This window comes from Melospiza melodia, chromosome 12 (assembly GCF_035770615.1).
Source record: "Melospiza melodia melodia isolate bMelMel2 chromosome 12, bMelMel2.pri, whole genome shotgun sequence".
In the NCBI taxonomy this organism is placed as follows: domain Eukaryota; kingdom Metazoa; phylum Chordata; class Aves; order Passeriformes; family Passerellidae; genus Melospiza; species Melospiza melodia.
In genome coordinates, this window is record NC_086205.1 from 22,328,947 (window position 1) to 22,473,125 (window position 144,179).

General features: G+C 41.3%; 1 protein-coding gene across 5 annotated transcripts; it reads left to right on the forward strand.

Moving 5' to 3' along the window:
• The first annotated feature begins 1,182 nt into the window (after positions 1-1,182).
• TBL1XR1 (TBL1X/Y related 1) lies at positions 1,183-109,807 on the forward strand. 5 transcript variants are annotated; one of them, XM_063167286.1, is made up of 17 exons: positions 1,183-1,556; positions 48,223-48,287; positions 71,094-71,161; positions 87,265-87,367; positions 89,532-89,677; positions 91,135-91,354; positions 93,282-93,414; positions 94,423-94,564; positions 94,830-94,893; positions 94,995-95,092; positions 96,814-96,874; positions 98,052-98,173; positions 98,646-98,720; positions 101,091-101,218; positions 101,406-101,571; positions 102,459-102,560; positions 104,273-109,807. In XM_063167286.1, exons 4-17 carry the CDS (start codon positions 87,310-87,312, stop codon positions 104,297-104,299), a joined length of 1,542 nt encoding a protein of 513 aa, XP_063023356.1. In that variant the 5' UTR covers positions 1,183-1,556; positions 48,223-48,287; positions 71,094-71,161; positions 87,265-87,309; the 3' UTR covers positions 104,300-109,807. The 5 variants fall into 5 exon arrangements, with proteins under 5 accessions (XP_063023356.1, XP_063023357.1, XP_063023361.1 ...); XM_063167288.1 differs by lacking the exon at positions 1,183-1,556 and adding an exon at positions 2,559-2,579; XM_063167290.1 differs by lacking the exon at positions 1,183-1,556 and adding an exon at positions 4,694-4,713.
• Positions 109,808-144,179: the final 34,372 nt, after the last annotated feature.

A 144,179-nucleotide genomic window follows, 5' to 3' on the forward strand; every position in this document is an offset into this window, starting at 1 on the left:
AATCCAGAAATTCTGCCTTAGGACTAGCATAGTTGTCTGGCAATACTCTATCCACAAAAAAAGAAAGAAAAAAAAAAAGGCAAAAAAAAGGCATTATATTCATGACCATCTCTTTACCCACTGCCAGCTGCAGTGAAATTGAGGTGAAATTGAGTTCTGAAATTGAGTGTGGTGATGTGGATGCCCTGTTTGAGCAGCACCAGAGCTGGGCTGGGGTGTGTGGAGAGCCTTGGAATGAGCTTGGATAACCTTGGATGTTGCCATCGCATCCGTGCAGGGTTTGTGGTCACTGGGACTCTGCACGGGTGCCAACGTCCGGACATGAGAGGGCTGGACCATCGCCCAAGAGTGTGAAATGCTCTTGCAAAACCATTTTAAGATGGAAAGGGCTGCCTGGTGACGAATGTGGTTTTGATTAACAAAGCTCGCTTTCAAAAACAAACAATGCGGCCCTATAGATGACAAACAGCATTTCAATTGTAAAAATGATCAGTGCCCAGGTAGGACATTGCATTAGCGCTGTGGAGGATTATTTTCATTAAATGAAACGAGAGGCAGAGGCGGCAGCGGGGTGCCCACACGGGGCTGGATCCCGGTGCCAGGTGCCATGGCCAACCGCGACGGGCTGCGAGGAGAGAGGCAAAACCACCATGTTACATCCTGCATTTACATAAGCTCTGTTGGCAGCGCAGTTTAATGTCTTTCCTAGAAAAGCTCCGCGGCCTGGGGCCTGTCGTGCCCGGGCGGCCTCCCCTTCGCTTCCCTCCCTTCGCCCGCGGCCGCCTCCCCTCCCCTCCCGCACTGCCGGGCGCGGCGGGGAAGGCGTCAGGGAGCGGGTCCCCCTCCCGACCCCCGCGCTGGGCTTGTGTGGCCGGGCCGGGCCGCTCCTCCTCGCCTGGCCTCGCCTCCCGGCTCCGCTGCTTCCCTTCCTCCTTCCTTCCCTCCCTTCCTTCCCTTCCCTTCCCTCCACCGGCGCCCATTTCGGCGCGGCCGGGCACCCGGAGTGTCTGCGGGCCGCCGGCTGCTCCGCGCCGCTTGGCTCCTTCCCCCAGTAACAGCTCCCACATTCCGCCCCGATCCCTCCTCAATCTCAATCACACACACACATATTACTTTTTTTTTTCCCCCTCCTTCCTCGGGACTTAATCTCCAGTCCCCCCCCCCCACCCGCCCTCCCCACCCTCCCCTCCCCCGGCCCCTGGCTCGGATATAATTGAATATCACAGCGCTACGCGCTGGGTATTTTTTTTCCTTCCTCCTCCTGTGTGTGTGTGGTGGTTTTGTTGGTTTTTTTTTTTTCCTGGTGTTTTTTTTCCTCCTCCTCCTCTCGGTGTGGACACCTTAAAAATACATATATATATATATATATATGTGTGTGTATATACATATATATATAATCGATAACTATACGCGTGTACACACACACACTCACACAGGCAGGGATGTGCGCGTATATACACGCGGCGGTATAAAACACACGGGAGGAGGAGAGACAATCCAGGGTGAATTCCTCGTGCCTCCATTCCCGGGGAAAGGGGGGAGCAGCCGCTCGCAAGGTAAGAACCGGGGGGCTCGGAGCCCCGGGGGCGGGCAGGGGCCGGGGATGGGGGTGGGGGGCGGCCGCCCTGTTTGTGTCGGTGCGGGCGGGAGGGGGATGGGACCACAACGCCTCTGTGACCCCCCGTTTTTATTAATATGTGTGCATATATATATATATATATACACACACAGACATACACATATATATATACACATATTTATCCCTTCCCCTCCCCCACCCCGCGCCGCTGGCTTCCCCTCCCCCACCCGCCTTCATTTTTTAAAAATTAAAAAAAAAAAAATAAAAAAAAGAAGAGATTTAATGGAGCGGGGGGATGGGGGGGACACCGGCCTCGGCAGCGAATGGCACACTGGAGCCATGGCGAGAGGCCTATTTTTAGCCCGATTTGTGTGGAAGAGCGGCTTCCCCTCCCCCCCCAAGTAAATATGCGGGAAGGGGGGGAGGGGAAGGGGGGGCAGGGCCGGGTCGGGGTGGGGGAGGGGAGGCCCTTCCCCTCCCCCACTGGCGGAGCCCTCCCCCCATCCCGGCTCCCGTTCCTGGGGAGGGGATGCACCCCCACCCCGGCCGTTCCCCATGTGCCCCCCAGTGCCAAGTTATTGATCAGTTCGGCGGCGAAGTTCGGGTGGAACATGCAGTGCCCCGCGCTGCCAGGTTCGGGGCATAAAATAACCTTATATATCCCCATTTCCCAGCGTCTCTCCTTCCCAGGGCTTATCCCTGTCCGAAATCCTGGTGTAAATTGTGTGTTGCATCAATTAGAGGGGCTTGCACGGTTGATGCAGTGTGGACTGTTTTCTTGCTGGAGGATTAAGTCCTGAAATATGTGGCTTGTTATTGTTGTACCCTCGAAAGGGTTAAAATTTATCGTGTTGTTCCAGGTGAATTTAATCTTTCATCACCGAATTTCCTTTTAAGGCAGCTTGACAGAATAAAAGTCTCTCCCTCGCTTGTCTTTATCCCCAGAACAGCAAAACTTTGTCTGTGCTTTATGGCAGGGGCTGGTTGCTGCAGATGACACGTGAGTCTGGAGGAAAGTTTGGTTTGTAGGTCGCTGTGTAGGAAAGTGAAGTTTGCTGGTGAAGTTTTTACTACTCTCCAGTGTGCTCGACTTCCTCGTTTTCCTGTCTGTGTAAATCAAATTCCTAACTGATTTATGGGGGAGGGGATCACAAAACATATTCCTTCCTTATTGTTAAGGCATGGGAGGCATGATCAGGAGAAACAGGTCTTTGTTGCATAAAAAAAAAGAGTTTTGCGGGCTTGTCTGACTCGCTTTGCTGTCCTTCCGTGCTAAAATAAATGTCTGAGCACGTTGTGTGCTTTAAAAAGGTTCTTTGCTGTTGATGGTCTCTGCCCTTTGGGTGTTGTGAGTTGTGCTCCTTGAGCAGCAAGGGCACCATGTGCAAAGTTGGTGTTTGGGGTTTGGTTGTACCTGGGTTTTGGGGCAGTTTGGTGCCCTTTTCTTGCTCTGAGTAACCCAAAGGCTTGTCCATGTGAGGCTCACGTTTGGTTTGGGGCCTTCCTTTGGACATGTGTGTTATTGGGCTTTTCAGAATATCTTCCAAATGAGGACTGGACTGCAAGCTCCTGTGTGTGTCCTTAAATTTAGTGAGTGGGTATGTGTTTGTAGATGAGCTGTGAAGGGGTTTTTGCCCTTATTCATTGAAAAAAAGGGGCTGCTGATGGTGCTTAGGGCACAGGTGGTGCGCTGTAATTGACCGAAACAAACTTTCTGTGGTTTTCTCTTGTGTTTTTTTTCCCTTTGTTTTTGTTTAAGTTCTAATGGAATGGCAACATTTTGTATTATTTACCTAAGGTCACCTGAGCTGGTACACTGTCGCTATTTTAAGTTTTCTTGGGGGAAGTTGGATTTTTCTCCATGAGAACCGTGTTTTCTGGTACTCTGTCTTGGGAGCGTGGTGGCCTGCCTCCCAAACTGTTATTGGGAACACCTGGAGAACACTTAGCACTCATTCCTTCAGGAAAGGAGAAGGAAATGTAATATAAATCTATGAAAGGAGTTGGGGTTTGGCTTTTGGGCTTTATAATTTCTTTTTTAAGACTTTTCAAGCGTGTATAGTTTTTGTTTGTTTGAACGTGCACAGCCATAACGCATGTTTGTAGCATAAAGAATACAATAATTACGGAAGATTCTGTTGCTTAAGCTTTTTCCCCCCCTTCCAACAGGTAGTTAAGATATTTTTTCTTGTGAGTTTCTTTTTTAATAAGAAAATTTTTTCCAGTTTTACTCTATATATGGTAATTATTGATGTTTGTGTAATGCTTTGAAGTTGTAAGGCAGGGTATAAGCGCTAAGAACCCAACAGCAATACTTCATAGTCATTTTCCCATCATGAAAGAGTTTGATGCTAAAAAGTGCTACAGCCCTGAGCATAAAAGAGGCTCTGGATGGATTAGGGGAAATGGCCAAAATTGCTGATAATGTTGTTTTCAGATAATAGTTTTAAGTTAGGAAGAACAGATCTGAATAATGTAAAGCAAACTGAGTTATTTTACCTAACTTCATTTTGGTCTGGAATTCAATAGAACGTGGACTTCACATTTGAGTCAGAACGTGTTTGCTGTTGTAAGTTCTGTAGTGGCAGTAAAGACCCACATCCTACAAGGATGTAATCGTGCAGAAGCCAGGAAGTCCTGTAAAACACACAGCTCTGTGAACATCACTGGGCTCGTTCAGCTGAATGAGCTCTGCAGCTGTCTGTGAAGTTGCTCCCAGAAGTTGGGTGTGTTTTGTATTAGTGGTGGGCAGTAGGATGTGAGTCTTTCATTGCCCTGGTGCTGTTTTGGTACGACAGCACTGTACAGTGTCTAGGGAAGGCTGAGGTACTGCTGGGTGTGACACCTTTTCATGACTGATTCCTCTGCTTGCTGGGAATCCCAAGTGACAGTCACCCCTGCAGTTTTTGCTTGCTTTGCCTGTCTCTTCTGCCCCCCTGGTCCCACAGCTGCTGAGGGTTGTGGTGCCTGTGTGAATTCTGACACCTTGCTGGCGAGGACACTGCTGGCAGGCGGAGCAGAGACAGACACGAGTCTCCTGCCAGTCTTCCCCTGCCCGGCTGGGATAAGGTGGTGGTGGTAGCGTGGTCTGGTCTGTGCTTTGGAGAGGAGAGCAAGGACAGGGTGTGCTGCAGGTCGGTGTTGTGTCAATACTGCAATATTGTGATTGTGAGATGTGTCGTACCCAAGTGTGACTCATTGATAATCTAACTCACGTTGTTCATTTGGAGTGGTGTGATACTGGTCTGTGCTGACCATCCTCACTGGGTGTGTGTTTGCACATGCCTGCACCCCGAGTTCAGGGTGTAATAATGGCTGTATTTAGTGCCCTAAACATCAGCTCATGCAAGTAGCTGCAGGTTGGGAGAGAAGTGAAAGTGTGTGTGTGTGCACACTCTGTAATTATGCATGTTACAAAAAGTAACTGCTCTGAGAATATACTCATTGCATGCTCATTTTTAAATACAAATTTAAGTGTTTGTGTTAGGTGAAGGAGTGTCAGGAGCTTCCCTTTTAGGAGCTATGATTGACAGCTCTTTTCTGGTTTTGAGTTGCATTGCTGCATTAATGTAGTAGCTTCAAATTAACAGGTGATGAAGAAACCATTTCTGAGTTTCTGCTGTTGATTTAGCTACCCCTGTCCCAAATGTGCCCAGTATTTTAAGTGCTGAAATATGAAGTTAGATGGTCTTAATTTCTGTAAAGTCACTTAAATGCCAAGTGACTTTACTAGAAAAAGGTTCAAGTGATCCTGACCAGAGTAGATGGAGATGGCTTTATTCATTTTATAATTGGTTTCTTCTGAGATAAAGTGTGACAATGAAATGAGGAATAAGGAATATCTTTTGATATGAAATTGTAGGGGACTATATTGGCTTTCCTTTAATTTTGCAAAATTGAATTAGCTAACTGGAGGTAAGAAGCAGTGAAAATGAGGCAGCATAGCTGTCACTCTGGGAGAGTTGATAGCTTGAGTGAAAAGGTTTGGAAGTCTGGTCTGGAAATTGCCAATTTGTATGAAAACCGGAGAACTTCTTAGGGTTCTGCCTTGTGGTATCTAGTCCAAGATGAGAAGGCCTTTCCTTCCCACTTGTAATGAAAACAAGGCTGAGCTTGTTTATACAAAATGCCCTGGAGTCTTGGTGGCCTTGTTTGAGCTCAGGTTAAATGTGTCTCTGGTTCGGAAGGATCTGCAGAACCTTAACTCAGCTTACACTCTGAAACCTTTGTCTTTAGTACCTTACCACTTAGCTTTCTGTGACATCCTTTAGACTTTTTATATTGATAAGGAGCCTTAAAAATAATTCTGCCTTGATAAGAAATAAGTGGTCACTCCAAGCTGGAGGTTGTGTAATGGTAGGGGAAAATTCACACGCTGGTTGGGTGTGTAGGATTTTGCTGTCTTGGCTAGCCAAGGAGTGAAATTGCTGGTGTTGCTGCTCACACCTGCTCGCTTGCTTCTTGGATGGACTCATTGCAGGGAAGACTTTTGAGTGCATTTCCTTACCTGGAGAAGTAGAAATCAGAAAGTCTTCTGAATTGGTGTGGCTTTCTGAAGAACTTACTGAAAGAAGCTCCAGAGTGATGAGGGGGAGCGTTATGGAATTGTCTTGGCCAATATATGCAACGTCTTTCAAAGAGTCTCAGTTTAATTTGGATATAATTGTGTGTGGCCAAACTCGGTAAGTGGAGATACTGAGGTCCTTTGGAATATGTTAGCTTGAATGCCAGAAGCAACATCCCTAGGTATGCTATTGGCCTAACACACCATTTTTTGAGGATGAGTAATGCAGGCAGATTGGGTGTCAGCCTGGCTGTGTGGTTCGGTGCCTGCCCATGGCCCTTCCTGGTGCTCTCTGTATCCTGCTTGTCTCCAGGAGCTGGAGGTGTGGTGCCAGTGGGGATCTGGTCCCTGAATTTGTGCTGTAGTTGTGCTTGGTGCAAGCTTGACTCCTTTTAAGAAGAGTATAAGCTGGCATCTGCATCTCCAAAGTAAGATATTAATAGTCTTATTTTCAAAGATGCTGAGTCCCCGCAGTTGCATGTGAAGTTGGCAGTCTCTGTGTGTGCTTAGCATTTCTAAAAATCAACTCTTGTGTGTGGTTTGCAGGCTCTTGCAAACTCCCGTGAGGGTGTAGTTTCTGTTCCTGGGAGCAGTATTAGTAAAAGGCTATATTGTGTGCTCTGACTTGTGTTTATTGTTGTAATTCTGAAGTCTCCATGTTGCAGAGGAGCAATCTTGCTTACTAGTAATGTCTAGCAGTAAAAAATCAGAATCATCCAGAGAAAACAGTTGTGTGGGATTTTTTGTTTTATGATCTGAGGCTTTGTTCAATCTCTGCTCAGTGTCAGTGTGTTACAGACGCTCTCCACACCCGTGTGCCATATGCAGACACACTGGGTGTAATTTCCTATCACTGGAGGTGCGTGGCTGGAAGCTTGAGCTGGTGGGGTGGGAGTAGCAGACCTTCCCTTCCCCTTCAGTGGGGCAATAGTTTTAGTTTTTGGCAGGGCAGGCGAGCAGCTGGCCCTGCAGTAGTGCTGGTGCTCCTTTTAACCCCTTGTGGCTTTGGGGAATGATTCAGTCGCTTCTCTGGCTGCACACAGAGCTCCCTCTCGCCCCACTGACGTCAGGGTGATGGCAGATTTTTATGAATTGGGACTGTGAAAGTGGAAACTTTGCTCTGTGCACAGCTACGTGCCTGTTGGTGGCAACCAGAGAGCTGCAGAAAAGATCTCTGTGCTGTGTATTCCTGGAGCATTTTTCCAAGGTTATAAGTTAAGGGTCAAATATTTACTGTTTGTGAAAATACAGTGCTAAATACTGTGTCTGGTGCCAAAACCACAGAAACTGTCAAGGGCTAGAGTCCTAAATAGAACCCATCCTCAAAGTTACATCCCTTTGATATTAACAATGTTAAAAGTTCAGGCTCTTCACATGGGTGACCTCTTGCTAGCAAACTGAATGGGGAATTATGGATGGTGAGCACATGAGGCAGATTTGAGTGCCCTGATGGTTCCCTAAAAGTACCAGGCAGAGAGGAGACAGTTTGATTTCCTGGAATAAGTTGCCCAAGCTGTCCAAGGAGTGGAATAACAAGTTTCATAGCTCTTTAGTGGTTTTTGGACAGACTGATTCATGCTCGAGTGTCAGCATGACTTCTGAAAATACTATTTTGCTTTGTAAAACTAGTATTAAAAAGATGTCGTTATTTTTCATTTATTATTGATATTGGTCTAACTTACAGTCCTCTTGGACAAATGAGCGTTTTTGCCATTAATTTCAGCAGCTGGGAGAGGAGCTTACCTTAAAATACCGATTGATCTTAAGAGAGATGAGTGAGTCTGGCCCTCCCCCCCTGCTTCCTGGTCTCTCTAGCTCACAGTAAGCATGAGAACTTTTCCTCTTTTAGGTTATGTCTAAATTTGTGGGGAAAAAATAGTTTTGATATTGCATAGACCTATGGGGGAAATAACAAGAGATCTGGGTCAAAAAAGTAGGACGTGCAAGATTTAGAAGCTGTTGAAGTGTATTTATTTGTCCTATATTAGGTTAAAGGAAGTATTGGTGCTCTCAGTTTGGCAACGTGTCCTTCAGTCTGCGGTGTGCTGTAAAGGGAAGACAGCTGCTAAACAATGAATCACCACTAATTTTTGTATGGATGTTCACATTCTTCTCTAGTGCAGAAATTTCTGATTGTGTATCAACACAAACACACTTTCCTAAATGCAGACTCTCGGAGATAAATTTTAATTGGGCAGTGCTTTTTAAAAATACAAATTTTTTGCCATGATGATGTTTGTGATTCTGTAATGTATCAGATTTTATACTTTTTAATGTACTTATAAAGCAAAGTTAGCACTAATGTGGATGAAGGAAAATGAGGGACGGTGTGGTCAAACCATCTATTAATGCTGACATCAAATAAATTGTGCTAGAAATATATCTTGTGTAGCAATGGATTAGCTGTTTCCCATTGCTCGTGCAACAAATCTGAGGTTTATGGAACTGGGGTCTGTACTTGCTGAACAATATGAATGTTTTCTTGATGCTGACACAGTACCTGATTTTCCACTTTATTTTGAAGGCACAACTAAATTTCACAATCTGGTATGTTGTTTAGACTGTACGTACCTACCATTGTGAGCATGAAAAAAGTCAGCAATATGAAACTTCAATATGTTGAGTTGTGACAAAACTTGCACACAAATACAATGAAACAACCTACTAAGCAGTTTTGATGAGCTTGATCTGATAGCAGGAACGGATGTCTAAATGTAGCTGATTAATAGAAACCAACTTATTTTTCTTTTTTTTTTTTTTTAACAGCTTTTGCCTTTAATGTAAATATTTGTCACAGTTGTTTGACTTGTAAGAAAATGCTTTGTATTTCTGTGAGTGTCTTCCAGGGCAGATTGTGAATGGCCTTTGATTACATTAGAAATATCAATGTTATCTTGCTGTTGGCAAAATCCATGTTAGTTGGCTCTTCTGCTGTCTACGTGTGCAAGGTTGTTTTTTACTTATCTAGTTCATCAAAACCTTTTGTAAGATTCTTTTTTACAGTACATATAATACACATTAAATACATTAGCAGTTAAGTTTTAAGAGTCTCTTCTATTAAAATAAAACAAAAAGCCCTCTTTACCACTGGGTCATCCCATTGAGGTGCCTGGGCACAATACAGCCCTCCTAGGTGTATTATTTTCCTTTTGTCTTAAAAAATGAGCCCTCTCTTTGTGTGGTTCTGTGGGCTGGTTGTGAAAGCACCAAATTCAATTTTCCCATCAGTGTGCCTGGAACACAGCTGAGGTCCCATGTTAGAGAGGTACTCACTGCTTGCACGTACTGGGGACTTCTGGAGATGCTGTGCGTATCAGGAGAAATGGTGGGAAGAGTTTTTAGAAAAATTACATGAAAGATAAAGGGATGGAAACTTTCAGAGGTAGCCAGGGAAAACAGCGTGGATGTGTTTTGACTCGCTCTTTGACGCTAGGGGTGACTTCACGCGCGAGGCTCGGAGGGTATGTGAAATGCAGTGTCAGACTCGGCCTAGGACAACGTCCCTTACGTAGGCTGAGGTCTGGCTGTGGTGCCAGCAGCAAGGCTTGTGTGTGTTGGACACTGCTGCAGAGCTCCAGAAAGCTCCATTGATGGTGTTAGAATATGTGAAATTTCATTCTGTGCTTAATGTGCCTCCCACTTGCCCAGCTGTGGCCTGGGCCTGCAACCCTGTAACTACACGCTCGTGGAACAGAGTTTTGTCAAGGTGAAATGAAAGAAATGCTCAGGTTTTAAAAACACATTCAGAGATCAGGTTAGTCAGATTTCATTTGTGTTAATGTTCCTGTAAATGGTGAAAGTTTGGAACTGCAGTGTACTTCCGTGTGCCTGTTGCTGCCTAGTTGTATTTGTTAATCTGATGCTGCTGGGCCTACTGCTGTTCTGTGTAATTAAAATAACCCCCCAAGCCTCCCCCTGTGTGATAAAAAGACAAGTGGTGCAAGATTGTGCTGCTTTTTTCATTCTGGATTAACCCCTTCCAAGTGTCAGGGTGGCTCTGCCTTCTCCTCTTGGCTCTGCTCCTTGTCCGTGCTCTAGTGGGAAAGTGGCAAATAAGTGTAGTGAACTGGCAGTTTGCACCATTTTATTCTTAACCCTTCCTAAGGCTTTATTTGATTTTTCTAATCATTCCCCACCTGTTTTTTTTGTTTTTTTTTTTTTTTTGGGGGGTTTTTTTTTTGTGTTTTTTGCTTTTTTTTCCCTGGGGTTTCTCTGTCCTTTTTGTTATTTTGCACTTTTTTTTTTTGCGTTCTCCCCATCTGTTCTCTCGTCAGTCCTTTAAATCAAATTAGTGCCTTCTTGTTTCTGTTCTCTGGGTCTTCTCTGCTTTCTTCCTCTTTCTCAAAATGTTAAATTTATATGCAGGACTCAGTCCTAGGTAGCCCTCTTGAACTGGAGGGGTTGAATGGGTTTGGATGATGTAGCCTGAGTCAGTGGTGGAGCAAAACCTGCTCGGGAAGTTTCATTTTCTGTGTGTGCCCCTGGCAGCGAGCAGGAGGTGAGTGAGGGGCCTGCCTGCGGGCACATGGCTGCTTGGGATGGGCACACAGGGCAGGAAATGCAGAGGACAAATTTTGGCAGTGCTCTTCTGTGATAAAAATAATCTTGGCTCTAGGCATATAGCATTGATCCAACTCTTGATGAAGTCAGAGGGAGGCTTTGGAGGGAGTTGGTGTGAGCATTTAGTACAGACACGAAAAGCTGAAGAAGTTGGAGTGAAAACCTCGGGGCAAGGTGGGGTTGGCTTTGGGCTCTTCAAAATAAGGGGTTTTATGCAAGAAGTTTTTATTGACATTGTGACTTAAAATTAGTGAAAACAAAGTCAGTCATGGTGAAATCAGTGGCAGCCTTATCTTATTGTTTTTATTGTGGGTAGTGTTGACAAGTCACATGCCCCATTGTTCTGGGTGAACAAACAGGGCTTTGAGGCTGCGGGCTGGGACGTGCGCACAGGCGCCTTTGTCCTGTGTGGCACTGCGACTCCGGAGCTTTGTCTTTAAAGGGTTCACATCCAGAAACTGCATGATAAAACACTCTCTTGCTTGATGTCCAAACACCATTTCTGTTTCATGTCTTGTTGTCCAGAACATAAGAAAATAAACACAGGTGACTTAACGGATGATAAACTCTCTCCTACCTCATTTCCCAGCAAAACCTATGGATAGCAGGCTGGTGTTCTGGCTCCAGAGTGGATGTGCTTGGGACTGAGAGAATGGAGAATGTGCTTTTGAGAGAGTCAGTAAAAGATATTTGCTTGAAAGTCTTGCAGGTGTAAGTCCTTTACCATATACCATAAAGCTGGTGACACTGGAGACAATAATAGTGAACCTCACTGTACTAAAGTCACAGTTTTGTGGATCACCTCTAAATTACTCATGCTGTTTATAAATCCCTGTAATCAGGGTATGTGTAGTGTACTAAGATGGATGCAGTAGAGACTGGCTGCAGGAGCAGACTTGGCACGTGTAGGCTGTGGATGTAGTCATCCAGCCATATCTGGGGGAGAATTCCATTGAAATTGCTGTGAGTTTTGCTTAAGGAAGAGCAGAAAGATTAGTCTTCACTGCCTACAGTGATTTTTATTATGTTATTGTTTTTAGTACATCTTAACAATGGCTGTGTAGCTTATTGTCTGGTCCGGTATTTTTGATTTGTAGAATAAATGAGGTTGTGGTTTCGGGTTTTTTTTGTTTGTTTGTTTTGTTTTGTTTTTTAAATCAGCATATAGTCTTGCTTTTTCCTCTGTGGAAGCTGGTGCTTGCAGTGTTTTTTATACCTCTACAGGACTGTTCAGCAAAATGATCTTGAATTGTCAGAGCTCTACAGCAGGTATTACCAAGTTGCTTTCATTTGTAATGGCATGGAAGGTGGTAGGAACTTTTAAGCTGGTAGAGATTCTCGTAGCAATCTTGAGTGTGTGTCGACAGTGTCAGCTGTCTGTCCATCTGCTCTCTGGTATTAGAAAACATCCCCAGTTTGGGTGGCTTGCAGGCAGTCTGTAAAATACTGCTTTCATTTCGATGCAGGATGAATGGCAAACTTTTGGCATCCTAATGTGGGTGTAATACAGCAGTGGAATATATTCTGTGGGTTACTGCTCAAGGATTTCAGACTTTTTTTTTTTTCTTGAGCGTGACTGTAGTTTGTTTACACAGTCCCTTCATAGGAACTGCTTGATGGAGGGAATTATGGAATTACTTTCTGGGTATGAATTCTCTCCATATATTTCCACAGGCCTGTCTAGCTCTGTGGTGGATCCCCAGAGACCTCCACTCCCCACACCCACGATTTTGCCTTTCTGAGTTGACCTAATATACCAGCATATGACAGATAACTGTGTTTACTTTATTTTTTGTTTACATCACTGAAGATTTTCTGTCCACATAATGATTAGGACAGAAAGCTGGTGTCAGGATTATCTGTTATTTCTGCCACTGTGTGACCTTCGCAAATGGATTAACAAATTTACCCATGCACCAGTGATTTAATACTTAACAGGAGCTTTTTCAGACCAGTTCAGCGACCTGAGATCTTCTGGTGAAAGGCTGTGTAGGTAGCAGTGTAAAGTGGCTTTTGTTTAATTTTTCAGTCTCTGCTTACTTGGAGTTTTCAGTTTAAGCAAGTACTCCATTTTCATTCATAGGTTTTGTGTATGTCTTTTAGTTTTCTGTTGGACAGAACGTGGTCCTTCACATTGGAAATACTTTCAACTAATGCCAGGACATGTTGAAATCAGGCTACTTGGTTCATAAATTTAGGCATGTTTCTGTCCTTAGTAATGTGGAAATGCAACCTTATATGAAGTTTTAAGATGCCTGCACTTTTTCTGGACTCTGGGGATTAGAAAAGGTGGAACTTTCTTGGTGGAGCCACTTCAGGAACGGGTTTTGGAGAACAGCTACAAAGGTAGCCACTTATCCCAGCACTGGGGGTGGGAAGGGAGGTGATGGGAGCCTTCAGCTGACCCTGTTCTTGATGGAGCAGAGGCACAAAAGAGTTTCTATCCTCTAATGTTGTGTATTGAGTCCCCTGCCATGCTGAGACAGATTTATGTCCTAAAAACATCATCTCTGGAAGGATGTGTTTAACCCAAAGGTTGTTTTGGTGGGGAGAGGGGATTAAAGTCCAGGTAGTTTTGCTGCACCAGTTTACAGCCTGGCTCCACAAACACTGGTGTTGCTACTGTGGGGGCTGTGGCTGAGCCATTGGAGTGAACGTGGTTGGTTTAGGTAAGGGTGGGCCATGAGCCCCTTATCTCAGCTGTGCTATCAGGCAGAATCTCCTCAGAGTGCAGTGGGCCAGCTGATAGCTCAGCCAGCCTGTGCACACAGGCTGTACTGACTGCTCGGGCTCACCCATACATAAAATACACATAAATCTTTGCCATGTGCATCTAATTTCGTTTGGGCGAGTCTTCCTTTATAGCTTCCTAAATGATTCTTGTTTATAAGTTTAGCTATAAACTAATTTACTAGCTTTTATGAAAATCTTTTTTTTATGCCCTTTACTGGGAGCCAGTGGTTTTCCTGGTCTGAGGACATTGATTTCTGGTCAGTGTTTTCCTTGTGGGTATAGGTGTCTCCTAAAGCACATCTTGGTCCTGGCCGTCACAGGTGTGCTTGTGACACTGATGAGCAGACATTCACTGTTAGATTATCTTTTATTCATATGTTGTTTGGACATTTTTCATCTGCTGAAAAAAGGAAATTTTACGGAGTTTTGTAATTCTGGGGAGTCTCTTCACTTTGGGAGTAATACCTAAAGTTGTAGAAATTTGGGTTTTGCTATTATAAATTGTACTTCTGTATGGTGACTTTTCACCATGCTCTACCTTGAGAAATATCTGTGGTTAATTTGCAAAGAAAGTCCTGCTAGCAGTTAAATAAATACTTTGAACTTTGCAAAGATGTATTTACACACACTGGCAGCAATGGTTGAAGTTGAAAGTGGGAATTTACAGTACGCTCACATTATTTTTGGAATGACTCCAGGAAGAAAGTGTCTCATTCCTGTTTAGAGTAATATATATCTATATATCAGCTGATATAGCTGTTGGTGTAGTCAAGCCCTAATTGTTTAAAAAAATATCACTTAAGTGTGATTCTTTGGTATATTTAGAAGAGCTGAGTGAAGCCCTTTCTTGGTTGAACCATTTTCTTGTGATCTCAGGCAGTTTGCATGTTCTTCCTAAGAAATATATTATCGCTCCATTGAAGTCAATTCAGGTTCTTTGGAAGTAATCCAACCTTCAGGAAAGAAAAATATTAGTGTGCATGTTGAGGGAAAGGGTTTCCCTTTATTTCGGAATTTGCTTGTCATGTGTAGCAAATAAGCCATTTTCAGACACATTAAGGCTCTGTGAAACTAATTTTCAGCGCTGACAGTTTTCTAGTCCTGGGTTAAGCAGAAAGATTTAAATTTAATGTTTCCAATTTTTTGTTTTGTTTTAAATAGGAAGGGATATGTATATTTGCTCAGTTATAATTTGAGTGCCCTGAGTGTTTCAGGATAACAGAAAAATGAGCCATTTGAAATGCTGAGGACAACAGGGTTTTTTTGCCAGTCATTTGTTTCAGTGTCTGAAATGTGTTGTTGCCAGTTTCAATGTTGGACTTTATGGAAGTAGCCTTTGCTTGGAAGCCTTAAATATTTGCAATGTGTTGTTTATTTGGTTTATGAAGTTTTGTGCCATCGGAAGGCTGGTTTTTGTTTTAGCAATGGGTTTTGGCAGAGCACATTCTAGCATATGCAGTCAGTCACAAACAAACTAGAGACCACTAACGCTTTCATCCTGTGGCTGGATCAAAGCATGTAAGGTTGAATTCAAACTGTCTGACTGTGCTTCTTGGACCTGTGCTGCACTGAGACCTTCAGGATGCTCACGGTGAAATTCTTTGGGATGCTCACGGTGAAATTCTTTGGGATGCTCACGGTGAAATTCTTTGGGATGCTCACGGTGAAATTCTTTGGGATGCTCACGGTGAAATTCTTCGGGATGCTCACGATAAATTTTTCAGGATGGTTCGCAATAAAACTCTGTGCCTTCTGCCATTAAAGCAGTGACTCTTTTGGTTTTTGTGACTTTAATCTTTTAATCAAGGAGAGGTTTTCAGGTTTCCAGGCATGGTTTGTGGCTGAAGACCAGCACTGTGCACGCAGAGTTGAGTTGGGCGCCGGCTCTCCATGCGGAGCGCGTGGAGCTCCAGCGGTTTGCGCAGGATTTGATGTGCTTCCCGGGGGAGGGCAGGGATTTGGCAGGAGCCTGCCCTTCGGTAGCTGTGTGCTCTCGGAGGTTACGCAAGCTGGGTCATTGAAACGGAGTGTGGAGCCTGCAGAGGGCTGCACCGGGGCGGAGGTGAGCTGCACTGGAGAGCAGCCCCAGGATCAAGGGCTCTCTGCCCAAGGCTGTCACCCCAAGGGCAGGACACAGCGAGGACACTCGGGATGGCCTCTGGACAAGGTGGACAGGGGAAGAGCTTGGAGCCCTCCCCTCAACACAGGGATGCACAGCCCTGCTCCAGGAAATTGCCACCCTCCCTGGGACCTGCCCTTCGTTCCCTCCTCAGGTTCAGCCTCCAAACCCATGGCATGCTTCCTACACCTGTTCAAAGCACTTCTTCAGGGTTGCTTCTGAACCAAGTGCTGTCTTTGCCTCCCTGTCATTGCAATCATAGAGCTGAATTTTAGAAATTATTACCTTTTTTAATATTTGCACATATTTCAGTCTATTTTCCTAAGTATTTTATTTAGGCTTTTAACACCTCAATGACTCTAAGCCTCAGCTGGTTTTGTTTGGAGCTGTTTCTTCCTCAGGCAGAAATCAGACTTAAAATGTTTTTTCTAAAGTTTATGAAGAAAAAGCTCTCTTGTAGCATTTTGGAGTTGTTGAGATTAGCTCTGAATTTCCAGATAATGTAATTTTCTTTTTTCAAAGAGGCCCCCTCCCCCCTCCCCGGCAAGCCCTAAAGTATTCTTTGTGTGAATGTACTATATGATCTCTAATTATATGATCACATACCATTCCACAAATAGTGCAATACAATAGCATAGAATTATTCCTAGGATCTGGTAGAGGTCTATTCACTAGACTACCTTAAACCCTGAGCTTGCAAGTTGTTTTGTGTAAATTGACTCCTTCGCCTCCCAGAAGCCCTGTTTACTGTAGCTCTGCCTTAAGCCCAGGTTCAAAGCTTGTTATGGAATCAGGGTTTGGGATGTCAGCCTTGAAAGTTGCCATTTAACTGCTCTCATACAGCACATGCATATTAAGTAGGATAGCAGAATAACAGTGAAATTGCTCACCTAGGTCTGCAGATGAATTACCATAATTAACTGCTTCTTCCCATGAATTGCACCTAACGAAGGCTGTGCTGTTGGCTGAAAATAAATTGCATAATGCATTGCTGTTGACTAAATTATTTACATACCTCAGAGAGGAGATGGTATAAAAAGGCTGCAGAACAAGTGCCTGACCATTATGAAAAAGAAATGGGGGGAGGGAATCACAGCTAGAATGTGGTGTAGCCTGCCTTCTCCTGGGTCACCCAGGAGCTCTGTGTCCTGTTTGCAACACACTGTGTGCCTCCATGGTTACATATTTATCACATTGCATTGCATAATGGATGTGTGGAGAAAGCAGAGTTAGATCTGTGCACACAGCCTTGGGCCTGCTCTTAAAAAGAGTGTGGCTGTGTAGTTATAAATTGCTAAAAATGACTTTTTTTTTTTTTTTCCTCCCCCTGTGTAACTGGTCCCAAAATATCTGAATTCAAAAGCAGAATGTGGCCTAAAAAAATCAATTATAAACCAAACTGGACAATTTTTGAAATGCTTGCTATTCTGTGTTTACTTGTGAAGTGTCCTTTGTGTGCCTGTTGTGAGGTGGTTGAGGATTAAGCTATATCCATTATGTGTTTTTCCTAACTTCATATTTAGCCAAGAACTGTTTAAAAGAGCTGTGTTTGGATCTGCCATCCTTTTGTTGTCTTGTGGAATAATGCGGCCCTGTTTATTACAACTTAGTAAAAAAGATGGCTCTACTGCATAGAAATTACTTACACTAATTTACCAGAGGAGTCAGACAATAAATATATTTATTTATTTATTTAGCTGCTCCATGCACACACAGTGGTAACACCAAAACAACTGCAGCAACTGAACATGGGCTCCATCAGAGGTGGTGTTCTGTGTTAGAATTTTCCAAAATAAGGCTTGTCTTTTCCATAGGCAAAAACTAATCTGGAATTGTAGATCTTGATTCCTAATTTTCTGGGGGTTTGCTTTGGGACTTTGTTTTGGGCCTAATCTTGACAAAATCCTTGACAAAACTTGGAAATACTTTTTTTTTTTCCCCTGTGCATGGGGTTGTCCATCCCTCTGCCTCCATCACAGACGTGGTGGCTCAGGATGGACAGAGGAAGCTGCGAGTGGGGTCATGGCCCTCACAGAAACTCAGTTGTTTATGTGATCACTTCTGGTTATGGTCCCCGTGGAAATGTGGCTGCACTGGGGAAAAGCTTTGTAAAAACAACTCCGCTGAGGAAACTGGATCGCAAATAATTTTTTATAAGTAGGCCAAAACATTGCGTGATAAGGTTTGTATTGAGTGGGCTCCCTTTTCTTGCCAAATTAACTGGAATAGGTCAGCTTTTGTGATAATAGCAATGAGAAAAACTACACAGTTGTTTTTTGTTGGGTTTTTTTTTTTTTTACCTATTAAAAATTTTTCTTGAAAAGCTTTATTTCCTGTTTGAGAACATGTGCTTGAAGTTTGGCAAAGATATGATCTTTGTGTCAGCAGGGGATATTTTTGGCTTGGTTTTGTTTTGGATTTTTATTGGTTTGGGGTTTTTTTATTGTTGGTAGGGCTATTGTGTAAAACATAAATCTGACATAGGCAGCCTTAGTTTTTGCATTTCTAATAGACTGTTCAGGCTGGTGAACCACTTACTGTGGAGAGGGTGTGTTGCAGTATTAAATAGCGATAAATGACAAAAACCCATTAATTGGTATGCAGGCAAAAGTGTAAAAATAGCAGAGCAGGCTTGGAAATAAAATACATCAACACTACCTAACATTTGTGACATACCTAACAAATTATGACAAAATGTTTTTAACAAACACTTTTCTCCAAAATTTCAGAATGCTTTCAAACACTTCACACACGATTCCTGCACTGTACACTTCCTAGTGATGAGTGATTAACACTGCTGCAAATACATCCTGTCCAGAAAAATGCCACAGAGGAAAACTTGTTTTGTGTATTTTTGGTTTTGTTTTTTTTTTTTTTTTTAATATTGTGTTTCCTATTTATATTTTTAGAGAATGATCCAAATTTAATTTATGGGAAAAAATGGGAGATTTCCATAGAAAGGTTTTGGGATTTGCAGTGAACAGAAAGGGAATCTGCTCGTGGTTATTACAGTCCTTCAGACACTCAGTGAATCTTGAAATCACTGCTGAAGGATGGAGCCTTTTCTGCTGGTTTTTTATTGTTGTTTGTCACTGAACTTCTGAGCTGTTATTTAGGAGAGAGGAATGATAGAAAGGACAGCAAAGACCTTGGGAACACCCTGCCAGAATTTGAAATCTGAACTGAGGTGTTGTAGAGGGATATTTCCCTTTAGAGGACTGGAAGAGGAGACCAGGGCCATAAGAGTGTAGAGGAAGGGGAGAAGTAGCATTAATTCTGTTTCTTGCTCTTCCCTGTGGAGCACAGATTCCATGAATGCCTGAGTTCAGTGCCCTGCTTTAATGTGGTGGGAATTTCACCAGCTTCCTTGTTCTGTCTGTTAACAATCAACTGATTGAGGGTCACGAGTGCTTTACAGGACACGGCCACCTGATGTGGCACTGCCTGTGGGACAGGGACCCATCGGTGCCCTGGGGTTTAAGTGTGCCTTATTGTGTGAATTTCAGTGAAAAATCGTACAGTAGGGAAGGGATAGAGAGAGAGGAAACTCTACGTGGAATTACCGATTTTACATTATGTGGGAGGAGAATTGGTAATTTCAGAATGTGGCATAGCTGTCTCCAAATTTGTTTGGCTTCTTACTGGGTTGGATGAAGATTTTTGTGTGTTACAGAAAAAATTTAAGCGAGGTGTCACAAAGGGAATAAATGAACAAATTTTATGCAAAGCCTTGGGGCAGTGAGAACCTGCTGTGAAGCATGAATATAGGGGGCAAGATTTTACATTCAGTGTATAATTATAGGTATGGAATAATTGTAAATTTTCAGGTGAGAAAAATACTGTACTTTGCATCAGGCTTTCCAAGTCCCAGTTGAGCAAGGATGGTATTTGTCTTGGCTAACATCTGTTCCTTTCTGGAATAAGTGGCTTTAAAGGAAGGCATGAAACTTTAATATGATTTCTGGTTAGCTCAATCTATCTCATTCTCCGTATTTTCAAAACATACTTTATTTTATTAGATTCAAGAATACAGGTTACCTACACAAGCTGCTGGCTCCTTACATAAATAATCATATGATAAATGCAATTAGATTGAAGTCCAGCAATATTGAAATCATTTCCATAGGAAGCTGGCTGCCTGCCCAGACATCTGACGTCATTTAGGAACCACGCTCTTGGTCTTGGACAAATGTCTTTGGCACAGCCCTGTGAAAGTCACTGTGGCTGGGATCTGGGTGGAAATAAGCTCTGAAAGGCTGAGTGTTTATGCCTGATGCCTTCCCAGGCATCTCCCTCCCCTCAGACACCTTCCTGCACACCTCTGAGGAGCCCTGAGAATGCCAGTCCTTAGCCATTAAGAATTCTTTCATGTATAGGAACAAGTTTCCACTCAGCCTTCCAAGCTCTTGTTATGTGCTGGAATAATGTGGGAGAAGGACTTCGTTGTGGCCAACGTAATTCTTGGTAAACAGAGACGAGGAATGATGTCTCATTAAAAAATGTAGTGTGGCAATAGGAAAGTCATGTTTATTACCAGTTCTAGAGTTGTATAAATAGCGATGTGAGACATCTGCTGAGCATTGCTGTAGTAGAAACACTGAAATCACGTTTTTTCAAGTTAATAAATCTCAGAGCTAAGAAGAAGAGTAGTGGAGCTAGGCAAATGAAATGAGCAGGGGCAGTGGAATGATGAGAGACTTTTTCAAATGTATTTTCCCAAGGAGGCAGTTGTATAACAATGTTCAGTGTTTTAGGATTTGTATCTCCTTGTGCTTGTTGAAAACCAGGACAGACTAGGCATAGCTAGGAAAAGCCTTGCATCAGGCCATTAATTACACTTTTATTTAGGTGGTGAGTGTGTATTGGGCTGGTGGAAGGGAGAGCTGCATCTCCAGAGCAAGTGTCATCCCAGCAGTGGGGAGCTCCCTCTGTTGTTGGGACAATTTTAGGGGAATTGCCAAATTTTAGAAGGCTTTTGTCGCCTTCTCACCTGCAGGATTTGGCCTTGAAAGATCACTAATGTTTATGATAAAGTAGGACTTGGGATTTTCTTGGTGGCCTTCTTTTGTCTGATGGGCTATTTATTTATTTAAAAATGTGTCTCAATAAAATTCAAAAAAAGTGAAAAAAAACACCCAACCCTCTTTCTGTGCACAGTAGTTCTAAGCTGCTAAGGAGCAGAATCATAGCTTAGATTTAAATCCAAAAGTAAATGAATAATTTTTTGTCTGTTAAACATGAGCAAACAAAATCCCAGTATATTGAAGAATGTTTTGAATCTATTTCCACGGGACACATGGACAAGAATCTCTCATAATTGGTCACCTGTGGCCTAAACAAGGTAATTGTGTCTGCTTGTGTGTTCTTGCAGGATCACTGGTTTTACCTGTTAGAGCAAGAATAAAATAGAAGGTGCAAGTGCCACAAAGTGTAGTTCCACAAATATATGAGAGTATTTCTCTTTATTACAACAAAGTTGGTTAAAATAAGGAGAAACTCAGAAATTGCATCAGGTATATTTCTGACTAGTTTAACAGAATTCTTATGTTTCATTTTGTTGTTTGGTTTTGGGGTTTTTTAATACTCTGAGGTAGACTGCTGGATGTTTTTCTGCTGTATTTATGTACTGAAACTTGCGAGTTATTCAGTTGGCCACCTCCTATTTCTCATCTCATGAATATGTATTCAGGGTGGTTTTTTTGTTTGTTTAACAAAAAACCCTGTAAAATAATGCTGTGCTGTTTTCCACTCAAACCCCTCCGTATTGCCTGAGTGAAATTGGTTTTGATGGTAGCAATGTTACCTGTCCCCTCTCTCCAGTGTTGGCTTTTCCTCAATAAAAACCCATTCTTCATCCAGTTCCAGTTTAGCAACCAGTTCCCCAAACCCATTCAACTTTATCAAAGTCTGATGCCAAACCAGATTCTTTGTGGTGTGGAGCATCCACAAACTTCTACATTCTGACCCTAGTGTTAGTATGATGATTTTCTCTAAGGTTATTGTTAGAAATTTTATAACAAAAATTAACTGTGAACAGCTCAGGAGGAGCAGGGCAAGATCTTTTTTTTTTTTTTAAACCTTGAATTATTCTAGCTTGAACTTTTTATTTTTAATACATTTGTAAAAGGTGTGTTTTGAGGTGTAACAATTGTAAGATTCTGAATATTGTCCAAACAGATCTGAAAACTTGGTGACTTTGTGACTGCAGGCTGGATGTCTGCTCTCCTGTTCTGTGGACATTTGTGTGTGTAAATGAAATGGTTGCATTCTGTTTAATTTGAATGGTGGAAATTACTGTAGTAATTCCAGTATTATTTAGTGAACCAGTATGATTGCTGGAGTGGGGTGGCATGGGAAAATTGAGGGACTTCATTATTTATGGGGCAATTTTTATTTTGTTGTTCATTATATTGGCTTGAAATTAATTCACTGTGAGGTTCCTGTAAAATTGCTTTTTGTGAAATAGTATTTATTTTACCTTTTAATAAAACATCCTGACTTCTATGAAAGGCACGAAAATAATTGAAATAAATTATATGCAAATAATTATTTAAATAGTGCGGAAATATAATATGTGGTGCAATTAAAATTCCTGGACTCCCATCAGTCTTCCTAAGTGAAGTCCTCATAATGGTGTTTTTCAGAGGCAGTTTTTCCACATGAAATTCAGCAGCAGCTTGGGTCAACCTGAGCTTGAGTCAACCTGAGCAACCCTCTGCGTTAGAAACATGGCCAGGATTATCTTTCTAGGGATGCCACGGTGAGGATTTTAGGAACACCTAGACAGAGCTGTTCTCGTTGCTGCCTGGATTTAAGGCCTCAGAGGGTTTAAATCTCTAACCCTGCTGGGGTCAGAAGAGCAAGCTCTTACTGGGATTTTGATACACACAGGAGTAAGGAAAGCTCCTTAGGACCCTGGTTGTAGGGAAGAAATTAAGCTTTAGCCAGATCTGTGCCTTTGTTGGGTGTCTCCCGGTGTAGTTTCCTCACATTGCTGTTTTCTGAAGCTCAAAATAATGCCTTGTTCTCAAGCGATATTAATCATCTTGCATGCATTGAAGTGTGGATCTGACTGTGACTCAGAACAATTTAAAATCAGGCTTCACGTCTTATGAAAATAAATGGCTCCCAGAGGAGAAAGGACTTCTGTTTTCATTTACTGCTCGTGATGGTGAGCTGTGCCTCAGTTTGAGACGTCCCATCTTGCGCTGACTTCCTCCGTGTCCCTGTTCATGCTGACCATGCCATTGGCTTTGATCCCAGCCTTTACTGGGAGAAAATCTTGTCATGGCTTGGGTGGCTTGTGGACAGATCTGATAAGAGAGAATTTCTATGTTTCCTCAGCAGGTCAGGCAGGCATTGACAGAAATACACTGGAGCGTGTTTTAAGCATGGGGAGGGAAAGGTAACGCTGAAAGGAAAACAGCTCATGGGAAGAATTGAATTGGCTTTGGGAACAGCCCTGGAGCGAGGAGCTACTGAAATAAGGGGTGTGAAGATTGATCATTTGGGGGTTGTTGCCGGAGGGTACGTGAAACATTTTGCTATCATTAAAATAACTTAAATATGTGTGTTTTCCAACTTGTACCTTATCTTTACACCACAATTGAAGGAAGTTACTTTTTGTCCTTTTGGATTGCATTGGGTGTGTCTCTTTCAGGGGTTTTTAGCCAGTTTCAGAGGGTTTTTTTTTTTTTTACTTGGAATGAATGGTCAAGGTTGGTTACTTAAGTAACAGGTTTCAAAGTGGGAAGGGAAAGTGAAATTTTCAGCACTGTGTTTGCTCACAGTGAACTCAGCTGAGCAGAACATTTAATGGTTTCATTGAAAACTGTTGAGAGCTACGGGAATTCTTGCCTAAATTAATTCACTGCATTAATTTCTAGAAGACACTGGGTAGTGTGGGTATACAAGCTACACTGTAGTTCCACCTTTGGGCACGGGCTAGTGGATTTTTTTTAAAGCATGATCTTCCCCATCAGAGGCAGCATGTATGATTGGTTGCCCATTTGTCAGAATTTTAGATAATCTAAGACAGAGTTGCTTTTGTTGGCAAGTCTATTTTTGGAGTGTGTTCTGGGAACAGTAAGTTGGGGTGGCAATTTTTATTTATGTTTTTTGGATGCTTTCTCATTGTCCTCATCCTTGTCGAGCTGGACAAAACAGTTACATTTTAAGGTAAAAAATGTAATCTAGTTTGGGAGCTAATGCATTGCATTATTCAACAGCAGCCTCCACCCAGTTAAATGGAGTATTGACAGTTGCAGTACCACGCTTCAGTGTATTGAAGATTAAAATATGTGTGTGTATTTGTGGGAGAGCATTTCTGGTGCTTCTTATTTGATACATGTAGTCATCATAGCCCATTTGTCATTTATCTGTCTAGTTTCAGACACGTCACACCTGTGATCCTTCAGAGAAACTGTGATCAGTTATACTTTAGTGCAAAGGCAAGAGACTTTTGGTAATCCTCCCTTAAAAAGTGGGAAGCAGGCATGGACATTAGTGCAGGCATGGACATTAGTGCAGGTTTGGTGCCTGCAGTGTAATTTTGTGTTATCCTATATAGCTGCCATGGAAGTTTGGCTTCCTGTTCATTAGATTATTTCTTTATTTTATTATTTCACTTCTGAAACTTGCTTTTTTATAACACTACTGAAAGCAAAAATCTCAGGAGGCTGTGCTGAATGGCTGCAGTTATTTGAGAAAAATTCAGAATGAAATTTCTTTTCTCAGCAAGCAAGAACACAAGAATTAGTACTGATTAAGACCTCCTATGTCATCATCTTGTTAATTATAATTTTTAGTTATGGCTTAAGGGGAGGGGATGTGTTAGCTTACCCAATGAATTAAGGAAAGAGTAGCAAGTGGAGAGACTCTGAATCTTTGAGCTGTTCAGTCCAGCAAAGTCATTTGTTTGTCTGGAGGGAACTGAATTAGTTCTCCTTGCTTGTGACGTCTGTGATATCTTGTGCAGCAAAGTGTGGTTGGACTTGGGGCAGGTGTTGGATTTGTGGTTGGATGTGTTCTTGGTCTGTGATGACTTTCTGTTGCATTTCATTGAGCTGTGTGTTCCTGGAAATGATAAGCTCTGTGTGGCAGTGGGAGATTCTGGTATTTTTTCATTGTCTTGAGCAACATCTGTAGTCAGCCGTACAGTTTCAGAGGGCAGGTATCTGAGGTCTCTACATGACAGTTCATGCTTCCAGCAGCAATTGCTTTGTAGGTGGCCAAATGGAAAATGAGAATCCTATTTGCATTCTCTGTCCTGTTTTTAGTCTGATGGGGAGATTGAGATACTTTGGTTACCTAAACGACACAAAACCCCAAGCGGGCCTGGCCTTAGGCCAGAGCTCCATCTCTGTGCTAATGGGTGAGTGTGCTTTTTGTAACTGTGCTTATTACCAGGAAATCAGCAAGGGCACAACTGATACCCTGCCTTCGGAGGAGCAGCAGTGTTTGATCAAACCGGGTGTGTGCCACATCACAGCTGCTCCTTTAGGGCTTTTTTGTGCAAATCCAATCTGGCAACATAATTTTGTACCAGCTCATCCTTTTGCCTTGCATGGTGGTTTGATGTGGTGATTCATGTTCAGCCCTTGACCTGGTTTAGCCAAAGTCCTTGGTGTGTTTGCAGAGAGAATGGGTAAAGGTTCACATCTGTAACAAAAACCTGAAACTCTTGCAATACAAGCAAAAGTATTTGCCATTGTAAGAATTTCAAATTATTGCAGTGCAGAGTGTGAGGGGAAATGGTCTCTGGTAGTCAGTACTGGAATAAGATGTATTTGTCCAGTATCCTTCTCTAGCTGTTCAGCCTTCAGACACTAAAGGAAAAAGCATGTTGAAGTTTAACCTGGCAGTTCTACTATGGTGGACCAATCTGCTGCTGTGAATTTGATGTGTTGTTCACAAGTGTGCTGGGAGAGGTATTTTACAGTAAATACTGATGTGTTTTGCAGTCACAGCCCTGTGCACTAGGGACAGTTCCTTTGTATTCTAAGCATGCTGGTCATCCATGGTTCCAAGCTCCTGTGGATTTATCTGCCCACCTCTAGAACCACAGCAGCTGAAACAACTTCCATGAAACTTGAGGATAAGTACAAGGGAGTTTGCTTAGTAAAGAAACAAACTGCATGATGATTTCTGGATGTGAACTTCTAACATAGGAGTGTGCAGTTAAGGTAATTTTAAGGAAATGAAAGTTATTTTGTGTGAGTGGCAGACTCTCACATCTCCATATAATTTCTTCATTGGTTCCCCTGTTGGCAGTTCACAATCTGGCCTTCAGGCTTGCACTTAATGGGCGAGTGTTTGCTGCATTTTCTGCTCTTAACTACCACAGGTGCTTATTTGCTCCTCTCTGGCCTGTGGCACTTACAGGTATGCCTCTGGAGTGAGGAAATGAGGAGTCATTAAACTAGAGGAAACTCAAAAATAGCTTGCTTCAGGCAGCTTATTGCAAGGTTGTTTAGTGTTATTTTTTTTTTTTAAATAGCAAAACAAAGCCACAACAGTACAAATGTTTTATGTGCCTTTTCCTCACTGCTGTGACTTGTTTCTTTTTTGTTAATTCTCTTTTTTCCCCCCACCTCATGTCATATTATGAAATTTTTGGGCTGTTACCTTACCATGACTACAGCCTTAGTGAAGATGAAAATAGTAACCTGAGTAATCCCATATGCCAGGGATGGCAGCGACACTTCCACTGGAGCTGTGGATGAAGCTCTCCCTCTTGGTTTAGCTGTGGGATAGACAGGTGATACATTGATCTCTCCTCCATGTTCTGGCACTAAATCCAAGCTGGGCTTGCTCCCGTGGGCTGGGTGTTCATTTGGTCTCTGCAGGATGTGATGGGAGCAGTGGTTATCCCATGGCGGCTGCAAGGGTTGGGAATCAAAGTGTGGCCAGGTGAGGAGCAGGCAGAGCCAGGACCCTGTGCTTGGTGAGCAGCTCTTGGCAGCACATTCCCACCTGGTGTTGGGACCCTGGAGGTGAGGAGCAATCAGTTCTAAGGGGGAACCCCACTGTTGGGGCTGCCGGGGAGAAGGTGCCACCCCTCAGGATAAAAATCAGGCATTCGGGGTGGCAGGATTTGAGAACAAAGGAGGTGGCAGCGATGGCTGGAAAGTGTCAAGGCAGTAGACAGAGGTGGCAGAGGGTGAGTAGCTGGCAGAGGAGAAGCTTGTTTCAAAGTGACTGGGACCATTTGGTTTATGTTAACACATTCTATTTCACAGTTTGGGAGGAGTGCAAATAAACTAGGTCAGCTCATGCAAGCCTTGTTAAGAGAAACATGAAAAAATGGCTAAGTGTAGTGAGAGAAACTATGGGAAACGTCAAAGATAAAATTGTTTGAATGATTTTATAATTTTTAAAATGATTATTTTTATTGGATGTGCAGTGTTAACTTAGTGAGGCAGCATGGATTTTATTTTCCCTGCTGCTGTAGTTAATGATTATCTTGCTTCTTTTGGAGACTGAAAAATAACAGTGGTCTAGTGTGGCTGGGGCTCTGGAAATATCTGTGACTCAGTAGGCAGCAGTTCTGTAAACAGATGTGAGACATCTCAGAAAAGGACATAAAATTATTAAACCATAAAGCAGTGAAACCATAGAACCTTTCAGTGTGTTTACCAAAGTTCTTACAGGTTCACGCTCAAAGGAAATAAAACCACTGGTAGAGAATCTCATTAATTTATGTCTCAGTCAGCTTCAAATCTGTACCAAAAATGCATTTCCTGACTTAAAAATATGAATTTATTAGGACACTACTGCTGTGCTGTGAGTATCATGTGGAAGTTGCTCATCTAGTAAATTAATGGAGGCATGTGCATTGAACCTCCTTACACAGCCATTCCCTTTTGCTACCCAAAGCAGGAACTGATGACTTTTTCCTGCTGTTGCAGAATAAGGAATTGGACCAGAGGCAGATTAGGCTCTAACAGCAGTTGTGTTAGAGCTGCTGCCAAAGTGCACAGGAGCCAGGTCTGCAGCTTCCCTGCAGGTTTCTGGTTCGTCACAGCCACCTCGTCATCCCCAGTGAAGTTCAGCCCTTGAGAGAAAATCCAATCCATTTTTCACGGCGGCGAGGCGAGGCATGGAGATGGAATAACGCAGCAGTGGGGGAGGATTTGCCAGTGCCCAGTGTCCCTGCCTGTGTCCCCTCCTGCTGCCATCATCTGGGTCACACAGAGCACCTCTCTTCTCCTGGCAGCAGAAATTAGCAGTGCTGACACCTTTCTTTGTGCACTGGACTCAGCATCTAATGTTCTTGAGGCAGAATAATTCCAGAAGCCTGTCCTGCTGATGAGAAAAAAAAAACCCAAAGTGATTTCTTTTCTAGAAACTTAGTGAGGTGTCTGCTTTTGCTCACAAGTTGGGTCATCCCCACAGTGAGAACTGGCAGTGCAGGAGATTCATTAGGCAGTCGAGTAGTCTCCAGTTTGAGTGGCAGGAACCCATTAACAGCTGAGGGAGGGATGGGAGAGATTTGTAAATTGGGGAGCACTGTGGTGAAGGTAATTAGGGAGTGATTGCTGTTGCTCTAATGCAAAGACTAAAAGCATCAAATGAAACTAAAAAGTGGTATCCAGAATAAACACAGGTATTTTTTTTTCCTAGAATATTCCTGCAGACTTTTTTGCCTGAGGACATGGTAATGCTAAAAGTTGATGTGAATTCAGAAAGCCATTATATATTCATGTAAGAAAAATTGACCTGGAGCTATTGAACACTCAGTTTTTGAGCTGACATGGAAAGGGAGACTTTTGAAAAGGGATTGAAAGGAGACTTGTGAATTTAGGAACAGCTTTCATAATGAGCACTGTGTGAGAAAGCATGCTGATGCTCATCAGAAAATGCATCAAGTGCATCATTAGCCATTTGGAGGGAGCTGGAGTTGCTCTCTGGTACCAAATCAGTGATAAGCAAAGTGCAAAGGCCCTTCTTGGCTAATAAAAGAGGAGCCTGGTAAGTGTGTTCTGTTTGAGGCATTAGAAGGTGAAGCTGGTGCAGGACTACAAAGAGGCATGGCAAGACAAAAGCCAGTCACCTTTTCAGAAGGATTTTAAGTGGTTCTGAGTGGGGTGAGACTGCCTTTATCAGAGGCAGCAGAAACTCAAGTGTGAGATAACAAAAAAACTTAGTTGGATGGATGGATGGATGGAATAGGCCATGTTTTACTGATGCTAAGCAAAAAGAATTGCTGAACTTGGATATAACCTAGTTAAATCCATGTAAAGACAGAGGCATGTACGCCAGTAAAAAATGTGAGTTTTTAATAAGTGGCATTGTGCATCTTGTGTATGTACTTGAGCATTTTGAAGATGTAGAGTCAGATTCTCTAAGGCTTTGGAAACACTTTGAAAATAAGAATACCTTTGGTTTTTATTGCCATTTGCTGAAAGTGTAAGGAGCCTTGGAATGTACACTGAGGCTTCAAGAAGTAAAACAATCTTGCTTTTCTTTGTGGTTATTTAAAGAGTAAATGCTCTGATTGTGCAGACTTAGTTAAGAGGATTCTTTGAAGAGCAGTGGAAATGGAATGGTGGTGTATGTCAGCCTTTCAGCAAATATGCCAGCTATATGCTTTAATTAATCTTTTTTTTCCTCCAAAGTGATCATTACATGAGACTGTGGTTACTATGATACAAAGACTAAAGGCATCACCTGAAAATACAGGGTGATGTCCAAAATAAACACAACTATTTTTTTCATAGAATATTTCTGGAATCAGCCAAGTATTGCTCAGATACGTGTCATAAAGTCTTTTTTTATTGACCTTGGTTTGTGAATGTTTATGATATTTTTCTCATATTTTTGTGTTAGGAGATTGAATTTCATTGTAGGAAGAAGTTCTGTACTAAGCAGATACTTAGCTAAAGGGAAGAATTTTGCAACTATTTCAAAATTCTAGGAGCACTGTAAGCATCACCCTGCCAAATTAAATTTTAACCTCAGGATGTGGTTTAAACCTTAATTTTTAAGAGAATTGCTTTTAACAACTCTGATTTTTATCTAGGTTTGATTAGAAGCCTTGTGCTTACATAATTAGAATATGTCACCATACAATTAAAATGTGTCCCATGTGTGGTGAATGTTACATATTTGAATCCTGGCAAGGTAGGATGGGATGAAGGTCGGGCTGGTGTTCCAGCTTGGGAAGACAGTCATTTTAAAGTTTGTTGCCTCTTTTTTCTCCCCTTAGATGTTCACATTTAAATCTCCAGCTTTCTGTGCAGCTGCTGTTCTTTTTCCTGGCAGAGATAATTGGGGGTAGCATTGGTTACAGTGTGGGTGCACGTGTTTAGCTCCCCTGGTGTTTAGGGGAAATGAAGCTGGGCTCTTTATGTCCCCACCATGCTTTGCTTTTCATTTTTCAAAAATGTGCTTCTATATAAAATATTTAAGAGTGTTTGTGCCTATATGCATATATATAAAATACAGTGTTTATATGAACATGCTTCTTGGATAGACTTGCCTTGGTTTAGGTTAGAAATAGCAATTATGTGCTAACAAATTGCCTATTACATATGCCCAGTATACAATTTTTCCAGTAAATTTGTAACACTTTGCTCAGTTCCAAGCCTGTGTGAGTGTGTGTTGCCTCTCCAACCTGTTCTGGTTTTTGCATGTGGAAATAAATTAATTTGGTTTTGCATGTTAAGTACTGTATTAATGCAAACTCAAATAGTCACATATATTTATGGGACTTTGCAATTGCTTGACTTTTAAGATGCTCGATAACGAATTGGAATTAAATACAAACTCAAGGAGCTCCTTTGGCAAATAAGCATAGATGCTCATTGCACTCATCATGTGGCAGTTTTTCATGCACACAGTATTTATTTTAGCAGCATGAACTGTAGAATGTGCCCCTTAAAGTGCCAATTGTGGCTTAATTATAGACGCAGAAATCACAATTTTAAGTTGTTTTGCTGAAGGCTGTGCACTGGCTCTCTCAAGACAAAGTGCACATTTTGGGAACAAAAAATCCACAGCAGTACCTGCTGGACATGGATGTGCTGCCATTGTTTTTATTTTTACCAGGGTTTATTTCATAAAAGAACTGCTGAAACCGTGTTATTAAGGTTTCAAAGTCAAATATCCCAACAGCAGTGAATAGACAGAATAAACCATTGTAGGACACAAAATGTCCAAGAGCACACAGCACCACTGGCTGCTGCTTGGCCATGACCCACAGGTTCTTCTCAGCCTGGATTTGATGGAAGGGCTCTTCCCTCCCTGGAGCCACACCCTGCATTGGTCCTTGCAGAATTCCAGAGGGTTCCTGCTCTCTCTGGATGCCAGCCCTGCTTTCAGGCAGGTTTCAGTAGCTGCTGGTTGCCCCCAGACTGGTGTTACCTGCAGGCTTGATGAGAGTGCATTCCTGGGCTTCCTCTGGGTCACTGGTGGAGTCACTGGATAGGTCAGGTCCCAGGAGGGATGGCTGCAGTATCCCAGGCATCTCCTGGTCACCACAGAATGGTTTGTGCTGGAAGGGACATTCTCGTTCTGACTTGGACTCTGCCTGGAACAATTCCAGGGATGGGGCACCCATATCTTCTCTGGGAAACCTGTTCCAATGTCCCCTCACAGTAAACAATTTCTTCCTCAGATCCAATCTAAACTGCCCTCCATTTAAAGCCATTCCCTCTTTCCCTGTCACTACGTGCCCTTGTGCAAAATCCCTGTCTTTTTTTTGGAGGTCCCCTTTAGGTACTGGAAGGTGCTCTAAGGTTTCTCTGAAGCTTTTTCTTCTCCAGTTCTCTCAATATAGCTTCATAGCAGAGGTGTTCCAGTCTTCTAAACACCTTTGTGGCCTCCTCTCAGTTGCTGAAGGACACATTAATTGCTGTGTTTGGAGCCCAGCTGTGTTTCCACCCCTCTGGTGGTCATTCATCCCTCTGGCCACATCCCAGACTGGATGGGTCCATATTGTGGGGTATAAATTGTGGTAATACCCTCTGCTGCTCTCCCTTTTCATTTGAGGGTGGCAGAAAACCTGCCTTTCTGTAGCCATTGAGGACCCCTCCATCTCCATGAGCTTTCTGACACGACAGTGGTGGCCTTGCTGTGACCTTGGTTCCCTGCACCCTTGGACACAGCCCATCTGGTCCCGTGGGTCAAGATCAAATAATCCCTGATAGGAACCTCAGCCTTATCTCCCATCTGCTGCCACTAAATCATCCACCTCCTTCAGCAGCAGCCCCACTTTTCCCCTGCTTAGCCTTTTACTATTATTTGCAGCATTAAACGTCAAACTATTTTCGAAGCATTTCCATGAAACGCTGATTTGAAAAGTTGTGGTTTATCAGTGAAATGTAATGCAGAGTGTGTTACACCCCAATTATATGTGCATTAAGCGTTCCCATAAGAAGTCTAAACTGAATTTTGCAAATTTTTATTTAATTATAGACTTACATTTCAGGATGTATTAGGCCACCCACTGAGTGTGAGGGCGTTCTAGATTGCTTCCAAAGAGCTACCGGTTGCTTTGGGAAAACTTAGTTCTTGTCAACCTGATGAAGTTTATAGGAAATCTTCCTGCAAAACTGACAGCAGCTCTCCTCTGACTTCTCTATCGTACCCAATAATTTAATTTTAAAACCATAAAATCCAGTATTTGAAATAACTTCTTGTTAGTGACAAGTATAAATATTTTTCACTTTTATTCAATATTTGAAACAAGTGCCGTGACTGTTTGTGTATGAATGTGTGCATTTGTACACTGCATAGAAAAATACTCAGCATTTATGTGTGCTTCATTCATTTTACTGTTATGAAAAAACCCCTTGTATGTCTAGCCAGAACAGAATTTTACTGTAAACCTAATGCAGTGGGCTCATTTTTATGGGTTGCTGCAACTGAAATTTTTCAAATGCATAATGTGGTGGTCATGATAATGTGTTTACAGAGTGTAAAATTTGAGCTTGAATTATGATTACTGAAATAATTGATCGTCAGCATTTGTGCTTTGCATAAGAGGAGTTCAGGAAAGCTGAATATTAAATAAACAGCATGTTGGATGAACAGCATTTCTCTTTCAACTCCTCAAATGAACAAAAACTAAAAGAAGAGCATGTATTCTTATTGCCAATTACTGTCCAAGGAGGATAATGATACAATCTTTATGACCTGCTAGAACTGTATTCTTAAAATAAATTTCCCATTACATTCCTCTCAGTGTTAAAATACAGTCTTTCTACCAGCAGATAAGTTGTGCCAAAAATAAAACCAGAAAGGTCTCTCATACATACATAGTTTCTGGTTATTAAATAATGTGCACTCTCCCTATCCCTTCCCAGCAGGATCTTCTGGTTTCTCCAAAGGCTTAAGGAGCTCCTGCAGGAGCTCAAGGAGCTGGTAGATGCAGGGGGTGAATGAACAAAATAAAGTTCTCTCCTTAGAACTTCTCACTTGTTTTGATCATCTTGCAAATGAGTAGAAACTTATAGAATTTCTGTTTGTTGTAAAACAATATTTACACTGTGTCTCTGATACCTACAGAACAATGCTCAGACATCAAAGGGGATCTTCCTTTTGTGGGAATTGTAAACTCTGTGAGAAAATTATTAGAGAAATCATTAGGATTTAGAGGTACATAATTAATATGTGGGAGTGAAGTGCATTGTGCATTCGGTGTGTTTATCAGCCCATATTCTGGGAGTGCAATTTCTGAGAGAGGCCCTGAAGTGCTCTGTAGTGTGTGGGCCAGGGGTGAGGGATGGAGGAACATCTCTGATCAGAGCAGGAAAGCACAGAGAGCTTTGTCTGGATGGGCAGTGTTTGCTGCTCTGAGGGAATAAATAACAGCAATAACAGCAATGATGCTGTCTCAGGGCCGAGGCCATGGCCAGAGCAGGCAGGGAGAGCTTTGAGGAGATGATGCTTTAGTGTCTCTGAGGTGTTCACTCCCCCTTGCCCGTGTTTCCCTGGAGCTCTGTGCTCTGGCAGTGTGGGAGCAATGCAGAGCCAACAGGTTGCAGGGGTTTGGATGCAGTGGGAAAAAGGGGAATGTGTCTGGCATGGCATAGGCAAGAGGAATACAGGAATATACCCCCCGCCCCACCTTTCTGGGTTTTGTTCCCCTTGGCAGTCTCTACCCTCCCTAGTACATCTCTGTTTGTATGCTAAAATGATCAAATCAGTAATGATCACTTTCTTGGGGTTTTTATGCTTTTTCTTGTTTCTTTTCTGCAAGGGGGCCTTCAGGGCTTCTGAAGATCTCATTTCTATTCTTGTGATAGCAGGTGCCTTTGATAATCTGTTTTTCTCCGGTCTTGATTATTCTTTTTCTGTGTTGTTTGTTTCTTCCTTTTGGCAATTACATCCTCAATTTTGGATTATTTTAGATTTCTATTGCTAAAATCAAAACATAGTCACTAACCATCTTTCTGCATTTGCTGATTTATTTTTTGGGCAGTGAGGCCCCTGCTCCTTTGGCATCCTAGCTGTCTGCATATGGTAATTCATATTGTCTCTTAGCTGCGAGATATTTTTTTCTTCAGCAAATTATTCCTGTTTGTTTGCAGTTGATCATTTTTGTTTAATAGCATTTTCTATTCCATGGCACAGCAGTGTCCTGGGAGAAAAGGATTTTCTCCTGGTGCTCTAATGAGTTGTTTTCTTAGCTCTCCCAAATGGTGTCCCATTCTTAGAAACAGTCCAGCAAGTGTCCTTGTGGTGTGGATGTTCCAGCAGGGCTTGGCAGATCCATCCTGCCTTGTTTGGGAATTTCTCAGGCACTGAGCTGGATCAAAGTGAATCAGGCAGGATGCTGATGGAGCCAGGGTGACAATTAAATGCCATTCCAGGCTCCCAGACCCTTCAGTGCCCTCTCTGCTCGGGGACTCCAGCCTGAGCCCAGCTGCTCCATGCAGGAATGACTCTGCAGAACACCAACCCCGATGGCTCCGAACCAGCAGTGATCTGAAATCTGAGTTTTGGTGCCGTGATCAAAAGAATTTTTTGTAGTTTCCATGAGTAAAATCCCTCCAAAACTAGCAAAAGGGTTGTGTCTGCTGATCAAAGGGTCCTTTGGCATCCCCAGCCAGTGAGATTCAGTGCAAAGGGAATTTTCAGAAAGCTCATTAAAAATTAACAATATTGTGGGGGAGAAAGCCCAGAGATAAATCCTTAGAGATCATGTTACTTTATAGAAGTTTTTATTTGAAATAAGAAATACCTGAATGCCCACTAGAAAACAAGTTCTGTAATAAATTCTTTGCACCACATTCCCTATTTGAGGATATGGGAAGTTTATAAATTCTGGATTTATAACCTCTTTTGTTTCTTGTATGGAGATCTCTTTGATTTATCTCAGTCTTTGCTACTGTACAATTTACCATATTAAAAAAAAAATCGAATTATGGATTTCTGCACCTTAGATTCCTATGGGTTGTATTGATCTTTCAGGGCCTTTCATGTTTTTGAAGTGTGTAAAGACAGTGAAATCTAAATTCAGAAAGTGTTTCTGAGGTTTATTCTTTTATAATGTATGTATTTTATGTTATTGATTCCTTATTTGCTACTGTGCAAATGGGAACAACTTTATTATTCCTCTGACATGGCTTGTAGTTAAAATCAGCCCTCTTGGTCCAGTCTTTGGTGTTTCTCACTGATGTTCCAGAAAGGATACAGAGGAGGCACTGTAAAGGAACTTCTGGATGAGATGTACAAGTTAATTATCAATGAGCTGAGATTTTATGATGCCCACAGTGAACTTGTGGGGAATGCTTCCCTGCAGAAGCAAGAGCCAGTGTGGCACTGCTGGAGTGAATTACAGAAGTGAAGTGTAAAAACTTAGTTTTGAATGCATACTTAATTCAAAATTAATTGCAGGCACAATTAATATAGGTGACTTCCTGTGGCAACTGCCCTCTTATTCTTTCTTTCTCAGTGTAATTACCTGAAGATTACTGTAGTCTGGATACAGCTTTGTGGTTTATTTCAATACATTTGCTGGTTTTGAATTGAGTGGTAAAGCTAAGCTTAAAAAAACAAACAAGAACCATCCCACCCAGGACTGAATGATTGAATTTCCTTTATTTGTTTGTTTGGTGCTCACTTTCCTACCTCCAAAGGAGCACCAAGCACCTCAGGATGTGGGTTAGGGCTTGCTAGGGTTTTCCTTGGATCTATTTTCAGTCACTTCCATCCAGAGACAAAGGGACTACCCAGTGCTGCCCTATTCAAAATCTTTTTCTTTTGAAAGTAGTGAACATCAAGGCTGATTATAGATGTTGTTTTAAGGAGCTCTTTTAGTCTTTAATTTACACCTTTGACTATTTAATACCAGAAGAAATGCCTGCTAAGCCCAGGGTGGATCGAAGGGAAGACAATTTAATCAACAGGTAGAAGCCCTTGTTTGAAGTAATTGATTGTAATTTTGCTTTGGATTTAGAGAAATCAAACTTTGTCGAGAAAATAACTGTGCTGCAATCTATTAAAATGTTTGATTTGCTACTAAGATTGAATTGTTGTAGTAGAAGTGGTATTTATTTTGCTAATCAGGCTGATTTACTGCTTTGCTCTGCTTTTGTTAAAGCACATAACCTTTATTTATACAAATTATTTGAGGTTTTATGACTTTTTAGGAAGTTGCATGTTGATGAATAGCGTGTTTCTAATTAATTGTGTCAAACTGCATTTAGAGGAAGGCGTGTATCTAATACACAAAATCTTCACTTGCTTTACTGTTGCAGTGTACTGGATAAAAGAGGGAGACTTCTGCATTTCAAATTAGGGAGAAGTGCTTTTTTGACAGAAGTGAAATGAACTGATTTTCTTGTTCAGTATTTTGGAATTAGTGGGGGCTTGTAGTCTCATAACTGGCAGATAAATTTCTTATCCTTGTGTGTCTGGAGCACATGCGAAGCACTGAAGCCACTTGAATGCAAAATAGTTGTGGTATTAAAAATAATTTCTGTGCCTCTGTAAAAACTGGCCACTTAACACTTTTAGTTCATGAACACTCTGCCTGTGATTTCCAGCAGTTCCACTGATTGCTTAGTTTTCTTCAAACTGTAAATATTGCTTGATTATTTCATTTGTCTGATATTTTTTCTAGTGGCATCAATCAGGTTTTGGTGCAGGTTGCCAAAATTTTAAATTGAATTTCAAATTAAAATCTGAACTCAGTTTTGACATGATATTTCTATAGTATCTATATCTGCAGTGGGTTCTGTCATCAAAACACTGAAGAATTTCAGTTAAAGAATTGCAAAAGGATTTTTTACTCATCTTCTTTTTTAAACAGAAATTCTTTGCAAATATGAAAATAACTGCCTGTTTTTGAATGGAATAAACAGAAAAGCTTCTGTAGTATTCTTTCTTTGCTTCCCTGATGCTGTGAGGCAGCAGCACTCATGGCAGGAGACACAGCCCTCCCGTTCTCTTTAGGCACCACCATTTGGTTGTGTTTTGTTCTACTTGGTTAAAATAGTAAGCAGCAGGGTTTAAAACTTACTATGTGGTATCTGTAGGGATTTCTATTTTAATCTTCCTTAATTCTAAACATATTTAATAATAATGTCATGGATGTGTCCATCTTCTTTACCAGAATTTTTAAGTTCGCCCTACCTCAGTTCTGGCTTTTTGGGTCTCTCTGGCCATGAGCAGCTCAGCTCCTCATCATCTTGGGCAGTGCCCACAGTTTTTGTTTGCAAGAGATCTGGTTAATTTAAAAGAGAAAAATGAAATCCTCAGGAGGGTTTGGGTGGAGTGCCTGAGATAGGACTGCTGAAATGACCTCACCAGGTCAAGTCTGCTGGTGACTGAGGGTGAGCAGGAGTCTCTCTGGTTTGTTAGTCAAGAAAAACGCAGATGTTGGCTTCAGTGCTTGGCAAGTACACCTCTCTTCTTAAAGCGTGTCACATGAGGGATGTGACATGTTTGTACATGGAGAGTTACATGTGAAATCAGATTGGCCCTGCAGTATGGAGTCCTACCCGACAGGAGAGGCTGCTGCAGTGTTCCATTGCAGCATGTTGCTGGAATCCAGGGTTATTTCCTTATCTTACCCTGTATGGCTCTGCAGCTTGTGCTGGGACAGAGGAATTCCATGCAGTGATGGGAGGCTTTGTAGATCACTTCCATCCATGTGTTACTGACACTTCACACGGTGCTGCTTCTCTGGCATGGATTATTTGCACTTCCCTGTGGCTGCCTCCCTTCATCCACACTCAGCTTTGCCCTGTGAGCCCATGGATGGTCTCTGGCAAACACTCTCTTCAAAATTTGGTAAGAATGTTTGGCAAGTGTTGTTTTGAGGACTGGCAGTTGTTCAAGTCAGTTAAGAATTTTTCAGTTATAAAAATTACCTCTTCATGTGCAGGCTAAAGTAAATGAGTGTAGTTTGATTTTTACTGCTTTATGGGAAGATATTAGGAACAGAAAGATAAAACTAGTAAAGTTTTCTGAATCTGAATTAATGGATAAGCTAAAAATGCCCCATGGAAATTATCTTAACTTGACCAAAGAACAAATAGTGCTAATTGCTCTTAAATGGAGCTTGTTTAGTCTGCAGATGCTGCTAGCAAAACTGCATCCTTTTTGTTTTTGTGGGAGAGGCAGTGCCAGTGTGTAGGTGGCGAGCACACCCAGCTTGTGACAAGGAGGGTCAGTGAGACTTCTCTGAAAAGGTGTCAAAATCAGTCCAGTAGTAGTATTCCTGGGAGAATATGGCAAGTGGATTTATTTCTGGGTAAAGTTAGTGTAAAAAAAGAAGGGGATATGTTAAATGGGTCAGAAGTGCTAGTGTTTGAGATGCTTTTATAATTCCAAGGTTTTGCTTGTTCCTTAGGCAGTGATAAGAAAGATAAGACACAAGAAAAAGTCTGATAAATGATTGCAGCTGTACTGTCATACAATAAAAAAATATATGTATTGAACCTTGTTTTTATCTGATACAGTAAACAGTCTCTTCTGAAGTGCAGCAGCTTGTAAACCTGGGCTTTTATTACTTCTTGGTGCATCATTATTGGGCTGCCAAGTCCTGTGCATTTATTACTCTGTGCTGCATAGGGTCTGTGTGTTTATTAGTGCTAAATACCTCATATTGTTCCATTTCAGCATTCTACCACTGACTTGGAAAAGTATGGCATGAAAGTATCCTCAAAAAAAACAGGGAAGAAAAGCCCTTGACTAGGTGTGGCTGAAATAATATCTACAGTGTTCTGTTTGGAGATGAACCAGACCCCAATATTTGGTGTTTGACACTGAGGGGAAATACTTCTGCTAGGTGGAGTATTTTTGACAAGTGTGTTCAGTAATCCTCCCCTGAGCGTTTGTCACTTGCTTCCTTGGATAACCAGTGTATGTTAGCATGATCACAACAGAAAGCAGCAAAATTTACAGGCTTCTGTTTGTTCTCCGTCAGTAAAAAGAACTAAATATCTGTAGGTTCAAATGGAAAATAGAGGCATAGCTGGGGGATTTTTTTTGCCTTTTTTTTTTTTTTTTTTTTTTTTTTTTTTTTTTTAGGTTCATAAACATTCATCACTTTTTTTCCTTTTAAAAATGAAAACTGAGCTGGTCTGTGGATGCTTTAGTGAATGTGTATCAGAGCAGCAAAAACCACATCAGGAGCAAATCTTTTCAGTGGTGATACTTACCTGGCATATTTTAATACAAAGATGTGGGTAAATTTTCCATCTTTAACAAGGCAAAAGATTAAAGAACTTTTTTTTTTTCCCAAAGACCAAGAAGGTATTGAGTTTGTTACTTTCTCAGACCAGTCTAGTAGATCACATTGATAAATGTGAGTTGACTTAAAAAATAGACGAAAAGTCCCAAACCCACTGGTTTCATGAAGCCCTGACAGCAGTTACAGAGAATGAGAATTCTGTAGGTGACTGCAGAGGCAGAGTTCTGTAAATGAAATTCCCAACCGGTGAAATCCTATCCCCGGCCTATTCCAGTTTGAACGAGATTTGCAGGATGCACAGCTCAGCCAGTTTCAGATTCCTGGTGTGAAACAATCAAGATAAGAATCAAAAAGTAAAGAAAGGGAAAAGCCCTGTTAGATCAAACACTAAACACTAATCTTTCTCCTTAGGCAGAATTACTCCTTCCAGAGTCCTTACTGCTCTTGTTTAAAATAACAGAAGCCCCACGGCACCGAGAGTTTCTCTTAACTTGTCTTCAGCTGCAGGATTTTGTTATGGGCAAGCTTTTCCTGGTTATTTAATATGTATTTGCAGCTACCCAGTCTTTACCACACAAACCTCAGTCTTCTCTTGCCCTTAACATTTGCTCCTCTGAAATTGCTGATTTTTTCTCCTGTCGGTGATGTTACATAGCTGTACTTGAGACTGATCCCTTAACTAACATCAGCATTCTTTTTTCTGCTTTTTAAATTGTTTGTGAAGCGGTGTAATAGGTTATCTAATCCCACTTTCACTTGTTGGTAGGATAAACACCTGCTGTGTGCTGCTCTGTATGTGTAACACGTAAGTTCAAAGGGACATAAATTGAGCTGTACAGCTGCAATGACTGTAGGAAATCCAACAGAAAATACTTGCAGTGAAACAAAAATATTGACTTCACTCATTTTGGCAACAAAATAAGTTTGCTTAGGGTTTTTTATACTCATTTTCAATAGGGAAAAACCTTTTCCTACAAGCGGGAAAACCAACATAATTGAAATGCTAACAAAACAGTATTTTTAGGAGGTTTTTTTTGGTTTTTTTTTTTTTTTTTTTCAGGATATACCACCTAGGTCTGTCCTGGAAGTACATAGTTTATTAGTTCAAGTGTATATATACAGCTAAACCCTCTTTACTGCTTGGGAGAGGCTTGAATAAGGGCACTGTTAGGTTGTTACCAATTAATCATGGCCTAGTTGATGATCTTTGTAAAACCTCTCTGCTGTGGTTTTGTTTCCTGAAGTCTCAGATCTTTTGAATATGTTGTCTTTGATGAATCAAATGCATGTTTTCCTTGGTCATGCTTAAGTTTTGTTGTTAAGAAAAAAAAACAACAAAGGACAAGTGGCATGATTATATTAGTTTAATATGCTGCTGCTGATTAATGACTTTAGTCCATTTATTTAATAGATGCTGTTTTCCTTGACCATAGTGCTAAAGTAAATATTTTGCTATGTTTCTCTGTACTGTAAGCTCCTTATTCTCTGGGACAGGTTTTGGTGTCTCTTACTCCATGTACAAGTCTAATATTGATGCAGCTATTTTGCTTTTCAGTCAGTGTGACAGACAAACAGCTCTGGTATCCAAATGGTTTGGAAAGACAGCAGAACAACAGATACCTGTTTTACACAGTTGGTGCCTGTGCTGTTTGTGGTATAGCTTGTACCTAGTACATAATTCCAGCTTTTTGTGCTGGGCTCCCTTTCTCTGTCCAGACATCCTTTGGAAACATGTATTTTGGTGGTGGAGCTATAGGGCAGTGCTGCTTCTGCATTTCTTCACTTTCAGGGCTGTTCCTCTTCCTTTCTTGAGCCAGTTCTGTCCTCCTCTGACCCTGCAGTGCGATGCTTCAAGAGCTGAGTGGAAGAAAACTTAATTTTGTTTTTAGAGGAGAGGAAGTGTTGAGAACACTCAGCTGGGAGAGGGTAGATGAGGGTAAACTGAGGTCTCTCCATGCAATAGCAGTCAGATCTTAGCTAGGATGGGACTTGAGCTTAGAACTAAACCAAAGCCTCACACCTCTGAGCTCTCCTTTGGGAATGAGTGTGCTGTCCCTCTGCCTCGTGTGACTTGAGCCCCTGCTGCAGGGAAGGTTTCCCTTCTCAGGGGCAGGAAAGCCTCTGTGCTAATGAGCAGCACAGGCTTTTCTCCCGTTCCCTGCTCTGCAATTTGTCACAGCTCAGTAGCTGCTGTGTAAGAGTAAGTTGTCCTTTTAGCAGGGATGGCTGGGTAAGCAGTGCATGAGCAAGGGCAGCCCTCTCCAGGTAGGTTTTAACTCTTTGTGAAGCAGAGCCCTCACGTGAGGTTGCAAAATTGCTCTGTTGGAGAAGTGATGGAGACATGGAAAGAGCAGAGGCCAAAGGTTGTAGGAAAGATGGTATTGTCTGCTGGGGGCATGGTGTGAAGATCTGGAAAAAGGATAAAAAAATCCTTGTGTTGCTTGGTCTTGGGCAACATGTCTGCTTCTTAGTCTGGTTTACCTGTACAGGAGGAGCTTCATCTCCAGGTTATTTGTGTGAAAATATGACCCAGACACAGTAGTAGTTTGGAAAGGTGATACAACTGCCTCAGTACATTGTGCTTCAGTTGTCGCTCAGTTATGGAAGTTCCTGAATGAATGAGAGGGCACTGTAAGCAGAAGTGCAGCAGCTTTTGTTGACCAGTGTTTTTGAAAAATAAAATAAAAAGAAAGAAATTATTCCTTGATGCATTTAATTGATGATTTCAGGGTATTCAGTGTTACCCTTTTTTTGGCAGTGTGAGAGGCTTATGTTTTTCTCTGGCTTTGCACAAAATAATAACAGTAATAATAATTCTAGGAAGAATCTGTAACCCATTATTATAAACACCTTATTTTAGTGGAGCTGTATCCCAGGAACACCTGGAGTGTATGAGCACAAGCTCCACCACAAATTTTGCTTTTGGGCCTCTGGTATGACTTAAAGTTTTCAGTTTTCCATACCTGTGGATTTTTAAGTGCTTTTGAGTTTTAAAAGTAACTTATAATTTTGAGGGCTATTTTAAAGGATTCTTGGATCCTAATTCTTGGATCCTAATTCTTGGATCCTAACTCCTCAGCCTCTGTGCTATCACCATCACCCAATATCGCGAGCAAGGCAGATTTTTAAGACCATTTTGGAATATTTGTATTTTTGTATTTAACCCTGACCCTTTGCTGCAAGGGCAGGTACCCTGGGAATGACTGCTGCAGTGGGCAGCCAGAAGGCAGCCAGGCTTCCTGCTGTGTCCTCAGACAGGGAGAGTCACTTGAGCAGCGCTGGGCGTGCGCGGCGTTCAGGGTCAGCGGCCACAGCTCCAGCCTGTTGACGTCAGGCTGTCTGCAAACACCTCCTGCAGCACACACCAAGCCCCTCTGCATTGTCTGAAGGTCCTCGGCAGCTCCTCAGCTTGGCCTGGCAGCAAATGGACATCTGGGCTGTGTCTTTGAAAGAATGCCCTGTTTGACTTGTGGGTGCCCAAAGAGCTAAAGGTGGTAGTGGTACCAACACGGAGGGAAACCCAGCCAGTGCTCCCACACGCACTGAGGTTGAAGATAATAGCAATATTGTCAAGTCCTTCTGTTGTTTTGGGAGATTTCCTTATGTAAACATTTTGAGCCTAGTTCCAAATGTGATGTCTGTGTAAAATGTGTGTCCCACCTCACCAAGACATGGCATATTTGAGACAGAATTTTAATTAATTCAGTAAATTAGGCTTTCTATAATCTAGATAAGCTCTTCTGCACGGCTACTGTGAATCCCAGACCAGAAGAATATATTGTTCTGAAACACAGTATCTGAAAGACAGTATCTGTCTAAAAACATAGATGAGGCAGGCACTGTTAGCAGAAGAAGGTGATTTTCCCAGGAAAGCAGTTTGAGCTTTGTTCCATATCCTGCATTGGAGACCAGTTTAAAAATCCTTCTAACCTTGCATCTATGAGTTCCCTGCAAGTACATTTCCATGTTGGCAAAAGCAGCTGTGACCTTCCTTCAGCTCTGAAGGCTCATCTGAGTTCACTGGGTCTGAGTTCTGAGTGGAGAATGGAAGGGTTCTCACCCACCAGTGCAGCTGAGTTCATTTAGTGAGCTGCAGAAGACTGAGTTAATATATGGGAAATATGTCTGTTCTTGCTCTGAGGAATGGGAAAAAAATATTCTGATTTTTTTTTAATTGTTTTTTGTTTTGTTTTGTGTTCTTGGGGTTTTTTGTGTCTTGGTTCGGTGTTTTAAGTATGTATTTGAAATCTGTAATAACAGTGGCCCCTAATTGTTACACATCAGCTTTTTATTCTTTTATTTTTTTTTAGAGAAGGAAAAATGTTTTTCTCTTTCCTATTTGAAGTGTGCCTGCTGAGAGCATCCAGTTTGGCAAGCTATTTTAGCTGATTAATATTCCAGTGATGAATTTAAATTTAAAACTCAGTTCTAGATTAAAAACACATAAAAATATTTGTCAATATGCTGCTGTTTTGATCAATATGTCAGTAGTCATCATGTCCGCTATTTTTGGAAGAAAAACTCCATAAATTGGAAAATACCTTGAATTTTCACTGGTGGGCCCCCATCCTACTGGTAGCAGGTGGGGTTTTGTGGGTGCTCTAAGGTTCTTTGGCATAAGAGTGCTTTGGGTAATAACTCTTTATACTCTTTCCCAGTCTAGACTGGGTTTAACTTCATTCTCTAGGACCTTCTAACTTCCAGTTTATGTGAATTGGATTACTTGCTAATGAATTTCATTTAAATGCTTGCAAGTGAAATGGTGCTGCAGTGCTGCTTGCCTTCCTACCAGCTGATTGGTACTGACAAGATTACTGGGGTGCATTATGGGTTTTTAATGGAGCTGGCTGAGTTGGTTTCCTCTCCAGCAATTCAGCTTCCTTCCCTTTCAGTTGGCTATGAGCTATTTTCTGTGATTGCCTCAGTTTTTGACTGTTACAGAAATTGGTGTTTAAATTTCTGCAGTATTCTTTTGCCCCGGTCTGACTTGTCCTGTGAATTGCACAGTGAATCTGTGGGTTTGCAATGAGTGGGTTCTGTATCTGGATGAACTTTTCTCCAGAATAGTGGTGTCTGCTTGCCCAGTTCTTATTCTTTATCCCCTCAGATACCCTTTGTTTTAGCAGTTGATTCACTTATGTCCATGGACATACACGTGCTTGTTCTATGTAAGAGTGTTCCTGAAGTGTGGAAAGTTGTGCGGCTTTAATGTGATGTGAATGTACAAGTTAAGCATTTCTTCTTTGAAACATCTGGAAGGTCAGCTTACATCCGGTTTTTCTATATTTCTGATGGAATAAAGGTAGAAGAACAAAGATCAGGAAATAAAAATTTCTCAATTGACAGAGAAGAGCTGTTTCAGGTAGAGTTTAGGAATTTGTGTGGATATGTCTCTGGGCAGGTCTTACATACTTTCAGTGCTTCCTGTAAAACATCCTCGCCCACGCCCTGCTCCCAGAGTGAAGTGCAGGAGCAGTCTGTGCATGTTATTTTGTCACTAGGAACCCTATTGCTACCTACCACTTTCAAGTAATGACACTTCTTAACGACATCTTCTTTGTGGTGCTGATTTCTCCCCACACACACACTTGTATGTATTTGTTTCTCCTGAATTTTCTGAGTTGGTATTTGTCTCAGTTTAGCCTCTCTGTCAGATCTGAAAAGCAGATGTTGTTGTAGACGTGCTGAATTGCTTTAAAAAAAATTATTGCCATACATCACTGTGGAACTGTGATTAAAAGAAATAACTTTGGTTTTCTCTGTTTATGTTCCAAGCACAGCAGTGGTAGAATCACCATTAGCTTTGTATGTGCCTGTTAACCAAATGAAAGGAAGGATTCAATGGAGTGATTAGTTTTCAATTTAGGCTTTTAAAGTTATTGTCTCATGGTTTTTGCAGCCTAGTTACTGAGGGGAATATCCAGGATTTAGTTATTTTTAATTCTGCTTTGATTGGGACACTTTTTCCAGATACTGAATTCAGATAAAAGAAGGATACTCAAGGATAATTTAGAAGAAAAGATACCATGTCCTTAGAAGGCTTCTGTGATTCGGAAAGCACAACATCTCATGGCTAAATTTGTTGTTAGAACTCAAATAGCACCAAAATCTCAGAAAGTAGTTTAAACAGTGTGATCCTAAGAGGATTAGAAAGAAGCACAAGTTCACATGGGGAGCAGGAGCAATTCAAAGCTCATGCAAAAAACACTGCTTTAACCATATCACATACCCAGTGTAATGTCTAGGAAGGAGAAAGTAGCACCAATAGCAGCATTTGTGGAAGGAAATGGTTAAACATTTCTGCAAATAGCATTTAGAGAAATCCTTGCTTTGAACTGATTGTGTTTGGAGGCAGGTAAGGACTAACATCAGTGCACATCTGGTCTGTGTGTTTATAACCAGATCTGTCACTGTGCTGGTGCCAGGGTTGTTTTTATCTGTGGTTTCCTTTGCACCGCACGATTATTGCTTGGCTGATAGCAGCAGCCCAATCTGTGCAGGCAGCCTGGAAGGGTATTTGCTGCTTTGATGAAGGTGGTTTGGTTTTAGCCCTGCAGGTGAGAACTGCCTGACTCATCAGGCTGGGTTTAAGGCCTGGGGTGTGACTGTCTATGTACACCCCAGCAGGGTAGGATGCTCTTCACAGGGAGATGGTGTTGGGTGTTGTACCAAGTGCTTGGCCCCAAATCTCTAAGGGACACAGGCATCAGTAGTATCATTTTGTGCAGAAAAAACTGGTGTGGGCAAGGCTGGTCATTTTGTGTAGAAAAAACTGGTGTAGGCAAGGCTGGTAAGCACTGGGTCTGAGCACACACTGTGTTCATCAAAATAATCCTTCTTTTCAAGTTGAGTGAAGCAGTTTTCAGTTGATGCTGAACACATCATCAGGCAGCGGTGAGCCATTCCCAGCCCCTCCAAGATGAAGGATCCAAACTCTCAAGCTGCTGTGCATTCCCCAGGTGTGCCTTATCAACTTAAAAATAATCTACCAGATGTCCTTTAAGTGTCACGTAGAATAGCTGTAACTGCATCTGGGCACCTGTTTAAATCACCGTAACGTGGTGGAATATAAAGGTGAGAGATAGTCTGAAATCAATAAATTATAACTGTCACCTGCATTGTTTCAAGGTACATGCCAAAATCCAATAAGATAAATTTGGAAAGGAAAAAAAGCTGCTGATGAGGCATTTGTACTCAGCAATTGATTGTGAAGAAGGACATTGCAGAGTTTTCTAAATGTTTACACATCGCTTCAAGCGCCCTTATTTAAAACTGGAGCCTACAACCAGTTAACATTGAAGGAGGAATGAAGTGAAGTCAGTGAACCCTTTCTTTTCTAATTCTCTGCTCTCTTGAGTCTTTGCTTCCAGCTTCTTTCCGTGTCACTGCCCTGTTTAGATGTAAAGCAAAGGACAAGAAGCCTCTACCACGGATCAGGCAGAAAGGTTTCCCTCTCTGGCTTCGATGATAAGTACTGCACTCGAGATTGCACAAGGGCAAAGAGGTGTTGGAAGGAGACAGTTTGGGCAGTGTGCACTGAAGAAAGCCTTTTTTTCCGTGAGGAAAATGGTTTATGTCTGTGCAATCATGCCTTTATTTGTGTTTGCAATGTTCCTTCCCAAATGGAATAACCCGAACCAAGCGTCGCACTCAGAAGCAGGGTCCTCCTCTGCCTTTCTCTGCACACAGCTTTTACCACGATTTAGATTGTTCTCAAGAGAATCTTGGTTGGTTGCTGTTTTAAAGAAAACTCTCGTTATAAGCAAATACTGTTTTTATGGGGTCTATAGAGTTGGTGTTAAATCTTTCTCTTCTCAGCTGATCAGCAGCTCTGGCTGTGGGAAAAAAGCTTTCTGAGTAGCCTTGCACAGGGTACTGTACCTCTTGAGAAGTGGAGTTTCACTCAGCCTATTTACATATTTTCTGCAGCACAAGTACAACTAAGCAAGGAAATAAGAGCATGTTTGCAAATTCTTTCAATTCCCAGCATTCCTGCATTACTCAGCATCCTCTGCAGTGCCTCTTGCTTGCACTGTGAAGGTGATACTGCCTGCCTTGTGGGATCTTCTAAGAATAAAATAAGCCCAAATGGTGCAGCCATTTTCTTTTCTTTTCTTCTTTTTTTTTTTTGGGCTGGGTCCAAAAATGGCTCTATAATGAACGATTTCCTGCTGGTTGAGCTTGAAAGTTGCACGTGAGAACCTTGTGTTAATCATGAGTCCCACAAAGTATAGTTACTCTTTACTCATAGTAAAAGTTTTTTGACCACAGGTTGCAGATGCTTGGTAAAGAATTTAATCTAAAAATAGTCTGGTAATACTTCATTAGTCACCCATGTCCATCTGTCACCCTTCCTGCTCTTTGAGTGGGTGATTAGATTATGTCCTAAAGAAAAGTTGTCTGGCAAGTATTTGTATGGAGGGCAACCACTCAGGGATTATTAGTGTGGATAAAAATCATTTGTCACCGCTGAATAAAAATGGACGTTGTAGGGGAAGGAGTTACCTCATATTTGGACATCAAAAGCTGTGTGCTCACACTTAGTTATTTTATTGTAGGGTGCATAAAATTACTATTGATGTCTAAAGAAAATTACTAAAATGTAGGAGAGTGTGGATTTGTTTAGATTATGTTTTTGTTTGGGTTTTAAAGGTGGACAAGAGTTCTCTTGAATTTTGCACTAGGAAGATTTATGTTATTTACATGTTGTCAAGCATTGCTAGCAATTAGTGTGAGCTGGTTGTTTTCTTTAATTACTGAGGTCACTGCAGGAGTTGGTAACTCTTTGGGCTCATGGGCACACCTGTGTACATAAATTGAGTTATTTAGTGCAAGATGTGTTGGGAAAACAGATTTTTCTTTTACTGCTTTACAGTGGATGTAACCATTTTGGAAGTCATACCATTGGAATGTTGATTTTTGTTTTGAGCTTTTCAAAATATTTAGGTGTCAGTACCTGTGGTTTCAAGATAATAAATACTAACATTTCCTATTTTGTCTCCTTATTTTTCTGTCAGCATCACCCTTCTGTGGCAAGAGGCACCCGAAAGGAAAACTTCTGCATATCAATGCACTGCCAATGGTAAGTACGTTTTTAATTGACTAAAGGTGGCGTGGTTTTTCTCTGCACACCTGCCATTAGCAGGCTTACACTGCAAACAGTGTATTTAGAATAACTATTTTTTACTATTCAAGTGGATTATTTTCATTTTTTAAGGAACATCTAGACCATTATGCTGTTTGACAGAAATATTACAATTGCACCTGGTTTTGTCCTGTGGAAAGTAGGGCAGCATGTTAATTTTGAAGTGAGAAGTGCGACTCGGCAGTAACATAGCTCATCCTGTTGGTAACTGGTGTTGCTTCCTCTTTTGGCCAAGAGCCTGTTTGGGGTGAGCTGTAGCCAAGCTCAAGGTTCTGTTGCCCCCACTTGGGTGCTCTCTGCAGTTTGTTTCAATACTAACAGAAATAAAAAACCAAGACCAGCTCTGCACGGTCAGGTGTATTTTACTTCAGCCCATTTGGCAGTGTAGGACCAGGGAAGTTAAAATCTTCTGTAGAAAAAGGCATTCTTCTTATTCCATCTCTGAATGTTAGTGTTGCAGACTGCTGCAAATTCATATTTCCAGGCTATCCTTATGGTTTGCTGGTGCTTCCTGATAGCTGTGCACATGGAAAGCAGAGCTGAGGCCTGAAGGGAAGGACTGGAACTTGCTGCTTCAGCTTTGATCAGACAACCTCTTTTTTAGCAGTTTTGGTATCTTATGTTGTCACAGTTGAGGTGTACAACAGTAGCACCTTCAGCATTAGCCTTAAGAATTAAATGCATAAAGTGCCAGTGTGAATTCTATATTTAAAGCCTCTCTCTCTTGTTGTGCTCAGTACAGAAGTTAAAGGGAAAATGTTTTGAACCACTTGCTTTGAAAACTCAATTTTGGATATGAGAGCTGAGCTGATTTCCATTGGTTTGCATGTAGAAATGGATCTAAAGAATATGTAAATCAATTACAGCCTCACTTATTTATACCTTTGCAACTCCACTGTCTTTGCCCTGTGAGGAAAAATGATGCTCAAAGAGAGTTTGCTTGGATGTAACTCCTTCACTTTGAGGTAGTGAGCAATTCTGTTAACTCCCAAAGACATCATGGAGTGAAACGTAATATATTTGTCACAAAGTAAAGCAGATATACCTCTGAAATCAGAAGATCTGCACCAAGGATGTATGTTGTTTAATAGTCTGGTTTTTAGGCTCAGAGTTTATATGAGTAGAGTTTATATTAATTTGACATGAACTTCAGGTGGGAATGGATTTGTTGAGTGAGAAAGAATAGTGTTTACCTGGTCACTCAGACTGGTATTTTAACTTCTTGGTCCTGAAATGAGCAGTGCTCTCAGCCTTTTCTAGTATTGTTAAATCTTCATTGTTGTTGACCTTTTTCCAGCAAAAAGCTGCTCTGATTTCTTTTTATTTTGTAGTGGTTGAGTGTTATTTTAGTTATGATTTAAGATACTGATCTGTATATTACTGCCTCTCTTAAAAACATGACTCATTTCATATTAACCTAGTCCTTATACTTCATAAAATTTTAAAACACTGTGAGACTGTACTTTAAATGTTACTGCATTTTGTCCTAATTTTCCCCCTACAAATTATATTAGAAATTCAGAATTGCACAGTCTCAAGGGCATGGTAGTTGTTACAGTGATCATAAAACATACTCAGCTGTTACTTGCAATGAAGTGCAGTACTCCCCACTCTTGTCTTTGAGGGCTGTTTTTGTGCTATAAGTTGTTATACTTTATTATTCAAGAGATTTCTAAGCCATTACTCACCTCTGATTAACTTTGAGATAGTTTGAATGTAGATTTAAGAGACAAGCTAGACACATTTTTACCATCCCCAAAGTAATTGTAACTAAACCTGTACAATAAAAGAGACTTTTAGAGGTTTTTATTATGTTTTTCTCTTTGCTGTGTGTAAACAAATTGTAGACCAGAGGTCACTGAAGAAAGCAGGTTTTCTGCATCCCCCAGAAGGACTTTGCTTTAACCATGGTTGCCCACATTCAACACATATATTTGAATAAGAAATTAATTTCTGATTCCCTTGAGAAATGGTTGTAGCATTTTTGGTCATGTTTAAATCCTGATTGTCAGTTCCATTTCTTAGTAGTAAAAACACCCAAAACAATTTACACATACTCCATCCTCTTCTGTTCTTTTCTTAGATTTTCAATTCTCAAGGTAATTAAAAGAAGCTTACTTTTTGCATCATATTATGTTATGATATGTGTGCATGTAGTATGTATATGTTAACTGATAAACCAAATAAGGTAAAATCCTAGTTACTTTTTAAAAATTATTGTAGTTGTTGGCAATTCTTTAGAAAATTCAATATTGATATTGAGATATAGCATGGCTGTGTTCAGTGGGTGTAAGTTCTCCTTCCCATTTTTCCAGCCAAATTTAATGTTCCTCACAATGTCAAAGGAAAGATGCAAAGGCTTAATGAAAAAGGCCTGGTAATTGCAGGAAAGTAAGTGTCTAATGCTACTTTTCTAGGATTTTGAAGGTTCATTTAGAGGCTGATAACTGGGAACTTACTCTGTGGTCACAAGAATTAATGTGTCGGAAATAAAAATTTGAAGTCTTGGATCTTTGATCTAAGCAAATGATGACATCAGGATTTCAACAAGGGCTTTAGCAAATACATTTTCTTATTATGTGATGGAACTTGTAGCTTACCCAAGAAAGATTTTCCATTGTGTCTTGCTTTTTTGTGAGTTTTGGAAGCAAACCAGTTTGCCTTTCTGCCTTTGCGAGTCATTGAAGCAGGTTTGTGTGTTCACATAAATAATGTGGGAATATAGGAATGTGCTTATCTGTGCATGTATTTATACACACATATAGGTGTATATATAAATTTAGAAATACAGAATGGACTGTGCAAAACCCAGGAGCTTACAGAAAGCTGGGAGTTACCAGTTTGTGACTGTCCTATGGCAGCTTATTGGGATGGGTTTAATTTGGCAGAGGTAACCAGAGAGGCTGGGAAGGACTCAAGCTGGGCCATGTGCTGGCCTTCTCACCGGCATCCTGGAAAACACTCTGTCCAGGCTCTGAGCCTTTACATGGGTGGTTTGGCAAAGATCAACACACTGATCAGTTAAAAAGGTCTCATGCAGGAGAGAATAGAGAATGTTATTGTTTATTACAAGCTGGCACAGGTAAAGTCTGAGGATAGGCAGTGAGCACAAAATTACCCAGTCCCCAGGCAAGCAGAGTCATCAACAGCTAAGGCATGTCCTCACAGTCTTGGGGGGAATACCAAGTAGGTGATTTACATCCATTCTTTTCAGTGCTGCCTACTTCTAGGTGAACACATTATACTGTGTATGAGGGTGTAGCACACCTATTGTGTGTTATGTCAACTGTTCCTACTCATAAGAGATGGGATAGAACAGCCCTGCAGGCATTGGGTCTCTTGGGCCAGCAAATCCACGGGTGCAACATTTCAGTGTAATTACCTACAGGAGATTTAGCTCAGAAACAGCAGGAGGGCTTGGAGGAGCTGGGGAGAATGAGTAAAGTGAAGGCACTGGAAGATGTCTGCAAAAATTTCCCCAAGACTGCAGCGGGTCATTTTTAATTCAAATGTCTTTGTGGTGCCTTCAGGTAGTCCTGTGACCTTCACACTCCTTAGAAGACAGGTAAATGAATAAATGGATTTAACTATTAGCCCGTGCTTCTCCAGCAGCTAAACCCATCCAAGTACTGATCTGCCAGGCCACTATGTTGAAATGCCTCCATGCAAAGGAACACAACTGAGGGAGGGAATATGAGCTGGAGAGCTGGGTTTGGTGTGGAAGCCTTGTCTCTGCTGGCTCCTGCCAAGGGCAGCTGGAGGTCTGTGCCTCTAGCTCCAAGGTTTTTGCACTGGAATTGCAAAACTGGCTTTGTTTCAAGAGGAGCTGAATGGCATCTCTCAGCTAGAGGTGTATAAAATGAGCATCTGCAGATGAGCAGCTCTTTGTAAGGCGGTGCAGCTGAAGGTTGGTTGTCATACTGACAGCAGGGACCCCTGCTTTCCACAGTTTATGAAACTTGACAGGACTAAAGATGTTGCCCTCAATAACCTAGAATAGTTGATTCAAAATAAATAACCCTGCAAGACTAAGGCCCTTATTCTATGAAATACAAATGCATGTGCCTGCATGTAACTTTTAGTGTAGGAGTAGTTCTTTTGCAATATAAATAAGGAGTTCTTGCATGCATAAAGCTAACCAAGCTTGAAAGCACATTGAACAGTAGGGCCTAAAAGTGCTTGTGAAATTTATTGTTGAGGCTGTTGGTTGTACAGTTTATGGAGTGTAGCCTTAAAAGGAAAAAAAAATATTTCTAGCAGGTTCTGAAATAGTTTCAAATAATCGACAGCATAAAAATTTTGGACTGTTTTGCTCCTTCTGAAATCAGTGGTTGCTGTTATCAATGAGGGAAGGTGAAGTGCAATGTATTTTGTGTGATAATTGGTTGTGGCTAAACAGTTATATTTCAAAATGTTCATACATTAGTTCTATTCAGTTCTATTTGTTGGATCAGCATGAATTAGCTAATCTAGTGGTTTATGTGTGGAAGAGGAAATACTGCTGATAATGTGTTACAAAAGAAAAGTTCCATCATGTGATAGGGTGCAGACTGTGGTAAGCGTTAAAAATTGTATGTACTCTATTCTGAATAGTTTTGGAAGGGTTTTTGAATTTTCTGTTTCTTTATAGAGAACAAGTTAAACACACTAGCAAGATCCCTTTCTGACTGAGGGAAAACACCCCTTCTCTCCTATTTCTGCCATTAAAGTTTACCACTGAATGAATCAACTGAAACGGAAATGAACGTCCTTTAAAAAAATTGAAGTGTTGGCTCTGTTTTGAAGTAGCATTTGTCAGAGAACTTTCTCTGCTGTTTCTCTAAGCATTTTACAGTTCAAAAATAAGCTTTGACTAAGAATTCTCGGCAAAATCATAAATATGTAATTATCTAAGCAGCTGGGATATTTAGCCCCTGGCAGGTGCCCAGTGCAGTGCAAGAGCAAAGGGAACTGGGCCAGTATCTCAAGCTAGAGGAACATCTTCTAAAACAGGGTGAGGGCCATTGCTATTCCTTATCTACTGCCATTTCTAGGTTTTAAATCTTAAATATATCTGAAAAGAGGCTGTTTCTCCTGCAATGGGCTGTCTTCTCTTACAGCTGGCTTAGTCTGGTTTTTTTCATTGTTTTTCCTCTGCTTTACCTCCCCTGCCTTAGGTTTTTTCTGTCTTCACTGCTTTTTACTGGTGTTGGTTCAATAGATAATAGTAGTGCAGTTAGCATTAGATTATATCTTACTTGATCAGCATGCCATCTGCTTTAGAGGAGAGGGAGATTTTGTGTTTGTGCTCTGGGTTCACTGCCATATGCCCATGGTGAAGTTGCATAACCTGAAATTACCCTTTCCCTGCTTTATTATATGAAAGAATTAGAAATACAGTGTAAAGTCTTCTCAACATTGGCAAAGTTTGTTGCATGGTTAAAAAATTGAACTGGCTTTTGTGTGTACATGTAGTAGGATACTACAGAGAAGACACAAGGACAGGCTCTTTTGTGTCCCAGCACGTGAGTGCTGCCATCTGCAGAAGAGCAAGGCTGATTTCACAGGAGACCATGTCAATGTGTCACTTGTATCATCAGGCCTTGATCCTGGTTTCCTTCTTGTCAACAGAAAGTTGATGTTAGTTCAAGTTAACAAAAGTAAAGGCTGCCCTTAGTTTCAGCAGTGCTGATGCTGGGAGATAATGAATATTGCTGCAGAACAATAGGAAGTCTGCAGGCTGTGTGGAGTGACACTGCTGATGCTGACTTTTATTTACTCAGGAGAAACAGAGACCTGCTGGCCTTCAAAAACCAGGACCCTGTGTGGCCATCAGCATGGATGGCATGGTTGGAAGCCTGTATTTGCTTTCCAAGCCTTTAGTTCACCCAGTGATTAGAAGCAAAAATTGTAGTCAGTGTGTTACTGCACCCATATTTGTAAATAAAGGTCACTTGTGACATTCTTATTGTAATTTAGTGAACAAATATAAGAAACTATTCAAGACAAGGGATGTGAATCCCATACTGAGCATATGCACGTAGGATTGGCATCCATGAATTTAATATTCACACAAATCGAGGGTATTGATGTCAAATGTGAGCCATAATTGGCATCTTTGACCTCATTAATGATATTCATGAAATCTTCCCCTTTCACCTAATTTCTTTGGGCTGTAGATGGACCATATTTTATTGCAGTCTACATGTGTTTTAAAAATGTTTTATCCTGTGTTCAGGTGTTTAACAACTGTTTAAAAAAAAAAGCTAAGTCCAGTGGCATGAGTTAAATTCAAGTCCATCATAACAATGTGAAAAGGAGAGCATTTGAATAAAGTAATAAACGGGGCATGTGCTGTGACTTGGGAATGGTTCTGTGCAGGGCAAGGAGTTGGACTTGATGATCCTTGTTGGTCTCTTCCAACTCAGCTGATTCTGTGAAACTGGCAAAGGAGCTTTTATAAAATGAGCCATTTCATTCTCTTGTAACTTGTTTTCTCTTCTAGCTTAGTTGACACTTTTTATGAGAACAGCCATGCACTTCTGGTAAAGGGCATACAGTAAGCCAAATTACATATACATGATGGGCTATGAAGAAGTGATTTTGAGTGTGTGCTTACTGAAGAGAATCCAGAATAAAGTCACTGGTGGTTAAAATGAACAGAGGGCAGATCAACCATCAGAGCAGAGTCTTTTTCCATGAATAAAAGAAACAATTTTAAAACTATCAGGTACATAACACACAAATTAAGGGGAAAATAGATGGTCAAAGGTTAAAGAGGGAATGAAAACACAAGTTTTATGGTCACAAGATCAAATGAGGCATTAGTTAATTTTCCTTTTTTTGGTGCAGTTCAGCAGAAGTTCAAGTAATTCAACCGAGTGATTGAACTGGAACAGGAAAGAGTGCCAGAAAAACTGGTTGCTAATAACATAAACAGGAAAAATAATCAAAGTTACAACTTGATGTCAGCATTTCACATTAAAATGAATTTGAAAAGGCTGGAATTCCCTCCTAATTCATGGAACCTTATTTACATAGAAAATGAATTTGTAACAATATTCTTTTAACAGCTGATAAATTATTCTACTAATAAGCCATCAGAATAGATTTAACCAAGAAGTGGCTGAAGCTCAGATAGTGTTTTCTGGAGACTGACCATCTGGAAATTGGAAGTAACCTGAGTAGTAAGTAAGGGTATCTGAACTGTGAGGAGGTGACTTAATTATGTAAATAGCAAATGGAAACCACATTAGGGATGCTGGGGTTTTGCTCTAAATAGAAGATAAAATACAATTTAATATTTCCTACCATCGATACCCCAAGGTGATGTGCTGCTCTTTAAGCAGGATCATTGCTGCTTTTTCTTGTACACATCTCATACTACTTATGATGAGCAAGTAACTGCTCTGTGTTTGAATTTGTGACTGGAAATGCAGCTTAGAATAAATTGTTGGCATACCTTTCCACTGGCCTAATTCCTGGCTTCTTTTATGTTTAACTTTTTCTAAAAACAAAATCCTTTTTTGCTGAACCTTTCAGTTTTGGTTATTATTAAGATTTTTCCTATGCTGCTGCAGTTTATGAGGTTCCTGTTTCAAAGTCCTCCCCAGTTGGTGAGCAGACTCTTGCACATCCAGTTCTTGACTCAGACTGGGAGCTGTTGTGGAGCAAAGTTGCTTCCACTGCCCCATCCAGTTTTGTTTTAACATCCCTTTTGCTGGAGCTGACAGAAATTTCTCAGCAGATTGGCCTCCTCATTGCCTACAGGAACAACTGTTGCTACTTTGTTCTGGTTTTTTTTTTGTTTTGTTTGGTGACTTGTGGGTTTTTTATTCACACGTGTCTCCATGGTGGTCCATATAGAATTTCCTTTTCAACATAATGCAAACTACATAAACTACTGATTTTTTTTTTTTTTTATTTTTTCTTTCAAAATGCCCATGTCAAAGCAGTCGCAGGGTTTGCCCTGTCGAGGTTGACTTGCATTTGGACTGTCTCTGTGAAAGCTTCCCATTTTCATCAGACTGCTTTTCAGTCTGTCCACAGCAGGATGTGGATTGTGGCATATTTGGAAGAGGAAGGAGTGTTACATGTGATCCTCTGAAATATCTTAGTCCTGATGTCTGAATGTCCGGGTTAGATGTGGGGCAGCAACTGTAGCCTGAGAGAAAACAGTGCAATGATCAGAAACATTATAGTTCAGCAAATTCAGAAGCACATAAGCAAGGCCTGAACTCATTTTTTGTCTGATTTGGAAGACAATTTAATCCGTTACGTAAATCTTTAAATTTATGCTTTGAAAAAGGAGTGTTATGTGCGCAAATTCTAAATCATTCTGAAAAGAACTCGTGGCATCTATACATAGCAAACCTCTGGGGAAAAAATAGTCATTTTTTAGGGTTCCTGAGGTTCTGTTGTTACCCCAAGATAGATGTGGGACGTATTGCAAGTGCAGGAATGGAGAAACATCAGGAAAGGCAAATCTTGAGCAGAGTGTTACTAGAAGTGCCAAGTTACAGCTGTGATGGGTGACATCAACTTAAAAAGATGTCAGCTATGCAGGACTCATAAGTTAGGAACCTCTGTGCTTGCTTTTGAAGAAAAAAGCATTGCAGCTTAAGTGAAGTCAATTGTTCCACATATTTTTGTGACTCGTCAGTCATCTGGTGAAAAACCCACAGTGGTTTGTAGGTTTGGAGTGCTCTGGATAGGGAAAGGAACTGGGGCATCCCAGGAGGAGATCTGGGTCGCAGAGTAACACACTTCCTTCCTTACTCTCTTGCCCTGGCAGCATGGCATTTGTGTATTTGCTGTATCCACAGCAAAATTAACTCATGCCAGAGAAATTATTTATTTAAAATAAATCTAGCTTTGCCTCATGCATCTCTCTGGCTACACCCATGAAAATTGCCAAGAGGTCAGTTGAAAAATCACATGGAGGTCAGCTGATAAAGGACCTGTTTGGGAAGTGGGTGCCTCCACAGCCCTCCCTTGGACAGTTCATGGGAGCTGAGCAGCATTTAGGACACGTGGGAAGATGATGTGGCTCAATTCCACAAGCAGCTCACTGCACACTCTGTCAGGGCTGAGAAATGCCAGTGCAGCCTTGCCATGTGCGTGGCTTTAGGGGGTTTGAAGAGCAGTTTTGTGGCTACCTCAGCTTTAAATTCAGTGTGATACACAGAGCCTCTGCCAGCACATGCTGAAATCCTGTAAGAGTGCTATAATTAGGAAGCTTAGTTGAAGAATTGGGTGAAGGAAACACTTGCATTCCTTAAGTATAGAGGATTTGTCAAAAAGCAGAGTGTTCCCTAACTTGCTATGAATTCCTAGGAGGATTTCATGACAGACATCTTGGGTTAAATGGAAAGGAATATACTGAAAAGGGGGAGGGGGGCAGTTGTTTCCGTTGTAATGTGTGAATGCCATAAAATCCTCCAAAATGCAGCATTTTGAAGTAGGGGTTTTGCTTCTTTTTCCTTCTCTCATTTTATCTTAGTACAGAAGGATTGTAGGATCTGTAAAGCATGGTCTTCACTGTAGGAAATGCATCTGTTTATCACTTTGAGTCAAATCTAAGCGAGCTGCATGGATTGTTTCAGTAACACCTAGGAAAAAAATAATTTGTTTTGGGAACCTTAAACCTACTCAATATTTGCTGAGTGAAGAAAGAATCGTAGCCAGGCAGAAGTGGCTGTGTAAGGTTTTGCCTCACACTAGGATAATGGCTGCAAATTTCTAGAGTTTCAGAATGCTGTTTAATAAGGCATTCCCTAACTCAGCCCAACAGCCAGAGCCAAGAACAGAAAAAAGTGCCTTTTGCTGTGATGCTTTTACCTTCCCTCTCTCAGCCTGCTCCTGCAAATCCCTTCCCTGCTGGCTCAGCTCTGGTGCAGCTCAGTGCCTGAGTTTCTGCTAGGCTCCCCGGGGCTGAGCCTGGAGGAGGCTGGGTAGAAATATGGTTAGAAAACAAGAGAATCTCATTCCCTCACTGCTAGCTCTGTATTGTTGGGGTTTTCCAGACACAATTTGACTTGTTACACAGCTCTTTATCGAGCAATTTTTCTAAAATAAACCAAGGGCTAGCATTTAATCCTCATTCGATGCTAAAAATATTTCATTCCACTGGCCAGAGAAGTTACTGAATTTAGATAAAGATGACAATATTCAACATTGTATTTATCTTAAGACACAGTAGTAACTGGCACTTCCAGGAATTTCTAGAAAAGCTGTGTTACCTCTCAGCACTTCCATTGTCATCGAAAACTCTTCATTATATTTTGTCTCCCACAGAAGAGGAAATATTTTTTTTTCTTTTTAATGGGTGTGCTAGGAGGACAGACCTGGAGGACCTTGGTCCATAAGAGAGAGTAGCAGATGGCCTAATATATGTTAAAACAAAACAAAAGTCCTGGACAGGAGCCTTTGTTGTTGACCTTTGGTGTTGTTTATTGACCTTGTCTGGTGAGATTACATCTCTTCAGCACAGGAACGAAGTCCTACCTGTTTATGCAACCTTGGCACCATGGGGGCCCCATCTTAAAAAGAGATCTTTTGGATGATGCGGTTATTAAAATAAATGGTGTTAATAAAAATGTTCATTACCTCTGGTTTGAGTTGTTGTGAAGGTTCCTTGAGCAGAGAGAGATGTACCTGAAGTAGAACAGCAACATTCTAAATGAAATAGTAAAGTCCTTTGTATCATGTGTTGCTTTTTAATTGCCTGTGTGTTTTGTAGATGTTTTTCTACCACTCCATTTTATCCAAGTGTGTAAAACCACATCAGAGATTTTACAAGGGTTCTATCAGTGCATTTTGTGATTTATACTCAGTAGTAAAGATGATGACTGCCAGAGGTTTTTTGGTTTTATATAATCCTGGATTTGCAGCCTTGTAATTCACTCGCTGTCTGTTTTAGAGTGCAGAACAGTGATAAAAACTTTGCACATAGACTTGTTTGACTTTTCCTTCTCTACAAGTCATGGAATCACAGCTGAGGAGGTGGCCACCCCTCTTCTGCATGGTACCTGCTCCTTTTCCTCCCAGGCACTGATTTCTGGTACCCTTTTGATTTATTTTGTTTTTTTTCCTCATATTTCAGAATTACAAATGGAATTGAGGGATAGGGTAAATAGAGATGAATTTGGTTACATACAGCTGTGCTGTGAAAAATGCAGGTCGTTTGTGTCTAGAAAATGGGTCAGGATTTAATTGCATTGTCAGGGGTAGTTAATGCTTAAACAGTTTGCTTCTTTATATAAAAGGGAACAACAACAGATCTGCTATTAACTTTTCAAAGCATTTCTAAAACTATAGTATATATATATATAAACCTTAAAGTATGACAGGCCTAGAAAGCCCTACAAACCTTCAACTGCTTACAAGTGCTCTCAGTGTTCTTCATGACAAAATGAGCTATTTTTGTTTTTCAATATCTTGTGGCATATCTACAGTGAGCCTCTTCTCATCCCAGCGTTGCTATGCTGAACACACAGACCAGTTCGCATGACCTGAGGCAGAAAATAACATTTTTTCAGTATATTCTGAGTAGCTTTTCTAGCAGATTAAGGAGCTGAAGTTCAAGTCCATGATCAGTTGACGGTGCTGGCTCGTCCTTGTGCCTCTGCCTTCCATTCCCTGTACCCCACGTGTTTTCCAGAGGTTGTGTTCAGGAATAACCCTGGCTGCTTTTCATGCTGTGGTGCACAGGGTCATTGGATTTTGCTCTTTTCTCAGCTGCAATTCAGGTGCAGAGCACGATGGCAAAGGATTTATTGTTCCTGTGGTTATATAACGGGATAGTCAGTGACAATTATTTCAATTAATTAGGTTAAATTCAGCGGAAAGGCAGCTTCTGTGGCATCTTGGAGAGAGAATCCTATTACCAGGAGATCCACCTTAGGCTGACTGTGGAGTCTGTGGTTTGTCTGGTGGAAATTCATTCCCTCAGCAGTGTCATGCAACCTGTGGGCTACATAATAGCAGCCTGAAAATGTATTATTTACAAAAGGGTGTTCATCTATCAGCAAAAGGGGTAAAGTGTTCATTGTTTGCTTGATTTTTTTTCTTTTTTCCCCCCGCCCCCCGTGATTTGAAGAAAATTTTGGTGTGTATTTTTTGAGTGATCTGTATGAGGTAGAACTTAAGTAGCAAACCACTTGTTTTAATCTCCATAACATGCTCAAATCTCTAAATTCTGTCTCTATTTCTATTTAAGATTAAATGGAATCATTGTAAAAAATGATGTCACATGTCCTTCCCTCTGTAAAGCTAGTTTTGCCTAGGGTAAGTGTAACAGAAAAAAAAAAGAAAATAATGTTTTCCCACTGCTGATAGTGTTTCCAAGTTTTAATATGAGTGTTGCAAGTAAAATGATTTGGAATAGGAGAAAAATCAGAAGATATGAACTTGACTTGGTGTGGTTTTATATAAAGGAGGGGTGGTGTGAGAGTGGTTCTGGTGTTACAGCTACAGAGGCAAAACTGGTTATTGATTGTTGGGCTCCAGTTTTTATTCAAACTGTAAGACGTGGATTCCTACAGCTGTTGCTGGAGTGAAATTTGCTGATAATGGAGACTTTTACTTAGCTGGTCAAGCCCACTCTAATCCTGAACATTTTAAAATTATTTCCTTAAGGTTTAAATATTTTTAGTATATATAAAGAAAAAAACCTATCAGGGGATGGATGAAACCACATTCATGTCTTCTTTTTTACCTTCTTTTTGAGTACCTTGCAGCTTTTTTGCTTACAATTGTGGCATTTATTAGAAAAAATAAAGTGTACAATGGATATAACAATTGCCCACATGATGGAAGTGGCTCTGGATCCCAGCTAGCTTTGTATTTATTTCTTGCAGATTTTGTTTGCTTTTCCTTACTTTTTTCTTCTAGTTTTCAATAGTTATAGTGTTAGAGTGAATTTTAGGATGAAAAAAAAAATAATTTAGGAAATGGAAAACCACAGACAATCCTGTTCCCTGACAGCAAATGATGATCTTAATAACTCAGGATTCTCTTCACTCCCCTTGGAGTTAAAGGTGAATTGGCAACGTGCAATATTAGTTACAGCTCTAATTGATTTCTTTGTACAAGTACTTTGGTTTGTATAAATACATGAGAAATTAAACAGCTGGCATAGGCCTCCTGGTTTTATGTAAATCTTAGGGCTAGCAGGATGAATTTTTAAATTTTTTTTCTTCAAGATTCAAAGTTAGCTGTAGAACGAAGTTCTGTAAATGGCATTATTAGGAGTGTGCTCCTGCAAGCTGATGGGAAGTGATGTGATTTTATACTAAGAGAAAAACTGAGCAGCAATGATTTCTGTGTTTCTCTTCAAATCTGTCTTTCCAACATTTCTGAGTATTCCAAATTATTCTGCTGTACAACTGTAAAAATGGATTGTTATCCACTGAGACATGAATACAGGTCCCCTCTTGTTGATGGGATGGTGTTCCTTAGTCTTGTTTCAAGAGCAGTTTCTATGTAATTGTCTCCATTTCTGCTTTCTCTCTGTGACAGGCATACCTGAAACAATGAGTCCTGCTTCTCTCTCAGCAGAAGGCTTGAGGCAATTCAGTGTGTTTTTGCAGGGTTTCCCCTGCCAGCTTTCCATCTCCACTGAGCAACCTCTGCAGGATGCTCCTTTTTCTGCTCTTCTGCAGATAGTGTCGGGCATCTGGAGAGATAAAGGGAGGAGAACTGTTTCCAGGGGAAATCACAAAACCTAAACGAGAAGAAAACTCAGTGAAATAGGTGATATTCTTTAAAAATATAATTCTCCTCTTCCAAAGTTCCCAATTCAGCCACGTTTTGCCAGAGGAGATTGGTGTTTTTCCACTTTGTTGGTGACTCTTCCATTTAAATCCAGCCTAAAGATGGAGTGGTTGTTGTATTGCATCTCATGGTGCACTGCTGGTTGGAAAAGCTGTTTTTTCTCTGGGAAATAACAAAACTAGGAATTTCTTATGACCATCTCCTGGACACTCACTCCTCCTAGCATCACTGTGTCCAGTGCCCCACCCAGCTTCACTCCAGTGTATTACTTAACTCTACTTCTTTTTATTTTCTTTTGCGTACACTTCTAGATGGAAAAATGTTTGCACTAGCTTATGTGATGTAATAAAGGCTATTAAAATCCAGCATGGCTTTTGTACATATAGTTGCCTGTAATGAAAGTGAGGTATTAATTTGGGAAGGCACACAAAAGGGGTATTGTAATTGAGCAGTGGCTGACATGTCACTCAAAACTCAAAGTAGGTTGTACTATAAATATAGTCTCTTGTTTTGCAATTGACATTTTGCTAGTGGGTGGCTAATTTGAAAGGAAATAGACCAGTGATCTAATATTAATAACTAATTAATAGTTATGTGGATATTTTAAGTCTATTTTTCTTCTTATTTATAGGCATCTATTATTCATCTATGCTGTGTATCCTTTGCGTGTATGTGTAATTCTGAAACTTTTGCTTCGGTAACATTCAGCTTTTGCAGTCAAAAGCTTGATAGCAAAGTTGGTATGTTCTTCAAACCCACTTTTTGAGGATGGCAATTTCAAAGTAAGAACGCTTTAACCACTGAGGGAAGTCTCCCTCTTGAAGCAAGGCCTAAGAGGAATGCCAGTGATGCATTGTCTACAGCTCACCTGCATTTGAGAGTCCTAATCAGCATCACTCCTGTATGTATCCTCTGTTTAAGGCAGAATACAGAGCAGTTTTTAGGCTTCCACTGAAAGTGTGTAGCTCACAGACAAAATGAAGAGGAATAAAAGAAGAAGGAGCATCTCACAGGCAGCTTGATCCTTTGGGATCAGAATAAAACATGCATTCAAGTGCTCATTGCTTCTCACAGCATGTGTGTTACTATACCAAAGAGAGGTGATGTTTTTGTTTGCTCTGATGGGACAAACTTCAGCATAGGGTTTTGTCTCTTCTACCTATTCCCCCTGTCTCCTGCCTTCTCTCTCACACTCACATTCATCTGTAAATTAATAAGCATATGTGATACTTGTCCTTTTAATGAATTCTTAATTGAATTGATAATAAGACAGGAAGTCCATGTGAGAGATTCATTGTACTTCAAATATGCCTGATATTTTTAGATGTGTTTTGTCACATAGCCAAACATTTTTAAATGTATTCCACCGAACTCCATAGAGCAGGGCTGTGACATCTGGGCCGCGGCTGTTAGCTGTGGAATTTGTGTGTGTTGTCTTTGCATCTCATCCCTCTTGTGTGAATAACTTTGCTGTGAGTGCTCAACTCACAGGGAACTAACATTGTTTGCCACTATCTCTAGAATTTGCATTACTCATTTAGCTGCTGTCCTAGGAGGTTTAAGCTATGTCCTATTTCCTGCTGTTGGATTAAAACCCTGCTGCAGTTACCTGTGGGACTCACCTGTTGGTGGGAGCACCCATGCTCCTTCAACCACAGCTGCATCTGCTGCATTCAGGTCTTCTCAGCATTTGTAGCAGGTGTGAGGAAAAGCCCATATTAGCAGCAGGTGTGTGACAACAAGCAGATATACAGCATTCTGCCTTTTAACACCCTGCCCTGCAGAGTGTGGGGGGGAGTTGCAGCTGTTTGCTTGTTGCAGGGCATGGCATTGATGATAGAGCAAACATTGTGTGGGGCTTTTAGCTTTTGTGCCTTTCCAAAGGTGCTGAGCTCTTCTGTATTTGGTCTCCCCAAAGCTGTCTCTATGTTCCAGCATAGTTCACAGTGTCATTGCTGTGAATCAAACAGCTGAGGATAGATCCCTTGGAGCAAGCATCCTCCTCCTATTTTCTTACAGATATCCAGAGATTGCAATCTCAAAGTGCTTTTGTTTGTTTGTTTGGGGATTTGTTTTCATTTGTTTTAGTTTGGTTGGTTTTTTGGGGGGATGGAGGCAGTTTCTTTTTCCTGGTTCTTATGTACTTTGCTGTGCAGAGGGCAGCTCTGGGCAGAGAACCAATCCCAAAAATCCTGAGTCACAGATGCAGGGATCTTAGCTGGGGAGGTTGGTGTTCCAGGCATCACTTGGGATCCAGACCATTTGAAGAAGTGCTTGAGGTTGTTGTCCATTGATAAAAGCCATTGATAAAATGCAGCTGGCAGTGTTTGTCCAGCTCCAAGGACAGAGCTGACACCAGTAATGCACTTGTGGTGCTCAGGGTTGTGTGTGGGGCCAAATGAAGCACACAGGGTTTAAACTCTGCAGGACACATCAGGTTTGAGTTCTCTGATTTCAGAGTCAGTTTGAAGCATGTTGGAAGTGACTGTCAGGGGGCTGTTTTGAAGTTTTTGTCCCTGTATATTTTTCTGACTCTTTTTTGTGTGATGGTTCATGTTTTTATTTTCAGTTCCCTGTGACTCAGGGAATCTTTTCTCTCTGTGTGTTTATTGCAGGCAGTATTTAATATAGTCCTGTTGATTCTCATGTAATAATGAGAACCCATCAAAAGATGCAGTCTTAATCTGACAAGATTTATAGATGCTTTGTTGTTCTCCAGCAATAAAAAAGTCCCTCTTAATACTTAAATTTTGCAAAAATTCTCTTTTATTTCATGTCTTGACATGGTGTTATGTTGTAAGTTGGATTTGATGATCTCAGAGATCTTTTCCAACCTATTTGGTTCTGTGGCAACTTCAGTATTTTCTCCTCTGTAAAAAGCATATCTGCACCTGGGCAATCCTGCTTGCCCTTGTAATATTTACTTGCTAACCTTTTGTATTAAAAATAGTAAACCATGTTTGTCAAATAACATAGCAGGTCACAATACTTCAGGCATCTTAAAAATTACCTGTCAGTCCTGGTAGTGCACTGGAAGTGTCAGACACTGAGAATGTGAAGCAATGGTTCCTGTGCAAGGTTCTTGTGTCTTGAGCTGCTTCTGATCTACCAGTAAATTCAAAGAACTTCACATCTGGTTCTGAGCAGGAGCAATAGACAATTCATATGTTGGAAATAAACAAGTGAAGTTCATGAGTGACTCTCATATAAACATGAGTTTTGAAGTATGGATTATTTTATTGTCTGGAATCCTTGTTTGGTTTGGATGTATAGGCTTGGAATACAGTCTTCCATCTGAATGGATTTTTTACTGTTTTTGCTTTAGTTTCTCTTATGTTCCATAAGTATCTTGCTAGTGCTGCTTTGGTGTTTATAGTTTTGAGATGGTGTTTTCCTACATAAACACACAATTTTCTGAGTAGCACCACAAATAATTGTCCTTCCACAAACATTTTTTCTCCCCCTCTCATATTATTAAAGACCCATTGAGTCTGAAAATTAAGTAATGTAGCTTCCCACAAACATGCATATTTTTCAGCGTAATTGGAAGATGTTTTGGATTACTGTCTTCAGGCCTGTGGAGCCAAGAACCCAATTATAGGCATGGTTAGAAGGTGATCGTGTGCGTTAGTCAGATTATAACAAGATTCCAATAATGTAAAATTGCTGCACGACAAATTAGTTTGTATAGTTTTGACAGTTGTTGCCTTTAATAAACTAAATTATAAAGCAATACACAGCTGCAGTGCTTGTGAAATTGAAGAAAAATTGACTCTTATTTCCCTGTCAGAATCTTTTCCACGGAGCAGGACCGTGGGCATGCGTAGGTCTGGTTTCAGTTGTTCAAACCAGAATTTTGTGAGTCCATCTGTCCCAAGATGATTTTCTCTGAGGAGATGAGAGACACGTTACAAGAACTGCATTTAAGACTTTGTCAGGCACCACCTATTTAATGTTAGTGATGACAGGTGCAGTCACAATCTTTTGTGATGACACTTCTAAAGCTAAGATTTGGAGGGGTTAATTGTAATTTATGTATAAATGGTGACTAGATTAATGCTTCTTGCTTATCTTCACTACAACCTGAGCTCAAGTCTCCTGACAGAGTGCAGGAGGCGTTGATGTGGTAACTCCATGCACCAATTGAATTGGATCTCTGAAATCCAAGAACCTGTGGTTCCCTGGAGTAAGGTGTTACAACACTATAAAACAAAGCAAAGTCTTCTACATTTTAGCAGTCAGGCTATTCAATCAGTAGCTTTTTTACACTTTTCTGTCCTGAGCTGTGTTCCAGCTGCAGGTTTGAGAACCACTGTGGCTGCCAAGTGACGTTTGTATCTATGCTGGCAAGTCTCTATTTTAGTGATATGGACTTTAATTAGATATGACAGAATTATGATACAACCTGCTTTGGGTCCAGTTTAGGAACAAGCCCCACTATTTTCACATGCATTTCCAAGCAAATTAACGCCCAGTTTGAGGTGTGTGCTGCATCCCAGCTACTTGCTATCTGCTCAAAAGGAAGGGAGACTCCAGCAGCACATGGTCACTGCGCTGCAGTTTGGAGCTTTCCTTTTCACAGTCCAGGAGCAGCAAGGGCAGGCCTCATTTCTGAGTGTCCTTGGCTGCTGTCGCTTGCAGGGTTTCAGCTCCTGCACTTTTCTCCCGGGAGAACATGATGGCACTGACTTAATGGGGGTAAATGGGAAGATGAAGGCTGCTCGTTTTCTGTGCGTGGTGAGGGTGAATCTCTGGTCATGAATTCTGAGGCAGGCACGAAGTACAGAGCAGCCTTCTGCTCTCAGTGCTGACACTGATATTGGTTGATGGTGTTAAATAAAGCTGCTGGAGATTGTGTAGAGTGGCAAGGGAGAAAAGGGAAAAAAAAAGAAAAATGTATGTATTTACCAAATTTGAAAATGGCAAAATGGAGGATTTTCAGGAATGAGAATGATGACCAGCTTTACAGTGCTTTTGAGTGGCTTACATTTTGAAGGGTGGTGGTTGTTTTTTGTTTTGTTTTGTTTTTTTTTTTTTGAAAAAGAGCTGCAAGCTCCAGACATCATTTTTAATGAGTATGCAAAATACTGGCTGTAGTATCTGCAACACCAGTCATGAAACAGTACTCTTGGAGGCAGTCTTTAAAAATTAAATACTTCTGCCTTCCAGTTTTGAAAAAATTATTCCTGTGTTTGATTTTTTTCAATAAGCAAATCCTTATAAAACTTAAATGCTTGAAGCCAAATAGCATGCATTATGGTCAGGCCAAAGAACTGGAATATCTGTCAAATAGAAAGAATGAGAATTTCTGCATCTTGTTTCCAAAATAGTTGCACACACTTCTTGCTTCCTTCATGTGCCCTTGGCAGTCAGTCAGCTGTAAGACTTTTTGAACACCATGATGTGCTCTGAAAATATCCTCTGCACTTGGTAAATCGTTAAGAGGATGAATTATGGAAATGACAGTGGGTAAGGAAGAGCAGCAGAGATGCACATTCACTTGGGACATTGCCTTGAGGCTGGTGTCATTTGTTGGTTGGATGGTCTTTGAAATAGAGGCATTAGAGGGAATAAGTTGTAGCAAGCAGATGAAATATCTCATTTATAGTCATACTCATTGCACAGAAAGAAAACAACATCAAATATTATTAACAGGTGGTCTAGTGGGAAGGCAGCAGTAAACAATACTTCCTAAAAGTGGGTAATTCTTCTCTCCTTGATGGGCCACATTCAGTTTATAAAATGCACATCAGTATTTTTTATGACCACATAGTTTACTTTTTTGTCTTGTTTTCCCTAACTACATATGGTTTAAAATCAAAACAAGCAAAACCCTTGTCAGTCATTAAAAAAAAAGTTACTTGTTTGTTTGTTGAAAAAAACCTTTTGATTATTTTTACTTTTTTTTTTTTTTAATTTAAAAATTGAGGTCTAAGTCCCAGTATAACAGCAATAGAGATTTTGTTTAAAAGAAGTGCAAGAGAAGACAAATCAAAAAATGTGGAAAAAACCCCTCCAATGGAGTGGGTAAATGGGCTCTGGGCTGATCAAGAAGCATGCTCTAGTGGCAGGTTAATCCAGCAGGGCTTTCTTGGGTGCCCATCCTCCACCTTCACTGATATTAATCAGCTTCTTCAAGAAAGTGACATTTTCACAGAATCTTATTAAATTAAATTTACCATCTCTGTTGCTCTCCAGTGCCAAGGCAAGTGCAATGTGTTTACATGTGGCATCATCACATATATTGGTGGTAGTGAGATGAAATTCCTGCTCTCTAATTAATTTTGCAGTGGGGAAGTTATGTCTATTTTTGCAGATGGTTTTTAAATGCACAGATATTTTAGGCTGCAGAGGGGAAGATTTCATGCTCACGATGCACAAATTCTTATGGAGTGTGAGCATTTTAGTAACAGACACAGTTGTTAAGTTTGCATGTTAGCATCACGTAAAATGTTGGGCTCTCAAGCCCTGCACATTTTTGCAGTGTTTTCTGTTCTAGTCCTCTCCCCAAGGCTGAAAAATTTCTTTACTCCTTCCTCTCTCGTTCGACTTTTTTTTTTTCATTAATCAGACTGTAGGTTTACAGTTTGATTCTCTTCAGGTTTCTGAAATACACATAGATAGGCATCTTATAAGAAAGAAAAATAAAATACTAAGTTACTTTGAAGTAATTCACAGCTGAAGAGTAGGTGTAGTAATGGAAATTATGCCCTGTGATTATAGGTGAGCACCCTGAGATGGGCTTCATTTCATCATATCACTTGGTAGAAATATAATTAAATGTGAAGTTTTTATCCTGTATCCTTCACTGTATGTGAAGGGTTTTTTGCCACGAATACTATTCACATCACGAATATTATAAATATATATAGAGAGTCTTTAAGTAATGTGTCTCTGCAGCATATGCTAAAATTTTTATTCTTATTTATTAATTTGAAACACATAAAAATATAATTTAGCAGATTCTCTGATGGTTGCGTTGTGAGCTGCAAGTGCCTGCAGAAGTAGCTATCAGGATCCATCTGAAAATTTTCTTTTATTGCTTAGTCATTGCTAAAGGCCGTGTGAAGTTAGGCCATGCATTTCATTGTTGCTGTTCCTCAGCCCTCTCCATGCCATGGCTGAGGGAACTGAGCAGGTTTCTGCTCTCGTAGGGAGGTTCATGCAATGGTGAAATTCATTGTTCAGTGTGTTCTGTGGGGAACTGTGGAGAGGAAAGGAATTCCTCTTAAAGCAGCTCCTGTTGAGGGTGTGGTGGTTCTCTGCTCTCCTGTAGGGCCTCCAGGTTCTTTCTCTTGTTTGGCATCATTTTGGGGGTAATTCCAGTTACTTCCTTTAGCAGAGTTTGTTCCAAATGAATGAAAAATCCTTAATGTAAACATTAAGTGTACAAGGTTCAAAGCATAAAAGTTGAAACTTACTGCTCTGTCTTGTTTGTTCAACCAGCAGGATCAACATCCCCTTTTCTTGACCTTTTGCACTTGGAGTTAAAATTTTATGAGCTTTTAAACTTTACTTCTGATTGTTTTTTCCAAATCAAATTTTAGCAATGCAGTTGGCATATACAGTTAGGTTCCTAGAAATGATCAAAGCAGTACATAATAGCCTAGCAGGGAATTAAAATTACATTAATGGAGGGTCAGGACCTTTTCACTTAGTTCTTGTGAAGTACTGTCAGTGTTAAAGGAGGACCGGGACACTTTTCCAGTCCAGGGTAGTGGTATCGTGCTTTTGGAGATTATTGTGCATTTGGCTGTTGGTGGCTTTTCTGGAGGGAAAGAGGAGAAGTTTACTTGATTCTCTTGGGAACTGACACATGGAAAATGATTGCTGACCAAAATACCCTGTGGCTCCCCAGTCAAAAGGGGGAAAAAAAATTTCAAGTCTTATTGAGCTTAGCAACAGACTAAATAGCAGAGGGTTTCTCAGAGGTCACTGCTTTTAGGATGATGGAAAGTCTGAAATGCTAAGGCCTGTTTAAGGCATGTGTTGCCTTCCTTGGTTTTAATCCTAGTATTAAGGGGGTGCTTTGGAAGTTTTAGTGTTACTTGTAATGAATTTTGTGAGCCTTTATAGCTGGAGTTTAGTACTTAAAAACTTGTTTGTTCCTTTCCTGATGCCCTTCCAGAGGGCAGAATTTGCAGTTTCACTATTGAGTGCATCCTGCTTCAAACAGCATTTTTTTGACACGTGGTTTCTTTTCTTGTGGTGCCCAGACAGTGTTCCTGTGCTTCTGCCTTCAAATCTTCTCATTAATCCTTTGGTTTACATAAGATCACTTTCTAATGATTTAATGTGTAATGAATATTGGTGGTAGGAATCAGCATGTTACACAAATACAGGATCAGTAATTATCCTGATCACAGGTGTGTAATGTTTTAATTTTGAAGTCACCTGTAGAAATTAACTTAATGAGGGTAGTTTAAGGATTGTTTGTATAACTGCCTCTTTAATTTGTTGGTGTGAAATTCAGCTCTTGAATGGTCACTTTTGAAAACACTGGATGGTTTGATCATGGCCTTGTGTTTCCTTGGTTTCCTTGGTTTTTATCTTCCCATTGAATCATTTTATTTGTATTGGTTAACACTGCAATATCTATTGCATCAATACTGAACCCTTTGTAAACTTTTTCTGGAGTCTCATGAAGTTCCCCTTTGTCAATGTGGACAGACAAAAAGAACAGAAATTCCTTTGAAGCTACTGTGCTGTTCTGTGGTGGGGCTTTGCTTTCAACTAAAAGAGTGAGAAGAGGATGGAGTTGAAACTGTGACTGTAATTTGTTTTTTAAAATAAATTCTGGGTAAATAATTAAGGTCTCTAATTTTTGTTTGTTTATTTTCTTAACTAAGCATATATTGTTATCAGTAGGAAACTGAATGTTGTTTTAATTCTTTCAGTAAAAAGACTGGTAGAAAAATAGCTTTTATCCTTTTTTCATCCTTTAAATAAATATTGATAGAAACTATCATAATATGGTTTGTGTTACAGGTGGTGTAATACCAAGGGCTGTACTGCTGCCACATCACAATTTTGTGGGGTTTCAGAGAGTAGTTCTGGTAAGGACACTCAATGATTTATCTATTTATTTGTCATAAAAGTGGACTGTAGTTTGGTACAATTTAGTATTACGTGCATTTACAGTATTTGTTAGGTATCAGTTTCTGCAGTTCACTGAATCCTTACATTAAGTGTTCTTTTATTCAATGGTCTTTAACAGCTCCTTTTAGAGCTGTTAGTGTCTCATGTGTAAATCCATATTCATTTTGTTGAGAGTTATGATATAACACATCAATTCACAGTATGGAAATAATAATAAATAGACCTTTTGTCAAAACACATTGTAAAAACTGTATTGTCTTCTTGAAGTGTGGAGTCACTATTGCCTCTGTGTGTATCAGTTCTTAAAAAAGGGTGTAAAATTACTGTATTTTGATTATAGTATATTTTTTTTCAAGTGCTAAAGTCTTGTATTCCTAAAGGAAAACACAAGTGTGTGGTTCAGAGGGCAAATATCCAGACTGTGTGCTTTTATTAGTGTCTTCTTAAATGTGATGTAGTCATGATTTTGCAGTTATTTTCTTTAAATGTATGTAACTGCAATCCCTGTATAATTTCTTTTGGTTTTGGAAACTTTCCTTAGATATATTTTCTTATCTCTTCTCCATGGCTGGAGTTACAAAGGAGATGAGATTACCTATACTGATTCTTAGAAAGGGAAAATTCCTTGTGTACCAGGCCATCAGCAGCCATGCTCAAGTATTGTGCAAGAGCACAACTGAGCATTTGTGCTTTCAGCAGGAGATAACTGAGACCACATTTGTATCTGTAGAGTTTTTAATATATACCATAATTTAACAAATGTCTTGTGGGTGTAGCAGATGTCTTTTCTTTTCCCTGCACCCCCTTCCTTTTATTTTTTTTTTTTTTTAATTTTTTAATTTGCAGTCCCTTAAAATTTTTGGAAAATTCTCTGTGTGTGCTGTCCTAGGTCATTAGAGGGCACTCAGAGACAGAGATAATTTATTTTAACAAACCTTACCCTGCAAGTAGTCCCCCACAAGGCAGAGAGGATAATGCTGATGTTCTTTGTGGCCTTGCAGGGTAGTGTGGTATTGGCTCTGCTCCAACACATCACTTAGGCAGTTGAAGGCAGCTGGGCTGGAATATGTTTAAATATTCTTCTGGATTGATCTGTATCCATGTTACTTTCTAAAAACAAGGTGGGGTCCACAAGAACTTCTCATTTGGGTTTTCTGGTCACACTAAGAAACGTAAGGTGTTGGAGATATTGAGGAGAGAGAGGGGTGTCCTTGCTTGAGAAATCTCTGGATTGATAAATTAAAGTAGCAAAAGGTGTTGGAAGTTGTGAGTGAATAAAGACTGAAGCCATTTTCCCTTCTGCCACGGCATTAGGTTGGTTTATCTAAAATAATTGGGCATGGCACTGCTCACACTGTGTGATTTCCAGTCCTGTAAATCCATAATGCCTCCAGCATGCACCACTCATGCATGTAGGCTTACTTTAGAATTTCTAAGTCTTGGAGTGGCAGAAAATGGGCTTTCAGATTTACAGGAGAGAAATGGCTTTGGGAAGGTTTGAGTAGCATCACTCAAGAATGTTAAATGGCAATTCTGCAAAGTAAAAACATCATAGCTTTATAAATATTGTAAGAAAAGAAAGATGATGGGAGCTCTTTGGAGTCTGAGAAATACTGAAAATTTTTCAAAATGTTGTGAGCAATTTCTGCAGTACTTATTAAAGTATAATGTCATCTGGAGAAGTCATGGACTTCTTCATCTCTATCATCTCTTTATTTTCAAATAACGCTCCCATTACTGGAAATGGGTGAGCAGAGTTTTACGTGCATGGAATTCTGTTTGAGGCGAGGTGGAGGTAACCAAAGATGACGAGTTCCTTTTTGTCAAAAGCCATCCTATGTAATTTGTTTGACACTGAACTAGCAGAAGCAGCTCCTGTGATTGGTTAATCCTGCAGAAAGCAGAGCAGAGGTCACTTGTGGGACAAGCTGCAGCCCATTTCAGTGCAGCTGCCTGTGTAATAGTGGCCTGCAGTTACAAGGCAGGGTGTATTTCCATCTCTGCTAATGCTTTAGCTTGACTCAGCAAAACTGGTTTTTCTACACAAAGCTGTGGTTGTCTTTCCAATTGCATCAGTGGAGGAGCATTTTAATTCAAAATAGCACCTTCTGCTGGAGGGGGGTCCTTATCAGACAGATGAGGTATTGTCAGGTTTTGAATAGTTTGCTTCAAAGGGGATTAATTAAAAAATTAGTGAGAACAGATGTCTGATGTTGGCCTGAACAGTCAGAAAGAAGAGGAAATGTCCTGGGTTTGAACTTTTTATCTTAATTGGATCCCTTGTGACTCTCAGCCCATTTGATAAGAGTTTATTCAGTAGACTCTCCTGCTTCTACTGTACAAAGCCAACAGCTTTAAATTTTAAGGTTTTTATGTATGGGTTAGGCACTCAGGAAAGTTTTTGCGTACAGCTTGGGAGGATGATTCCTTCACAAAACAAAAACTTTATATACCACAGGCTGCTTTAGTATAGCTTTTTTATATCCCGTGTGCTATATAGAAAAGCCAAATAGTGTTCTTTTAAACGTTTTTAAAATATATTTTTGAATGTCATTATATATTCTTGTACAGGTGTGTTCAGGCTCCTTTTACCAGTTACACCTTCTGTAGAGTGCCAAATTAGCAAAAGGAACATTTGGTATGCTGCTTTAATCTTCTGAGATCAACAATGCAATTACTTCTAGAGATGCAGGTGACTTTGCAATGTGTAGGAGCCGTCTGGGGCTGTGTTATGGCAGGCACAATCATCCAATCTCTGGGAATTTTTCCTTTGCACTAGTATAAATATGCCTTTAGACTTAAGCCCTGATGAAGTATCAGAACTTGGCATTTATTCAAAGTTGTCCTTAGTGTGGGATAATTTGAGTTCGGCAAAATATTCCAATTTCTACAGGCAAGGAAAGAAGCTTGTTTTTATTTTTCAGAGCTTTCTGTGAAAGAAAAGGCTTGTCTTGATGATTCAGATATTGGAACAGTTCCCAGTAAAAAAAAAAAAAAAAAAAAAGGTATATTGCAGGGTATGGAAAATCTGGTCAAGGATGGCACTGACAGTGTCTTGTGCCAGTTCCATGTATTATAGGAATATCACTTCACCATACATACTATTCTTAATATTCTGTCAAAAGACCCTTGATACAGCTTCATTTTGAGGGAAAAAAAAAAAAAGCAGATGCTGAAGGCAGAAGAGGGATCAGCTTAATGTCTAGGCAACTTTTGGAGGCACGAGTGAGTTTTTCATCAAATATATATATGCTTGAAGGGAAAAATCAATACAACTTCTTATTGAACTTTGGGTATAGCTAATACAGATGGAGATGTCTCTGCCAAAATACACAGCACTAATACCTAGACAGTACAGGTTTTGCTCATGAAAACCTCCACAGTCCGATTTGAGGTATGGTACAGAGTAGGACGTAGGGATGCAGAGATGGAATGTGGGCATTGAGGGTGGTTCCTGGAGCAGAAACTGAAAACTGTATAAATTAAGGGAAGAGATACTTGGAAAACAATCTGTCCCTTGTTGCAGAGTTCCTGGGGGTGAGGTGCGTTTGTCAGAGCTGCCTGTGGGCCCACCAGGGTCACTGCTCTGCCCCTCTCGTGCCTTGGTTGTCACCTCACCTGAAAGGACCATGAGAACAGCATGGTGACCCAGGAATAATGCCCAGTCTTTCATTTTGTAAAAGTAAAGCAGCATTCTGCACTGACTCCTGTGGCCCCCTACCCCACCTCTGGCCACTTCCCCAGGCTGTCTCAGGAACACACTCCTCCCTCCCTCCTGCCTCGGCAGCTCTAAGATGTTACTGTTGCTTTATTCCTCTATTACTTCATGATAAATCACACCACCATTGCAGATTGACATACAGAGCAGTGAAAAAAGAAATGGGAATTTCTACATGAGTCTCACATTCCTGATATTTTCAGTTGCAGATGGAAAATAGGATGAGCAGAGTGACAATGCTGTGTCACTGCCTGGGACAGTGAATCAGGGCTGTCTGCAGCTGCAGTCACTGATGTTCCTCAGTGGCCATGCCCAATAGCAGGGCTGACATCATGGGTATTCCTTCCCTAATATTTGATTTAAGTTTAACAAATAAGAGCTTTGCCTCTTTGAATACCAAAAATAATTGTCAGACAGTGTTTGTTTCTTAATTTCTTTCATGGCTTTTGAGGGATAGGTCTTGGTAGGAAGTAGCCACAAAAGGCAAGAACATCACGTCCTGTTCTTCTTTAGAAATAATTCTGATATGGCATCTAAGTGATCTAGATGCTTCTGGAAAATGTAGCTGCCTAACTTTAAAGTTCACCTGAAATTAAATCTTTAAATTCACCAAAGTGAATACAGTTGGTTTCTGATCCACTTCACAGGCCCTTTTTCTGAAATAAATTTGTAAGTGTTAAATTTGTTTTAATTAGTACATCTTTTTTTAAAATGACGAACATCTGATTTAATATTTTTTCCCTGCTAATTGGTCTTTAACTATTGAAAAAAAACCTTAGGTGAAGATGGTTTTGTACTGCCCTTTTGAACCTGATGCTGTTTACACTGGTGACTGATTTCTGTCATTTGTCCTCGGACACTGCAGTTTGATTATTCCTGAACAAAAACGTGCTGCAGTTCTAAGATGGCTTCTTAAAGACCCAGAGCTGTGGTTTGCACTTTTTCATACTGGTGTTGCTTTTGGTTTTATTTCAGAATAAGATGGTGTATGAGGAAAGGAGGCTTTTTCTGCAGCTCAGCAGCCTGTAGGGCAGGGATGGTGCAGGAGAGTGGGAGTAGACATGGCTCTTGGAGATTCACGTGTATTCTGGTTTTGCATTCATGTGACCAATTGCAGAAACACTTTATCTGGGACTTTTGGTTTGGCAAAAACTGGATGGGGGGGGGGGGTCCACTTTTTTCAAGATCCTGCACTCATAATGGTTATTTACCTGCAGATTCCCACGGGCTCATTTCAGGCTGCTGTAGTGAGCAGAGGTGGATGTGAAACTGCTTGGGCAAAGCAAAGAGTTGAGTTTTTAATCTGAGGGTAAACTTTCTTAAGCTTTCTTTAAAACTCCATTCAAGCATAATGCTGCAGTCAGTTGTGAGTTACACGTCTTTAAATCTCTTGAGGTGAGCATATTGGGGCTAGAAGAACTTGTCATTTTACATTTAATTTATTCCAGCCTTTAGGATCTGTTTCATGGCTGTGGAAAAGTTTGAATACTAAATATGATGAATGTTAGCCTGTATTTTCGATACCAAATTCTGCTGGCCAACTGCATTAGATTTTTAGCATGTTTAATATATGGGTAAATGGAGAAAAGGAGTGTATTTCTGCTATTAATGTTCACAAGTACCTGTTTGCCATTAATCCACAACTCATGAGTAATACTGACCTTATTCTAAGAAGTCAGAGGTATTCAAGGTTTTTTTCTTAAAAAAATCCACAACAAGCCCCAGCATTGTTAGTAAAGCTAATTAATTGTTTTCCCTGTCCAAAGGGTGCTGTATTCTTTTTCTTCATCCCAAATTTAAAAATAGATTAAGAAATCTGGCCTCTTCTTTAGTAAGTAGCAGGTTCTGATGTAGTTGCTCTTGAGCTGATTCTGTGATTAATGGCCACTAAAGCTGGAAATTATCTTTCCTTGTTAACAGTTCATATTTTCTTGACTTGAAATTTCAATAAATTGTAACTAAAGGATCTTCTCTATGTCCTGTGGGGTTGTTAGGTTGGATTTTTTTTCCTTTTTCACCCCATTAAGGTATTCCCTCATGGGGGTTTTGTGTTTCATCCTTAATTTTTCAGAAACCCAGGACTCAGAGCAGTTAGTGTTCAACAAGACATCTGCCTCAGGAAAAGAATTGGCAGCTTTTATGCATCACAAAGGAATTTCAGAAAAATTATTTATTCCCAAATTAGATTCTGCCAGAGTACATAATTCCAAAACTTCTTTTCTCATGGGAAAGGCATAAAAGCCTAGTCTTAACTATGGGGAAATAAGCTGGGTTTATTTGCGTTTAGAATGGATCAAAGCCTCCTCAAGACCTGTTCTGTGCACTGAGCACCTCCTCACTGCCTCTCTCTTTTTCATATATGTATATCCTCAACACTGCTGGAGCTGTACTGTGCCTGATAATCCCTGATGTTTTCAAAAATAATGTAGGGGTTGGGAAGGATGCTCACACACACACACACACACACACACAGAGCATCCTTCCACTCCAGGAAATGCTTCTCCTGCTCCATTTACATGGTCAGTATTATTTATGGAGTAGTTCTGTCAACTTTTTACACTGAAAATAATACCTACACTTGCAAATAACTTTGTGGGTGATTAAAAAGCTGAGATGAGCGTGTTCAGGCTCAGACCTGAGGGGCAGGGTGAATGAGGGAGTGGATCCTTTGTTGGGAAAGGTTGTGTTCACAGTCAGTGCCCAGACTGATGCGTGTTTGGCTTTCAGTTTTAATTTGGTTGCTCACCAGGGAAGAGGAACCAGTTCCCAAAGACCTGCAGAAATTTAAGGTAGTTACCCAAGTAATGATATCAACCTTAATACAACCCAGAAATACAGTGTTTTGCAAAAAGGCCTGTTCCAACACCATTAGGCAGAAGTGGCCACCAGTGAGTGTCTCCAAACATGGACTCCAGAGGAGTCACTGCCCTCAGAACTGCTGGGCAAGGGCTGCTCGGATCCCTGCAGGCTCAGCCTTGCAAGCTGCAGTCACACCACAGAGCACAATTTGGAGTCTTTTTATTTTGCTGCTGGTTGTGCAAAAATTCTAGATGTGCAGTCTGGCACTGACTTGATCAGGGAGATGCCCAGCTAACACTTTGTGCTGAGCTGTAGGCAGCAGCCTGGCCAGAGAGGAGGTGCTGGTTGGCTCTGCAGACCTGCTCTGGTCCCAGCTTCTGCACCTGTTCAGGGGCTGGGAGCTCAGAGCAGTGCTTGGTTACTCTGTGCAGGTGTCACTCTGAATCACCTCCAATTCTTGTTGTTATGGCAACATTAAAAAGCTTCCTTATCAGGAGTGAGGGAACCCATGCTGATAAATACCCTGAAGTGCATCAGACAATGGCCTTTCTCCTGCAGGCTGTTCAGGACATGACTCAGGGCACCAGGCTAAACAAACAAGGACAAATAAAATGAACAGGGTTTACTAGGACTAGAAAACACTGTTGTTGATTATGAACTGAATTTTTTTTTTTTCAACCAGCAGCATTTATTTGTGCAAAACGTTAGCAACTTATGTCATAATGGAATAGTAATGAAAGAAGGACACAGAAAAAGGAGGGACTGAAGGAGGCACAGCTGAATGCTCTGGGGAGATGGGATTAGGAGTGCAGAGTATGTGTAGGCAGTGCTTGGTGAGGAGGCGAAAACCAGGGCAAATGTGTGGCCACAGGCTTGAGATCGGATGTCAGATGAAGAGATGAAAGCTGGAAGATGGATCACCAGCTTGGGAGAGATAGCAGGGGCAGTGGGCAGAAGCTGCAGAAGGGTGACACTGTGTGCAAAGGGAAGAGGAGCCCACACAGCCCTATGGAAAAACCCCAGTTGAGACAGGGCTGCTGTTGTAGGAGTGCAGAAATACCTTCCCACAGCTGCTTCTGGGAGCTACATCTGCTGTTTTATTACCAGCAGGTAGCAATGTAAATATTTTAATCATAACAAATAGAATCCATGCCAGGCTATACAATCACTAATCACCATTCCACAGTAAGATTTACAGAACACACAAAACTCCCCCAAAAAACCACAGACAGCTGAGAACTGACTAATTACGAAAGTCTGCCCAAACTGCAGCAGTTTTCCATGGAGAAATACGTGTCATTAGTTGGAGAATGAGTCTTGTTTTGTAAGCCATCAGCATCCAGCAGCAGCCTAGTGAAAAACTGTGTCACTGTTAGTGCACCAGTATCCATCAGCTCAAGCAATTGATGTAGATGTAATCACTGTCTCTAATAGAAATAAAGTCAGGGTAATGGAACATTGTCACAGGATCAATGTCTCCTGTTTTGAAAATAAACCCCCTCAGCTTTGCTTTTGCATTTATGTACCAGCAGGCGACCACATCATTCAATTCAATTGACACAGTCCCTTAGAGCCCTGAATGATCTATTGTGGGAACATCAGGAAGAACATATTGGAAAAAATGGAATGTTCCTGATCAGACTTACAGGCCATGTTATTTACTGGGTTTTCTAGCAGTGAAAATGAGAATAAATCAAGTGAGAGCAGAAACTTAGCACGATATGGAGATTTTTAACCCCGTTTAGCTGTTAATTTCTACAGGTTCTTGATCAAAAAGATTGAGCCACAGCAGTTGTGTTTGTTTTCAGTGGTGGTGTTCACAAATAGAAAATCACTTTTGGATGTTGCCCCTCCCCTCCTTAGTCTCAGCAGAAGCCCTTGATGGGGCTCATTTTGACTGACTCAAGGGCTCTTCTCAATCTGTTATTTTCTCAGAATTTTTTACACAGTTTGATCCAAGCGAGGTTTAATGGGTGTGCTCCCACATTCATCCATAATTAATTTCTTGCAAAGGCTTTAATGCGGCACAGAAGATCAGCAGCCCTGTAGTTGCATGCTTAAAACCAGGTGCATGCCAAAAAGGCATATAGAGGATTTTAAACAACGTTGCAGAAAAGGCTTTCCAGTTTTCACCTTTCTTGGACTTGATTCCAGCAGCTGTTCTGTGTCTAGATCCAGGCAGCATTAGCAGGCAGCTATTTTAGCACTTAGTAAAGCCATTGAGCAATTTCACAAAGCCTTCTTGAGACAGGGTCTAAATTTTGATTGCAGAAGTCTGTCTTTATTGGAATTAGGTATTCCTGAAGGACTGTAACTGTTTCAAGGGACATCCTTCTAATGGGCTAAGAATAGAAGCTGCAGAGCTTGTTTATGTTACCACTGTTCCTGAGATGCCCCTCTAATAAGGTGATTTTCCCTTTTTGAGGGACAGATGGACAGATGTCTGTCCCTGGAGGAATGCCAAGCATTTGTGTGGTGCTTCCCTCTCCATTACAGGGATATATTTAGCTCACAGAGTCTGGAATTTGGACCTTGCAGGTCATCTTGAGGTAATCCATGCTGGCCAAACCTTCACCAGTGCTCCCTCAGGTGATTCTGCTAATTCTGCTCATCAATCAGGACCAATCACTTTCTAATCAGTTTTACAAATGCCACATTTCCAGTTTTGCTGCCATAATCATCTGTCCAACTTGTGTGTGGGTAGGACAGTCTGACCCTGAAGGTCGACCCATCAAGCCACAGGTTCTTCCTTTCTAAAAATGCCTTTGATCTGAATTAGACAATTGATCCAGGAGCATTTAATAATGTTTAGCTATATTTCCTGGTATGTTCTGGTAATTATTCAAGTATTGGAAGAGGATGGTGGTTTAATCTTTAAACAACTATGTCTGGACAGTTTTCACTTAATCTCAGTTTGTCTCCATCAGGGAGCCTCAGCTCTGTGATTAAAATTCCTTCACTAAACAAGATGTTTGGGCTTGGGATCTTGTGGGGAGTCAGGGAGGGATGGCTTTCATGAAATAATCAAAAAATATTTCATAAGCAGCACTTACTGCTAGAGGTTTTATTGCATGTTCTGAGCAGCTGAGTTTGGCTTTTAAGTTATAAAGGAACATATTTGTGTCTACAAACTATCAGGACTAGCTGCATTTCAGCAAGGTTGTGATTGTCATGCAGGAGAGTTGTGCCTTTAAAGAGATGTCACAGAATCACAGAATGATTGGCATTGAAAGGAACCTCTGGAGATCCTTTAGTCCATCTGTGTCTACTTTCATTGTTACCCAGAGAGTTGAAAAGTCTTTAAAATACTAATAAACAATATGTCTTTATTATTCTGATACAGGAAATAAGGAGACTCTTCCCCAAACATAATTTCTTCTGGTGTTGCATTGTAATAATGAGCATAAAAAAGGTTTTAAGAACGTAAAGTGTTGAATAAAGTGTCAATACCACTGTGTCTTTGGTCAGCCTAGGGATTTACAAAATGTGGCTGCCAAGAATCACTGCAAGATGCCCTATAGCTGTCCAGGAAGGTGTATTTTCAACTGCAGAAAGCCCAGAAGTTTGCAGCTCTGCAGCCTTAGCTGTGGAAACACAAAACTGGATGTGCTGTTGCTTGTGTCTGTGCTGTCACATCCGGAATTCCAGCTCCTGGGTCACACAGCATGGGACTTTGGGGAGGAGATTTGGAGTTCAGTAATTAAATACTACTTTGCTCTAGGCAAAATCAACAAATGGGCTTCATCTGCAGCATATTTTGTAACTGTACTCAGGACTGGGCTGCATTTTTCAGATAAGTAGACAGTAACTTACTTTTAGCCAAGGTTCTGGGTGATTTTGTGTTTTGTTGTGGGTTTTGTTTGTTTTTTATTTTTTTTTCCTTCTCTTCCCTTTCAGGGTTGTAATTCTTTTTCTTCAGAAGATTTCAGACTGGCTTTGTCATCTTGTATTCTTCATACTCTCAAATTGGCATGGAAAGGCAGAGACTGTTGCCATAAATTAGGTCACTAAAGCTGAAGTACAGAATACAAATATTTATCGCCTGAGCTAAGGAAGGCAATTCAGATGAGGAAAGGAAAAGTTATTTTTTTTAGTGTTCGGAAATTAAGCTATATTCCTGAGGTTAAAAGCAAAGCAATAGAGTTAAACAATGAACATGAGAAACATCTCTTGGTTTAAATTACTAGAGGGAAAACTAGCAAAGCCTGATATGAGAAGTCAGTAAGAAGGCTGATAAGATAAAATTACTGATAATTTTTTTACAAGTGCACATCTGACATGTTATTAAATCTTAAACAAAAGGGCATTTACCTACTAGCAATTTAAAGACACAGGTAAAAATGCAGAAAATGAGAGCACTATTTTGAGATATTACAGAAAACACTTGGGCATTTAACTTGAAAAATGTTTTTCTTTTCATTCAGAATGATAGAATTTCTAACTGCAGATCATCAGATAGTAGGAAAACTTTACTAAGAGTTCAATTGCACTGTGCCCAATTCAATATTGGCTGGCATCACTCAAGTGAAGATGTGAAAGAGCAAATAGGAGTGTTTAGAGCAAGTAGTTGGTGCACTTGGAAGAAAAGTCAACCTTTGTTTTCTTTTTACAGTGTGACAAAATGTTCTTTTGATTGAAATTGGTATCTAATAAATTCTTACACAGAAGGATGTGCAACCCGAGTCGTAGACTGCATGCTTGATATAAAGGAGCCACTAATTAATTTTATGAGTTTTCCTTTATAAAGCATTTCTAAAGGGCTATGCAGAACTCTTCTTTGGATGTAAACTTAGGAATTTCCTCAGCCATTGGGAATGGACCCACCATGTTTTTTGGAGAGAGCTTTAGTAGAACAGCAGCCACAAGGAACAGTGTTTTGTGGTTTAAATTTCCAGTCCTGTAACCTGTGGTGGCTTTGGTATATGAAAGAAATCCTGCTGAAACCTCACACATCCAGGAATTTGGTCTGAGTGGCTGGATTGAAACAGCATCCTGTGCTCTTTTCATTTTAATCATCATGGCCATTAAAACCAAGAAATACTCTTAAGCAACAATTGATAAAATGTCTATGTGCACGTATGCTAGCAAAACACTTGTCTGGATTTCTTGCAAAAGAGGAAAAAAATAAAAGCTCTAATGGCAATATTTCTGTTGTAGGGGTTTTAGTGTTTCTGTAGCCAGACTTCTGTTTTCCATGGATAAATGTAGCAGTCTGTTTATGTCTGAACATTAGGCATTCTTCAGAGCTACCCAGAGCATTAGCTGCTCCCTTTAACATATCGTATCTGGTACCAAAATCATGATTGGTATGGTTTTGGGGAATTATTATTCACAGCAGCCTGTCAGGTTTTCCTGTTATCCTACCTATTGGGAATGTGTTGGAGCCCAACTACAACTGCAGAAATATCACTTTCTTAGGCTGTTATTTGATGATACAATAGCTCTAATTGTAGTGTAACTCCAGTATACATTATCAAATGGTGATTAAGAGATATCCAGTAATAATCTGATGTATAAACTTTCTCTGCCAGTTCAGGTTTGTCTGGAAAAAAATCCCTAAACAACCTAAAAATCCTGTTAGGCCAGGAGCCATATCGAGTGGCATCTGTTCTCCAGCATTTGGCATGAACCTGGACAAGGAGTACAAAGCTAGCACAAACATGTGGAGTGGAATAATGATTTGTCAGAAGCACAGCCAGGTTTGCACTGTTGGGCACTGATTAGATCTGGTGTTGGTGAGAGTGGAATGCAGTCTCCTTTTTAATGGATTTTAGTTGTAGTTTTTGCCCCAGGTATGAAGTGTGTGAGTGATCCTCACGGGACAGAGGTGCTGGGGTGAGCCCTGTCTGCTCTGGGACAGGCACAGAAACACAGACACACTTCTGCCAGCCGGGAGCAAAGCCAGAGCTGGGGCTGTCTCTGGGATAGAAACCTCGTTTCCTTTGAAAAAAGTAGCTTCCAAATGATTTTTTGTGTGATTCCTGGCATGGAATGTGAGTGGGTCAGTTTGTTTAAAGCACAGGTGTGTGTCCTGTCTGCTCCTGACCTGTTACTGAGTAAATCTCAAGGCTAGCATCACTATAGACAGTTGGCTTTTATTGCTGATGTGTGTTATGCCTGATAAATTTTGGGACTTTAGGGACTTTCTGTAGCAGTCTTAAAAATTACCTGGGATATCTGGATGTTGTGCTGATTCTAACTGAGCAGCGGTGTTACAAACTGCAGGCCCATCCTCTGGGAAGGGAAATAAAACCTGGGAAGATGACTGCTGAAATGGACTTTCTTTTGAGCAGGGAATATCGATCCTGGTGTGATCCCATGAGCAATTTGAGCATCATTCATAAGCTCTCATGCCCATCCTTTTTTTACCTGTCATGGGGGTATTTTATTTATTTATTTAATCCTGGTTTTAGCAGTGAGAAATCTGCTTCACATGCGCTGTGCCTGCTCCAGGGTGCAAAACAAAAGTAGAGGCAAGTGGGAGAGATTTCCTTTAAAAGCATAATTGGCTCTAAAATAGCAGTGTGGGTGCATCATACTTTACCATGTAATTCCACTGAATGTTTTGAGGAAGACCTGAAATGTTTCTAAGGGCAAGGAAAAAAAAAAGGGCCTTAAGGATCTCATCACATTTTTAGAATGGGTTTAGGACATAAAGCTGCAAATATCTTAAGATATTTTAATGGTCCCTATGCAAATTTGGCTACAAATCTAAGACTGCTAGGAGTTACATGTTAACTTCTTACTTTTGTCTCATTTTTATGTGTCTTTTCAGTGATTTAATTTCTGCATATAAAATGAAGAGCAATAATCATGTCTATTAAAGTGTCCGAAATGAGTAGTTGATTGCTTGTGGAAATAGTGAATCTGGGGGGAATTAGTCAGCATTGATGAAGTAATTTTTTTAGGATGAGGGGTACATGCATGGGTCCATTGTCACAAACAATATGAGAGTTGGCAGCCTGGTGTTAATTCAGAGTATGTAAAAGAGAAATAATTATTGTATCCCCTTCTACTGTATTTTCTCTTTAACCTGACATTTTGCTTTGGGTTGGAAGGAAGGTGGTTTGCTGCTCGTTCTTCTGACATTTCTCGTGTCACCTGGCTGTGGGACACTGTCCCCAGGCTCTGCCTGAGCTGCAGGGCCTGGCGTTGGTGAAACACAGAAAAGCCCTTCCAGAAAATGTAAGTGAGCATTGAAAACATGCAGAAAGCAGTATTTTGGTAAAACACCGGTACCTTTTAGCTTTCCAGTTTCAAGCCCCTCATCAGGCAAACGTCAGGGTATTTATGGGGCTGTTTCTGTGTTTTTCTGGTGGCCAGGGTGCCACAGCCGGTGCTGCAGTGCCACCTCCCGATGGCCAGGCAGGACCTGAGCTGTTTGTGCAAAACACTGAGAGCCAGCCTTGGAAAAATGAGCCTCCTTTGATTCGGGTGGGGTGCACAGCACTTCTGAGAGACAAGCAAAACATTGGGTTTTTGTTTTTTTCCTTCAGCTACCCAGCTATGTAACAGGTGAATTGATGTGGCACCTGCACGGCTCTGCTTTGAGGGGGGAGCCCTCTTTATATAAATAATTCAGGACCTCTCTGTGTGACAAATAGCACTTTCATCAGATTTCTGTGGTTTGATCTATCGTTTTTTGGTGATGCAGCAAGATTTTGAAACTCAGTGACAGACCTGTGAAAGAAACACTGCCATTTGTGTGTGTGTGTACATAATGTAAAAAAACCTTCTTTATGAGGCTCTTTAAAGTTAATTACCTTCTCCTCTGAAGGAAAATATTGTTTCTCTTCCTACAGCATTTTTCTGTAAAAAACAGTCTTAAAGAAAGATAATTTGCTCCATGTATGGCAACAAAACTTAGCTAAATAAAATCAATGTTTGGTCCTGCACATGGTGGAATTGGTTGCTAATGCATGAAATGGCTAAAATGCCATTCATTTAACATTCTGCTCAGTAAACAAGTCCTCAAAGTATTTAGTGGAGTTTGGCAGGGATGTCTTGTACCCCAGATGTGGCTGGGGCTGTGGAGGGGTGTGCTAGGGTTGGTATCAATGTACATTCCTGTACCAGTCATGTTGCACTTACTAGAAGTCATTGTCTTGGGGCAGCTTTTTTCTTTAGAAATGATAATTATTTAAGTAGAACTGCAGGTTTTTTTTTTTTCTTAAGAAACTAAAGCCATCTCCCCCATAGCATGGCTATGAGCTGGATGACCACATGCCTGGGGCAGCTCTGGGGGATGTCCATGCATGGTGTGAGGCAAATAAATTCATTTTCATCCTTTAGCCTCTAGTCATGAGGTGTTGAATTGTGTCTTGTATTCAACGCTTCAGCACTGGAGCAGCAGTGGCAAGTGGACTGTCCATGCAGCCATGTGGCTGGAGTTTTAGGAAAAGTCATTCTCTAGTACTTTTTTACATCAGATCCCAGGTAAAACTTTGTCAAATAACAGTAGGGAGGTCACTCTGCCTTCTCAGACTCCAGTGTAGGAGAAGCAATGGGGTGGTCAGTTGGGTAAAAACCTGGGAAGGGTTGCTGATGGAAAGTGCTGGACAGATAATTGGAACAGGAGGTGGACATTATTTCATAAAATGCTCTGAAAGCCGATGTTTATGCTTGTTTACTTGGAAAGGTCAGAGTTTTCAGACATTCAGACATCATGAGAATGTTCGCAAAAATGATACTTTGAGTTAGAAAAAATACTGTATTCTGTCTCTTCATGTCTTAAAGACTGCTGTTTCCTCATATTTTCCAAGTTTATAATCAAAAGTATATATCATCTTATACATGATTTGTCTTTCTAAATATTTGCCATTACTAAAATCAAGAAAAAAATTGTGGGTGTGTGTGTAAATATATATCCTATCAATATTTTTGAAGCACTGATTGAAACCCTAGGGAAATGTTACTAAAATGAACTGTTTAAAGTTTGTTTCTAATGTCAAGAATTACTTTTGCAAAGCCAAAAGGTATGGCTGAGATGTTTTCTAATCTTCAGTGGGATTAGCTGGGCTTGTTTGAACAGACACTGTGATGTACCTCATACTGTTCTGCACCTTTTCACTAGAGCAGGAATACCTGAGAATTGGAGTAGATAAGAATGTAAAAGTGAGAACCTGCCTGGATGCCAGTGTGAAACCAGGTTTTGGTCTTTGTTAACCAGGCAGAGAGAGACCCGTGTTATAGGAAATGTGTTCCATAGCAGTAATGTAGATTGGATGAAACTCGATTATTTTTTAAAACCTGTGATAGGAAGCCTTTTTTAGTACTGGTATTACACAGAAGAGTCCCTCAGTCTATACCAACTTCCATCATATGAGAATCCAGCCTGTTAATATTTAATTTACTGACCTTTATTTTGTGGTGAGACAAATGACTTTTTAATGACTCCAGTAGACTTATTTGCATTATAAAATAAAGCCATTGTCTGTGCTGCCAGGGAACTACTTACTTTATAAATATAGCATTTGTTGGGAAATACCTATTAGGTACTAAAAGTATTTAATTGACCTACTTTTTTTTTTTTATTATTTGCAGGGTTGTGTCCTTTGTTGTGACCTCATGGTTTAACTGGGAATAAAGATGAGTATAAGCAGTGATGAGGTTAACTTCCTGGTATATAGATACTTGCAAGAGTCAGGTGAGTTTTTACAATTCTGCTTATTAAACAATGCATAATTTATTTGATCTTCATCTGCAACTGGCTTTAGCAAACACAGGCTCATTTAATTATTTTGCCAGTAGGCATGGATTCTGTCTGAACTGTTTCTTGGTGTTTCTTCTCAACAAGAGAGTGATTTCCTGCCAAGTTACCTTCTGTAACTTAATCAGATTTAGTCATTTGGAGTCTTCAGATGGCAGTCGAGCAGCCAAGGACTCACTCGATTGCTAAAATGCATTTTCCTGGAGATCACTTCTCCGCAGGGTGATGATGGCACTTTGCACCATTTTCTTCAAGGCTGCTTGAAGAAGAAAATAGAAAGATCAGCAAGATGCTCTTTTTTCCTGTTGTTTTGGAGTGATGGAGCTCCTGCCAGCTGGTCTTGTGTAGCCAAATTCCTTGCCTGAACATGACCCTGGGAGGGCAGATGTGGCTGAGTTTCAAAGGAAGAAGTGACAACTGTGACTCTGACTTGTACCACTTGACTCTAAATAGAGATGAACAGATTTTTTTTACAGGAATAACCCTTGGGTTCCCAAAAGCCTCATCCCCTCCAGGACCTTTTTTTTTTTTTGTTTTTGGAGGATCTTGTCCTTCTGAGTAGCCAGAATTTCCTGCTTCTCAGGAGAAATAGCAAAAGACACTTGAATATTGTCAGACGTGAAAAGAAACCCTTTTCCTATCATATCCCTGCACACTGGCTGTGTCTGCACAACACAAGAATGCAGCAGTGCTCCCTTATTTTTAAAGCTTCCCCAGCCCAGTCAGATCAGCAGTTTGAGTTTGTGTTGCATGTTTGGGTTTCTAGATGCAGCCATATGGCTTCAGGGAGTTTTGTGGTGGTGGTTATTCGTGAAGCTCTGTAAGGGACAACATCATCTTTTACTCACTACTGTGATATTGATTGCTTAACACAGCCTACATTCAGAATGGGAAGATCTGACTGGAAGTCAGGGCATGCCCCAGTAAATGAAAAAGTGATGATTGTCAGCTGTCAGGAGGGAATATGATCTCAGCAGTACATAAAAGAAGTCTGCATATTAAAGCAAAAAATACACTTTAATCTTAAGACTGGATATACATATAGATATATAAGAAAATATACACATATTTCATATTTTACCTTGCTGTTTCAACTTTTGATTCATAGTTTTTGTTTAGTGATTGCTGATGGGTGGCTTCAGGCTTGTTGGAAATGCATTTGACTGATGCAACATATGTCCACTGCTCATGGATTTCCCAAATTGAGGAGAGGAACACCAGAAGCAATGGTGGATGGCAGAGTTTACAGTTTCTGCTTGTCAAAAGAAAGCAAAACCTCATTTTTCTGCCTGAATTTTCTGAAAACTACTACACACTCTTGTTCCAGTTGCAGATTGCTTTTGTCATAGAAGCCAAACTTACAAAATTGCTTCATCTTCATTTGAAAGTTTGAAGGCAGCTTCTTGCTTACCTGACAGGGAAAAAGGAAAAAAAAATAAAGTGGTTGAAGAAAAAATGCCATGACAATAGTTAACTTGCTGAAACAACTATTTTTCTGTAGCTTAAATTCACTTTTTCAAGGTGATCAAATAAATAGCAAGCAGCTACCATTGCTGCACCACGTTTGCCACTTTTTTATCAGTGAGTGCACAGTGCTGATGTAGCTCTAAATGGCAGAGTGTATACAGTTATGGCAGCACTGCAGCATGAGCTGAATTCTGTTCACATACAGATCCATTTAGCTTTCATGGGTATCAAATCAGTGAGTGAAAATAGCAAGTGAGTCTTGTGTCTTGGATATGTATATTTTTTATTAAATACTACATATCATACAATACTTACATGCAGTTTGTGAACATATAAATACATTTAAATGCTGTAGTGAATAGTATATTTTATGTTGATTCATGCACAAATGTTTTGTCATTGATACTGTGATTAATAATTGTTGTATTTATATATGAGCTTCGCTTTTCTCCTTTTGTACACTTAAACTATAAGGGAATTAGGTGTTTTGACAAGTTTTTGGTAGTTTAGAAGCATTCTATAGCATTTTACTTTGTATAATTTGCACAGGTGTTAAACAGAAGGTCCTACTGTGGTACAGCAAGTAGCATTGTCTGTCTGTAAATCAATTCTGATGTGTTTGCCTTGTCTTTAGGGTTTTCCCATTCAGCATTTACCTTTGGTATAGAGAGCCATATCAGCCAGTCTAATATAAATGGTGCTCTGGTGCCACCAGCTGCTTTGATTTCCATCATCCAGAAAGGTCTGCAGTATGTAGAGGCAGAAGTCAGTATTAATGAGGTAAGGAGGCCTTGCCTGCAGGAGCATTGTGTCCTTGCTTTGCAGTAAGTTTGAATGTCAGTATTTTTGCTTAACTTTCTTGTACCCTATCTACTTACTTTCACTTCAGATTCCTTTCTGCTGGTGTTCCCCACGACTCTAGTGGTGGAACCAGAGTGGAGTGACATAACTGGGTGGGGTTCTGCCCAGGGCAGCCTCACAACACCAGCCATGGTGTTCTGACTTGTTGCTTAAAGGTCCATTGTCTGCAGAGTTTTTACCCTCCTCTAAGGTTCTAGTGCATCCAGTGCAGTAGGATAATAATGGAGGCCAGCAATCTCTTCCATTTTTTGGTTTGTTAGGCACTAGGGAGGTGGGAGAGCACTGTGCAGCTCTTGTTTGGACTCTTGTGTCATCACAGTGAAGTAATGTGAGCCCAAAGGCAGGATTTCCAAGGAGGGGGTTTGAATTTGTGGCAGGAAGGCTGAAGGTATATGCCAGTTTGCCTTTTGCCTCTGCTGGCTAATTCATCTTGAGCAGGATCTGTTAAATTTGATGTTTAAATGGTTATTCCAGCAGTACAGAAAGCTATGTATCTTCCTGCCTGATGCTGCAGACACTCTCCTTCAATTTCCATTCTCATTTGTGCCTGGAAGGTGAGAAGCCTTTCTGTGTGTCAGTCAGATTACTGAAGGAACCTTTTTTTTTTCCCCATTAATTCTGCTCACTTTCCAGTCTCCCTTATGTCTGCTGTTTGTGTGGTTTTCACAGTCCTAGTGAAACAAATCCTTTCCCTTAGGAAGCCTCAGAAAAATAAAGTAAGTGATAGGAGTAGAAGAAGAAGACCCTATATTTATTGCAAGGAATCCTTCTAGTCCCTAAAAATAGATCCTTACAAAGCCCTAGCATATGTATAAGAGTATTTTTAACTGGGTCTTGTCCATTTCAGGATAAAATTCTTCCTTGTTGTTTGAAAGCATGCCAGCACAGTTTAAAAAAAGGAAGAAAACTAGTCAACTCCCCAGATAATATGTTTATGGAAAGTATTAGTCTAATAAGACTATAACTTCACAAGTCAGTGACCCGAGTTGCAATGTTTGCAGCTCTGCTTCAAACAAACCATTAGATTTTGCTGCAGCCACTCATGTTTGAAATCATATTCATAGATAGCTTACAGAATTTTTTGCTTTAGCAGACAATTCAGCAAAATCAAAACAAGTAACTTCTGATTCCACAGGCTCTCCCAGAGGCCTGCAGTGGCTTTTTTTGCATATTTATGGTGGCCACTTAACTTTAGACTAAAATTCCAGTCCTGACCACAACAATGATGAGATATCACTTCCAGCAGCATATGTAAACCACTTTATTATTTTAAATCAAAGCGTTTTCTTTAGTTTTGCTTGGAATCTTTGCCCGTAATGTTAATTCCTACTTGGTGTTATCTTTTTTTTTCCTTTTCTCCCTGTGCTGTAATTTAGGATGGTACCTTGTTTGATGGTAGGCCGATAGAGTCTCTCTCACTGATAGATGCAGTGATGCCTGATGTGGTACAGACAAGACAACAGGCCTACAGAGACAAACTTGCACAACAGCAGGCAGCAGCTGCTGCAGCTGCAGCTGCCACCAACCAACAGGGATCAGCGAAAAATGGAGAAAATACTGCAAATGGAGAGGAGAATGGAGCACACACTATAGCAAGTAAGTTGAGACAGAAATTGCTTTAAGCTCGGTTTGCATTTCCTAGTTTATCATTGTATGAGCTTTCAGACAATGAGGTAAAAATGTGGAGTTTGGAGTAACCCGTCAGCTTGCAGAGAATTCCTTCATCATGGATCATACTTGAGCAGATCATGTCTCACCTTTGTTTGTCCCCATTTTTGATATCTGGGCTTGCAGGAGTCAGAGTTCTGAATTCATTGATTCACAGTCCAGTCTTCCCTTGCATAAAAAGAAAAACAAAATTGAGTCCTGTACAAGGAATGAGGAAAGGAGTCTGCCAATCCATGGCTGGTTAAAACTGAGTATTGCTGGTGAAGTTCTGCAAACTCCTTCCAAAAAATTCTGTAAAACCCATGGATCCAAGAGCTGTACCTGGCTCTTCTAGTGATACCGAGGTCAGGGTTGCTGGAACAAGCCCTGTGTTCCTTGTCTCTTATATCTATATCAGTTTTCACTATTTGCTATTCAAAATTGCTCAATGCAACTGCTCTCAGGTTTGCTTTATTCATGAATTCCATTTTATTTGTGATTGGTGAAATAAATGAGTTCTGTTTGTCATCACTGGTCAAAGGAACTATCTTACAGTGAGGCTTAGGATGGAAAAGTTGGGGTCAGGCATTACAGTGTCATTTTAAAAATACTCGTCTGGAAGTGTGAATTGCATGTTTAAGTGTGGGAGTTACAATTCTTTCTGTAAAAACACCTGAAGAAATGGCATTTTTGAGAGAATATTAATATTGAGCCATGTACAAATTTTACAGCCTGATTTTACTAGATTTTTTTTTTGCATATATGATAAAAAGCTAGAAATACATTCTTTGGCTGAAACAAATGAGGTCTCTACTTTGATGCTTTAATTTCAAAATCTCAAAGGAGTATTGATAACTGTGAGCTGGCTAGAGGAAGGGTAGACCTCGGATCTCAGCCCTGTTAAATGTGATCTACCAGCAACCCCTGCTGGCTGTACAGCACTTCAGACTGGCATCGATCCTCTGACTGAAGCAATGCTTTATGTGGAGCTCTTTCTGAAAAAATACTCCTGTTTTAATAGCCCTTTCTATTTTCTCACATGCACAAGCAGTGACAGAAACCCTTAATGCTAAATTAAGCAATAGCTGTGAAATGATTTCTTTAACCGCAGTGAATAAATATGGAGCAGGTGAACTGTGCAGCATTCCTTACATTCTGTATTTGCACTCATTGTGAATTTATTTTTAATAATAGAAAATGATTGATGGTAGATGCCAAGAAAACTGTTTTGTCAGTTGAATTACCCCCAGTATGTTCTGCAGAACAATATGGTTTCAATCTCACTTCCATGCAGAAAGTTACACTGCCATAATTCCATGGTAATTGCTGATGAAGTTTGAGATCTTGGTTATGTTAACTCTATCAACAAATGTGATTATATTCATTAAAGGAATTTTGTAAATGGAGTGTTGGAGATGTAGATTTAAAACCTGTTTGACTGCAATTGGTGAAAAGAGATTTTTGAAAATGAATGTGTTATAAATGTATTCCTACAGCACAAGCTAGACTAGTAACATATTGTACTATGCAGTATTGGGCCTGAACATCAGAGTACTTGTAACAGCATTTATTTTTTAGCATAGCAAAAAATTCACTTTTGGCCCTGATTCTGAAACTCCAAATTTAAATCCATTTGGATGTGAAGGTTTACAGGGGCGAAGAGCTTTCTCACATCTTCGAAACTCCCCATCTGTTTATAGTGCTTCATTAATTGGAACTGAAAAAAATAAAAGAGCATGACAGCTCTGTCAAATTTTTGAATCACATAAATTGTGAATTCTTGCACTCATGGCAGAAGAATCTGAACCATACAGGAGTCACAACGTCCCAAAACAGTAAAATCCACCTCTCTTTACTGTTGTTTCCCATAATTCAGATAATCACACGGATATGATGGAAGTAGATGGAGATGTGGAAATCCCTCCCAACAAGGCAGTGGTGCTGCGTGGCCACGAGTCCGAAGTGTTCATTTGTGCCTGGAATCCCGTCAGTGACCTTCTGGCCTCAGGGTATGTGCACTGCCCATGTGTGTGTGGAGTGTCTGTGCTGGGGCATGCTGGAGATGATGATTATTATTATTATTATTATTACTATTTATTTATTTATTTATTTATTTATTTTTGTTATTATGTATTGTTATTGATGATTATGCACAGGAAGGGCAGAAGGCTCAGGGAACACCTGCCCCAAACATCAAATGCTACGACGTTTGTTCTTTAGAGAATAGTGTTTGAAACTGAATTTATTATTCTTAATTAATATATAATAAAATCAATGTACCATAACGTACAGCTACCATATATAAATAATATATAAAATATATATATAAGTAGAAATATAAATGTTTATATTTATATAAATATGTAAGTATGATTATATATAATATGTATTATATATTAGATATGAGTATAATTGTAATTTATATATTTATATAATATAGTATACATCACATACCGTATTGTGTAGCACATATATATCATTATATTCTATATTATCTATTCTATATTACATACTATGTATGTATATACATATTTATATGCATATGTAATATATATAAAATATATAAGTATATAAATGTAACAAAAATGTGTGTGTAATATATATAGAATGTAAATATATGTGTATATGTAATATATATAAAAAACTATTTATAGTGCTTTGTAAGACTACAGCTATATATATTATATATTTTATATATGTCATATATATAATATATAATATATGATATATATTATATATTATATATTCTGTTATTTTCCATACTGTTTATGTTAAATGGTATGTAAAATAATAGATAATACATATTATATTGACACATATATTATAATGTTGCATATTATAGCATATATTATAATGTCGCCTATTATTAGCATATTGTATGTCACCGGTGTATGGTATATTGCACGTTATACAACATTACAGCCTGTCATTATGATGGCACACGTGGCTGTCCCCATGACATGAAGGGGATGGCCGCGTGTGAGCAGCAGGATCTCTGTGCCCCGGGTGTTGTGCAGGTCTGGCGATTCGACGGCGCGGATCTGGAACCTGAGCGAGAACAGCACGAGCGGCTCCACGCAGCTGGTGCTGCGGCACTGCATCCGGGAGGGTGGGCAGGATGTGCCCAGCAACAAGGACGTCACCTCGCTGGACTGGAACGTGAGTGCTCCCAGCCCCTCATGGCCACGTGTGTGTTAACTGACAGCAGCGCTGGCCTCTGTGCCACCACCTGAAATGTTTGTTCTGATCAGCGTGGTAACTTCATTTATACTTCAGGAACTCCTTTCTAATAACTTGCAATCAATAAAACATCATAAATCCTATGCATAGATCCTATCCTATCTATTCTACCTCTTTGCTTTGTGCTCTTTAGCTTTGACCTAAGCAGTAAAAATAAATAAACAAATAATCTTTTTGCTGGCAGAGTGAAGGTACACTTCTAGCAACTGGGTCTTACGATGGCTTTGCCAGGATATGGACTAAAGATGGTAAGCAAAATACTTTTTAATTTACTATATATTTTCCTATATTGTGGCTCACGGCATAGTTTTTTATTTTTTAATGTATTCATATCAATATAAATTTTCAGGTAATCTTGCCAGCACCTTAGGGCAACATAAAGGTCCTATATTTGCGTTAAAATGGAACAAGAAAGGAAACTTCATTTTAAGTGCAGGAGTGGACAAGGTGAGATAATCTTTGGTAAAATTAAAATTCTTTCCTTCACCGTTATAATCTAACTGTAAGCAAAATAGCAAAACTATGCAAAGTAAGTAAATGAAACTAAAGGCTTGGGATGTAAATATGTGCTTACAAAGATCTTGTTATGCTATAGCTATGTTCCCTTGGGTTTTATAGCAATTTATTGAGATATTTTAATTTCCTAGATTTCAGTGTCTGTGGATCTCTTCCCATTTATGTTAGTCTGAATTGGAAAGTAAGAGTATTGAAACCAGAAACATTAAACCTTTGTAAAACCAAACCATCTAAATTCAGTGAAGCACTTCAAGCAAAGCCTTAGGAAAAAAAATTGTACTAGAGGGGTAGGTCGAGGCTGAGTTGGATATCAGTCAAACCTGAGAATGATTGTAAAGATTAGAGCTGGAACATAAGGGAAGTTGATATATGTGACTGGGGGGCTGCCAATTGAGTAATGCCACAGAGCTCATTGTTTGACTGTGTTTTATTTCACATTTCTAAACAAATTCAGGTTTACAAGGTCTTCCAGTTCAGAGCTGCTGTTAGTGTGAGAGGTTTTATGTATGAATGGTAGGAAGGGCACAGAGTGATGGGAAATGTACTTAAAGTGAATTCAGAGAATCAAATAGACTATAGCTAGAGTAAGGAGAGTTGATTTTTTTTCCTCTGTAACTGATTCAAGGTGCAGAAGTCAGCACAGGTTCTCTCTTAGAGTGGCAAACTGCAACCTCAGTACAACCACTTAAAACTGGCAGTGTCACTGTAAAGTAGGACATTTTCTCCTTTTGTTTCTTTTCCTGCATGCATTTACTTGGTTTGCTTTATTAGCCGGCTTTATAAATGCTTGTGCTGGCACAAAGGAAGGAAAATTTAATGTCTCAAAGCATGGAAAGGATGTGTTTACTCTTTTGGCATCTGTGATGGTTATGCCAATTTTTAAATATTTGTGGAAGTACAGCTTTCATTTGCAGGGAAATAATTAAGGAAGAAATAGAAACCTCATTCAGTCAATAAAACTTCATAGACAAACTGAGGTTATGCTTTTGAAAAATATTCTGCTTTAGCAGAGGGAGTGACCCAACCTTAGGCTCCTTTTCCATAATTATTTTTTGTGGTCAGTTCATGCTTCCATTGAATTTGGTGTTAAAATTTTCATTGATCGTTGAGGTAGGGCAGGGCTATTGGCATATAATATACTGATGGTAAGATACTGATTTTGTCATATAAGGTTTCTTTAACCAGAAGGTTATGAAAGTATTGGCAGAGAACAACATAGAATGAAATTACACCCTTAAATTTTTCAGTATGTGACTAACTGTTAATAACATCTCCTTAGGAACGAGTGAGTAGCTGATACTACAATTTGAATATACAAGTATTTGAAATTAAAATAGGTGTGTGGAATGGATTGGGAGAATATAAATAGGACTAAGGGGATAAAACTGTTTAAAAGCCCACAAATTCCTTCTTCCCTCTAGACCCCAAAATGTTGTGGCTAAACATCTTTCTAATGCAATCTTAAATTTTCTACTGTTTTCTGTACATCTACTACTATTTCTTTTAGTACTGGATCAAACTCTAGAAATGTATAATCAAGAGCAGGTTTGGGTGATGGTGAGCAGGGTAGGTATTCTCATACTTGTGAGTGGTGGTAGTTGTGGGGAAATTTGTACAAGTTTGTTTATTGTTTATTTATCTGTTTAACACAGACCACAATTATTTGGGATGCCCACACTGGTGAAGCCAAGCAGCAGTTTCCTTTTCATTCTGGTAAGTCTTGATTTTATCATTCAGATTTGTCATCTGAAAAGACAAAAATGTTATTTTTAAAAATAAATTTTAAAATCTGATGCTTGTGGTGATTATTTGCATAATTTAAGAATCTTACAGGTAGTTTTTGGTTACTTATAGTCCCATATTGGAATATTGAGAATGTAAACAAAGATGGATTTGTTCTGATTTTATAACTCACAGTTTTCTTGCAGTTCCAACAAAGTCATAGGAGATAAATAATCCAAGTGTTCCTGACTTTCTGTAGTATACTGGCAGACAAATCATGTGGGCAGGCCACAGGGATTAGTGTTTCTCACCTAAGGACTGCATTTGTCATCCTCCTGCTGCAGAGATCCCACCCCATATCCTATTGTATCCCATTGTTCCCCTGTCCCAGATTGTTTGGCCACAAACCAGCTGAAAGCTGTTCCCTGGCCAGCTGGGGTGGCAGTGCAGGAGGTCAGACACATTGCTCTGTGGGCTGTCTGCTGAGCAATCCTGCCAGAATCAGCTGGAAAACAGAGTGGAGAGGATGGCAGACGTGCCATTGAGGGACCTTTAAGAAACATGTCTCGTTCCCACTCCTTGATCTGCTCGTGCCACATTTCCAGAGCCATGACAGAAACATCAGAAACATCAACTCAGCGTTTGCTCCAAGCAGCTCTCCCTGTGCTGTCTGCCATAAATAGCTGGCTTGATCAAATGGAACATGTTGCCCATGATTAAGCTTCAAGTTACCACACCTTACAAATGCTGGAATTAAGAAAGGAAATAAATCCTCACCCATCCATGAGCAGGAGCAGGAGCTGCTGGTGGAGATGAGCTCATGCATGATGATGTGTGAAGCTGTGGGAACCTGTTCCTTGTGCTGACTCCTGAGATTTGTTTGTAGATGACTTAACTACAGCTTGATGTCCTGCTGCACTGTCTTCTGCATAACTTGGATTTCACATATGTTCCATATTATGATGACTTATATTAAATTTGTTCAATTTTGTGTAAGACTTGTTTTAGCTGCATTTCTTACTGTTCATAGTGTAGATCTTCAGAACTGCTGTAAAATTAATGATTGCTTCCTGTTGGCTTTTATTCCAAGGTGGTGCATGTTAAATTTGTACATCAAATTCCTGCAGAGTGTGTACCATAGCTTTAAATATCTTTCTTTTTCTTTTAGCACCAGCATTAGATGTTGATTGGCAGAGTAACAACACATTTGCCTCTTGCAGTACAGACATGTGTATTCACGTTTGTAAACTAGGACAAGATAGGCCCATCAAAACCTTCCAGGGTCACACAGTAAGTACTGCAAAAAGGGGGTTGCTCTGTGATATTTTTATTTATGAGAGATTGTGAGTCAGTAAAGTTACCAGTATCCAGCACTGGTGTAATTGGTTACAGCCAGTAGAGGCACACATAGGTAGTTGTGGTTAAGGTCCTATGGTAATCACAATGTCTGTGATTATCAGAACAATTCTCACCTCCATGTGCAGCTTATTTTACCAATGTCAGGATACAAGAGTGAGCTTTAGGAGAAGAAGCATGGTAACTTCAAAACTTTACCAGGTGGTGCACAAGAATGCATGGGAAATGTGATAAATGGATAGCAAAAAGCTGTTGTTATTGTAGGCAAAGCTGTGAATAAAAATTAAGTGTTCAAATCCTGACAATTATGCAAATACTCGTAACTGCTGTCCAGCTTTATCTTTTGTAAGTTATCATTTTGTAATGGAAGGGAGGACTCCAACTAACTCTCATTGTTCACTTTTAGAATGAAGTAAATGCAATCAAATGGGACCCAACTGGTAATCTGCTGGCATCCTGCTCTGATGACATGACTCTAAAGGTAATGGGAGTTGTGGGCTGGCCCTTGTCCCCTTGTCTTTGTAGGCTCTGGCATGCATTCCCATTAGCCTGGATATCCCAGCAATATCACTGTACTTGCTGTGTTGTCCTATATTTGTTCTTTTTTAATATAACAAGGTTAGGCAATCCTAGAAATCCTTGTTAATCAGGGCCAAGCTTTGGTCCAGAGGACTTGTTACAGGCTGCCAGCCTGAGACTTGGAGCATGATTTATTAGGTGCTTTTAGCTGTTCACAGCATCAGGTCATTAATCATTAAGCTGTCACGCTTGATGGTTGCTTTTGGTTAAAAGAGTAAAGTTGGAATGCATGTCAGGTAGCACATTCAGGAATGGGTGCCTTGCTCCTTTCCTGGTTTTCTTCTGCTTTCCCTTTCTTTCTAGTTAAAATCTTTGGCATGCTGTTTCTTCTGAGGCCATGTGCATTCCTGCATTTTTCCAGTTCATCAGGAGTCATTCTGCAGTTTTCAATCACACCTACACTTGTCCTCCAAGAGATTCACAGCTGTGTGCTTTCTTGTAGAACAGGGACAAACTTGTGAGTGCAGAGGACACTGCAGCTTACACATGTGGCTTCAGGGCACTCCCAACATCCTTACAAACCTGCCACCAGCAAAAATGAGATTGTTCATGCCTGACAGGCCTGTGCTGCTTCCATGGCACAGATGCTTTCCATTCCCTGGGACCTTAAGCACTGTGCTTGGTAGATTTTCAGGATACATTTTTTACATTGATAGCACTGTCCTGCTGGTAACCCTTGGGTCAGTAAATTCCATCCAGCTCACTGTTATTTAATCAGGGAATGGCTGAATGAGTGGCCACATATCCCTCCTGCTGGCACACAGTCAGGCTCTGGCAAGGGAAATCACCTTATCTAAATACAAACACTTAAGCATTAAAGCCTCCAGTCTAAAGCTGGATGTCTAGACATCTCCAGTCAGCCCTGTCTAGCACTGCTGAAGAGCAAGTTATCCTTTCCTAAGTTAAGTGTCTTAAGTCAAGTGTGCTGAGGAAACCCCTGAGAGCATCAGTTGTTTTCCACTGGCAGTGCATGGAGTCAGAATAGCCAGCTTAAGCCAGGTATCTAATACTTAAACAGCTGAAACTCCAGGGTGATGAATTCCAGTCTGGAGCCTGAGCTGCTGTTGCTGCTGCCCTCTCCAGGAGCAGAGGTGACAACTGGGAATGTGTCAGCATTTGTGGGATTCAGCAAATTAACTTCTTGGTGGCTGTTTCAAATGGAGCCCAGGCTGTTATTGTTTTGTTCAGGATTAGCTCAAAAGCCAAGTGCTGGAGGCCAAGTCTACACATCACTAATCACTTGTGGATCACTTACTTTTCAATGGCAGAAGGAATAAATACCAGGTTTGGAGGCACGTGGGAGGTGCCTAGGGATTTATTTACTAGGTGAGTTTCTTTCTACAGCTTAACATTCTCTAGGGCAGCTGATACAGACTCCTTCATCTATGCTAGTTTTGGGAAGAGAAGCTAGATTTTCATCCCATCAATTAAACTGGAAATACAATTTCAATTCTGTCTGCACATTGAAAATCAATTTCCTCTTCAGCAAAGCAGCAGTTCTGAAAAGCACCATTTGTTTACACATGCACCTCAATTGCAGCTTAAACATGCTCCTAGTAGCTTTTTCCAACAAAAAAGGAACTAAAAGCATTACTGAGACATTAAAAATAACATTCAGGTGGTTATCTACCATATAAAATTTCTGCCATATAAAAGCCTTCCCAAATCCCTTCTGTAGAAGCCACGGAAACTCTTAATAGAATAAAGTTATTTTGTTTGTTGAGTATGATCATACAGGAGTTGGAGTCCTCTAATGACCTCTGTGAAGTACTGAACACTGAAATCTGGCAATGCAAATACTAATTTGTCAGGAAAATGCCATAGTGGTATTTGTGCCTCTGGATTTGTATGAAAACAGAAAATTTCTCTACTATCCCTTTATTTCACTCAGTCTGTGTAGCAAGAAGTTCATTTAAAAATAGGATCGTGGTATTTTATCAACTCAGGCATGAACATTTACATACTGCTCTTCTCATTTCAGCATCTGCTCTCATCCCTGCACTTTTCAAGGGGTTTGCAGTTCACTCAGGCAGTTTGGTTTTTACAGGCAGCACCTTTATTATTCATTAGCCTCACTGGGGACTTAGAACACAAAGAATGAGAGGTCCTGGAATAAAACTTGGCATAATTACTCTAGAAACCTAGCAATCATAGCAAATGTTTTGAGTGGCCTAAAGATAACAGCCTGCAAATGATACAGAAGAAACATGTAAAACTATTTTAGTACGATGTTGTGCTAAATAATTTGTGTTTTCCTCCTTTTTTATCCTAGATCTGGAGTATGAAACAAGACAGTTGTGTCCATGATTTACAAGCACACAACAAAGAAATTTATACTATCAAATGGAGTCCTACAGGACCAGGAACAAATAATCCAAATGCCAATCTTATGTTAGCAAGGTACTATTTAATCCTGGTTTTAAATGCTTGTTAAACATTATTTTTTACCTCACTTTCTATAAATGTAAGTTCACAGAATATTTTGAAGTACATAAGATACTTTATCATATTTTATTTGTATTAACAACAAAAATATGTTGAATTGAGATATAATTAATCTGTTTGTTTTTTTTTTTTTCCTTGGCAGTGCATCCTTTGATTCTACTGTTAGGTTATGGGATGTAGACAGAGGAATTTGTATTCATACTCTGACAAAACATCAAGAACCTGTGTACAGTGTAGCTTTCAGTCCTGATGGCAGGTACCTGGCCAGTGGCTCCTTTGATAAATGTGTACACATCTGGAATACACAGGTATTGCTCTTGTCTGTGTTGAGAAGTTTGTGTTTTGGTCTTTTCCATCCTTCCAAACTTTGCTTATCCATCATACTTCAGCCACAAGAGCTTTATCATTGCTAACACATTGGTTTTCTCTTTGTTCTGAGATTATTTCTTTTAATGGCTGTACATTTAATTTCTCTCTTTGAATGGTTGTCTGTGGTGAAGTAATACTTGTCTTTACAATGTCTTAGCAAAAAAAACAAAAAGACAAAAAACCATGCCAGAAAGATCCAAACCAAAAACTGACACCAACAAAACCCCAAACAAAATTGAACAAAGTTTCTCCAAGAATATATTTCATCCAAAATTTGTCTTTGTTAACTGTGAACTTTAAATTCCTGATAAAACAGGGGCTTTTGTGAAAAATGATGACTGGGTCTAGACATGCTAATCTGATTGGCTGTTTCATTGAATTTCACTGACAAACGAGAATGCAAATTGAGGGAAGATAACGATGGCAAAGTATTTCTATGAAACTTTCTCAAAAAGGACACTATTACTTGTTTTGTATTTCTGGCAAAAAAAAAGGGCATGTTATGTTCAAAGTCTAAAGACCTTGTTGTCAGGCAGGATGCAATCTCTGGCTACTGAACATTGAGTATAAATTTCTGAAAGGCTCATTTTATCATTTTAGTAACTGGAAGTAGTTGTGAGCATCCCCAGTTTTGCCCATCAAACACAGGAGCTCAAGAGGCAATGGTTGTGCTGCTTTCTTTAACAGGGTGCTGAGACTGTCCACAAATCTCTTCTGGACCACTTTCCTCTGAGAATTTTAGCTTTTCAAAGCAGTGGGGGAATGTTACATGTACAAATTGTGCTTGATTTTGTTGTATTAATCACTCGCCTTGTCCCTTTTTTAGACAGGTGCCCTAGTTCACAGTTATCGGGGAACAGGAGGGATTTTTGAGGTTTGCTGGAATGCAGCAGGAGACAAAGTTGGAGCAAGTGCTTCAGATGGTTCAGTAAGTGTTGCTTGACTTGGTTGGTGTTCCAATAACAAACATCTTCTGGAAATCTTTTAACCAACAATGGAGACAAAATTTCCTTCTGTAGCTGAAGGTTGAATTCAGCCAGCTCAGCTGTAGTTTTCAACTGTAACCCTGCTGTGATATTTCAAGGAGAATATCTTTATTCCAGTCCAAAAACCTCAGAAGGTGGAGATATTTCCAATTTATATTTTCTTTTTACTTCTGGGGCTTACTGTGTCAGTGTGTTCAGTGTGGCTGGTTTGGAAACAAATTTGTTTTTCCTTCTCTGCCCTTTTCAAGGGAAGATGCTTAGTGTAGGTGATATTATTATAATGCATGACAGGAATAAAATACCTTCTGCATTACATTCAACAGCAAAACAAAGTGCAGATTTCCAAATGCTTGTAATTAAAAAGTTCCTAAAAATGTCAGCAGCTATATATAAATATCAGTCTGCTTACTTTGCTTAGGAAAAGCAGGGAATAAAATCATGTTTAACTAATCATTGATGCTCCCACTGTCATTTCACTGCAGGGTGTTGGAGCATCCCCTCCTGGCTGCTCTGACACTGCCCTGCAGAGAGCTGCAGTGGGGTGGGAATGTGCAGGGTCTCCATAAGGAGCACAGTCCCGGGGCTTTTGCTTGCCTCTGTCTCACCATGGTTGGCAAAGAAAGAGGAGAGCCTAAGGAAAAGCAAAATTAAAGTAAAGTAAGGCCGATAAGGGAATTGTGTTTAGAAGTGCTGTAGCTTCCTTTAACAAGCATCAGCAAAAAGCCATCCTGGCAGCTCAGTAGTGCAGAGTCTCAGGTGGCATCTTAGCACAGGTGCCAAAGCAATTCCCTCCTGAATGCTCCTTGCTGGTAAGTAATGCTGTTTTGTTAGAGTTCAAATCAAAAAATAGGAAGTTCTGGATTTTAAGAAGCCTGAATTCTAGAGAATTAATTTTGATTGCTCTTTATATAATTTTAGTCTTGTAAGTATAGACAATATCATAAAAAGATAAAAGCTCAAGGCATATCGTGAGCAGAAATTGATTATCACTCCCCCAGATGACCCTTTTTTATAAATGCTGTGTAACCTTTCCAGTCCTCCAATTAATTTGGCCCAAGAGGCTGATTGTACTTGGAATAGATTTGTTTTCATTTAGTTTCTGATATTTTAAAAAATGTTGGGCTTAATTTGTTCTATATTGTTCCCTAGCAAAAGCCCTTCTCCTCCACTCTGTTTTAAATGTGCTTGCACCTGGTGTTATCTTGTGTGTGGTTATTTTTTACTAATAGATTTCTATATCTGACAGACCTAGCAGCACTGGATCTGTCAGATATAAAAATCTAAGCACTACTTAGTGGAGATTTTGGGAAGACTAAAACTGGAATTTGTTCACCGTTAACTGTTTTTCTGATCTATTTTAGTACTTGTAAAAATATAAAATGAAATTAGAGTCAGTTCTCAGCCCCACAGTATTAAATAACAGACAAACAGCTTGCATAAAATGTTGTTGCTGCTCTGATTGTAATTCTGAAGGCAGCCGTGCCTTAGTTCATTAATGGCTCACCTGTTCACTTTGATATTATTTAATCATTGTTAATGGATCCAAGGTGAAGCTGCCAGACCCACGTGTCAGGTTTTGCTGTGATGCTCCCCCCAGAGCTGTGGGAGCCCGTGGTGCTGTGCAGCTGCTGCATGTGTGTCTCTCTCTTTGCAGGTTTGTGTACTAGACCTCCGGAAATAGCGCTCTTAGTTGGAAGCCATGGACCGACTATGAATGTGTACATAGCCAAAATGACTGTCCCTGACCCATGTACTGCTATAGTCCCAATCGAACCATGGCCAGTCCACTACAGCCAAATGTAAAAGAAATATATACATATACTGTATATATATAAAAAAAAAAAAAAAAAAAAAAAGGAGAAAAAAAAAAAAAAGAGGAGAAAGGAAAAAAAAAAAAAAATTTACACCCTGAAGAGGATGACAGAGTTTTGTCACAGCTTGTGAATCCTGTTCACCAAGTGCTGGAATCTGCTGTGCCCCAAAATAACATTTAAAGGTTTTTGGATATGAAAAACAGAAGAGAGCGAGAGAGAGAGAAATATACCATATACAAGAGCAGACCCATATACATACCAAAATCAGAAGATACTAATGGCAGCCTTCATTACCCCTTCCCCCATGAGATCCATTCTCACGTGGATTTGTGGGGTGTTTTTGTTTTCCTTCTCAGTAGTTGAGCAGTTTGTGTGTACAGAGAAAATGGACTTACAGAAATCTGCAGCAGTAGTTTTTTTTCCTGTGCTTTTAAACATTGGGTTTTCTGTTTTGTTTTGGTTAAGTTTACGGATGCATGAAGTAAGGGAGTGATTTAGTTCCTTGTTTATATTTTTTCACCTTGGAAAAAAAAGAAAAAGGCGTTTCTTTGAAACATGTTTTGATGCATTCTTTGAAGAGGTAGTTTGAACCTGATAATGTTTGTTACATTTTGTGGCTCCCAGAGCACAATTTTGTGAACAGAGGGAGGGTGGAAAAGGGGTTAGGGAGAGAGAAGAAAGGAAGAAATCCTTCTTTGCAGCGTGATATTCCACGTCCTTCTCATCTACAAAGCAGGATGGAAATGGGTATAATGCTATGTTTGATTTTCTGGTGACATGGCTGAAATGCAGTAATTTCTTATTTGGGACATAATTCTGCCAAAAGTAAGAATAGAAGGGCACAAGAACACAGGAAAAAGAAAACAAACAGGGATGCAAAAAAAAAAGGAGAAAAAAAATAAAGAGGAAAAATGCATCTTCTGTTGTTTTAAGACCATAGCTAAAATATGGTTAAATTGTGCACTATTGTGAAAAGGAGCAAAGTATAGCTGGGGGATTTTGTTTAAGAGGTTAAGATCTTTCTGGACAAGGGTTCATGCCACAGCTTCTTTGAGAGTTGCCCATCATTATTTGTAGGAGCTTAGATGTATAATTGTAACCAAACTCCAGTATTAAAAGTATTTCATGTAATTTTTCTTTATTAAAATAAAATCTTTGGCATATATTTGATAACACTGCCATTAAGAGGCAAAATGTTTACTACCTTAGATTTAAAAGAAAAAAGATCTTAAACAGAGGACTTGCTTCAAGTTTATTTTAATAGCAGTGATTCAGCTTATTTAAAAGATGAATACTTGCACTAATTCCCCTGCTGCTCCAGTCCTGCAGTTTATTGTATCTTGTGACTACATTTTTTTCCAAATATAGGGTAGATGTAAGCTGCTATTTTTTTAATAATCACTACTATATAGTGTCTTTTACTCTGTTTACAATATCAAGTATTTTTCTTACAATGACAGATGTATATGGCAAACCTTTTTCTGCTCATGTGATTAAAAGTATACTAATAGTGATTTTATTTGTAAATGATAGCATGAGGTTGTGTTTATGCGTATGTGTAGTCGAAAAGGTTGCATCATGTCTTGCATAAGATTCCAAGAGTGTAAATTTATAAAAAGAGAGGTTGTCAAATTTATGTCACAGACATTTTACTTAAGGAATGGTTTATATTACAGAGCTTTGCAAAGTTATCGGTTTTATAACACTATTTCAATCACAATTAATTTTGTGACTTATGATTGTTAGTCTCTAACCTATTTTTTTATTCATTTGGGGTTCTTTTTCCCCTGTCCAAGTTAAGTATAAATTCATTTAATTGAGATAATGCAGCTTTGACATTTAACCATTGTTCTTTAGGCATCGATTTCTGCTATTTCCATGAAATAAACATGACTTGAAGCAAGTCTGAGTTTGGCTAAGGTAGGGTAGCAATTTGCCAGTGGTTAAGACAAGTCAACAATAATACATGGTTTATATACAGCCCAGGATTATACTGCTATCATACACAGCATTTAAAACCAACACCAAGTCATATCCATAAAGACAGTTATCTGTGGTGGTTCTGTGCCAGCTATTTTTAGGGTTTTGGAACATATTGCAAATGTTTAGAGCAATTACCCTGTGAGTTACAATATGTAGGAAACCTAATATATTGAGTGTCTGGCACTTGAAATATTGCTTTTATTGCTGGAGGTCCATGACTGTGGCTGACCTCTGTCATTTAATGAAAAAAAATAAAAATAAAAATAAATTCTGTGCAATAATTTTAAACTGTGCTCCCAGGAATAGACACAAATGTTTTGAGTATGTTTAAGCTGCATTTTTCGTTTAGCAATGCATTTGTCAATTGCACTGAATTTAAATCTGAAAGTCAGAAGTGATTCTTGATAGTACTTTTGTATTTTAATATGGACAGTTTATTCATTTTCATAAAAGCTATTGGATGATTCTTTCAGCCAATCTAAACCGAATTGTGGTGGAATTCTGTGACATAGCTGCAAAATCACACAGCCATGTTTTAGGGTGTTGCCATTTTCCTCTTTCTCAATCATCAGCTGTTTTTTTGGTTGCAATTCTAGTTGCTTCAGCATAGCATCCCACACTCAGAAACAGAGAACACCAGAGCTGCAGCATGTCCAGGCAGGGCTGTCAGCAACGTTGGCTCCATGGGCTGGAGTGTGGGGCCAGGCCAGCGTCCCCGAGCCGAGGTGTCCCGCTGCCACGGGGCCAGGCCGTGTCCCCAGGCCAGGCCGTGTCCCCAGGCCAGGCAGGGTCCCCAGGCCGTGTCCCCAGGCCAGGCCGTGTCCCCAGGCCAGGCCGTGTCCCCAGGCCAGGCAGGGTCCCCAGGCCGTGTCCCCAGGCCAGGCCGTGTCCCCAGGCCAGGCCGTGTCCCCAGGCCAGGCAGGGTCCCCAGGCCGTGTCCTCAGGCCAGGCCGTGTCCCCAGGCCAGGCAGGGTCCCCAGGCCAGGCAGGGTCCCCAGGCCAGGCAGGGTCCCCAGGCCAGGCAGGGTCCCCAGGCCGTGTTCCCAGGCCCAGCTCTGGCCGTAGCTGTCCAGCTGTCATGCCACAGTGCTGCTCCTGCTCCCGCTCGCCCGGAGCCGCCGCGCGCCGCGTTCTGCCGCCCCGCCAACCAAAAAACCAGACAAAAACACCACAGAACCCTGACGTTAATCGCTGGTTTTTATAGCAGAAAGGCCTCGTGTTCCAGGGTGGGGTAGACTGTCCAGATCGCTCCTTTCAAAGGGGAAGCCAAATGGCAGCAAGGCCCTGACTTTGAGCATGCACGTACACGCTACACAGTCTTACAGATGGAGTCGTTCCTATTTTTATCAATTTAACATGATAACAGGCAAATATCCAAACAGAGGATAAAAGGAAGGGGAAAAGCTGGGCTCAGAATTAACAATGGGGTAAGAAATGAACTGCTCTTGAGTTTGCTGTCTTTCTGTGCATCCATCTCAGAATCCCGTTTGTCATTTTTGCATGACCAGATCCAGGTTTCTGTAGAGTTCGTCTTTTTCTATTTTTACTTCACCTTTTTCTGCATTTTTAAATTGATGTAAAGATTCCCAACCAGTGGACTTTTTAGTGTAGTTAAGAGAATATCTAGGTCTTCATAAAAGCTTTTTTAGACTCTTTGTAATGTTGATAAACTGAGTTTATTCTGGGACTACCATTGTGCAGGGTTATTTAGCATGTCTACTAGATGATTGGAAATCTTATATGAAACACTAAAAGTGCCTCTTTTTCTGGGTTGGGTGGAGGGGAGGTAGTAGTTACCAGAGTCAGAACGACATGGCATTTCGAAGCATGTTTCTTGATTTCGTGACACTTTAATGCATCTTGAGAGAAAGGCCAAAGATTTCTACCAATTTTAATTGATTTTCATTTTAGAAAGCACTCCTTTTTCCTTACACTGCTTACCTCATGCTGGGGCGTCTGATGGGGAATGTCCTTTGTGTTTAGGGAGAGCAGTGGGCGGCACAGGGCGGCCGTGCCGGTGTGCCAGCAGAGCCGCCTCAGCAGCTGACGCCTTTAATTCATTACAGGAGCTTCATTGCAAACTGCGGGGTTCAGCCTGTAAATACAAGGCTGTTCAGAGAAGAGGGCAGCCTTGGGATCTGATTTTTCCAATCTTTGCTCCCCCAGGAATCCCATTCTCTCAGTTCACCCTCGCCAGGCGAGCGCTGGCTGTGCCGAGCCCCGGTGTGGATAAAATGTGGATAAAATCAGCCTCATCCCCTCCGGCCGAGGGTCCCCAGTGCCCGTGGGGTTTTGCCAGAGCAGGGCCTGCTGGATTTAGCTCAGTTCCCTTTTTTGGCTGATGAGCAGGATAGCTCCTCCCTTCCCAAAGCCCTGTAGAGCCATTCCCCGGTGGGAGCATCCCACCCTCTCCAGACGCCTGAAGAAAGCAGAAGCAACATTGTGGCATGTTAGCAGCAAATGCGGCTTCGGGAGACAGCAGTCAATCTCCATCGAGATCCCTGACATTTTCCGTAGGGAGGGAGACATGGAGCAGTCTCACTTCTCCCTCTAGAGAAAGCTCTGAAATACCACGAGCTGTGAAAGTGTGACTGTCTTCACTGTCAGTCTGGTGGGAGGCAGACCAACCAGGAGAATCTGCCATTTCGAGTGGATTGCAGATTTAGTGTTAATAGTGCTTCAGATCAGTAGTTTTGAGTACATGATTCGCTTTCTCTGCCTTTGAGTTTGAAGCTTGACAATAACTTGAGGCATGTTTTTGTTTTGTTTTTGTTTTTTTTTTATTTTTAAATAATCATTCATTTTTACTTCATAATGTTTTTTGACATTTGTGGGTAAATACAAGAAAACAGTCTGCATGTTGTTGCTAGTCCAGTGTACTTTGCAATCTTGTCCTCAACAGACTGCAGTGTGCAGAACAGTAATTCTAGAATACAGAAGTAATTTTCTCTCTCTCCTGACATTGACATTGTAGTTGTAATGGTTTCATTTGGAGTTACAAATCCTTTGGGTCTAATTCTGTGAGCCTACCTATAGCACTGGATTAAAATGTCTTCATCATTTCTTCAGTTATCCAGTTAAACTACAACTGTTGTAAAAGTGTAAACCAGCCCATGACAGTTTTTTGTACTTGTTTAAAGGACTTTTATTGTTCAGTTTTCATGATTATTGTCTAAAGAAGACTGATATAGATGTTCTATACTGTCCTGGACCATGTTAATTACACTTTATGATGTATTTTGGTTCTACATCACAATGATTTGTCCCCAAGGCCCTTATATCCCTTCTAGGCACATTTTCTGTTGCAGTTTCCCTTTGCATTGTATTGCTTTGACAACTGTAATTTGAATCAGATCTGAAAGAGGTCCAGAATAAAATATATTTTGATATTACCTTGGCTGAATGTTATATACCAATAATTTTAGGTGCTTGGGATGGAAGATTTGCAGATCATTAGGCTGGGGAAGTGACAGACTGAAACACTATTTTTCCTATTTGGCTTGGCACATTTTCACATAAGACAAGGTGCAAACAGCAGCAGGAGCTAATGCAGTGTGTGGCTGCAGGATCTCCACCCTGTCCTGCTGTTCCATTTAGGGGAACTGAATTATTTTGTGCTTTACATGCTCCATCTTCCCCTCACCCCCACACCTGGGGAACAGAAGCCGATTCCAGGGGTCCTTGCAGCTGTGTGGAAGATTCTGGAGGCGTGGGAGCAGCTCCTCCCTGGTGATGGAATCTCACATTGGGGAGATCTGGTGGTGCAGAGTGACTCACTTTGGCTGTGCAGAGCATCCTCGTTTGTGTTACTGTATTGCAGATAAACGTGTGAAACCATTCAGATTCACGTGCGAAATAGCACACATCCATCATGCATATAATGATTTAATTCCTTTGGAATTGTGGATCGTGTCATTATCCAAGTGAGGGAACCTGGGCAGTTTCTTTTCAATGTGTCAATGTTTCTTTTCAATGTATCACCAATTTATGGTGAAATTGCTGCTTTTTCTTGTAGATTGCTGATTTGCTCTATATACAAAAGTAGTAGCTTTCTCAGTAATGCTATCTAATATTTTGAAACTTGCTGTTGAAAAGTGCCTGTAATGAATTGAAAACAGAGGAGGGAATCTGTTTTACAAGTGTAAAACCAGTCTTGCCTTCCCTTCACCTGGAATCTGAGCACATTGCAGGATTTCTGCATCACCTGGATTTTGAGGCAGCAATGTTGAAGCAGTTTCATGGTTCTGAGACAGAGTGTGAGCTGATATTTCATTAGTGCAAATGCAGGAACCACAGAGCAGTGTTTGTTGTGTACATGTTGCTCTCACATGGTAGTGATGGCCAGATCCATCCTGTGAAGAGGAGACAGCATTCCAGGTAGGTGCCTTATTTCACTGCTTCCCTTCCCTTCCCAAATCTTCCCTTTGGTCTTTAGTTACAGCCTGATTCTTACAACTCTGTAGGAGCTTGCAGTCTCAGGTATTCATAAAATCCATGTTCCCTACCTCACAGGGAAATGATTTAATGGAAGTCAGAGCAATATCTTTGGTTTGCTGATGTCAGCACAGGGCAGCTGTAATGGAATAATAATTTGGGAGGGATTTATTGATGATTCTGTAGAGAATGATGATGCCCCAGTTTGTATTTTGTCCTTAAGGAAAGCTGACCCAGGAGTTCTGCAGTGCAGAGGCTTTCTGGTTATCTGACTAACTGAAAATTGGTGCCATAAAGGCTTGGTTCAAGGATTAATAAAGACAGGTTTTTCTTAAGAGATGTCATATGAAGAGGTTCTGCTTCCAGATTAATTCTTCAGTTACTAAGTCAAGATTTTGGCTTAAAAAAATGTCAAGACATCTTGATAGAGGCTGAGTACTTTCAGCAGACTATTTTCTTTTTTTCTACAGAGTTTTTCAGACTTGTTCTAGATGCTGAGTGCCCTGATTTTAACCTTGAGAATGCTGTATTTTGAGCTCCCTGAGTTGCATGTTCTTGAACATTTTCAAGACTTCACTGGACTGGTGAGAGCTCAGACTGAGTGTTCTGCCTTCCCAATTAGAGAATCAAAGGGCCCAGCTCACAGTGATGCTGTTGGGAAATTCCCAATTATTTCAGTGCAAGCAGACCTAGGGCAGCGCTGCTGAAAAGAGATCTTGGTGGATGAAGGACTTTTATTCTAACATATCAAAAATCCATCCATTAAAGATCAAGTTTCCTGTGCTGAAGTGCTCATGCCACAAGCCTAAGGCACCTTTTGCTCCTTGTGTGTTGTCTCAGCCTTGATGGAAACCGTGACATCTGCAGGCTCCGTTTAGTTTAATTTGTGCCCTTTTCCTTGTTTCAAATGCTTTCTGCTGACAAGAATATCTGAAGGTTTGGGGCCTGCCTTAATAAATGCCAGGCAGAGGGGCACATCTGGGGCTTGTGTCACATGGAATGGCTGGGGGGTCCCCAAAGCTGCCCTGGGTCCCCACAGCCTCTTTCTTGCTCAGGGAGTTGTGCTGAGCATCATTTGCAGTTCCTGCAGCCACTTGGGGCACAGTGTCTGCTGGCTGTTGCACTTGGGCTGCACTGGGGCTCTCTGCTTTATAAATATGGAAAAAGTCCTTTTTTTATGACACAGTAATCATGTATTCATATTACTTGGGAGCCACAGTAATTTTAACATATATCCCTTAATTTCTCAAAAATTATTCGTTTTTAAAGTAGCAAATTCCCACCACAGGACAATAGTGAAGAATTGCACTTAGTTTACTTCTTAAATAGTTACTTGGAGGTTTTGCAGTTCTTTCCCTTTCTGTGACTGCAGTCCATCTGTCTTCAGCTTGCTTGAACACTGCAGAAAAGCCAGGTGCTGATTAGGTGGATGGGAACAAACTGCTTTCTAGCAGTGAGTAATTTGAAGCCAGGAGCCAATTCCCAAGATACAGAGGTAGGAGTTTGTGTAGTTGCAGTTCTGTTGTTTACCATCTCATGCTCAGATTGGTAAAACTTGCTGTGTGTGCTGAATTAAATATTCTATTATTTTATCCTATTTATTTCTATCCAGTTCCTGCAGCTAATTCTATGGGAAAATCATTCAATATCGTTTTCATAAGGAACAAATTATAACTTTGCCCTGTGTGTTGTTCAAGCAGGAAATTCTCCAATAATTCTTGGAAATGTCAGCTGTATAGAGATGTAGTTTGGTGCTGCTGTCTGGACAGTGATTGATCTCCAATTTGGGGCTTTAGGTATATGATTTCTAACCTTGGGCATTCAAGAGCAAAATACTTGTTGACCCATTTATTTATTTATCTCCTGGCTTATTGCTGTTTGCTTGGCTGGGTGGATAAATTGACTCAGTGTTTCCATCAAAGGCTTTTCTAGTTGCAGGTAAATGGTGCCTCTGAACTGGACAATAAGAAACAATCAGGATGAGAACTCTGTGCCCATAGTGCTCTGTTAGTTTGAAATCAGCGCATTGTGGCTTTCTTTGCATTTGCAGCTGGATCACTTTTTACATGGATATAGGAATTCCAGGAGTTCTGTCCAGCTTTTCTGCCATTTTATTCCACTTTCTCTGTGAGGACTTGTAAATGAGCAGAATAAAGGGGAATACTTTTGCTTTTGGAGTTTCTGTTTGAAAATAACAGGAGTCACCAAGGGATGAGGAAGGTGGGGAGAAATGTCTGGGGCTGTAGGTGAGGAAGGGCAGGGGGAATTGCTCATGCCTGGTCCTGCCAGGCTGCTCTCCAAGGCTTTCCTGTTGAAAATACTGCATAACCTTAATGGTAAAACACTTTCCTCTCTAACCTGAATCTTCTGTGCAATCAAAAATGTAGCATTTTGTCCACCCTGAATGTGAGGGGGCAAGAAAGCTATTTATTGTCCACAGCAGCCTTCTGTGTCTTTGAAATCTGTTGTGTCTTTTCTTCTTTAAGCTGAACCATCCTCAGAGTGTCTTAATCAATTTATCAACACCAGCTGCTCGCCTTGACAGACAATCTAATGAATACTGAAATAAGAATTTTGTTTATAAGAAATACGATCTCTGAAACAAGGAAGGGAGAAACAGAAAACAAAATATGATTTCTGGTTTTGCAATTCTGCTATATTAACTGTTGAGAAGTAGCTCAGTATTTTATAGCAATTTATAATTTTTGCTTGGCTAATGTCCCAGCAATGAGCCTCCTGGTTTCTGGAAGTTTTACATAAACACCTTTTTTTCCCTTCTGCAACCTTTGTGTTCCCCTTTCGTGGTTTTTGGCTAGTGACAGATTTTTGTCCAAGGCTGCCCAGCAGGTCTGTGTCAAAGCTAGGAATTAAACTCAAAATTTCCCCCAGAATAGGACAGAGGACCAGGCTGAGGCTGTATCTGCCCATGGCTTCCACCTGGGAGCCTGCTGCCAAACCAGCACTGTGACAGAAATGTTCCAGAAACCGTGAGAGTGGAGAAGGGCCCCTGGGAAGCAGGGCCTGAAACAAAACAGAAAAGTGAATTCAGGAAATGCTCCAGTGATACATTAAGACGTTGGTAATAGTTACAAAGAAGAGAGAAAAAATGTTAACTGCTATATATTAAACATGCTTTCAGCAGTAAATGCTTTTTAATATGATAAAAATGTATTTCAGACAGGGCTGCTTCTGTCTCATGGAGACCCACATATTTCTGGTTTCTGACCACTGTCTTAAGAAGGACTTGTCCTAAGTAGACCATAGTCATAAGGATTCAACAACAACCAAATCTATTGTGAATAAACAGCTTTAAACACACGCTGTGTCTTAGAACTGAAAAACCCCAGGCACCTGCAGACTAAGTAGAGGCCATTGCTCAGCTGAGACTGCTGCTGCCATGGGGAGTGTGGAGAAAATGCACCTCCTTTTACAGCCCTGTTTGAGAGAGGGGTTTCAAGGATGCAGCAGTCCCAGTGGTGATAGAGAGGGTTGGTGTGTGCTGTATTTCCAGCTGCTTCCACATCCCCAGGAGAAGTGGAAGCCAGAAGAGGAGATTTTATTAGCACGGGCTCACATATCATGGCACATGTTCATTAACATTAAGAAATTCCCTGCTGCTGAGCAGGAAGGATGTGCTGTTTTCCCATTTCTGCCTCTCCTCTCTTTTCCAACACTTGCAGTTCCAGCTGGGGTGGCTGCAGCAGTGCTTGGTTCACGGTAAGCTGTGAGATTTTGGGTTTGTTTCCTTCTCCCATGGTTGGGGCAGAGCTGTAAGTGCTTTGTGCAGGTTCCTGAGCAGTCCCAGTCTGTTGTGAGCAGGAGCACCCAGCAGAGCCCAGGAGTGCTGCTGCCCCAGCAGGACCCACCATGTACTGAGGGCTGTTTCCAGAAACACAAAATGCAGCTTGATCTGGACTAATAGGCTGGATTTGAAGTGTCAGGGTGTGGGTGAGTGACTCATTAAAGTATCCTGGCAGCTCTTCTGACCTGCAGTGATGCTGCTTGTGCAGAGCTATCCCGTGTGGGTGAGTGTGGGCAATGTGCTGCTGCCACTGCTCCTGTGATCTGAACTGAGCTGCAAATGGGCAACGCAGAACTGCTTTGCAATGGGAGCAAGTGTAGTCAGGCAGATTCAGAGCTGAAGTGGTGTGATTGTGATTATTTCCCATTTCCTGCAAGCCAATTTGCTTCACTTCCAGCCTGCCTTCCCCTCCGTACAAAGCAGCAGCCAGAGGAGTCATTAAAACAAAGCTCAGATCCCAAGATTGCCTCTAATTCAGATCCTAAAGTGATGGAAAAATGTGTGGTTTCAAGAGAAAGCATGTGCAAGTACCAAACCTCCCCCAACTGCAGAGATGTGTGTCTGTTCAAACCAGCCCCTCTGTGCTTTAGAGGAAACAATTTACTACTTAAGTAAATAAACACAGCTGTTAAGAAGTTAGGATTAGACTGTCAGATTCCTCATCCCTGGGTAAATGATGGTGTGCAGGCCCTCCCTGTCTGCAGAAGGGAAGATGGAGCACGCCTCAAGGGTGGAAAAAAGGAGATTACAAGGCAGATAAAAGAGCTGGTGCATTGGGACCATGATCCTTCTAGCTGAAGGGTGGATGAGTGCTCTTCCACAAAGAATTACAGCATGTGCAGGTGTCTGTGTGGGGGATGCAGGGGAAGGTGAGGATTTCAGGGAGAGTACCAGGCTGTCAGCTTTGCAGAACAACAGGGGAACTTCCACAGGCACAGCTGGGTGTTGGAGCTGGCTGCTGTGCACTTCCAGGCCTTCCTGTTGTTTCCTTGCATCATTTATCCTGCAGGAGTGCTGGCTCTTCCCTGAGGCACAGTCTGTGGCCATCAGTGCAGGATTTAATGGCATTAACAGCAGAGCAGCCTCTGACAGCAGCAGGGAGGGGGATTTCAGCAATGCTCTGTTTTGCCTTTCTCACCCATAAATGTCATACCCCAGGAAGGTGGAAGGATTTTTCCCTCTTGGATTTACAGATACTTCTAGGGTGGCTGACCTTAAATTCAGCGGCCAAATCTCTGGGAAACTTAGTACAAAAACCCCAACTCCCATCTCTGTGACTTTGGCTTTAAACATTGATTACATTTGGTGTAACCTCAGACAGGGGTTGCATGAAAATCCACTGCTTTTCTGTCATTTTTGGTGCTGTCCTGTTAAACTGTGCTGCACCTTTTCCTGGTGCCAATGCCATGGTTGAAGTGCATGTTTTAGGTTTTGTTTCATTTATTTTTTATCAGCCCAAGAGATTTGCAGGTGTCAGGAGCTGCCTGGGAGCCTGGTTGTGATGGTGTTCTCAGGGATCTCAGGCTGAGGGAAGAGAGGAGGATCTGACTCCATGTTTCAGAAGGCTTGATTTATTATTTTATGATATATATTACATTAAAACTATACTAAAAGAATAGAAGAAAGGATTTCCTCAGAAGGCTAGCTAAGAATAGAATAGCAAAGAATGATAACAAAGGTTTGTGTCTCGGCTCTGTGTCCGAGCCTGCTGTCTGTGATTGGCCATTAATTACAAACATCCAACATGGGCCAATCACAGATGCCCCTGTTGCATTCCACAGCAGCAGATAACCATTGTTTACCTTTTGTTCCTGAGGCCTCTCAGCTTCTCAGGAGGAAAAATCCTAAGGAAAGGATTTTCCATAAAAGATGTCTGCGACACCTGGTGCCTTCCTCCTCGCTCCCTGCTCTGTTGATTTTCCTGTTCGCTGCCTCTCCCTGCACCCTTCACCAGCTCTATTCCTCCCTGGCCTGTTTCTGTTCCTGCATCTTCTGCTGGTTTCACTCAGCTGCTGAGTCAGGGATTCCCTTTCCCAGGTGCCTCAGGAGGTGACATTTCCGTGCAGGTCATCACTAGCCCCCATCCCAGGGCTCCCTGGCAGCTGAATGGATCAGGGGCTCTGGTTTTGGAAACAGCAGTGGCTCAGCCCAGCCAACAGGTCTTGCTTCAAAGTCATTCCTTGCCTTTTTCCCTTGAAGGAAGATGTGGTGAGGGTGTTGAGATTTTGATGTTACCTACTAAATTATGCTTAGTTTCTCATTTTTTAATAATATATATCCATATAGAAGTGCACAGGATGAGCATCCATGCTTAATAGCAATTTAAAAACCACAGTGCTCAGGTGATTTATCTAAGTGATGCACATTGGATGTTTTTGAGATGCAAGCTGTCTGAGAAAATGAGGTTTTTCTGTTTCACTAGAAAATGCAGTAGTTACTTATTTGGCTTAATTATTCCATATGTTAATGCCTTGCTGCTCCTGCAGCTGCTGGCAGAGAAAGGCTCCTTTCAGGCAGTGCTGTGCATACTAATGAATGCCAAGGTTTGTTTTCCTGGCTTCTACACTTGTGATGCCCCTCCATCCAGCTGTGGGTGGCCCTGGATAGCTACAGCAGAGAACCCTGTACTCAGTGGAAACAAAATCTGTTGATGACAAACAAGTTTCCTGTTATGATAAGGACTGATGTGAATTCAGTGTGTGCTGGGAAGACAACCATGGGACTTGGAGAAATCAGATGTGCCTTCAAAAAGCATGGGAGAAATGCTTGAGGGAGTTGATTTCATTTTTTAGTTGTTGTCATTAAAAAATGTCTCCAGGAGGTTCATCTCTTTTTTTCTTCTGCCACTTTCTGGTGCCTTACAGCTCCAGGAGTCCTGGACATGGGTTATCCCTGTAGGACTCATGAATCCACAGCTCTTTTAACCCTGTCTCTGTTACAGACACGGGCCTTGACTGCAACACTTGGCTCACTTCTGTTTCTGTTACATTTACAGCCCCATCCCTGTGCCTAATATCTGCCTGAGAGGCTATTTCTGCTTTATGTCCATTTGTGGTGTTATTTACAGTGGAGCTGCCAGTGCATTCACTGCCCAAAACACCAGCAGAGTTTAACAGGTGTCTCTTTGCCAGCTGGTGCAGAATCCTTGGAATCAATCTGTGGCTCTGCTCATCCAGCAGGAGCCCAGGGCTGTGCCTGCCCTGGCACACACAGACCAGCTCCTCTCCTCTGGCTGGGCCCCTTGGGCCTCATTTCGGGGATGTTGGCCTTTAAAAGCAAAGTACAACATAAATAAATTTGAAAAAAGGAAAGAGGGGGAGGGAAGAGAGAGAGGAAACAAGCCAGTCTCTGCTCCTGCTTCTTCCCAAGCCATATCCAGCCCTCACACATCCTGCACAGCTCTTCAGGTCTGTGTAATTGCCTGGCAGGGCTGTGTACTGTGCTCTCCCTTCTCTGTGCTGAGAGAAAGCTGCTGAGCCCATGTTCCTTTTGAAAATAACAGTAATAAAGGAGGCTTTAAAGGAAAAGATGCTGTCCCCTGCAGAGTGCGCTTGCTTGGACAGTTTGATGTCCTATTTTTATTATAAATATAATTGAATTTCCAATAGTTACACACAAACAACTGTCGTTGGGGAATAAAAAGAAGAGCTGTATGCTAATCGAAAGATCCCATAATTACACAATCTTCAAATTAATTAACGAGCCAAAGGCAGCCAAACATTAGCATTTAGAAAGTGCTTTGCTGCATTAGCCACTAATGAGTTCATTTAAATCCATCATGCAACCCCTTTTGGAAAGCATGAGCCATATTTAATCATATTCAATCAGATTTAATAATGGAATTCCTAACACGAGGCATTGTTGATTGTGAAATTACCATAGAATTTTATTTGTTAAATACAGGGGATAAAACACAGGTATTTATTGTTGGGCAAATTGTACCTTGAGAGAATTGTGAGGAAAAAAATATGCATAGATTCAGGTAAATATATTCTTAATGTGAGAAGAGGCAAAGGATTTTGTTTTGTGTTTTTTGGGGGTTGGGGGGGAGTGGTCAATGATGGGTTGGTTTTTTATTATTATTATTTGTTGGTTTTGTTAAAATTAAATGAAAAGAAATTAAGTAACTTTTGAGAAATTAATCAGTAGTTTCCCAAATATACTTGGGAATTCCATGATAAAATATTTTTGCTTGAACTACTTGCTGGTTTCAGCCTAGGCAATTATGGCACAGCTCTGCTCCCCTTTCTGTTCCTTTAGAGCTGAGATAACACAAAAGGAGCCACAAGAGCTTCTCTGCATTTAAATCAGAGCAACTGAGGTGAAACCTCCATTCCTGCCTTTTCACAGACAGTCTAATTTCTGGTCCCATTGAAGGCACCAGGGCTTTGTCACTGGGCTTAATAGAGCAGATAAATCACCATCAGCTCAGACAGGAGACTTCTTCCACCAAAGTCAGGGCACTTACGAAACTCAAGACACTCCTTTGAATAAAATATATTTCACTGCAAAGCCTTTTGTTGAAGGTTTCAGCCAGATAGAGCTGTTTCCATGGGAAATTTCAACCCAACAGATCCTTGAATTCTAGGCTACACAAGTAAAAGCCAAAGGTTGGGTTGCCCATGTGGCAGATCAGAGAGGCACCACTAGAGAGCTGTCCTAGGATAGAGGCTGTTCTAGCATGGGATTCTGCCTTTTTTTTCATTAGAGGCCTTGACATGGCTCAGTTTTGTTCCCAAATCTTGAATTTTCCTGAGTGTTTGGTCCCCAGGGCAGGAGAAGGCCCTGGAGATCAGCAGTGGCCCAGCACCATCCTGGCGTGGCGCCACTGCTGATGGGGATCTCACAAGAGGAACAGGCAAGGCAAAAAGGCCCTGGACTCTCCAGGGAATCGTTCATATCCTTGTCCTTGGGGCAGGTTTATTAGAAATAGAGGAAAAACCAGAGGCTGAGATCAGAACAATCCCTGGCTGGAGTTTCCTGGCTCTCTGCAGGTGTGGGAGAGGAACCTGGATGCTCCCTCTAAGCTTCCCTTGGGATCTGTGCAGCACCTGGAGCTGTGTCCCTCTGTCCCTCTGTCCCTCTGCTGCCTGCTGTTCTCCAGGGGATCCTGCTGCCCTGCCTGCTCACCACGTGCTGGGAGTGAGGATCTAGCAGCGTGGAGGTCAGATGTTCTTCTTTTTTATTGAACAAACAAATCTCTGATATTGTATTAGAAACTGAGAAGCTTTCAGTCTTTGGGTCTTGGAGCAGTAGTGGTTTCATTTTCTTTCTGAAAAGTTGGATAGTCCAGAAAAAAAAATTAATCCTCTCCTCAAATGAAAAGGACTTATTTGAAAACACCTTTAGTAACAAGTCAATTTCTCCTTGATTTCCTCATAAGCTTCTCTGTTCTACCCCTTATCCAGTGTTGCTGCTTCAAATTCAGCTTTTCAGCTTTGTGACCTGGGTCAGAAAGAAAGGGATTAACTCATTAACCACCCATAAACACCAATAAAACTGCTCTGAGGATGTCTAAGAACCTCAGCAGCAGTAACATGCCCTGCAGTGAGTGTGCAGGTGAAGGGATTAAATGCCAAAGGAAGTCACCCTTTTATCAAATATGTTCACAATCATTCCTTACAAACATCACTGTGCCTTCAGTGGATGATGGAGTAGCACTTTGTGTCTGTCCCACAGCTCAGCAGAAACCCAAGAATCCCAATTCCCAATCCCTTGGTGTAATTACAAAACTTTCCTTAGTGAAATGTTAGTTGTAGGAGTTGCTTCTTTGCATCCCAATGCATAAATATCCACCATTAATAGCAGCATAATGGAATAAATTTGCCAGGTCTCATGAAAATACATTGACTGAAACATTTGATTAGGACAAGTTTAAGACTTCAGAGGATGCCTTCAGCTGCTTGTAAAGGTAAAAGCAATCATAAAAACTAAGTGACTCAGTTAGAAGCTGTATTCTTAGGTTTTTAAATGCACATTCCCTCTAATTACCAAGTAGTTCTCGATGCAATGCACTTTACAAGTAACAGGACAAAGTTTCAGAGCATTGTGTTTTTGCAAGTTGAAAGCCATTAACATTTTAGAACTTAGTAACAAAGGGAAAATTGCACTGGGAGAAGGAGTGATTTTCTGTGAGTGTACTTAAACCCGTGCCAGCCAACCCGTGGGTGTTCATTTTTCATTTAAGAAGTGTTTATTTTCCCTTAAATCAATCAAAAATGCATTCAGGTTGAGCTAAATGCAGTCCCTTGCATCCAAAGTGCCTCAATCCTCTGGCTGTTGTGCTGCCTTAACTTCAGGGTTTCTGGGGCTGAGGCAAACCAGGCTGATGCAGCCAAATGCAGATAAAGCCTTTCTCAAAAACACCACACTGCCTCTGTCTACCCCAAAATCAGTGCCTTTCTTGGCTGATCCTGTACCAGGTTGCTTAAAACATCCCTGACAGGAATTCCAAGGAGGATTATTTTAAGGGATGTGCGAGACAACCTCACAAGATGCTTTTACAGCCGGCAGTGCGTGTCACACTGTGCTCAGGAAATATCCTCCTCACTTTAGTAAAATACCAGATGAGGTAGGCCACTAAACACTCATTCCTTTTTCAAGGTTTGTCTCTCACATGTTCCTCTGAAGGGATAATGGGGAAATCGTTCATCCTCCCAGGCCTGGTAAGTTTAATTGGGAAGAGCTTAATTTCCAAATCAAGACAGGAAATTTTCACTTCTGACATTCTCAGATCTCCACATTTCTGCTCTCCCTTGGTTGAGTGGTGTCCTTCAGTCAAGTGTCCAGCTTGGTGCTGAGGGTGGTTCCTCAGGGCAGGATCCATTGTGCATCCCAGTATTCCCATGTGAGATGCTCTCACACTCAGGCTCACGGACTGAGCCCAGGGTGATCTGTGCCCATGCACCCAGGGGTGTGAAGCCAGCCTGGCCAGGTGTGCTCAGATCAGGCAGGAAAGGCACAAACCCAGCACAGACTGAGCCCAGGGTGATCTGTGCCCATGCACCCAGGGGGGTGAAGCCAGCCTGGCCAGGTGTGGTGAGATCAGGCAGGAAAGGCACAAACCCAGCACAGACTGAGCCCAGGGTGATCTGTGCCCATGCACCCACAGGGGGTGAAGCCAGCCTGGACAGGTGTGCTCAGATCAGGCAGGAAAGGCACAAACCCAGCACAGCCCTGCTGGGAGAGCTGGAGACAGGGCAGCACTTTGGGGCTGTCACCTTGCAGTAGGTGAGGGCTGACTCCTGAACCCTCACACGTGTGAAACAGGGGAGCTGGAGCCTCTTGCTCTGAAGTGAAAACCTGTGTGCCTTCAAATTCCAGGATTCCAGAGATGTTTGAAATCCAAATCAGGAGTTTAGTAGCTTTAGCCCTGTCCCTAATTGACATAAGTGAGAGTGCCTATATTCTTTACTAGTGTTGGTGTCATAAATATCTCCACTAAGTAGCAATTAAGCTGCTGGGATTTGGACTGTATGCCATTATAAGAGGTAATTATAAAAGAATTGGATTAATTGGTTCCTGAATTATTTATGTAGACATAAATATTGCACATGAGATTGGTGTTAAAGAGGATACTGGCATGAAGAAAGGAAGGGGATGATGTATTGATTTATGCTGTTTCTTTAGCTCTTCATCCCAAAAACATTAGAAAGGTAGAAGTTTGTTTAAGACTATTCTACATTAATGTGCATACATCACCTTATCAGCTTTTACAGAAATACACTCCCCAGATAAAGCCATTCGGTGTGCTTTTGTAATCTCTCCAAGTCCCCACAAATAATAAGTGTTGAGAGTTCTCTCTTGTCAATACAATGAAGTCAATCTTCTGTCTGTTGCAGTATAATTTAGAGCTGCGGGAAATGACTGATTTCACAGATATTAACTTTATCGAATATACAAACAACAGATGTATTATAGGGGAAAGAAGGAATTTTGTGTGAGCAGCACAAAGAACTCCAGCAATCAGCAAATTCAATCTGCTTGTGACACTGCAGCATTCTCACAGCCTAGCTGTGCTTGTCAGCTGTAAAAATAATATAATACAAAGAGGTGGCAAAGTGAAAACAAGACAGGCTATTTAGTATGCAAACAACTAAGAAACTTGGAGAGGAGGCATTTATAAAAACAGAGATTATGGTTTGAATTAAAACTGTCATCTCTAAACTGATCTTTTTTTGTGTCTTTCAGGGCACTGCTTGATGGGGTCAGGAAGAAATAGCCTGAAAAGTAAAACAAGGTGTTGAAGTTGGAAAAAGCCACTCTGAAAGGGCAGAGTGGGAAAATGTATCTGGACCTTTGTGGTCCTTTGCTAGGGAGGCCAGGCTGGCTGATGGGTTGGGTTACCTGGCAGAAATCTATTAAGTGAATGTTTTATCTCTCTTTTGCCATCCCTTTTGAAGATGGAAAAACCATTTAATGTCCCGGCAGTGGGTCAGACAGGGGAGGTGCTGCATGCATGCATGGCTGCCAGGGGGGATGGAAAACAAAATGTCAGAGAGAGGATCCTTCCCTTGTCAAAATGGTCTGCAGGGGCACTCATGTGATGTGTGCAGGGAGCCAGGCTGCCTGTGGACTGGGTTTGTGACAATTAAAATTTTTCCTCCTTTTTTTGAGCCTGCATTGCATTGCAGCTGGTTGGCCTTGCCACCTGTGGGAGCTGTAACCAGTTTCTGAAGCTTTGTGCATTTCTTAAAAGTGGGGCACAAACTGGGGTAGGTGGGGAGAGGTTTTTATGTTCTTAGGAGGAAAAGACACAGGGAGAATATTTTGGGCCATGTCTTGCAGCATCAAAAAGCAGATCTCAGCCCTTTCATAGCAGCGGAAATACTTGAAAATTACATGAAAGGTGAGGCCTGGATCAGCACAGTCTGAAGCTTCTTAGGTAGCAGTGACCATAGAGAGAATTGGAAATGCTGACAGACAGACTCTAACAGGATGAGTTTTTCAGCTTGGTTTAAAAGAGATGTCAATACAAGAAATCACCCACTCCTAATTACAAATTAGCACAGACTGAGTGGTTTGGTACAGCTTCAAGGTTGAAGTGCCCACTCTCAAGCCATGCCTGCTCTTGGTGATTCCACAGAGGTGACAACGATTCTTTTCCAGGTTCTTCCTTCTCATGGCCACAATTTCCCTTTGAGCTCTCACCTGGGTGCTGGTTTCTTCAGCTTTACCTGCTCAGGCCCAGGGAAAGTCACAGGACCTGCAGAAAATAAAGCAAAGGCAGCCCAGGGGTTCAGCATGGGCGTTGTACACACACCATAGCTGTGCTCAGCTCCTTACCCCAGGCCTCCAGGAGAATGCGGTGTGGGCCAGGAAACAACAAAAAATGGATATTGCTGGGGCTGAAGTCAGTCTGGCTGTTGTGTGAAGAGCTAGTCTAAAACAGTCTGGAAGAGTCACCTTGTATTGTTAGTGTTGAAATCTCAGGTTTCTGGTAATTTGACAATTTTTAAAGGAGGATGTCAAAACAAATAATTTTTACTTGCTTGTGTAAATTAATTTCATTCTGCCTTATTGAAATGCTAGATCTGTTTACTATTTTGCATAAGACAATATTTTAGGATGTTTTGACATATCAGAATGAAATGGCTCAATATCAAGGAAACAGAACATTTCTGTGACTTAGTCTCACAGGAAAGCTTGTTTTTCTCCTAAGAGTGAATAAGAATATATTTTGAGATGTCAATATTTTCCCTGAAATTCATGAATTCAACTTTCTGGAAAGCTTTTATTTTACATCACTCAACCTTGTTGAGATTTAAACTTTTAAGTTGTCTCTCCTGATGGAAAACAGATGGAAAATAAAGACAGGTTGAGGGCCTGGGAATTCCTGGGTGTGACGGTGGTGTGCAGTTTGCTGATGGGACACGTGGAGTCCTTTTGTCACCTTCTCACCCACCCGTGAAAGGGAACATCACTGGTTATTCAGATCACCATCAGGAGGCACTGAGAGAGGGATGGTGCTCCCCAAAAAGCAATTCTGAGGTAAGACACAGTTCAAGAGTGTGGAGCCCTGTTGTCTTTGCACCCCTTTAGTCCCTGGTGATGCTGAACACCCCAGACTCCCCTGCTTGGGATCCTCCTTGGGCTGTGAGCTTGGAGCATCCATGGCCCCTCCTGGTGTGGTCCGGGATCACCCCCTTCCCTCCCAGCTGGCTACAGCAGAAAAGCTTAAGCAGACAGATAAAACCAAATGGTGTCTGCAGAGAAATGTAAATGTTTGCACAAGGCATCTGCAAAAGCAGGCTGATGGCTTCCCAACAGCTCCAGCTTGTGCCAACACAGGGAGCAGGCAGCCTCTGGGCAAATCCTGTACCATCCCTGTGCTCTCCCAGGCTGGCAGCAGGGCACTGTGGTGATGTGTCTGTTCCCTCAGATGGGAGAGAGCTGGCAGGGAAAGGTTTGTGGCCAGCTTAACTCACATACCAGAGCTTCACACAAGCCCCTGCAGCAGTCACCTGTCATCGCACTGATGGAAACTGAACTAGAGGTCCAGTCATGCAGAATCACAAATACTGCACTGCTGTGGAGCAACTCGTGTTTGTCCAGGCTGTGGGGCTGGGGAGGGCCTCAGATCAGCCATGGAAGCCTTAGGGAATGGCTGAGAAGTAAATATGAGCTTTCAGTTTGCATTTCAGCTCTTCTCACCTTGAAAAACAACAGTGCTGCACTGTCAAGTCCTTCAGTTGAGGATCTGACCCTCAGCCTGTGGAACTGGACAATTCCAATTACTCACCATCACTGTTGAGTAGCTTGAACCAGTCTCTTTCACACTGTCTTTACTGAAATGATTTAAGCACTGATGCAGCCAGGTGTGTCTCAGATAGTGTGCTATGATTGTTCAAGTAATGTAGAATGGTTTGTTGTTTTGTTTGGCTTTGGTTTTGGTCAGGTTTTATTAAGTGGAAGAGCAGAGGGGATGGCAACAGTCAGCAGCTCCAATGGGGAGGTGATATCAGTGTTTGCTGCTTGCACGTGTCTGCAGTGTTGAGGGTATTGCTGTGTTTAATTGCTGGAAGAGCAAAATGCCAGAACACAAATGCCAGCAATGCTCATTTCTGCCTGCTCTTATTCTGGCACTCTGTGTGTGAGGCTGAGTCCATTGGGAGCTAGGAATGGGCATCACCCAAGTCAGCTCCTGTCACTCAGCTGGCTCTCCAGGGCTCACACAGTGACTCTCCAGAGGAGCTGCTGATGCCCAGCACTGAATTCACGCCCGTGCCAGATCCCACAGCCACAGGCTCAGGGTGTGATGCTGGTCCCAGCCCGGCGCCGCAGCCCAGCATCAGCCCAGCAGCTCAGCCACCGGGAATAGTCCCTTATGAACACAGTGCAGGTGGCACCGGCTCTCCCTGGTGTCTGTGCCAGGAGCCAAACTCTGCTTGGTGACCATCCTTGTGTGTGACAGCACATTGGGTGTCACCGCGCTGTCCCCATCCTGCACAGGTGTGAAAGGCAACAAGGGGCATCAGAGTTCGATAGCTTAGCCGGTAGTATTGTAAATAATATAATTATAGGTGGCTCCGGAAAGCTGCCAACTGCCCAGCGGCCGTGCGCGGGCTGAGGCCGTACACACACCATTACGAGGGCATTTTTGTCCAGGCGGAGGAAGGCCTGTGCGTCTCTCAGCTCTTCCCGGGGGCGGGAATGCCGCGTGAACACCAGGAATGCCGAACACCGGGAATATCGAACCCCGGGAATGCCGAATCCCGGGAATGCCGAACGCCGGGAATGCCCGCACTGCAATGGCCGCTCAGCACCGCCAGGTGGCGCCCGCGCGCCGCTCCCGGCCCTGAGACCGCGCCGGGTGCCTCAGGGACGGACGGAGGGAGGGAGGGATGGATGGATGGATTGATGGATGGACAGACGGACTGATGGATGGACAGACGGACTAATGGATTGATGCCTCTTGTCACCGCTGGGGCTGTTTGAAGGTGCAGGCAGCCGCTGCAGAGCACCCGGCTCACCCTCATTTCTCACTCGTGAGGCCCTCAGAGCGAGAGCCGCCTTGGCCTTCCCTCTGCGCCGCTGCTGCTTCACGGGCAACAGCGCAAAAGAAAGCCAGGGAACATTTTTATTGGATGGCTTATTTGCAAATAGTTACTCACAAATACTTATTTGCGAATAAGTATTCACAAAGGAGGCAGGCGTTGGGGTTTTCTTTCCAAATATTCAGTGAATATCTGCTCGAGAGCCCCAAAGACAGGACATGGAAGCAGTTGCTCGTACAAGCTGGATCTAACTCAGGGAGAGGGGTACAGGTTCCCCAAGAGCAGCTTTGCCTCTGAAGGGTTATCCTGACCTAAGCAGCAATGCATCCTGCTGAGTGCTCCCTGTGCATGTGTTGGAAACCAGGAGCTGGGCTGGTGGCACATATTTCATCTTCAGGACTCACTTTTGGCTCTGGATTTTCACATCTTCTCCCCTGCACTGGGGGGGGGGGATCCTAGGGGAGCCAGCAGGGATGGTAGAGTTGAGTAAAACTCACATTTTTTGGTGATGGGCACAGCCAGGAGGTGCTGATGGCCAAAAACCAGCATTGCCTTAGCCAGAAAAGATGACACAAATCTGGGAGGACAAAGTGGAAAGGGGAAGCTTTTCCCTTTAGGAGAAGAGATGGCTCTGTCAAGCGTCCAAGTGCAGCAGGGGGAAAGGGGAACAAAACCATAGAACACACAACAGCTCAGTGCAAGAGCAAAGTGTGAATCTCAGGAGCTCAAACTCTCAATCCCAGCCTGTGACTTTTAGGAAACCTTTCCAAGTGCTGCTTCACAATGAAAGACTTTCTTGCAGTAGTTTTAGCCCGACTGGAAGATGAAGATTTTACCCAGAAATTTTCTGGAAGACGAGGGAAAAAAAATCCCTACTCTGTCTGTGAGATATGTCTAAGCCCATCTCTCACACTCCACAGGAGGCAGGGTTAAATAGGGAAAATGGGATGTTGTGCATTAAAATTGCAGCTGAAATCTCCTATCACTCATTGTAACCACGTTTTTTGTATTGCCATGAAGGACTAGGGAGAAAGTGCACAGAAAATTGTAGAACAGCCATCTAAACATTTAATGGTGCACTTGTGGCAAAAATTGACTGTAAACTCCTACTCTCACCCCTTTCTAGTGGCTGTGATTGATCACTGCCAGCACCAAGCTCAGTGTCCCAGTGCCTGACCTGCCATCCAGTGGGAGCATGAGGCTGCATGCCCAGCCAACAGCATGCCTTCATTTCTGTCTCAGCATGCTTCTCTGGGCAGATGAACACTGTCTAGTACTTCAAAAAGAAAAAAAAAAAAAAAAACAGTAAAAAAAAATAGCTAGATCGTGTAAAAGTGGAAACCCAGCTCTGTTTTCCAAGGGGCCTGGAGAAAAGGCATGCCTGGCTGCCTCTAAATTAGATCACAAATTTTTCTGGCTGTTGGCAGCATCTCGGTGTTCACCCTGAAGGCAGAGATCTGAACAAATGATGTTTTGCTATCACAGGCCCCTGTACCTGTGCTGTGCTCCCACAGCACAGCAGCACACGGGGCTGAGTGAGATGTGGGGGCTTTGGGAGCCTGTAGGAATTGCTGCTCCTGGGAAGGCACAGGGACAATGGGGAGGAAACCACTGCTCCCTGTGGGTGGTTGACAGCCTGTGGCACTGAACACTTGTCACCAGTTTGGTGAAATAAAAAACACTCTGGGGGTAGAGAAGGCAGGGGATGGGGTGTGTGTGCTGCAGACTGGAATCACTCAAGGAGTGTTTTGCCAGATCTTTTACTCAATGAAATCCTTCATAAACACGGTGAGTGCTGATGCTGACATATGTTATATACCTACAGGTGTGCTCCTGCATCTCTCCCCATGTCAAGAGCATTTTCAGCTGCCTGGGCTGTGCTCGGGCAGTGTTGAGTGATTTTCCTCACAGGGTCTGTCCTTGCCATGTCAATGCAGTTCTTGCCAAGGCTTTTGCATCAAAAGCAGGATCAGACCCTCAGAAAACACAAGGTGGCACAAGAGAAAACATGCTGATGTGTCTGTGGTCCTGGCTCTGAACTCTTCATTTGTTCCTCTAATTGATTGTTTGCTGCCCATGTTTTCTGTAGCAAGGATGCTTCCTGAGCAGGAGGCAGTGACACTCGTGCCCTTGGCCAGTCTCAGCTCAATGAACTGCTTGAGTTCTGCAACAAGTTTCAGAGTGGGACCAGGACACCCACAGACCCAGGTGGGGACATTGCCTCCAGCTCCTGATGCTGCTGAGCTCTGTAGAATTCAGGTAGGTTTGATTTTATTGGCTTCTGATGCTGCTGATGGAGAATGCTACAAATAAGGGAGTTGGATGAACGTAAACTGGGTAAAAATGCTTCTGTTGTTCTGAATTGAAACCCTCACCGGACAACAGCAAATGTAATTAAGTGTATCACACTCTTGGAAAATAATTCCTCCTGCTCCAACACCCCTTCCTGCAAGGCAGAATCCTCAAAAGGCCTTTCCTGCAGAGTTCTGCCCCAGCCTGTTGCTTATCTCATGTGGCACATGAAACCTTGTCCTCACCAGCACAAACACGTTGGAAAAGTGAGGTGAGAGGAGACCCCTGGGGAGGGATAAGGCAGTGCAGGGTTTTCAGGAGAACCTGGAGATGGCTGTGAAGCTCTGTTCCCTCTCAAACATGAGCTTGGCCACACAAATAGAATGAAAACCCTAGCCTAGACTTAAGCTCTTCCCTGTTTAGCTGACCTGATTAAATAGTAATTTTTTCCCCTATTGAGCACATACCCCAAAACTTCCCTCCCTCTGCCTTTTCATCCCTCCCCCAGGCAGCTGGGACAGGCCTGTGTCCCCAGGGTTCTCAGCAGATCCCTGGAGCAACTCTGCTCTCACAGATCCCTGTAAGGGTCTGCTGTGCCTCCAAGTCCTGTCCTGGATCTGCTGGGAGCCATCTCTGTCCCAGAGTAATTTCCAGCTGTAGGAAAATGGCTGTGACTGTGACATGTTGCACAGACTGGTAGACAAATGGGTCAATGTTATCTTTAAAACAGGGAGGGTGTGGAGTAACTTTGCCCCTCTGCCCTGCCCCTGGGCAGGTGTGTGCAGGGGAAAGGGATGCTTTGGGTTTTTAGAGGAAGAGAAATAATTTTTTGCACTGCTTTCAGAGAGGCAAGGTAATACCTACTCAAACATCCCTGAGTAATCCCAAACAGTGCTGCTCTCTGAGTTTTTCCATTTGTTTTACATGGCTGGGCTAGGGATTTTCACAACTAAACTTCAAAGGTTAAATGCAGTGAAGTCAGCAGGAAAATATGTGTATTTAACCTTTGGCTGTGGCTAGGTAAACCACTTAATTTCCCAAAGTTTGCACTGGAAAAGCCTGTATTTTATGATTGTCAGAAGGACATAAATTGAGTGTGGGCAGAAAGAAGAAAACAGGTCAGGAAAATTCTCTTCAGAGTTTGCTCTTGAGTGCACTGCCCTGGTGTGAATATTTTCATGGTGATGATCACACAGATAACCTGACCTTCTCCAGGACTGTGCTGTGGGGCAGCATCCTCAAAAAGCTGGGCAGAACATTGCACTAACACTGAAATGCATTTTGCACTGCTGCTGCTGTGTCCCCGTGGGACACAAACTCACCCTGCACAGGCTGTGGGGCAGCACAGGAGGGACCTGACTCCAACCATGATCACCTCAGAGCAATGAGGCACCAACAGGGTTGTTTTTGGCTGTGCCACAACAATGACAAACTGTGCAGGTGGCATCCAAGTGGCTCTGCTGCAGTCGTGTCACCTGGTCTGCCAGCTAAAAATACCCCCATAATCAAAACTAGCCCGGTTGCTATAGTCACAATATTTTAGGCAAATCTCAGCTTTCATTAAAAAGGGAAGGGAAGGAAAGGTTAGGCTCTCATCTTCCTGAGCCAGAGAAAAGTTTAAAACATTAAGCAAACATGACCCTGCATTTCAAAGATCAGGAGTTAGGTCTTACCCAGAAAAGCACCATTCATCCGCAAATTGTTATTAAATGCTCTCATTATTTATCAAGTGAGGTTTTAAAAATTATTTTAAAGGCTGCACCATGATGGTGGGCAACTGCTGCCAAGATTTTAATCACTGCAAATTGGCAGAGCTTTGTAAACTGTTACACAATCAATGAAGGTGCTTCACAGCAGTTGGGAAGATCAAGATAGATATTGGATTAAACTTGCTAATTAGTGCTAAATACAAATTGCATGTGCGCTGACTGTCTTGCTGGGTTTCCATATCAGGATCAAGACAAACTGAACTGTTATTCCTGCCTTTTTTTTTTTTTTTTTGCTACTTGCTGCCTGTGTGCTACTGGATTTTCCAAAATATCCACTGAGTTTGCATTGATTATACAGTTCCTTATGGTGATTATTTGTTACAAAATTTATTATATTTTCTAACACTCGCTGAATTGAGCTCATAGGAAAAAAGGGTCCTTTTGTGCCTCTACCAAGTTTAATTTTGGGAAAAGTCTCTTCTGGGGATGTGAGCAAGAACGTGATGATGTTGTTATGTCTGGGACCATACTTAAGTGTCAGAATTTACAATGTTTAATGCCTACATGGAGATTACTTATCATGTAACACTTTTTATTACATTTATTGAGTACCAAATGTGTGAAACATGATATGAGCCTTGTGCTGCCTAGTCTGCTGCCCCATGGCAGGGAGCAGGAGGGACAGACAAAGCTCTGGCAGGTGGGATGTTTGGGCAGGATTCCCTGCAGGAGCAGAGCCCTGCAGCAGGCAGGTGGCTGGGGGAGAACCAGACCTGGCTCCCATTCATTCCTTGTGTGGCTGCTTCACTGAGCTTGGGGTTTTTGGGATGTGACTGCATTTGGGGAAATGGGAGATGAAATTGTCATAAGCAGCAGAGGTAACTTTGCTTGGGAGTGTTGTGGTCCACAGAGGGATTTGGATGTCTACAAGGGGAGCTGATTTGCCACATAGCCACTATGGAATAGCCTAAACCAGGTGCTTGAGACAAGGCAGGGCAGACCAACACTGAAGTGTCAAAACTGCCTGTGAAGCATTGAACTGTTTTGCCTACAGCATAATTTCCCTGTGCAGTGGAGGAATGCAGATGTGCCTGCTTGACTGGAGAGCAGGGCAGCTAAACCCATTCATGTTTAGGAGTCTCCTCACTGTACATTTGGGTACTTAATGTCTTTTTCAGCATCTCTGCACCTGAATTCCCTCATCCATAATTCAGCCATGTTTTGAGGCATTCTGTGACCCTGTACACCTTCTGTGCACCACAGCCAGGGAAGGGACTGCGAGCAGGGGCTATTTCTTCCACAGTGCTTAGAAAAATGAACCTGCACCTCAACCACGAGGCAAATTGGTTGGAGCAATAATTCTGCTGGTGTTAATGACTGACCCAGCTGCTGACAGACTTTTACACTGTTGTAACACCAAGGCTTGCTCTCTGCTCCTCTCTTGGCTGTGACCATTCTGCTCTGTTGCTGCAGGGAAGGGAAACCCTTCAGGAAGGTTGCCTCATCCAAGCACAACAATGATAGCCATAATATTTTCCACGTCTTTTGCTGGCATGAGGGAAGGGGGAGGATGTGATATTTTTAAAACAATACCTTCTTAAATAGGGAAGTATGACTGAAAAAGTGAATAAAATTTATCATGAGCAAGTTGGAGTTTATTATTAAAGTTGATTTGGTTTATTCTTTCAGCTTTTTAGAGCATGTGTGTCAGTGATAAAGAGTGAGCAGAAATGCTTACTTGATTTGAACCAGCAACCAAGTCCAGAGGTTGATTTCTTTTGCTTAATTCTTTTAAAAACCAAGTAATTTCTTTGGTATCCTCTCACAGACAGCCAACAATAGTTACACCATTTAAGGCAGTCTCCTATCTCCTGGGTTGTTTCCAATGATGTGATGATTTTTTTCCTGGCTTATTTACTCCTTTATCTTCATGAAGAAGTGGATTCTTGCCCTCTGAATGGAAAGAAGCTCTGAAATGGCTGGCTCTGCTGAGATCTCTTTGCTGAAGATGTGTAGTAATTAGAAGAGGACCAGTCTAGTTAGGTGATAGTATGTAAATGTTTAACTGTGATTTCTACTTGAAATTTATCGGATAGATTTGCAGGAGAATTGACTGCTGAGTGACTAAAATTATTCTACTCCTGAGGTAGTGCCAGTCTGTAAAGGCTGAGTTTCTGGTTATGCAAACACAACTGACCCCAAAAAGTGCCTGTGAGGCAAAATCCTCAGAAGACCTCACTCACATTCATTCTATGCAAAATTATCATAATCTCCCAGTTTGTCTGTAAGAAAACAGCATCAGGGCTGGATCAGGAGTGGCAGTGCAGGAGCCTCAGGGAGGCTGAGGTGCTGAGTGTCTGCTGGAGGCAAGTGCAGACCCCAGCCAGGATGTAGCAGGGATGAGCTGGGTTTGGTGCAGCTGCAGGAGCTGAGAGGCAGGTGAGACTCAGACGTGCCATTGTTTTTGATGTGCCTGCTGCTGACTGCAGCGGTGCCCTGCCAAGCTGTGCTGGTTTGGAAGTTGATCCTGTCAGTGGGATGCCCCAGCCTTCTACAGGCAAGTGAAGATAGATTGTCCATGGGATTCCTGCATGTAGTTCTTATTTAAAGGACAAATTTCCACCATTTTTATGTGGGAGCAGCAGGAACCACAGAGATCTCTCCTGGACTTGAGCTAACCCCTCTGGACTAGCTGTAATACTTATATAATTTAATGTACAAAGCTTCAGGTTGTCGTCATTATGTCCCCTCATGTAAAGTACTTTAGGAACAATTTGGCCAAGGCAGCAGGGATATTTCTGTGTAAATATGTCATGAGATCCAGCCTTTTACTGTTAATAAAAAGGCAGGATGTCAATTTAAGCTCTTGCCTACGCAATGCATCTGAGGTCTGCTGATTTATGGAGTACTGTAAATTGCAATCATATAAGCCTGTAACACTCTGGCAGCTATTTAAATAGCAAAACTTTCTTCCAAAAACATGATATATGGAAGGTATAAAAGTTTTAAAGCAAGAGCCTGCTTTAATAGGGAAAGAGTATTAGCTTTCATTTACTGACAAGAAAGAGCTGATTTTCCTTACAAGAAATGCTCCTTCCATAACCACCCCATGCTTCGTATTAATCAAGTCATTGCTTTTCTGCTGCCAAGATCCTGGGCAAGATTTGCTTGTGGGGGCGTTGGGAAAGGTTAATATTCTCTGAATACTTGGTGACAGAGCTGAGCAGTCAGGGCATGGATTGAATTCCTAGTCCCCAGTAAAATCAAAGGCCAAACACTCATTTGCTGGTGAAACCAAACGAGGTTTCGTGACCAGGAGGGAAATGGAAGAATGACAAAATAAATCAGGCTGAAGTGTCAGTCTGCAGCAGGAAGGTCCAAGGGCCAAATGTCACTCTCAGCTCTCTGCCATTCACCCTGGATGTTCTCACAAATCCTGCCTTCCACCAGACATTTCCCCTGGCTCCCGTGGGAGGGGATGCCAGCAGGCAGGAGTGCAAGTGCCTGCCGGTTTTAGCTGCATTAGATTGGCACTTCTGAGATGATAAAAGACACAGGAGTCTCATGAGCAGGGAATAGGAGATTTGAGCAGTCTGGCAAACTCACTCCTGGTGGCACAGAAACCTTTGTTTGTAAGTGAGCTGAAGTCTTCAGCATCTAAAACAGCTCCTACCTTGCAGGCCACAAGGAAGTGGCTGCTTATAGACATCCCTGTTCCAGGAGCAAGGGAAACAACAGAGCACAGGGCAGCAAGGTGCACTGGTGTGATTTTACTGTCAGAAACTAGGTCCATATCAGAATAAGAAAGATACTGATTTGCTATGTAACAAATATCATATATAATAAAAACATTTACACAGACATAACTACAAAGTGGTTCTTGCTCTTTAACATGTCCCAGTAATTGACATAAAAATAAAGAGGCTCTTAGAAATAAGACTATTCTGTCAAGCTTGGATCTCTACTGGTTCTCTAGATCAGCTTATAATTTTTTTAAAGAAAATCTATTTATCTTAGGAATATAAATATCCTATTTATCTTAGGAATATAAATATCCCATATTATATTACTCTTGTTATTTTACAGATGTCCTACATATGCTCTTCTTCACAAGTGACTGGCCTGAAACTGCACAGACTTCTGTGACAAAGAGAGAACTGGAAACATGAGATAGAGAGGAGAACGGGGAGCACTCTGTTCTAAATAAGGCCAGTTTGGTAATGATGGTAACTAATTCTTGGTTGTGGTACCCCAGGGGGACTGCTGGTGTTTAGCTTTTATAAACTTCTTGGTGGGAAGGAGCATGGAGGGGTGCCTCTTCTCCTAAGAAAGGTCATGGGGCTTCTTGCTTTCAGTATTGACAACAGGCTGGAAGGGAGAGATGAAATTCCTGCTTTTAGATATGTCTAGCACTGGACATTTAACTGAACTGTGTTGTTTGGAAACAAATGAGGATGGTGGAACCTCTAAAAGAGTTGCTCACTAATAATGCTGAGAGCATTGCTCATCTTAGCAAGAAAGCTAAGATTTTTGCACAGATAAGACCAATGTTTCATTTCCTTCAAGGCAAAGTCCCTGTTGCACAGCATTGTCCTTCAGGTAGGTATAACAGGATAACTGCTGTGCTGATATTCAGACTTGGAAAGGCCACTCAGAGGCCTCTGGGAAAGGTGCAGTGGAGGAGAAGGAGGTGTCTGCAACAAGAAGGGTCCACACATGCACAAGCTCAGCATTTTGCATAAAAAGGTGCCATTAAATTCATTGAGCTTCTCTTGTCCTGCTTTCTGGTGCTGCAGAAGGGAGGGGCTGTTACAGCTTACAGGGGTGCTTTATTCAGCTCTGGCTTAGTCTGGTTTTTTGTGAGAAGCCAAACTGGAGGGAAGAGCTGTCTGCTTAATCCTTCCTGGGGCCAATGAAGATGCTTGTTTGACCTGCTGGTTCTTAGGTACAGGTACTGCTGCTCCACTTGTGCCTCCCTTAATTCTGATTTCAGTACGGAGTTTAAGGTTATGAGAAGGAGATTTAAAAATATTTGATTCCACATATGGTGCTCTCTTCAGAGGCTGATCATATGCCCATCTCCAGGCCAGATTCTCAGAGAATATTAATACCAGACCTAAATTTAGGGGTATATGAATTTGACTCATATGCTTGAATTTCTGCACCAAAACAGGATTTTGTCATAGTGCTAATAGTCAGTTTTATTGAATGGAAAGATTTGAAGACTGAATTTTAAATGGATTTTACCCCACTGGTATAATGCAGAGTCTAGCAAGCATTGCTGTGCGAAGTGTAGCCAATTTTTATCTCAGCTGTGTCAGGGTAGGCACTTTCCTGTGCTTTGGAAGGGGTTTGGTGAGGAGCCCATCTCCTGTGTGAGCAACACTTATCTCACAAGTGGCCCAGATTCTGCTGATGCTATGCCATTTCTCTTCTGCCCAGAGAAGATATTGGTGGGTTTACCTTACTCCAAAAATCTGGTTTTACTGACTTCTTTACTGTAACAGGTGAGAAGCTGCCAAAAGCATGTCAGGCATTGATTTGATGCATTTTTTTGTTAACTTCTCTGATGTATTTTTTAAATTTCTTCCTGGTTGTGTCTTGTTTGCACAGATATGAACCCTTCCAACAGAACTGGGACTGTGGTATTAGAGCTGATAATATCCCCTCTATGATAATGTCTGACCACATCTCTCAGAGCCTGCTGAAGGAATATTTTCAGTGGCTATTTTCTTTCAGGTTTATATTGGAGTCTGCACCTCATAACATCCTCTTGAATCCAGAGCACTGCCACAGAGCCAGTCCTGAAGGACTAGATGGATAACTTTAATAAAATAATGACATTTCCCTTAAACCTGTTAGGAAGAAGGATATTGTTTTGGGGCAATGATTTTTTTTTTAAAGGTTTAGGGCAACTTTCAGTGTTGCTTACAGTCCTGTGTTTCTTCCCACGGGATTTCTCTTTTGAACACTTTCAAATGTGTGTGAAAGCCTCCCCACAAATGTGAATAAGCTAAATGTGGATTCATTTCCAGTTCACCACCTTCTGAAGTGTGACATTTTCTGCCTTTTGAGGTGGTCTTCCAGCTTCTACAGAAAGCATCACAATTGAGTATTAACTTTATTGTCTTGAGAAATCATTTCTCTTGAACACTTCCAGTATCTTAAAAGCTCTTTCTCACAGCTAAATTCCCAAGCTGGTGAGTCATATGGATAAAAAGGGAAAAAATTATTTCTTCATCTGGAGCTACATGCAGTCATTGTTTTCAAATACCTTTTATTTTCTGATGTGGTGTTCATGTACAAGAATGTATAGATTAGATCATAAAGGAAAATAGGAGTGCTTGTGTTTGGTTAGAATACACTGCTTTGCCTGGCAAATCATAAATATCCTGTTATCTTGCTGCAATTGGTCATTTTGTTTGCTCCCTGACTTCTGGAGTTTTGCTGTGGCAGCAGCTGAAGCCTTGTGCTTCATATCCTTGAGCTCCTGACAGTAAATCAAGAAGAACCTCTGAAGCAGCAGTGGTTTGTGATGCACAGATGAGCCTGGTGGCACAGCTTCACAGAGACAGGAGTCTGGGAAAAATAAAGTCCTTAAAGCCAGGCAGTGCTAGCTAGGACATACACACAGGGCTGCTTCACTCAGCTGGATTGTTGTGTATTCCTGTCTCAACAGAAAGGCATTGATGTTTTAAGTTTCTGTGGCTGTGAGCAATAGGTGGGAATGGCAGCTTGGGGAAGGGGCCTCAGCTGGCAGAGCAGAGCTCAAATGTGTGCTGGTGCTGGGGCACTCACTGACATGAAAACCAGGATTTGAGACAGGTGTGGTGGAACTGCTGCTATGAAAACGTGTCTAGATATTTTTCAGTCCTTGCAAGAGACAGATAAAAAGCCTTAACTGGGACTTGGGTATAGCAGGAGTCCTAGTAAATATCTGTATTTGAATGTCTGTATATAGGCCTTGCCCTGATAAGCCCCGATGGGCTGCAGCTGCGATGTCCTCAATTGGGCTGCAGCTGTAGCTAGTGAAGATAACTGATAAAAGGGGCTGGGCTTGGCCAGTCAGGGGGAGTCTGGAAGGAGCCCTGATCAAGAAGGAGCAACAAGCAGAAGATGGAGAAGAAGTTTGTGCTGTGAAGAACTGCCCCCAAGAAATATCACCGAGAAGGTACAAGGCTTTAGAAATGTGTTTGCGACAGTATGGGACTTTAGAAATATGAAATACAACAGTACGATAACAACACTTGGGTGTAAGAAATGTGGAGGTGCAATTGGTACTTGAACAGAGTGAGAGAGAATGGTTTGATGCCAAATCAGTGCTGGCTTAATGGTCTACTTATATTACAAAAAAAACCCCCAAAAGACCTGCAAAACAACAAACCAAAATTCCCTCAAGTCCCTCAAGGACTTGGTGTTTCTTTAGGGTTTTTGCAGCCTTTCAGATAAGGGGAAGGTGATGTTTGAAACTGTCCTCCCATTCAACCCTCCCAATGGTACTATTGCACAGCTCACCTTCCCCTGGAAGTCACCGCCCTCAGACTCGTTGAATTTTATTTATTTAAAGGATTGCTGAACTTCAGCAGTGGATTATCCTATTGAAGGTAAGCAGCAATGTGCTTGCTATGGCTGAATACCAGAGCTATTTTTCCCTATTTCTTACAAGCATTTTGAATTCTGGATGTGTCATTCATTATGACCACAGTGCTTCCAGACTTCCCCTCACCTGAAAATTTAATACTCCCCATTCCATCACCTTGATAAATAATGAAAATGTTGATAACACTGTGAGATTTGGGACAGGCCCTGCAGCATCCCCAAGTAGATTCTTCTGTGTTGTGATTGTTCCATGGGGGAGCAGTCTTTGGATACAGCTGCCCTGTCACCCTCTGCTTTACCCGTACCAGAGAAAAAGTTTAGCAAGAGATTTTCCCTGGTTTGTTTCTGGGACTGGTGAGTGAAACAGCATTGAAGGTCTTGCTTTGAGATCCATGACAGCTACTGTTTTTACCTCTAGAAGGTTACCTGCTCTAGAAATAAAACACATTTCTTTGCCATGCTTTCTTCTTAACAAATCTACTGCTGGCTGCATCTCCTTGTTATCTTCCTGATTCTGACAAATGGTTTGATTTGTTTCTGCAGGAACTGGAGTTAATCCGATTGATTTATAAATCTCCCAGCTACTCCTTTTTTCTCTCTTTAAAGAACTGCACTATGCTGATCTTTTTTCAGTCTTTCAGTAGCTTATCCCTCCTCTGTAGGATCACAAAGATGAATGCTAATAGTTCTTTGATAGCTTCCACCGGCTCTTTTGGCAGCCTCGATAGTGTTTGTCAGGCTCTGTCTGTCTGAAAGTGTGCTCATTTCATTACCAACCATTTACTTGCAAAGTAATGTTTTAAATAAAGGTTCATTCAGAAAGGCCACTGATCTTGCAGGGCTCTCCTCTGTAGATCCTTCTCCTCTGTTCATTGTTGACATTTTCTTTTTCTTTGGACTTCCTTCTCTTCCTGATGTTACTTGAGAGTGATTCCTTATTCTTCACATCTTTTACAGCAGTGTGCCTTAATCTCTAATGTTGTCCACACACATTTTTAGTTAATAAACATATCTTTCTCATTCTTTATAAATTTTCTATAACATTAACTACCTAAAATAATTTATCCAAGGGAAAAAAGAAAGCACTCTCTCTCCACACACTTCTTTTCAAGCCTTTCTTACACTTTCCTGGGTTGTCCTCATCCCACACTTATTTATGTGAAGCTGCTATTTTTTCTGCCACACCATAGATATTTTCTGATCATTAACCTGGTCTATCTTCTCCATTCTTTTCCTTCCCTGCAGCCAAGAGTCATGGGCAACTTCTTCCTGCTGGCTGCCAGACTGGGTGACTCTAGTGCCCAAAAAAAATGATAAAATTACTGCTTGGACTTTTCTAAAAATGTCTCCTTGCTCTCACTTTGGCAGAATCTGTTCCCTAAACTGAAATTGAATTTATGAGAATTTTGATGCCTCTAAAACCACGCTCTCTAATGGTTTTATTGCTTTTTGAAAAAAAAAATTCACCCAGATCTAATTGCATTATTGGAAATGATTATAATATATGGAGGAGAATTTCTGTGGTCTCTGAGAAATCTTTTATTCAGAAACAGCCAAAAAGACCATCTAATGCTTAGAGGAAAGATACTTTGAAGAGCTTTTTTCTATTAAAGGGAGTGGGAAAGAGTCATGAGAAGACTTAACTCTTGGGTGCATTCAAGACACAGATTTGGGCTACAGGGATGGAAAACTTGCTTGTTGCAAGGCAGAAAAGGATATTTAAAGGTCAGGAAACAATTTGTAGTTCAAGAGCAAAAGCTTCTGAAAGCTCTTAATTCCTGATGTAATTACCCTCTGTGATGCAGGGCATTAGCACTCCATGTTGCCCTAATTAGTTTACCAGACCACATATTCCAGGTAAATCGTGCTTGCAATTGGCCTGGTGCTTGTTTGTGATTAACAAGCATTCAGATGAAAAATTGAATGTCGTGTGAGCACTACTCCAAGCTCAGTAAATGTCAGGCAGTCCAGATAGTCTGGAGGCAGCAGCTGCAAAAGACCAGGAAAAAAGCATGAGCTGTGCATAAGAGGAGCCTTCTAGAATTTCAGGCCTAAAATAAGAGGATGTGGAAGCAGAGACAGTCTAGTGAGGAGCTGTAACTTAAAATATTAATACTGACAAAGAACAGAAGAACAACTCCACTTACTTTATCTCAAGCCATTAGCTTTGATTTAGTGCAGCCAGGGAAGCCTTTCAGTACTTTCTGTGCTATCTTCACACTCCAGCTTAATGGCATTTGTTTAAATGAGGAGTGGTCCCTCAAGCCATATTTCTCTTTAAGAGGCAAGTCCCAGCACAGAGTAATAAGTAGGCTGGGAACAATATATTTTAAAAGAAGAAATAGATTCTGCCAGCTCAATTTAAGGAAATATTTATTACACATAATTTCTCAACTGTTTTCTGAGTAAGCAATATAAAATGATCCTTATGAACAGCAAAATGGAAGGAAGAAGAGTGTGTGCATCATTATGGGGGGTTTAATCTTCTGTGTGTCTGCCTGTTGTTCTGGATGAAGTCTTGACTTACATGAACTAATGGCATCTACCCTGGATGTCTCAGAAATTTTATTCCCCAGATGACCTTGTTTTTAACACTACCATGCACCTACATCCTCCTTTTCATGTTTTGCTTTCCAAGAAATGACAACAAGCTCGGTGACTTTAAGGGAAGGAAAGGGTTGCAAGTCTAGTCTTGTCTTGTCCATGACCAAATATTTTCCATGCCATTGAGCTGCAGGTGTGATGGCACTTGGCAGAGTGGGAATGGAGTTGCTCTGTTTTGTGCTTGCATGGCTGCTCTGGTCCCAAGTGAGAGTGTCTGTTTGTTGTAGCTTATTAAACCCCACAACCCCAGCTCCTTGCAGTTCATAGTTTCTTGTGAGTTTTCTGCTGTTTGCCTCCTCTGAGAAACAAATAGGCCAAGTGTGAAACATGGGCTTAAAACATGTGCATGATGTAAAAGTAGCATGGTTCAACAGCCTCAGAATAACTGCCTTATTTTTTTTCCCCTGTATATAAGCATATTCAATTGGTATTGGGTTTCCAGGGCATCATTTTAGCTGTAGCTAAAAATACAATCAGTACACCACGTTTTGGCAGATTTAACTCAGCAAAATTGTTTATATGTGAAATGTTTCCTGCTGAGTGTCACAAATAATAATTTAGTTTAGAATGTGGCACCCCACAGATCCAAAAAGCACTGCTGTGGAAGGAAGATGTTGCTCCCTCCCTGTTTCAAGTGTTCTGGTATCTTGCTTTCCTGTCACTGCAAGCCTGGTAATCCCTCTGCAGACCCAGACCCAGATATTTTACAATTGCAATATTAAATTGCTTAAGTACTTCCTTTCTTTTACCTCCATGGAATTATGACAGAGTGCTCTACCTCTTGTTCCTTTTTGTATTATTTTTATTAGTCACGGGAACATCGTTGAACTGATTGACACAGTTTGTTAGAAATCTGTGCAATTTTTAAAAATTCAATTACATGTGGTTTAAATCCTATTCTTTTTGTTAATGTGATCAGACATCATGTTTGCTTTGCTTATTGGAGAATAGTTGCTCATCTCAGAGCTGATGGCTCCAATTGTTACAATTGCCATTTTTTTATTTCCTGTGACTTGCTCATATTTTTTATTTCTCTTTTATGAGAAGACTTTCCAGTGAGTTTATCTTTCTTAGCTTAGTTCTTTGTCTAAACTTGTGCAAATTGGACAAGGATGGGCAGAAGCTGGTCCCATACTGGGAGTACACTGGAGAGTGTTGTGAGAAGTTAATACCTGAACCTGGAAAGCTCCAATTCCTCTCAAAGTGCAATGGGACAGTCTCTGTGGCTGGGAGGACAATGGGAAGGTCATTGGTGACTCACCTTTCACTGTTGGCAGGGGTGCAGCAGGTAGGAAAGGGTGGGTGGTTCTTTCAGTGCCCTTGTAAATCTCAAATAGATTTGGGCACAGACCCTGCTCCTCAAGGCGTTGTTGATTCAGCTCTTTCTGATCAATCTGGTACCTCCAAAGGGTGCCAGCAGTAAAGCTGCAGGATGCAGCTCCAGGGAGGGGCTGCTGGAAAGAAGGGTTTGTTCACATCACTGCTCCCCATCTGGGGTCCTGACTGCCTGCAGGGATTCTGCTCCTGGGGAAGGGCTGCGTGGAGAGAGGACAATAAGTGATCTGCAAGTGACAGGAATTGGTCACACATGGTGATGACAGCAGCCTCATGTGACTTCATTGTCTTTTTAGGCCAAGCAGTATGTTTGTCAGAGAGGCTGGGATGAGGATGTGAACAAACACTTGGTAAAGGAGTACAGAATCCCTCTGGAAAGGGGGTCTAAAGGTGGATTTCACCTATTCCTACATAGAACAGCACTGATCTATTTAAATAAGGAAATAGGAAGTTCTGCAAATAAGGAGGTATTATTTTGGGGGTTATTTGAAGCATTTTATATCTAACAAGCATCAAACAAAAAAATGAAAGGAAAAAACATCAAGAATGTTCACATGGATGGCCCCTGGTGCTGCGGAGAAACTGCAGTTGTTGTGTTGGTCATGCTACAAATACAAAACAGAAAACAACCCTGTGCCTAAGGATCCCATGGTCCAAGACAAATGGGGATAAAGGGGGTAGCAGGTGCACTGCTGCTGAGCCACGCTGGTTTCCTGGTTGGTTGGAGGTTCAGGGTGTGTTGTAGCGTGGAGATTTCAGGAATGATTTGAAGGAAGGCAATAACTTGGGTTTGCAAATGCGTGTGGGTATATATCTCAAATTAGTCCTTAGAAATCACAAATTTCATTTTGGTCTCCTTAGCTCACAGCTACTTCCCTCGATAATATTGAGCTTTCCCAGGTAAAATAGAGGCTGAATTACATTGTAATGATCTTGTACACAACTCATCATTACTCAGGTTATACAATAACATGGGGAAGTTCAGTGAGTAGCCAGAGCCTGGGCAGCACTGACAGTGCTTATGTGAGATGTGGGTTAATTTGTGTTTATCTTTTATCTTCCCAACAACTCACGTTTCAAAATAACTTCATATCCTTTAGAGCTGGGACTTCATAATTACCTTCTTCTCTTTTGGTCAAAATAGTTAAAACTGAGAATGAAAAATTTGGGACTGAATAGTGCAGTTTTCAGCCAAAAGCTCCTGGTCAGGATCTGAGAAGAGCTACTTGCAAGGGCCCTGAGGGTGCTTTGGGATTTCAGTCTGAACCCCTGTAGACCAAGATTCATCACTATCTTTTCCTACTGAGCAACCTTGTGAGTTTACATCTGAGAGTCTGTGACCATGGTGCAAGAAGGAAAATTAAATCTAAGTCAGAGAAGGGGAGGTGGGCACTGGAGGCTTCTTTCTGTATGCAGACATTTTGGCTGTGACCCAGAAGTGTTGCAATGGAAAATGATTGTCAGCTTTTCAATCATGTTCCTTTTTATTGTGAAGGGAACACCAAGTGTACCATGTACAAAGTTTTCTGTGATAAAAGATGTCATTTAAAAAGTCAGACTTAATTACTTGTGAGGACTTCCGGATGGATCAGAAATTGATATACCTTGCAAACGAGAACAAGTTAATAGGAGTGCAATTATTGCAGGAAGACCCTTGGTATTAGACACTGTTTGGATGTCTCCCCATCCTGTTGTTTAGGAGAATGTGTTCCAAAAGCACTTTGGCAATGGAAAGGAGTGCATTTCAGTGAAAAAGTGAGACAGATGAGAAAGGAAGAGGTTTCTGAGCATAGTGAATTTAAATAGTATACCATAATGTGCCAGTATCAGTCAGATTTTAACACTGAATATAATAGCAATATGGCTCTGCTGTCAGAGCCATTTTTATATGAAGAGCCTTCAGGTTTTTGGAGAGGTACAGATCCCAATTAAAGTGCTCAATTCCCATTTGAGTCCCCTTGAGCTTTGTTTCTCATCACACACAATAGTGGGA

What these genes read in the sequence shown, in the direction of transcription:
- TBL1XR1 (XM_063167286.1), top strand. Translation starts at nt 87,310, where the DNA reads ATGAGTATAAGCAGTGATGAGGTTAACTTCCTGGTATATAGATACTTG. An exon ending in CAGAAGTCAGTATTAATGAG is followed by an intron (nt 89,678 to 91,134) that starts GTAAGGAGGCCT and finishes GCTGTAATTTAG; the next exon opens with GATGGTACCTTGTTTGATGG. An exon ending in TCACCTCGCTGGACTGGAAC is followed by an intron (nt 94,565 to 94,829) that starts GTGAGTGCTCCC and finishes TTTTGCTGGCAG; the next exon opens with AGTGAAGGTACACTTCTAGC.